A 123,688-nucleotide genomic window follows, 5' to 3' on the forward strand; every position below is an offset into this window, starting at 1 on the left:
TTCGTTTCATTTTCATGAATAATGAACTCTACAAGATGGCCGACAAAAGAAAGTGAATCCAAATTTGGAATTTCAGTTGCAGTTTTGATTTGTTTCGATGCTTTCTTATATAACGTAACACCCTGTATAAAAAATGCTTTAAATTAATATGAACTAAGGCAAAGCCTCAAAGCGAGCTCAAAGAAATCGGATTTAGCTAAAAATAGTGTCATTTATTTGTCACCAAGAAACTATTCACTAGTCACAAGAATTCAGGAGAACCTATTCACTTGAAAAGTCTACATTTAGTGTCACCATGCCTATAACAGTGAATACCATACGTTGCAAAATTTATGGGAGCCGGTGTCACTGTGACGTCATTACCGCGTTCCCGTTTCTTTCTGCTTATTAATGACATTATTTCCATTTTCTGGTCTATGCTTGATCTGTTAAATGCAAATAATATTTTTTTCAAACAACTTGAAATCATTCTTTCATTATTGTTGAGTGATGAATAATTTTTAGCAATTGAATGAAGTTCTGTATTCACTCCGGAAAGAAGTACTTCCTGTGAGCACCAGTCCGCTAGGGTGCGCTTTTTTAAAACTTCCGACGAAACTTTTCAAATCCATCACCAAGTGTGAAAGTATACTTGCGTTACCGTAAAGCTCGATTCTCGAGCAGGCCCTTTGGGTCTGCTCTTCGAGCTCGCTATTAGAAAAATTTAGGCAACGTCTTTGATATCAAGATAAGGAGAAAGACAGCGACCATAATTTAGAGCTGTAAGCAGAGGTCAAACATCATTTGACATCTAATAGACTAATATAAGAAAATTTAAAACTGTCCAAGTATATTTTTTTTTAAACAGAAAAAATGTGAATTTTGCTGACAAACTGTTGTATTTTTAGCTCGTTTTTGAAGAATAAGTAGAGCTATCCTACTCGCCATGGCGTCAATATCGCACCTTGGTTAAATAGGAAGTGTCTAACCGTCCAGTAAATGGATGTCTACCCTGCGTTCTAGCCATCCGCTACTGCTAGAAATTCATCGGGATTTCCTAGCTGTCCGGTAATTGATTTCTTAATAAGTAATGATTTTATATAGTTTTAACCATTATTTACTTAAGGTAATTTAGGTATCGTGCAGGGTTCTATCACCAGTGGAAGGGTAATACCAGTGTATTCCGAATTTTACTGAAATCTTGTTCGCGTGAATGACGTCATAAAAAAATTTGCATATCTATGTAAAAACAGACTTCATGCCGGTCTGTCTAAATGCTTTGAAGCCTTAAAATGAGTTATCTGCAGGAAAAAATTATATATTTTACCAAAATATCATTAAAAACATGAAAATATTGCCCCAGAACCATGGTTGAATCTGGTTGAATCGTAAGAATAACACGCTGTGAAAATTCTAATTATAGTATGTCAAACACGTTAATTAAATAGTTTTTATTTTTCAGCTTTCAACTTTATTGAAGAAAACGAAAATGCAGTATGGCCCTAGCCTCATAGTATCTGGCTATCTGCATACCATCAGGTGTCTTAGGCAGTGCCTTAAAATGTCAAGGATGTGATCCTTCAATAGTTTTATAAACCAATGAAATGTTTAACCTGTTTATAAGTTCAGCTTTCTATGTTGGCAAGTTTAATTTTACAGAACTTTGAAGAAAGATTTTAGTACCTGACCAGTTAAAATAACGTTTATATTTGTTATTTGGTATGGAAGAATGTGCAAACTTGATAAAACTGACAAAGTGACCCCACTAATGAGACAGAAACTCAAAAATTTTAGTTGTGTTTTACCTATGACGTAATAAGAGACAAATGATCAGATGCACCAGTAATACCCACCGAAGTTGTTTTTAGAAATGTTAAAACTTTGTTCGCCGGATGTCCATGTTATTTTGTAATAAGTTTTGTTATCAAACGGCCAAAACTTATAAAAAAAGCAATTTAATTTGACTATTATTTCAAAATAAGATGGATTAATTGTGAACATTCAACAACAGTTTTTCTACAAGTTTTGAACATCACATTGCCCCTGTTGAAATTGATGCCATTTAAAAAAAGTGATTATTTTTAAAAAAAAAAAAATCTTTTAATACTAAAATATGAAAATTTTAAGTATTTCATAATTGTGTTAATCTTGAAAATAAAGTGAAAAAGTTGTTAAAATTTAAAAATTCCAATCCCATAAACATGATAAAAACATTGCTTTGCCCGCCACCAGATTAACAGATTTTAATGAGTGTCGTTACGGCGATCTTGCCATTATTGATTTTGGCAAACATTTGTTTTATCGCCTGAATAATGCAGTGATTTATTCGAGACGATTAAAGGTAAATCTTTAGTGTGTGTTCACAAAAAAATTGTTTGCAGATAAGTATTAATTAATATCTTTAGTAAATAACAAGATTTATTCATTAGGAAATTTATTACAAGACAGCTAGAACGCAGGCTAGGTGTCCGGTTACTGGATGTCTAGACATTTCCTAAGTTTTTCATACCAGTCCTATTTTGACAAAACTCTCTGAGATAAAGCTTGAAACTCTTAGTACTTGTGTACCATCACCATGTCTGTTGTAGGCAAGAGTACATAACTCCCATCAAGCACTTTGGCTGAATTATGGCTAGGGTTGGACACCAGTATCGGTACAGTACCGAATAATCACTTCAAAAAGTACCGGTATATACCGTTTTGTAAAGAACCGTTTCCAATTCCGATACTTCCATAAAAGTAAAAACAAAATTCTAATCAAATATGCAGCAAGATAAAGTAGAAAATAAACAAATATTGTAATAACACGGTCAACATTGTTTACTGTGACACCACTCGGAGTAACTTCCTTTGAATTAACATGCCCCTGACATTGCGAATAGTTTCGTATGTTGAATATTATTTGGGAAACTTCTTTTCTGTCGTTTTGAACTATGTAAACCAATAATTAATTGCAAAATATACGACACTTTTTTGCTCTCTGTCATATTCTTTCAAAGCAAATAAAAATGATTGAAATAAAGTTACGAAACTAACTTACTAAGCTGTAGCCTGTAACCTACGTAATCAAGTCATGAGTTTTCGCGAACCATTAGAAATAAGTTATTATTGGTTGTTTCAAGTGTTTTGAATGTTATTGTTCAATTTAAAATGTGTTGAAATAAGTGTTGCACTTTAAAAACATTACTAGCCAACCTAGTCGAAGATTTATCATGATTGACAATGAGTCTGACTGGTTTAAGCCTTAAATAAAGGGGTTGTTTTGAAAGCTAATAGCAGGGCTCTTGCAAGTGGGCGATTTGAGCGAAATAGGCACTTCAGAACTTCAAACTTTGCTCAAAACTAACCTCAAAGCGAAATGCAAGTCGCCCGATTTTCTTTGATATCTGCATTCGCTAATTACCGCTACCGAGACTGTTGACAATTTGCACGGTGTCAAAATGAGTGTTGAATACACAGAGACACACGCCGATAGCATGATTTATGCTCCGCCTACTTCAGGTACTTGCGAGATTTTCCCGAGAAGTGTGAAAGCGAATCAAATTATCCGATACACCAGAGTGGATAGTGTTCAACCAATTAGTGCCACGGTTACTTCTTTGACACTTTTTGTCAACAATGTTCGAGTAAAAAAAAACAATGTTCTATAAAGAAATTGCTGATTAACCTTGCGATTAATTGGAATATTGTACACAATTATTTGTTATCTATGGTAAAAGAATGACATGTAATGTATTAACTACGTTAAATTGACTTCCATTGATGAATTGATTTGAATATGTATTTCTAGTTTACACAGTTTACTTTCAGTTTTATACGAGCGAGATATTGTTCACCGAGGTAGTGACTTGGCGTTAATAATAAATACTTCGTACAGATAACATCAAAAATCGAAAAGAAAATGAATGGTCACTTCAATGTTTTTTTATATAGAAACAAGAAAATAACAGCCACCTTTCGTATCACTCAACAGCATTGCAGTTGAGGAACAGTCTTCCCACTTCTCCCTAAAGTCTCCCCACTTCTCCCTAAATCAGCTGGAGGGAGAAGTGACTTCTCCAGAAAAATTGGACCTAGCTAGACCCCTGAATTTAACAGTTTTAGTCAGTGCTGATCTTTAAAAACATTACTTCAATCAGTCTAGACCTACATCAAAATTGTATTGTGAGCGACGTATCTACTCTAGCTTTTTATTTTGGAAAACTCTAGTTTGTAAGATATGTTTATTTTTTTACTCTTTCATAGTTCTATTACAACATTTCATTCACAGACTTAAAATGTTTATATATCACAGCAAATTTTCCTGTATAAACTAATGAAATAGGTGTATTTAATACTAACCAAATCATTGCTTATGTGATGTACTACAAAGCATGGTATCGGTATCGTTAAAAATACTGTATCGTCCACGTTTTGTCAAAACTATTTGACATGTGGCTTTTAAACTTTGAACACTTGTTTATCATCATGATTTCCATCTAATTCTTTAGGCAAGAGTACTTAATTCTGTCAAGTATTTTGACTGAATTATGACCCTTTTTGGACTTGGAAATTGGTACAGTTTTCGTACAAGCCCATGTTTTATCAAAACTATTTGACATGTCATCGGCGTAGCGCCCTGTAGGCACTACAGGCCTGGGCCTACACTTTCCCAGCAAAAATGAAAAATGCAATAAAAGGGGTGTGAGCTAAAGGACTTAATTGATAGGCTTTATCACCTAAATGATAAAAACCAACATCTGAATAAAGCTGTAAAAGATATTTGAAAATTAAGCAATTCTTAACAACACGCCATGTACCCGGATAATCTTAACTCTGTTCAGCGACCCTAACTCAGTGCCAACATGGCGGATGTAAAGCCGATACAACTTTGTTTTATGTGTAATTACGATGTATAAAGGAATGTTTCTGTTGTTAAATCTATATACATTGATCAAGTGTATATTTATTTCAAAATGTATCATGTTAAATATATCAACCCTTGTGATTTCAGGTGGAAAAACGACGAACAAGGCAACTTTTTCAATGAAAACCTTTACAAAAAATCTTTAAAAATACTTCTATTCTTTTGATGCCTCGACTATTTTGTTGTTTGAAAGCAAAGATATACTGCTTTATAGGCCCGTTTACACTATGTTGTTAACCCACTGCATGCTGACACAATACATGTTCAAATGTACTGACAGCGAGAAAAGGGATAAAAAACTAACTTTGATTTGATAAAAACCGAACTCAGTTTACATGAGGAATGGATAAAAACCTAACTTACACGAAAATGTGTGACGGATAAACACCTAACTGACTAATATTCTATAGAAATGAATGAGTTGACATGTACATGGTCTGATTATTGTAAACATTATACATGGTCTGATTATTGTAAACATTATAAGCGGTATTGTCTTCAAACTTTGTCATTAATTTTACAAGATGTTATATGTATGCCCACTACAGTCAAATATATTTTCATAATTTTAATATTATGCAAATAGCAATGTTTGGAATAGTCTGGATAAACCCTAAAAAATAACTCAGTATAAAAGTCAAAATTATTATATTTACATAAGAAATTATTTAATGCCACCGATGTTCGAAGTTCTGTAGTACCCCCCCCCCCCCCCACACACACACACACACTGTTTCAGAAGAATTGTGTTTGTTTCAAATCTTGTATATCGTATAGTGTAAGAGATTTTTATAGAGGTGCTAATGGAATATTTTTGATATTGTTTAAATTGGATTAGATTTATGATTAATTATTAAATATGATATTTTTCAGACGGTAAATAGGGAAGAAAAGTGTGTATGTGTTGTGTGGAAGGGGTGATGCATGGATTGACGGGACAGGGGTGTGGGTAACCTTACATTTTTCACTTGTCCACGGACACTTAAAAATCTACTTGTCCATTGTCAAATTTCATTTGCTCTGATTTGTAATATTAAACCTTCATGAAAGCGCAAATAGACTAGAGATCGAGTTCTTTATTTAGGACAATGAAAAGAAAAGCATATCACAGTAACTGTGGTAAAAAATAAGCTGTTGAAATATTTGCCTTTTAACGTTTATAAAAGTCTGAAATCGCGTAAGCAGTGTTCGGGATCTTTTGAGGTCATGCCCGAAACACAGCCCACGCAACTCTGCAAAGCCAGATGAATTCAGAGAAAGACTCTTAAAACGTTCCGACTTGTTTTAGTCATACTTGCGATCTCTGTGTGCTTTTGATTTTAATTTGGCTGACTACTGGGTCAAATATTTCCTTTGACAGTGACTTATTGTCTCAGCAGTTAGAATTCTACTTACAAACTTGTCATAATGCTTTTTTTAAAGTCGTTTACGTTTCTGATGTCTTTAAATGTCCTTTTAGTTCTCTGTGTGTAACCCTTGTTTTCCTTTTTTAGTTTTAGTTACAGAATGCTATATGCTGATGATGCAAATATTGTTCTTCGGCTACTTTAAGTAGTTCTTATGTTCCCTTTAGCATGTATATGAATGAATGTTGTACAATGTGACTCTTGTTATTTTTGTGTAGTGTCAGATAATTTTTATGTTGCTTTAAATGTGCTAAATCTGTATGTGGTAAATTACCTTTTCCTTTTATTTGCTAGTATATATGTGCTATTTTGTTTTAATGCGCTGTAACATGTATGATTTGTGATTTGTTACTTATCTACTTAGAGCCAGATGCTTTATTTGCTTTAATGTGCTTTAACATATTTGCATTTTATCACAGCTGTTTTACTTATGTTGAGCTTATTCACATGTGTTTGTCGGAAAATAGCTTTAAGCTAGGGTTATATGTTTATACTTTTCCGACGTTAAATAAATCTTCTTGTATCTAAATCTTCTCTGATATTTTATCATAGTTACCGAGTTACAGTGTGCGCGAGACCAAGTCAAAGAACCCATTATCTTTATCACCTCCATACACTTGAAGCAACACACACTCTAAACGATATTTTATGTTTTCTTATTTTATACCTGAAAAAGTATGCTTGTCCACGGACACACAGAATGAAAAATGCACTTGTCCGCCGGCAAAAAAACAAGAGTCGGATAAGTTGAACATAGGAATACCACATCCCTGCAGGGGTGGGTAGATCAAAGGACTTCGATCATCAGCAGTCCATAAAAAAGCACAGACGAACAGCCGTTTTCGTTTGGTTAGGTGTTTATCCATTTTAAGTTCATATTTATCCAGCACTGTTTCCTATACCAGTTAGGAATTATCCTCAAATTTAAACCCACCTCATAATCAATACATTTTTTAAGCTATAAAAATCAATTTCAAACTTTGATACTGTTAAACATTGTCAAAGAGATATTTATGGAACTAATACATTTAATAAGTAAGGTCTTACTGCAATTTCTGGTACTTTAAAACAGTTAGAAACATAAAACATGTTCATTTTGAAGACTTTTTTGAGTACATTTTAATGAATTCCGGCCACATAATGTGACACTTCGATTGGAATATTTAGTACACGAGACATTTTATCAATACAGGATATTATGACTATCAAAAGTTTTACGCTAACATTGCATACTCACATAAAAACATGAAAAAAGACAAGGAAATTAACTACATACATCGTCTTTCTGTCAGCCATGTTGGCACTGAGTTAAGGTCGCTGAACAGAGTTAGGATTATCCGGGTACATGGCGTGAACAAACAACTGTGCAATTTTAAGTATTTTAGGCCGTAATCTAAGCATCGCATGATTATGCATAAGTATTGCACACGTCCTAAGATGTTGATAATATTTGCATCGCGGGAACATCTCGAAAATGGCCCTTGCATCAAGCCCGGGCAGGAAAATATTCTCCAAGTCAGCTCGCATATAATGTCTAAATACAGTGTATTTTTCAATCAGATTTGCAATATAAATCACAAATAGTTTTGCTCAGTTTAATGCCTTAAATAGCCTAAAATGCACCATTCAGCTTCAATCTAAGATTTCAAAAACAATCAGAGCCCTCCCGTACCTTCCACACCCTGGCTTCTCAAACACTCAATTTGCTTCTGGACTCAGGCTTGCTGCAAAAACATGTTATTCAGGTTCAGAAGCTGTAGAATAATGATAATAAAATTTTCCTATTGATATTATAGAAACAGTTATCAGTTCATTTTGCAGATAAACACTAAAAGTATACATCGTTGTCGATGTTTGTCACGTTAGCGTCATGCAAACGAATAGTCCATTTAGAAATAAAGAGGCTGAGCGGCAAACTTACAATACAAACAGTCATTCACTAGTTAACATCGAGTTGAAACCTGTTTGTCATATGGCTTTGACACTTTGACCACTTGATTACCATCATAGTCTACATATGAAGGCAAGACTACATAACTAGGACAAGGACTTTAGCTCAGTTCTTTAGCTCTGTTATGGCCCTTTTTTGACATAGAAATTAGTTACGTTTCACATACCATTCCATATTTTGTCTAAACTGTTTCATAGATGGCTTTGAAACTTTGAACACTTGCTAACCATTATGGTCACACATTGCCATATAGTGCAAGACTTATCCAAATCCACAAATGCTGGTACATTGTCCTATCTATTCTTTTTCTTTTGTCTGAAAATCTCTGGTAATATTTTGACCCCATACTTCCATCAGTTCTTCGCTGTCAACTTAGACTTAGAAATCTTGGTTACGTTTTTCGTACCAGTTCATATTTTGACAAAGTCTTTTGAGATAAAGCTTTGAAACTTTCAACACCTGTTTACCATCAACATGTCCAGTTATAGGCAAGAGTACATAACTCCATGAAGGATTTTGGCTGAATTATGGCCCCTTTTGATTAAGAAATCTGGGTTAAGTTTTTTGTACCAGTTAATATTTTGTGTAAAGTGTTTGACATATGGCTTTGAAACTTTTATCACTTGTTCAGTATAATAGTCTCTATCTGTAGGAAAGAGTACATAATTCTGTCATCTATTTTGGCAGAATAATGGCCCTTTTTGGACTTGGAAATTTGTTCTGTTTTCATACAAGTCCACGTTTTGTCAAAACTATTTGACATATTGCTTTTAAACTTTGAACACTTGTTAATCATCATGATTTCAATCTGTAGGCAAGAGTACATAACTCTTGACAACTATTTTGGCTGAATTATGGCCCTTTTTGGACTTTGAAATTGGTTCACACATTGCCATTTAGTGCAAGACTTATCGAAATCCACAAATACAGGAACATTGTCTAATCTTTTTTTTTTCTTTTGTCTGAATATCTGTGGTAATATTTTAACCCCATTCTTCAATGAATTCTTCGAATAGTCGAGCGCGCTGTCATCCGACAGCTCTTGTTTGATGTAATTCTGTTATTTACTTATTATAGAAGGGATTTGATTCAAACTTAAAATGATTGTTCCACATCATTAACCTTGTCAAATGCCTGAAGGGCTATAACTCCCGCACCAGTAGGTTTTGAATTATTCCCACATTTTGCGTATAATTTCAGGTTAAAATTTTTACGCACTTTCACTCTTTCTCTATTATTACTAAATGTATTTGATTCAAACTTAATATAGCTGTTCCACATCATCACCCACATTATATAACACAAGGATCATCACTCTTGCACAAATATTTCATGAATTTTAACAACAAACAAACAGTTTTAACTGCTTTATTTCATATTTCAGTGGTCTGGTATTGCTTGATGAAGGATCTCTTAGTCTGAGTTTGTAACGATCTCAAACTGGACCACAGTGCTGACATCGTCTACTCCAGCGATGATGTGGCACTATTAAAAAGTGATGAAAAAGCCACCCAATGTGCACTAAGTGGGTGTGAGGGGGGAGAACTGACTAAAGATATATCTACTGTTACAGGTAAGTTGTGCCCCTTTCCTTTCAAATGAGGAACTGTCACATTTCAGAATTGTTTCAGTCTTCATTAACCCTTAGCCTGCTGGCGGTAAGTGATTCTGCCTTTGCGACCAGTGCAGACCAAGATCAGCCTGCACATCTGTGCAGTCTGATCATGGTCTGCACTGTTCGCTATTCAGTCAGTAAATTTTCAGTGAAAACCCCTTTGAATAATAAGTGGTACTGTCCAAATTGAAAGATGGACCAGTCCATTATAGAAATATAGCAGGGTAAGGGTTAACTTGAAATTTGTTTGTGGCAGGAATTGAAGACCGTTAAGGCTGATACATATGACACAAAAATGTAACTGAAGTCTCACTAGATCTTGTGATACTATAACTAGATGAGATCTGATTTATCTGAGAAGCTTCTGTATTCACACTTAAGCATCTAGATTCTGGTTTAATAAATTGATTATAGTGATACATGGCTTCATGTTGAAGACGAACATTTTTGATTCTATTATTTGTTATTTCTTTGCAGAAGAGTAAAATTAGACATTTACCAGAAGTTTTACTTACATAAATGAATAGATATACCTTTGAATGGTTGCTGTGAAGTAATGATCATGCTGTAAATGAAAATTTGATAAATTAATTATGGCAGGGCATTACTTAAATTTTAATAGGAACCAGATAACACCAACACAATTCAGGACATATGGCGAATTTCCCGGTATTTTGTGAATAAGACCCTAGGTACCAATTCGGGCATTATTGTATGCACTGTTGGGCACCTCTGTAGAACCAACAGCATTCTGGAAGCCCTTATTTGAAACAATTTACATACTAAGGAAGGTTTAATGAGGGGCTTTACCACTTGTGAAGAGAAAACAGTTCACAATTTTTAATTATTCTTAGCACTATATAAAAGGATGACAGTTCCTATGTTTGAACAGTTTCATGTTCAGTTTCATCCAGAGCAGACCACTCATTGTCTATTCTTGACTTATAGACTCCTTAATATTGTACAAGTTCATATAATATGATCAAACTTGTTTTAAAGACCATTTGGTAGCAAACAGTGCTAGTTAGCTCACCTGTCACGAAGTGACAAGGTGAGCTTTTGTGATCGCGCAGTGTCCATCGTCTGTGCGTCCGTGCGTCCGTCTGTGCATAAACTTTTCCTTGTGACATCTCTAGAGGTCACATTTTTCATGGGATCTTTATGAAAATGGGTCAGAGTGTTCATTTTGGTAAATTCTAGGTCAAGCTCGAAACTGGGTCATGTGCCGTCAAAAACTAGGTCAGTAGGTTTAAAAATAGAAAAACCTTGTGACCTCTCTAGAGGCCATAATTTTCAATGGATCTTCATGAAAATTGGTCAGAATGTTCACCTTGATGATATCTAGGTCATGTTCGAAACTGGGTCACGTGCCTTCAAAAACTAGGTCAGTAGGTCTAAAAATAGAAAAACCTTGTGACCTCTCTAGAGGCCAAATATTTCACAAGATCTTCATGAATATTGGTCAGAATGTTCACCTTGATGATATTGGGTCACGTGCGATCAAAAACTAGGTCAGTAGGTCTAAAAATAGAAAAACCTTGTGACCTCTCTAGAGGCCATATTTTTCATGGGATCTGTATGAAAGTTGGTCTGAATGTTCATCTTGATGATATCTAGGTCAAGTTCAAAACTGGGTGACGTGCGATCAAAAACTAGGTCAGTAGGTCTAAAAATAGAAAAACCTTGTGACCTCTCTAGAGGCCATATTTTTCATGGGATCTGTATGAAAGTTGGTCTGAATGTTCATCTTGATGATATCTAGGTCAAGTTTGAAAGTGGATCACGTGCGGTCAAAAACTAGGTCAGTGGGACAAATAATAGAAAAACCTTGTGACCTCTCTAAAGGCCTTATTTTTCAATGGATCTTCATGAAAGTTGGTCTGAATGTTCATCTTGATGATATCTAGGTCAAGTTCGAAACAGGGTCATGTGCGGTCAAAAACTAGGTCAGTAGGTCTAAAAATAGAAAAACCTTGTGACCTCTCTAGGGGCCATACTTGTGAATGGATCTCCATAAAAATTGGTCAGAATGTCATTTTAATGATATCTAGGTCAAGTTCGAAAGTGGGTCACATGCCATCAAAAAGTAGGTCAGTAGGTCAAATAATGAAAAAACGTTGTGACCTCTCTAGAGGCCATATTTTTCATGGGATTTGTATGAAAGTTGGTCTGAATGTTTATCTTGATGATATCTAGATCAGGTTTGAAACTGGGTCAACTGCGATCAAAAACTAGGCCAGTAGGTCTTGAAATAGAAAAACCATGTGACCTCTCTAGAGGCCATACCCTTGAATGGATCTTCATGAAAATTGGTCAGAATGTTCATCTTAATGATATCTAGGTCAAGTTTGAAACTGGGTCACGTTCCTTTGAAAACTAGGTCAATAGGTCAAATAATAGAAAAACCTTGTGACCTCTCTAGAGACCATATTTTTCAATGGATCTTCATGAAAATTGGTCAGAATTTTTATCTTGATAATATCTAGGTCAAGTTCAAAACTGGGTCACATGAGCTGAAAAACTAGGTCACCATGTCAAATAATAGAAAAAACAACGTCATACTCAAAACTGGATCATGTGGGAAGAGGTGAGCGATTCAGGACCATCATGGTCCTCTTGTTTTATTGTTGGTTCAGACATTTGCAGTGTGACTGAAGGCCATTTAAACAAGTTTGACTGTAGTCTGATATATATATATATATATATATATATATATATATATATATATATATATATATATAAATAAAAAAGAAAAACATCCAATGGGTTTCCTCTATCTGTATTTCTGTCTACCTACCGGTTTCATGTCATAATCATCAGGGCAGACATATAAAAAATTTTTTATATGTCTGCCCTGATGATTATGACATGAAACCGGTAGGTAGACAGAAATACAGATAGAGGAAACCCATTGGATGTTTTTCTTTTTTATTTATTATATACTTGTCCAGGAGTAACTTTTAATATTTTCTATTATATATATATATATATATATATATATATATATATATATATATATATATATATATATATATATATATCATAAAACTGATAAACTATCTGCTCCAAAAATGACGGCATTAACAAGAGATAATTTTAATTTGTGCATTGAATCCACAACATAATTTTTGTTCATAGTTAACCTTTAGCCTGCTGGCGGCAAGTGATTCTACCTTTGCAACCAGTGCAGACATAGATCAGCCTGCACGTCTGTGCATGGTCTGCACTGTTCACTATTCAGTCAGTAACTTTTCAATGAACACCCCTTCAAATAATAAATGGTATTGCTTAAAGTTAATGATGGACCAGTCCATTTTAGAAATTTAGTGGTGTTTGCTATAGAAATGCTATTTTGATATTTTCCAGACCTTTGCAATGATGCAGATTTACCCGAGGTTGAGATACTAAGTCTTATTGAAGAGCAGATCCCTCGGTATCGCCTGCGGGCGGATACTATAACAGACTTTACAGGCTACGGGAACCAGGACTGGATTCAGACCCCAGTGTTACCCCAGATTGATGATGCTGATCTAACTCCAGAACTTGTAGAGGAAACTTTAAAGTACTTCAGTAAGTTTAGTATTCTGTAATAGAGCAACTGACGGTTTCATAACAGTGAGCTGGGCACTGGATGTGTACAGCTTCAATTTTCAGGGTTTTCTTGGACATGGGGGGAAGAACCAAGGCCTTTTGAAAGGGGAAAAGCTAGTATGTATTTTATGAAATTTTGGGAAAACTTTTTTGATTATGAGAACATAAAAAAGGAAGTTGAACCACCCTATATATTTCCTGAAAAATTTAAAGAATCTTCTCCACAGACACCTTTTCAGTTGGTTAGTACTAGTAAACAAATCACTTAAGGTGGCATGTCTCTTTGCTTTCTGTTCATAAAGAAGTCGACAAAATTGTCCCGCTCAAAATCATCGTCAGGCATTATTTTGGCTATAGTAATGTTAATACCATGTGTAGTTGGCAAAGGAATTCTTAATTCCTGGGGTTGGACGTTGATTTTATATTTCCAACCTGCCTTTTTAGCTCACCTGAGCAATGCTCAGGTGAGTTTTTCTGATCGCTCGATGTCCGGCGTCCGTCGTCTGGCGTCTGTCGTCTGTCGTCTGTCGTCCGTCGTCTGTCAACATTTAGCTTGTGTATGCGATAGAGGCTGTATTTTTCAATTAATCTTCATGAATATTGGTCAGAATGATAACCTTGATGAAATCTAGGCTGAGTTCGAAAATGGGTCATCTGGGGTCAAAAACTAGGTCACTAGGTCAAATCAAAGAAAAACCTTGTGAATGCGATAGAGACTGTATTTTTCATTTCTTCTTCATGAATATTGGTCAGAATGATAACTTTGATGAAATCTAGGCCGAGTTCGAAAATGGGTCATCTCGGGTCAAAAACTAGGTCACTAGGTCAAATCAAAGAAAAACCTTGTGTATGCGATAGAGGTGGTATTTTTCAATTAATCTTCATGAATATTGGTCAGAATGATAACCTTGATAAAATCTAAGCCGAGTTCGAAAATGGGTCATCTCGGGTCAAAAACTAGGTCACTAGGTCAAATCAAAGAAAAACCTTGTGTATGCAATAGAGGCTGTATTTTTCAATTCTTCTTCATGAATATTGGTCAGAATGATAACTTTGATGAAATCTAGGCCGAGTTTGAAAATGGGTCATCTCGGGTCAAAAACTAGGTCACTAGGTCAAATCAAAGAAAAACCTTGTGTATGCGATAGAGGCTGTATTTTTCAATTGATCTTCATGAATTTTGGTCAGAATGATTGCCTTGATGAAATCTAGGCCGAGTTCGAAAATGGGTCATCTCGGGTCAAAAACTAGGTCACTAGGGCAAATCAAAGAAAAACCTTGTGTATGCGATAGAGGCTGTATTTTTCAATTGATCTTCATGAATTTTGGTCAGAATGATAACCTTGATGAAATCTAGGCCGAGTTCGAAAATGGGTCATCTGGGGTCAAAAACTAGGTCACTAGGTCAAATCACGTAAAAACCTTGTGTATGCGATAGAGGCTGTATTTTTCAATTGATCTTCATGAATTTTGGTCAGAGTGATTGCCTTGATGAAATTTAGACCAAGTTCGAAAATGGGTCATCTGGGGTCAAAAACTAGATCACTAGGTCAAATCAAAGAAAAACCTGTGTATGCAATAGAGGCTGTATTTTTCAACTGATCTTCATGAAATTTAGCCAGAATGATTACCTTGATAAAATCTAGGCTGATTTCGAAAATGGGTCATCTGGGGTCAAAAACTAGGTCACTAGGTCAAATCGAAGAAAAACATTGTGTATGCAATAGAGGATGTATTTTTCAATTGATCTTCATGAAATTTGGTCAGAGTGATTGCCTTGATGAAAACTAGGTCGGTTTTGAATATGGGTTATCTGAGGTCAAAAACTAGGTCACTAGGTCAAATTAAAGAAAAATCTTGTGTATACGATAGAGACTGTTTTTTTTCAGTTGATATTTATGAAATTTGGTCAGGTTGATTGCCTTAATGAAATCTAGGTCGAATTTGAATATGGATCATCTGAGGTCAAAAACTAGGTCACTTGGTCAAATCAAAGAAAAAACTTCTGTATGTGATAGAGGCTGTATTTTTCATTGATCTTCATGAATTTTGGTCAGAATGATTGCCTTGATAAAATCTAGGTTGAGTTTGAACATGGGTCATCTAGGGTCAAAAACTAGGTCATATCTAAGAAAATGCTTGTTTTATCGCAAGAGACCAATTTTTTGGTCCAATCTTAATGAAAATTGGTCAGAATATTTGTTTCCATGAAATCACTAGGTCAAACATGTTTTACACTGTTATGGAGTGTTTCTTAGGTGAGCGACCTAGGGCCATCTTGGCCCTCTTGTTTTTGTTGAAGCTTAAGTAGTAATGTTACGTCTTTCCTTATTTGGTTGTTTTAACTGATAAGCTGCATTCATACATGTGTGTCATAAAATTCATAACATTTTGTCATTAAAAACCTGTTAAAAACTGTAGAGCAGGGCCATTTCAGGATTATATATACATGTACATGCATTGTTCACAAATAATGGCTGGTATTTGGCAGTCTGGGACAAATCAAACATAAATTGTACAGTGGTAAAAAAATTGAATATTTTTAACAAAAAATTAATTGATTCATGAGGTGTAGTCCAGTTTGGGAGATTATATGGCTCAGTTTCTAAAGAGAGCAAAAAAGTTGTTTGTTGAGGTTGGACATACTTCAAATATCCTCGGTAATAAAACTTGATAAACACATAGTTGTAATGATAAACACATAGTTGTAATCTGTATAAGTGAAATACTGATTGAAAGATAACTTTTGATTATTTATTTATATTGATAAAGGAACCTGTAGTTCATTCTTTTATGCTGGATATATACAGATCTATGTATGTAATAGTAGCTAACTCATGTATTTCTTTCTAACAATGAACCATGCCTAATCTCCCTTGGTAGTGCCTTGGCTTTTAATATATAAACATGCCCACAAAATGTTGGTGTGAAGCAAGGTATTGAGTAGGGTTACACTGTTTATTACAATGCACCCTCATGGTATAATTCCTAAATGTATCTGAACTCCCAAACAATGATTTCTTTCAAAAAACAAATCACTAATTGAGATAAATTATTTCTCAAATAAATACCATTTTTAAAAGATGAAAAAAATGTTTTCTCTAGGGTAATTAAATTATCAAGGCAGTACTATTTTTTCCTTCCATATAATGGACCTCTTTTTCTCCCATGCCTAAAACTTAACAGTGTCCCTTAGAGTAAGTTGTTTCTTGTCAATTTTTGTTCAGGCTAGTTTTAATAAAAAAAACTAAAAGTAGACAAAAATTGTCTTGATTCTTTCTAATTTTGTGAAGTCTGTATTTCTACGGGAACTCATTTTCGTTGATTTTGAGGTTGAGTCGATCCACGAAATCAAATTCCAACATCCAAGTAAAATTCTCATTGATTTTCTGTTCAAAAGTTGAAACCTGTGAATTCATATCCCCTTGAAATAACTGTTTTAGCCAAAACCATGAAATTTCATGGCGGTGAAACTAATTTGTTTAACAATTTAAGTCCTTGACTGAGGAAGGGAAAAATGCACTTAAATGAGGTGACAGTGACTTGAAATCAGTTTTAACAAGAACGCAAAAAAGCAGACAGATATAATTAAGTCAAGGTTCCAGGTAGATTTAGGCATTTTGTTATCAATAAAACAGTTTAAAATAGCTTAAAATGTTCTTATCACCAGGCAGGAAAAAACAGGATGCATTTGTTTTGCATTTTTGCATCATTGCAATATTTTGAAGTACTGAGTTGTGCAGTGCTGTGTATTGACCTGACATAAAATAAGTAGGACCTTTTAAGTCCTGTCAAAAAGTTTCCTTATATGCAGTTTTCACAAGAAAAGTAGAACATCGAGAATTTCCTCCTTATCGGTACTCGCCCACTGGTTGTTAGAAATATTTGAACATGTTTGTTTGTACAAAGTTTGGTATAGAATGCATATGTGATACTGAAAAATGATAAAGTGAGGGAAAATCGTCGTAGAATACCCAGGGTTTTCCCGGACGCAGGTTTTCTGCGTCTCTGACGCGCTTTGACTGCTTTGGACTCGCATTTTGTAGTGCCTCTGCGTCCACTGGACCCGCGAAATCGGTCACGAAACTCCTTTGCACTGAAGCTTCCTTTGCGCAGATACCCATGTAAAATGCGCAGTTTTTTACCACCGGGACCATCCTCGAATCGTGGGTGCTCATTATACACAGGTATAGACGATTTTCCAACTTCAAAATAAGTTTTGTTACCGATGTTCGCCATTTTGGTAAAGGGAAACTACTCTCCGCGCTAACTGACACCGCTAAAATCTAAGATTGCCGTTACGTTCCGTAAAAGATCGAATGGTTTATTTTTCTATTAAACAAAATTAATTTCATATAAATTTAAAGTATTTTGATGAAAAAATATTACTTAATCACAAAAATTATGATACTAATTAAGGATCGAGTATTATCTTTAACTAAGATCAAACTGTGAACAACATAATTGACACGAGTTGACACTTAATTGCCGGTAATTACTGGCTATTTGATCATAACAAAAAGACTGTCACACCTTTTGTTATCAGTCTGAATTGAGAAGCTCATGCCATTTTGAAAGATACCATTCCGAAATACTGAATCAGCTGCTATCTAAATTAAAAAGATACAAGTTCATTCGGTTTTAGGATAAATTTTTTTTAGTAATAATGTCCATTTTCAAGATCAATAATTTGTGGACCCCCAAAAATTATTAGGGACCCTTAAATTAGCAGCCATGGGAGTCCATGGACTCCCAAATAAAAAACCCGAGGGAAAACCCTGAATACCCACGATTAATCCATTCCATCACTCTCCATTCATTTACCGATGGGTAGGGAAATAGGTAAAAAAGCTAGAAGAATGTTGAATTTTTCTCCATTTAAAAGGGTTGCAGAAGTTTTACTCCCTTCTGCACAATATTTTTGGTTTATCTGGCGATCTTGCGAAATTATTTATGTCAATATGTTTGTTCCGTTGTTCACTTTAAAAATACACTAATTTTACCGTTTTCTTGAGAGAAAAATATTTGCACAGAGTCGTTTCAATTTCAGTAGCTCTTTAACCTTTAGCCTGTTGGTGATTCTCCTTTTGCAACCAGTACAGACCAAGGTGTGCCGGCTGATCATGGTCAGCACTGTTTGCTATTCAGTCTCTAACTTTCCATTGAACACCCCTTTGAATAACAAGTGGTACTGCCAAAATTTAACAGGCTAAAGGTTAAGAATATAAATGAGCTGCACCATAAAAAACCAACATAGTGGGTTTGCGACCAGCATGGATCCAGACCAGCCTGCGCATCTGGTTTCTCTAATTACAATAGGCTTTGAAAGCGAACAGCATGGATCCTGACCAGACTGCGCGGATGCGCAGGCTGGTCTGGATCCATGCTGGTCGCAAACCCACTATGTTGATTTTCTCATGGCGCGGCTCAAAATGTTCTGTTGTAAGGTTTGGATTGTATGTATACATTCATTTTTTATACACCAAAGTATAATAGAGTGGTGGAACCTATGCTCGCGGTATTCCTATGCTCGCGGTATTTCGATGAATACGCTCTCTGCAGAAGCACAGATAAAAATATTTCATCATGCCATGTTCAACACCGACCAGTGGTGAAATGCCTTTACAACAAACGTAGCGATAGCCGCGCGTGCCGCTCAAGTGACGTATACAGCAGCCGATACATTTTACGCAATCTGTATCCATCGCACAAATCTCAGACAGATATGTCAAAATAACCCAACTAAAGTTAGTTTTTTAGAAATCATGCACTACAGTCAGATGTAAGATACATTTAAGAGCAAGATGTGATGAATGTGACGCCTGGCTACACTACGAGTGACTGTCGAACCATGAAAAGATCGATGTTGATCTTAGTATTTTGACAAAGTCCAAAAGGCTTTTTCTGAGATGTAGGGAGGAGTAATTTTCCTACACACAAAACAAGTGTCGGAAACATTAGTGTGTTATTCACGGTCGTTGTTTGAATCATTAATACTTGAACATTCTGTTTTTATATAAATTTTTTTACGTTTTTAGCTCATCTGATTTATTGAAAAAAAATGATGAGTTATTGTCATCACTTGAGCGGTTGTCGGCGCCGGCGTCTGCGTCGGCGTTGCCTGGTTAAGTTTTATGTTTAGGTCAGCTTTTCTCCTAAACTATCAAAGCTATTGCTTTGAAACTTGGAATACTTGTTCACCATCATTAGCTGACCCTGTATAGCAAGAAACATAACTCCATCTTGCTTTTTGCAAGATTTATGGCCCCTTTTGTACTTAGAACATATCAGATTTCTTGGTTAAGTTTTATGTTTAGGTCAACTTTTCTCCCAAACTATCAAAGCTATTGCTTTAAAACTTGGAATACTTGTTCACCATCATAAGCAGACCCTGTACAGCAAAAAACATAACTCCATCCTGCTTTTTGCTAGGTTTATGGCCCCTTTTGGACTTAGAAAATATCAGATTTCTTGGTTAAGTTTTATGTTTAGGTCAACTTTTTCTCTTAAACTATCAAAGCTATTGCTTTGAAACTTGCAACACTTGTTCACCATCATAAGCTGACCCTGTACAGCAAGCAGCGTAACTCCATCCTGCTTTTTGCAATAATTATTGCCCCTTTTGGACTTAGAAAATCATTTTCTTGGTTGAGTATTATGTTTAAGTCAACTTTTCTCATAAACTATCAAAGCTATTGCTTTAAAACTTGCAACAGTTTTTCACCATCATAAGTGGACACTGTACATCAAGAAACATAACTCTATCCTGCTTTTTGCAAGAATGATGGCCCTTTTTAGACTTAGAAAATCATGGGTAGGACAATATTTCTATTACACAAAAAAAATGAGATGAGCGTCAGCACCCACAAGGCGGTGCTCTTGTTAAGCTTTGTTCTAATAGTGACTCCATTTCTGTAAGGGAAATATACACATTGAGGCACATACTAAACTTTATCCTCATTTCTTTCGTTTTTCACATAATAAATGAGTAATGTTCTAAATATTATATTCGCATATGCTTGTTTGTTCATTTTTAGCCAGCTGAATTTTTTTTCGCCCTTAGTTTAATAGATATAACATACCGCCAGCATAGGTTCCCTTCAGGGCGAATTTTCACCTTTTCACGTATGCTGTGTCGATAGCTTACGAGACGACTAAGTCACGTGATGACGCACATCAACAATATGTTTCAATAATAGGAGGATAACTTTATATTTTTGTATAGGCAAATCGAAATAATATTTTTTTCTTGTTTCTTAAAAAGATAATATATGTACAAAATACCGCGAGCATAGGTTCCACCACTCTAGTGATTGCAATGTCTGACTGCATGTGAGGTAGTTTGGGTGTCTCAAGCGGTCATTTCTAAGTTCTAACTTATAAACAGCTCAGTGGGGTTCCAATGAAATGTTACTCATATGTTAAGCTTTAGCCTGCTGGCAGCAAGTAATTTTGCCTTTGCGAAAATGCAGGCTGATCATGGTCTGCGCTGCTTGCTACCCAGTCAGCAAATTTTCATTGAACACCCCTTTGAATAATAATGGTACTGCCCAGATTGAATGATAGACCAGTCTATTTTAGAAATTAAGCAGGGTATAGGTTAAGGAAGATGAGAAGTTCAGTGTCTTAACATACCTCCAGACTCAAGTTCAAAGACAATAATTGGAATGAAATTGTAATATTTTAAAAATTGGAATTAAACAAAATTAAAATAAAACCTGTCATAATGAACTACATGTATGCCATTTAGGGCTTCTTTCTTCCAAACTGATCTCTGATAACCAACACATTTGTGATTAATTCTTCGTTGTGAAATTTGTTTGATTACTATGTCTGTGAAAGAATGTAATCTACATAATTATACCCCCACAAAACGAAGTTTGAGGGGGGTATATAGGAGTGGGCTTGGCGGTCGGTGGGTCGGTTGGTCGGTCCGTTGGTTTTCATGGTTTCCGGATGATAACTCTGGAAAGGCTTCACCGATTTAAATAATTTTTGGTACACAGGTGCAGCATCAGAAAATACAGGTCAAGTTTGAATTTTGGGTCAGTAGGTCAAAGGTCAAGGTCACAGTGATCCTGAACTAAAACGGTTTCCGGATGATAACTCTTGAAAGGCTTGACCGATTTAAATAATTTTTAGTACACAGGTGTAACATCATAAAATACAGGTCAAGTTCGACTTTGAGGTCTGTAGGTCAAAGGTCAAGGTCACAGTGATCCTGAACTAAAACGGTTTCCGGATGATAACTCATGAAAGGCTTGACCGATTTAAATAATTTTTAGTACACAGGTGTAACATCATAAAATACAGGTCAAGTTCGACTTTGAGGTCTGTAGGTCAAAGGTCAAGGTCACAGTGACTCTGAACAGTTAAACGGTTTCCAGATGATAACTTGAGAACGCTTGAGTCTAGGATCATAAATTTTTGTACACAGGTGTAACATGATTGAATACAGGTCACATTCCACTTTGAGGCTAGTAGGTCAAAGGTAAAGGTCACAGTGACCAGGAACATTTAAACTGTTTTCGGGCAATAACTTCAGAACGCTTGGGACTAGGATCACGAAACTTAATAGGGAGGTTGGTCATGACCAGCAGATGACATGTAATGATTTTGAGTTCCAAAGGTCAAAGGTCAGAGTGACCCAGAACATTTAAATCTTTTTCGGACAATAACTTGAGAACGCTTGGGCCGAGGATCTTGAAACTTTATGGGGAGGTTGATCATGACCAGCAGATGACCTCTATTGATTTTAAGGTCAGTAGGTCAAAGGTCAAGTAAGTTCAGCTTTGACATTGGCTTAGTTCTGTGACAAGGCCATATTGTGGGAGTTTAATTCGTCACTCCTGTGACAACTCTAGTTGTCTTTTGTTTTAATCTGAGTTAACCGATATGCAGAAATGATCAAATTTTAGAGACCCACTGATGACAGACATTAGTTAATCAAATCTATGCCCATAAACCGCTTATCTGCTGTAAATTTTCACACCTGACAAAGCAGCAAGGTGTATTTTTCATCCTAATTGTTGAAAATAAAAGTGCTTGTGGTAAACAAATTAAGTGCGCCATAGGTGTCATTTTAGCGCTGTGACAACAGCACCACGCTTATTTTGATTTTGAAATCCTGGGTAATTTCAGTGACAGTTGCATTGCTATAAGCCTGTGTACCATAATGTTTGTGTGTAAAATAATTGTATCTTAGAAACATTTGTATGATCTGAAAGACTGGCAGGTCATAGTTTATGAACTATAAGACACTGTACATAATATATTATATAGACAAATTCAAACTATAAATGTAAATATAGTAAAAGGACAAAGTAACATACATGTAATGCATGCATACTTTATGTACTTTAACTAAGAAAAGGTGTTTTACTGAACTCAGCTGTATAACCAGCATTGTGCAATATGTCTGGAATGAAAACATGACATAAAGTTACAGTTTGTAGTGCAATTGTGTAATATTCTAAGGTCTGCGAAAAGAATATTCATGCAATGTTTGAAACTTTTGATCAAGCAAGTAAGTTTATAGCATGCAATAATGTTTGATCATGCAAGTAAGTTTATAGTCATGCAATGATGTTTGATCATGCAAGTAAATTTACTCGTGCAAGTAAGTTTAGTCATGCAATGTTTGATCATGCAAGTAAGTTTATAGTCATGCAATGAAGTTTGATCATGCAAGTAAATTTACTCGTGCAAGTAAGTTTAGTCATGCAATGTTTGATCATGCAAGTAAGTTTATAGTCATGCAATGAAGTTTGATCATGCAAGTAAATTTACTCGTGCAAGTAAGTTTAGTCATGCAATGTTTGATCATGCAAGTAAGTTTATAGTCATGCAATAAAGTTTGATCATGCAAGTAAATTTACTCGTGTAAGTAAGTTTAGTCATGCAATGTTTGATCATGCAAGTAAGTAATCTAGTCAAGCAATGATGTTTTATAATGAAAATGTGTTTGTTATGTGCAGATGTTTGAACAGGTACAGAAATATTTTGACATGGACAGATTTGTGATCATGCAAATATGTCTGTTCATGCAAAAATCTGTATACTTGCAAAGATGTCTTAGTATGCAAAGATAACTATTTATGTCTGTCTTGTCATAGTTAATATTATCATGCAAAGATGTATTTATGTCTATTTGTGCATAGTTAATTTTTCCATGCAAAAATGCCTATTTATGTCTATCTGTGCATAGCTAATCTTTTCATACAAACATGTTTGATCTGATCATGCACAGGTGTCAGATTATGTTAGTATGTTATATCTATTAAATTTTTAGTGTTATGTTTTTAACTGTTATTAACTGATCATTGAAATACAGTGTGATATGAACTTTACGGCTAATCATTGATATATTCTGCCTATTTTTTGTACAGAAAAAAAAGGCCTTAAGTGTTTTAAAAGTAAACTTCTATGTAAATAAACAATATATCCTTTAGAAAAGTAATCTGATATTGCTTTAAGTACTCTTAATGCAGTTTACCTGCACAAGGTGTGGCATTTATTGGTGCATATTGATTGTAATAGATTAAAATCTTCTTTGAAGTATTAATACCCCAACAACTGGGTCAAGCACCTTGTAAGGCAACATTTGATGTATGATTTTATGGCCTGGAATACAAAGAGATCATAACCATAGTGGTCAATATTAATAATATCCATTTATGACAGTGTTTGTCTTTCATTTAAGTTTTCTAGTTAAGCCACCAAATACAGAGTGTGGAATATAATGATGATGACAAGGCAAAAAATAAATTAGCCCTAACCTTGCTAAATTTCTATATTATGAACTTGTCCATCTTTCAATTTGGACAGAACCATTAACAATTAAAAGGGATGCATACCAAAAAGATACTGACTGAATAGCGAACAGGCAGATCATGATCAGACTGCACAGATGTGCTGGCTGATCATGATCTACACAGGTCGCAAAGGCAAATTTAATAGTGTCCAGCATGGTAAGGGTTAGTATTTCCAGGCTTTTATGTCTAAAATCTTGTTGAATAGGGAAATTGTAACAGTATCTTGATCTGCAATATTGTATTTGTCTTGTGAAGATTTTGCCGGGTGTGTCTGGATGCCATGAGGGGCTTGTGCCAAATCCTTGAGAGCTGAGTGCAGCATTGCTGAGCAGGGTTCCAGTTTATTGTCCATTTCATTATATACATTGTACATTCCAGTGTTGTATCAGTCGAAATTGACTATAACTTTAGATAGACAAGACTGAAAGATTGTTTGAAATTGAGAACTTTTTAATGCATTGAACATTGTGACACAGTCATTGAGTAATTTATGCTGATTGAAAACTTTCCTGTAATGAATGGAAGTTCAATACAAGGTTTTGTATTTGTAAGTAAAATACATGCTGTACTTTGGACAGGAAATTTGTACGTATATAATAAAGACTATCTGCTGATAATATTTTCCCATTTATAATAATCAAATTTTATAACTTGGCTATAAAGACTGCTGGCATATTGTCAATGCCTTTAAAGACCAGCCTAGGTGTTAAATTTTAATCTGATATAAAGGTTGGTTTAAGAAGATCAGTTGACGTCTTTTTGTGTCATTAAATATACCAGAAAGATTTAGGTAGGTAATTAGGTCATTTATTTGTTTTGATCATCAAAGCATAGGTTAAAAGTTTTGTGAAGTATTTGATTTCTTAATTTGATACACTAAATCAGTTTAAATTTCTGTGCTAAATTCTGTAAATATAAACAAGTAGACTTCATTGCATACGTGTGAATGGCATTGTGCTTTTTGAATACCGTTAATAAAAATTTAGTCTTAATATTTTGAAAACCAATTTTTCTGTTTAAATAATTTGTTTGGATTAATATTATTTTAATGTTTATAAGTCGTGTAAATATGAAATAAATTTATTTTTAGTGAAAATCATTATGACTCATTTTACTTCAGGATGCGTTTGCATTTTAAAGGATTGACAAAAAACTTGTTTACCTCAACTTTAATTGATAACGTTCCTGTTCATAAAGATCTAAATAAGACTATATTTTATCTGCATAAATTATGAGGTATATATTAGATACATCACTTTATTAAAAAGTTCAATGTTTCGTGAAGACATGCATGTGTGCATGTGAACGTGATGGTAATTGTAGGAAAGAATGATTGCTAAGCTGTTAATGATTTCATTGAACATTTATCAGATCTTGAAATGCATTGAATTTTACCAGTTTCGTTTATTTGATAAAATTAAGACGTGCATTTGCACAAGTTTCTAGAATTTGTGTAGAACAGTCGGAAGCCTATCTGCCAGTTAAATGTTATCCAAAAAAATAGAAGTAACCAAAAATAGGACCGGTTATGTCGTGGAAAGTTGATCTGAAGTTTTTCTTGTCAAAAATATGAGCAAAAAATGAGAAGAACGTGAGCAAATGAGGAAAAAGTGAAAAAATGAAGAAAAAATGAGAAAAATTACAATAATTATTAGCTTTACTTGATACACAGGACAAGGAATTTACTGTAATATGTGTGGCAGAAAAGTATAAAAATGTTAAAGGTCTTACATGACGTGTTTTTTTTCTTGTTCAGGTTTAACTAATGTTTAATATACTTAATTGTATAATAGATTCTGATTAAGGGTTTTCATTAACATGATATACCAGACAGAAGCTTATTTACATTAAAGATTAATTATCAGTATTTAAATAACCACAGAAAAAAAAGAAAAAAAAGGGAGGATATTTTCACACAGATAAGATTGATTACTAATATAGATGTGCAGTTAGGTGTACAGCTCATTTTAAAACATGCATCCTGAAGTAAATGATTCGTAGAATTAAGTTAACTTTCTCTTTCTGACTATATATTTTGCGAAGGTAACATCTTTTTGTTGCTTTTTTTTAATCATTTAATGAAATCACTATGAAATACTGTTGTTTATTAAAGGGCAAATTGCCTCTTATTTTCTTTTTTTTTTCAAAGTTTCCAAAATTAATATGTTTTTTTGACAATATTGAAAGCAAAGTACTTTTAAACAAAGTAACAAACAATAATATAATTTTCTTGAGTTGAGACTTTTTTGTCATTGTGGTGAAAAAGTATTTTTATGATAGTTTGAAACATTGTGACAGAATGGTAGTGTAAATTATGGATTTATCTTTAATAGACAGAGGTAAGTTGAACATACCGTTAGAATATTAAGGTAGCGGACCTGTGATGACATTTAGCAGTGTACGTGATATGATGTAGTCTTGTATGCTGTTTTGGCATTTACTCAGGCTATATAAGAAAATTTGTTTTCTGTTCGTTACATGCACATAATCAACTTAAAAATGACAACATCACATTTAGAGAAATTGTAACTGAACAGAAATTGCCAACGGAACAGAAATTGCCATCCGATACTTGAAATATCATGTTTACTATAAACAATACAAACTATTGCCGATTTGCAAATTGATATCCTTGAGTTAGGGTTGTCCCAGTATAACTGATGAATTCTGGTATGGACATATTGCTGATAATATAAAATTTCAAGGCGTTGATACAAGATGGACAAAAATGGTGCTAATTATATATAAATATGATGTAATTGATTTAATTTTACTAATTCGGAATAATTATCATAGTTTCATGACAACAACAGTAACTGTTTTGTTGACATTTTATGCGTAAGGGTTTGATTTTTTTCTCCATTTTAGTTCCATTGGTTAACTTGCAAACAACAGAATGGTCAAAAAATGAGCCTCTCCAGCTAATCGGCAAGAAATATTATTTGCCAAGTAAGATTATTTCAGGCGCCAAAAAGATCTTTCAACAATATATACTGGTAATGAAATACTTATAAAAAACAACAGGCATAATCATATTAAGTCAGGTCAACAAGATTAAATGATTTAAAGTATTAAGTTAAAATATTACTTTCTGAATAAGGGCATTGTCCCCATTTTGATACCAGGGTGTGGCAAATAGTGGTCAGCACGCATGTTCAGTGTAACTGACAGTTCAAATGCTGCACAGTCACTGTAAAGTATAATTGGTTTAATAGAAAATGCCAGTCTAATTTTCAAGTTTTGCCAAATCTGCATTTATAAAGTTTTTAGTGACTGTAGCTCAGCAAAATTAATATTGAACTATAGACTGGTCAGTAGGACAAACTATGGACTGGCAATTTAGTACAAAATGTCCTGTAATAATTTTGGCAAGCCATTCAGTAAGACAGTGTATATTAATGAATTGATCCTTACATGATTGCCAGTCCATAGTTTGTGCTATATAAGTGGTCTAAATTCAACTCATGTTTGCTTGTTGAAAGAAAAAGTTCTGGAAATTGATTTCTGATGTCATGTAAAACATTTAATCCTTATCATGTTGGACATAACTGCACCCTGCCTTTGCAACCAGTGCAGGTCATGATTAGCCTGCACATTCATGCAGTCTGATCATGACCTGCACTGTTTGTCATTCCGTCAGTTTCTTTTTGGTATGCACGCGTTTTGACAGTACTGTCCAAATTGAAAGATTTGTTATAGAAATTTAGCAGGGTAAAGGTTATAAACTGAATGATTTTCCAGTATGTTGTACCTTGCTGAAGCCCGCCCGCTTAGCTCAGTAGGTAAGAGCGTTGGTGTACAGATCTCGGGGTCGCGAGTTCGATCCTCGGGCGGGGCGTATGTTCTCCGTGACTATTTGATAAACGACATTGTGTCTGAAATCATTAGTCCTCCACCTCTGATAATTCATGTGGGGAAGTTGGCAGTTACTTGCTTAGAACAGGTTTGTACTGGTACAGAATCCAGGAATACTGGTTAGGTTAACTGCCCGTCGTTACATGACTGAAATACTGTTGAAAAACGGCGTTAAAACCAAAACGAAAAAAAAAAGTACCTGGCTGAGGTAACAGATTTGATTGTTATTTATCATTATGAAAAGCTGTAATCCCACACTCTTAGAGGCTGTCTACCATTGTGCTATTGAGGCGATTAGGAACTGACAGCAAGAGTAAAAATTGAAATTTGCCGCGCCTTAAGAAAACCAACATAGTGCATTTGCGACCAGTATGGATCCAGACCAGCGAATTAGGATCCATGCTGTTCACTAATGGTTTCTCTAATTGCAATATGCTTTGAAAAGGAACAGCATGGATCCTGACCAGACTGTGCAGATGCGCAAGCTGGTCTGGATCCATGCTGGTCGCAAACGCACTATGTTGGTTTTCTCATGGTGCGGTTCAAATTACGCAAGAGTGGCATTAGTAAGTCAGTTCAAATCTTTATTGTCTTTAAAAGGAGAAAATATTGCAATATCATGATACCATTATTAGAGTATGTTTTGAAATTTGAACTGATTCCAGGTAAATACCATAGTGCTTTGCACTGGGGTCATGTGACTGATAATTGCTTGTCATTTAATGGAAACAGGATCCTAGATTGCGACTTCCATACGAGGAGATATTTCTGCGTGCCTTATTGATTTTCATTAGTGCTACCTTACCTTAACGTTGTCTCTCCGATTTATTGGAACTGAATTGTACTACCTGTCCAGCCAATATTTTTGATATTTTTCCGATACCTGTATTTGAAATTAGGACATATCAGCAGGATAGCATCACATTTACTTAGTTAGATAGTTTGTGTGTACGATATAATGAACTCAAATGGAAAATGGTGTTTTGAAGTCAATTTCAGTTACTAGTAGTTACCAAAATTATTTAAAGTGTGGTGTTAATACTTTTTCAAATTAAATTATGATTATATATTGAATGATAAGTATGTGTGTTTCTTTTGTTGGAATAAAGTTTTCTTATTCAAACCAAAAACAGCCAAATTTCTGGATTTTAAATTCTTATGATAAAATAATATTATATGGAAATTTTATTTGTTCTTTCTTATTTATATAATTTCATAGATTGATGAAGTAGTGAAGTTTATGAAAATAAGTATTACTGGTATTCTCTGTATGCGATGTCAGCATCCGTAGGCCAAAACAGGAAATTCTTTTCTATAACAGCCAGAGAATGTCGAAATTTCTTTCAGAGAGTACGTATTAGAACGGAAAAAGGCGATTGATATTCACTACCTTAACTTTTACCCTGCAAAATTTCTAAAATGGACTGGTTCATCATTCAGTTTGGACAATACTACTTATTTTTCGAAGGGGTGTCCACTGAAAATTTAGTGGTTGAATAGCGAACAGTGCAGACCATGATCAGCCTGCACAGACGTGCAGACTGATCTTTTTCTGTGCTGGTTGCAAAGACAAAATCATTTGCGTCCTAAGCTGCAAGCGAAAGGAACAACATGCTCAGGTGGTTGCTTAAGACCAAAGTTTAAATTAGAATAAATTGTCCATTTGGGAAGTTAACTGACTGGCAAGTGGTTGTTTAATACAGGTGGCTGCTAAGACAGGTTCAGCTGTATACATAAGTAATATTTCTTGGACATTTTAATGGGGTATTAATATTTGTCATCCTGTGACTTTGTGTGAGATTTCCCCACAAATGATGAAGGTTGTCAACCAGTTCTAATGGAACTGTTTGTTGTTGCATTAGCAATCCATGATTTCCATTGATTAAATGGTTTTTAAATTACAATGTTCAATATGTATATGTTATGAATATAACATGACCTTAGGAACACAGGTATAAACGTATGTATTTGGATATATAGGTTATATATTGAATTTAGATATTATCTTTTAAGTTGACCATTTCAAGTGAACAAGTTAGATGAATATAATTTTTTATGATTATGAAACACACATTTTGAACTAGTTATTAAATTTTACATGGAATTGTGGACAAGGTGTTGTTTTTATAAAAAAAGAATTACATTTTAAGGTAATAACAAAGGCATTGCCTTTAAAGGTAACCATAACTGTCTGCTGTCTAATTCTTTGCTGGTGAATGTAATTACTGTACCATTGAGGAAATTAAGCAGATTATATTGTACGCCATTCCCACAGTATTACATTAGTGTAATTGAAAGGAAGAAAAATACTGAATACTCGATATTGTAGTATTGGTGTATTAAATATGTACCTGCAAAATGTAAACTTCAAAGGTATTTCACAGTTGGGCCTTGTATAGGAAGTAATCTATGATTAATAAGGCAGTTGAATGTACAGGTATTTATAATGTGCTGCAGGATATCTGTGCAGTTTTTATTTTTTCTGAATATGTAAATTTATGACAAAATAATTTGCATAAAGAAGTAAACATTATCAGCAGTAATTTAAACTGAAGTGTGAATGGTTATTTCTTTAATGTGGTATTCAAATTTAAGGTAATTTGTACCAGTCATTTAAAGCAATGAACAAACTGAAAGTAAATATAGCAGTATAACAGTGTACGAGGAGAGATTAACGTAGAAAAAAATACAAATGTGCTTGAAACATGTAAAATATACGTAATATTTCGATATTTGGAAAGATCAGTGAACTGAATGACACCATGCAAGATTGTTCATATTTTAGATTAATAAATGGATATGCAAATATGCAATATAGTAAGGAGTTTTAACGAATTCAAACAAGTTATTTCAGTGAAAAGTGCAAATAAGGACTATGCAAATGGATTAGCAAATTATCATTTTCATTCAGATGTTAACAAAATGTAATTTCACTATGAAATAATTAAATGGATATGCAAATTAGCAAGATTGAGGAGGAGTTAACAAATATAACATACAATGGTAAGTTTTTAACACGATCATAAATATTATTATTATGTTGTTTGGCTTTGATAATATTTACAAAGATTTTAAAAAGTAAATTATTGGTACTTTTGCAGAACTTGATTCCATGTTTTCCTGTGTTGTCCAGCAGCCAAATGTTACACCAGTGAACTAAATCAGTTCTATGCGTTGCCTATTCTCTATTTCTCTGGGAGCCTGTGCATATATAGATCTTTTTCTTTTTATATTTCCTGAAATATTGCTGGATATTTCTGTGCATATTAACATGCATACAAACACTTCTTTTAGAACTGTACTTAAGGGATATGATGGTTAATCTGCTGAAACCAAGCCACTTGGTAAAATTTAAAAATAAACATACTTTTTAAATTTGTTCAGTGACAAATTAATATCAGTAAGGAAATTTTACCTGCAATTGTTTTTGATATTTTTGTAAAAAACAGAAATAGCTAAATTAGTTAATCAAAATTCCTTCTCCCAGTCCAAATAAAATCCACGCCCCCATTCCAAAAGAAATCACACAAACAAAAAAAACAAAAATAGCAGCAGGAGCAACAACTTCTACAACAACAACAGCAACAGCAGTTGCAACAACAATTTCTACAACAGCAGCAGCAGCAGCAGCAGCAACAACAACAACAACAGCAACAGCAGTTGCAACAACGATTTCTACAACAGCAGCAGCAACAACAACAGCAGCAGCAGCAGCAGCAGCAGCAGCAGCAATTTCTACTACAACAGAAGCAGCAGCAACAACAATTTCTACAACAGCAGCAGCAACAACAATTTCTACAACAGCAGCAACAACAACAACAACAACTATAGCAAAATCAACAGCTTTAACTGCAAAAACAAAATAGCTACAACAGAAGCATGGTGTTTTACCAAAAAGTCCAAATGCAAAGAGTCGCAGATATGATTTCATGTCTGAAATCTTGTCTTTATTTTCTGAGAATTTTCTGGCTTACAAAATACAGGATGATGCAGAATTCTGTAGATATTGCGTAAGAGAAGGATATGTTTATATAGTTTATGGTATATATCATGCAATGTGATTTGTGTTTAATGTAATTCCATATATCTGGGATAGATATTTCTTTGTGCAGATATAGTTGGAATATAATTATATCATGAAAAAAGGTATATTGTGTTAAACAAATTGATTATTTCCTTTAATCTTTAGCCTGATAAATTTCTAAAACGGACTGATCCATCATTCAATTTGGGCAGTACCACTTGTTTATCAAAGGGGTGTTCATTGAAAATTTACTGACTGAATAGCGAACTATGCAGACCATAATCAGTCTGCATGGACGTGCAGGCTGATCTTGGTCTTCACTGGTCGCAAAGACAAAGTCACTAGCCGCCAGCAGGCTAAAGGTTAAATTGGTGAATCTTTAGTAAAGTTTGGATGTCATGTTAATGTTGTTTCTCCCTGTGTATTTTCAGTATTATGTTCGGACCGTGTGACCCAGATGACTAAAACATACAATGACATAGAAGCCGTAACTAGACTTTTAGAAGAGGTGAGTAAATTAAAGATCGAATAGTGGTATCTAAGGAAATATGTTTTGTTAAAGTCGTAAACAAGTAACTGTTGTCAACAGTTTCTGAGCAGTTCCATGTTCTCTGTGTGCGATTTTGTATATTTTCTACGTATGAGATTTCGCACATATTCAGTATTTGTGATTTTTGCACCGAGCAGCTAATATCATATGAAAAGTCACATACTCGTACGAGCTATGCCAAAGGCTGAAGAATACAGAGGGGCCTCTGTGGCCGAGAAATTTAGGTTGCCGGGGATGTAGAATTCTTTGAGTGAGGAAGCCATCGAGCTGGCTGACAGAACTGGCCAGTGGTTCTATCAGGAAACCCGTCTATGTCTGAAACAATGGCTGGAGGGACATCTGTTGTCTTTTTCCATCACCAATAGCTGGGGAAAAAAATGGGGGAATAGCATACAAGAATACAAAATTGCAAGGAAATAGCTGATTATAAACGCGTGTCCATTTCTGTAAACTATTGAGAGCAGAGTTAAAAACAGTCCTAACCCATTGAACTTGAAAGAATTCAATTAAGCCTAAAATAGGTAATCTGTTAGTGAATGAAAGACTTTTACACACTGCCAAACAAAAATGCAAAAAAAATATGTAACAAAGCTTCATATAGAGGTAAGTTAATTAAAATGGTATTAAAACAAGTAATGCTATTAGAAAGGATAGATTGAGTTGATAGCTAAAAGTTACAGATACATCACAGTGGAGTGAAAAGACATTAGCAGCGCATGTGTAGGTGCACCACTGAATGTCTGCAAAAGACAATTGATTTGTTGGCTTGAAAAGCTGATGTAAAACAGAAGTTGCATGACTCTTAAAGATGTACTGGTTTTTAGTTCACTTGGGCACTCAGTGCTCAGGGTGAGCTGTTGTGATCGCCATCAGGGGTCAAAAACTGGTTCACTATGTCAGTTAATAGGAAAACCTTGTTAACACCCTAGATGACACGTTTTCTACCTCATTTGCATACAGCTTTGTCAAGGTGTTTGTCTCTGTGAAATCTAGGTTAGATTTGAAGTCCAAAACTTTATTACCTGAGGTCAAAAACTAGGTTATTAGGTCATATCATAGAACCCCTTTTAACACACTAAAAGACACATTTTCTACTTGTTCGTTATTAAAACTTTGTCAGTATGTTTGTCTTTAAAAAATCTAGGTCAGGTATAAAACTAGGTTGCATATGATTAAAAACTGTGTCACTAGATCAAATCGTAGAAAACATAGTTAACACTGGAGGAATCACATGTTCATCATGATCTACATCTAAAGAACTTTGTCAGAATTTTGTTTGAAGATCTTAAATAAATTTGTTCTTACTTGGGTAAAAAACTAGGTCACTAGGACAAGTAACTGAAAAACTTGGTAATGTTCTACCTGATTTACATAAAACATGGTCAGAAAGTTTGTTTTAAGGACGTATGCTAGAATTTAGGGTGAAATTATTCCCAGTAACAGAATTTCTTCAAACTTCGGATATTGAAGGACAATAATTGAAGAAACAAAAATATGCAATAAAAATCATAATTCACCGGTATTGAAAAAGAGTTTTCTGCCCTTAAAAACGTCATTTTTTGGGGGGAACTAGGTCAGGTGAGCGATACTGGGCCTTCAAAGCCTTCATGTTTTATGGTAATGTTTACATAGCCTGGGCCGATTCTAAATGGTGTGTCATGTAGTGCTGGCGTGAAAACTGAAACCAGACATTAAAGACTATCACCCATCTAACAGTCTTGCAGTTGATAGTAAAAATGATGATACTTTGATATCATTAATATTCACATGGGACTTACATTAATTTAATTGTTTGCATGCCTTAGCTTGCGAAATTGAATGGCATTGAACATATTTTATTCGAGTTGATTTGATTTTCAAACTTTGATACCCACGATCAATGTCCTCTTGAAGAAGCTGTTTTGGCTGAAACCACAGAATTTAAATAAAAAGAAATTTATTGATATGACTGCTAGCCTGTTACGACTGAATAAATAACCTGCATTTTATTTTAGGTTAATACATGTTATAGCACTAATTGAATAATCAGATCCCAGGTTGGTATAATTAAATTAGGTAAGCTTAATGTGTACATACAGAAGTCAATATTTACCTTTCAGATTAAAGTATACATGCACCGATTTAACGCAGACATGTCTGAAGAGGGGGAGATTAAAGCAGGTTTAGTTATCTCTGGTATTATATAACCGTATCAGACCTTTTTTGACATCATGTCCATTACATTCCTTTCGAGAAAAAAAAATGTTATTACGTCAGCATAATGAATTATTTGCTGAATAGTTTGTTTTGTTGATATAAAAATTTCTTGGATATGATTTGTCCTTTTCAGTGCTTTCCTTATATAGAAGGCAATATATGCCTTGCTGTTGAGAATGCATTTGGGCTGTTCTAATATTTGCAGAAAATATTTTATAAAAAATATATAATATGATATATTTGAATATAATATAAAAATTAATATAATAGAATTTAATATAAATTATAAAAAATATTATAAATTCTTATATCGTTTTCACAAAATATTTGACCCCAATCTACCATTATATTGTTAAATGACAATAATGTATCTTCATTAAAACAGGCGGAGCATTAAAATAATATACTGTGAAATAGTCAGCATTCTTTGGGTACTAATTTTCATGGTTGAGACAATGCACAAAATTTTATCCCAAGAACTAAGTATTAAAAATTCCTATTTATTTTATGTCCAAGAATTCATATCTCCATGAAATAGCATTTTGACCAAAATCACAGAATTTCCTGCTCACGAAATTAAATGATTTCACAGTATATTACAGTTTACATATTTCAGAATTTTACCAGGTACTTGCAAGCATGCACAGTGCAAAATACAGTCTATTACTATGGTGCTTTTTAGGCCTAATTTCATGTACAATGGCCTGCATTTGGAATATAATCTTGGCTACAATTTATGATTTTCAGATGAAACATTTTGGAAGCTTTGCTCATGTGATTTAAATACCTTTAGGAAGCTGCTTCAGTACAGAAGAGTGGCATAGATACAGTCCAGTTTTATCAGTGAAATTCAGTTCATTCATATGGTCACATGAATTATCTGTCAGTTGATTGTATTGGGGCTATAATAGTTTAACTGTGGTTCAAAGTGATGACAAGATAAGCTGTTCTTGCAACACAGAATTAGAAAATGGTCATTTAAATATATGTAAGCTTTGTTTATTTATTTATAAAGTTCACCAATGTCAAACACAGGCCTTCTGCCATTAATTTTCCATCTTAGTGTGTAACTTATTGCAGACCGTAATTTAATGGTTAGAGGATATTAATGTTAAAATAATTTTTTTAATTTATTAATTACAAAATGCCAGATTTTGAGAGTGACCATTTGGAAAAATGTCTCAAAGAATGTACATTGGGTTGCATAGTAAGTACATATTCTGTCTTTAAAAGTACATACATACAAAAGTACATACAGTTTAGCCCATAAATTAATAATCCCCACCCCACCAGGGAGGCATTTATCAAGGGCTCAGTTAAAAACAAATCAAAGTGAAAATTATAATTTAAAAATCTAATGATTAAAATTTTAACAAATTGTTACTAGAATGTAGCTAAAACCCATAACAATTATTAGCAGCAGTTCTCTATTTTAGTTTTCTGTTTCATTTGAATTTGTTTTAATACAGGAATATTTTTTATGCCCCAGGCATCTACTGATGTGGGAGGCATATAGTGATTGTCTTGTCCATCCGTTCGTCCGTCCGTCCGCACGAGGTTAACCAAATGGGACCGTTTCGTTTAGCATCAATACCCCTAACTAGAATGACTTGATACTAATGCAGATGTAACCTGTGACCATTCCTCATCTTCAGACATTACCTGACCTCAGTTTGACCTAGACCTTGATCTTGACCTCATTTTGGACTTAGCTTGCTTTGTATCGACAAGGATGCCACCGGGAGCATCAAGCATTTATTGAACGCAGCTAATTGTTTTTTTCATTAATAACTTACAGGTTCAGGCCATCAATAGGATTGTATGTTAAGCCTCTTATAACATTTTATGCTTGCTGTGTAATTCTTGGAGTTTTATATTTGATTATCTACTTTTTTGTCCTATTGAAAGTGCAATAAAGTAATTCTCCTCTGATCCTAAGTTTTATTGAAGCAGTGTTTCTGAGATGATTGACTTCTTCAGAGATGACAAATTCTTTGAAAGCAGGTTGTCTTGCAGGATAAGCTGCCTAGAATTTTTACTCATCCTGCAGAGGAGAAACAAGAAAAAACAATTATCAACAGTTTCTGTTTTAAAGTACATTGGAAATGGTATAGACCAGACTATTGTCATGGACTTTGGAGCATTAAGCTGAAGTGATCATTGTGCGGTACTGTAACAGACAGGACAGATTTTTGAGTCGCGAACAATAAATCTTTGATTATTCAGTTGTTTCGACTTCTCCGCGGCTTTGATTTTGTTATATTTTTGTTCAAAAATGGTACTCCTCATACAGGATGAACTGTTCATCAGGTTCCACTCTGAGCCAATTTCTCATCAAGACAATACGAAGAGCCCTTTACCCAGATCACTAGGTCGAAGGTTAAGGTCACACTTAAAGGTCAAATGTCAAATAGCTTAACTTTGTGTCAACTCCCGATTTGTCTAAATTGCTTGGAAGATGTTTGTGTTTAACTAGCATTAATTGTTTACCTCATCAAGATGATGTGCAGAGTGCACAACCCAGATCACTAGGTCCAAGGTCAAGGTCACACTTGGAGGTCAAAGATCAAATAGCTTAATTTCATGTCATCTCTCTACCTTCTAAATTGTGGTGAGATTGTCATAAACTTCTAAGTACAACCAATGTTTACAGCTCAGTTGAAGGAAACAGTTTTGGATTGGAAATATTTTGTCTTGAAAAAGCACAGTTTGTTGACCTGAATATACAAATTATTAATCAGCCCACTCCCTTTATTGTTTTGAAACTTCTTATTATGCTAAAAAAAGAGTATTTTTACCCCTCTTAATCAAGAAAACTAAGGTCTTAGGGAGGATTGCTAAATGAAATAAGTATTAATACTAATAGCCCACATATCAGCTAATCAGCTTACCCCATACTGGTCTCGGAATTAATGCTCTTGGAGTTATTTCTAAGAGTATTATGGTATATGTCATTTGTTAAAACAAAAGAACATTTTTGCTTAGAACTCTTAAATTGATGTTAATGACCCAGAGGTCATGTCTGTGTTTGACATCAATGTAAGAAATCAGCTGTAGAATGTTACATAATAGAACATTACATGCTGTTAGCACCAAAAAGGGGTTAACTGCTACCTTATGTAAATGCAGTTAATCTGTTTTTGCTCTCAGTTCAGAATTAGTTAAACAGTTCTACAAACTGGAAAATTTATGTCATGCGGAGATGTTTTTTTGTAGTACTTCGTCTTATTCAACAGTTCAAACAGGACCTTCTTTTTTTGGTTTTGTTTAAACAAAATGTAAATTCAGGATGAAGATAGCGTGCACCGAATTATGAATTTACAAGGACTTTATTTTTATTTCTGCACACTGATAAAAGTGGAGTGTTGCGTTCCCTTTTACTAGCTGGTAAACAAAATGGACTTAATGTAATTTGTGCAGAAAAATGGCTTTGAGAAAAAATGAATTAAAAACTGGGCAAAAAGTAAGATTTTTGTTTAAATTTTATTCTTTTAAACTCAGAGATATTGCTAGTAAGGAAATCTGCTTTAAAAGAATTAATTTTCTTATTGCATATAAAATTTGGTAAAATATCTTGTAAATATGTTTGATTCTATGGTAAAAAAAAGGAAATAATAAAGTTTAAAAATGAATGGCAGGTAACTTAAATTTCCTCCAGGAAAGCATTTTTTGTTATAATTTAGCAAATGAAGAGAACACGAATAAAGAGAACACAAAACCAGCTGACACCGGAACAGTGGATACTGTGAAATCACTAATATTTGAAGCTTATAATCACGGGAGAATATTTTTTATATTTTTTTGCTATGCCAGTTCTCAAAAACCTAAAAAAAAACAACAATCTTACAAAAAAAATTTCTTTAAGAAATTTGCAAATTCTTGTCTCTGCTAAACAGCTCAATCCAGGGTTTGTGGGTTCGAGCCCCACTGGGGTCACAACCATGACTTCTCATATGACACCAGTACTGGTTTTTCCAGGAAGCGGGCTCGAGAGTGGTTACAATAAGCTTGAAGCAAGCTAAAACAAATTAGTATAAACTAAGCTCCCTTTGCTGAAACTGCAGATCTGTAGGCGTACGAATTTAAATGCTTTCACAGTTATTGTATTACATTTTTTTCAAATATTCATGAACACTATAGTCATTGTTAATTTAATAGATTGATAATCAATATGTTATGTTACAGAAATCCTTTCAATATGCCGACAGTGTGTGGCCATTGTTTCACACTTAACAACCAGTTCCCTTGACACCGTAGGCCATTCTTTTCACCTGAAGTGTCTATTAATGCATGTTTTCTGACTCCCTGACTACCTCCGCAGTATTTTTTTATGGTAAAACTGGCATTAAAAATGGACTAATCTGATTAAAAGCTTGCGACACAATTATTTCAATGGGAGAATAAAATCAGTTTCTTACAATAACTGATTAGATACAGGAACTCTGGCAAAGCAATCGATAAAAGAAGTTCAGAAAATTTTTATATAGCATTTCTATAGAGAATCAATTAATTTAGTCTGCAAAAAATGCTGATAGGGTTGAACTGTGCTCTCAGATCAGAGGTTTCTGCTTACGGGAGATTAAAGTCTGTCAGGATCAAGTAAGTTTTACTTAATTATGGTAATATAGCATATAGAGTCTCAGCCGGCTCATTATCGGCACCTATTTGGTCCGAATCAGCGTCATGACTGACACTTGGTGCACTCTCGTCAGTTAAATCTATGGTCTCTTGTTGAGATGTTGTTGACCTAACAAAAAGTCGCTAATTTTTCTGTTTGGCTTTTTGACTTTTCAGCGGCATAAAACTTTTCTTTTGTTTACACATGTTACACTAACACACAGACGAATACCGGTAATGGTCATCACTATTGACTAAAATGCTGATGAATATCGGTGTCGATACTAGTCCAGTACGTGTTATAGACACATCCTTGGATAAAAATGACGAAGATTTGTTTATATTGCGGTTGGAATGAATTCAGCATAACACACAAACAGCCTATATATGCACGTGATTGGTCGCGCATTCGGCAAGAACTTAGCGTGATTGGCCAAAATAATGCGAGAATCGCGCAATCTCATGTCCTAGATGCAACACTGCAGAATCCTGAAGGATTAGTTGGTGCTGGAGCCCTGAGGCAGATGTTAAAACACAAAATGAACATGCATTAAAGCTAGCTATTCTATCATAAATTGTCAATCAGCATCATTAAGTATCCATGAAATATGCTGGAATGTTGGCGTTGTTTGATTAAGTTGATGTCATTTCCCTTTAAATCTGCCATAATTAGGCTGTAATATGTTAACTTTAAACTTTGTCATGTTACAGGCATAAGTAAAAAAGGTGCGCTATCAGCATGTGAGCTTGAGAATCTCTCTGTTAACACACATATACTCGCCTGTTAAAACACCCTCAAAGAACGATTAAAACAACAGTTTTATGCAAGAATGAAGAAAAAATTTGGCCTCATTGCCGAGAGCTTTTGATCTATATTTGAAACCCAGTGCATGAACCAATACCAAAGAGCAGTCAAAGAGAAAAATGTTAACAATCTATACATTGTGGTATGTTAATTACTGCCTAACAAAAATATATCTCATTAGAACTGTGTTAGAAATAGCCAGGCAAACATGTTTTTGTATGCAAGTGGAAGTACTTCCTTTTTGGTAAGTTACAGAAACTTAAGCTGTGAAAGACAGCTTGATTTTGGAATTCTGGCAAACATGTTGCTGCAGTTCTGGGTTAATAATCTGAAAAAGGCTGTTATAACATTTGCTACAGATGGTCATTAAGAAAAACTGTGAAAGAAAACCTGCAGTAGTTACTATTAACATGTCATAAAATCTATTAGTTTAGTTACTAATATCTATACTTTTTTCTGTTTGCAGAAAGAAAGAGATTTGGAATTAGCAGCAAAGATTGGACAGACCCTTCTTGAGAAAAATAAATATTTTGAAGAAAAGAATGAAGAATTAGAACTATTAATCTCACAGGCTAATGAGCGAATAAATCAACTGAAGCATGACTTATCCATGAAAGATGAGCTCCTTAAAATATACACACAGACGTATGAGGGCGGGGACGCAAGCTCGCCGGATACCCCTGATAGTAAAACGGCACCAGGACTGCAGAAAAAGATAAGAAGTCTGGAAGATGAAAATCTTCAGCTCCACTTAGAGGTTTGTTTCAATTTTTTACCACAACTAGTTGATAAAAAAAGGTAGTAGGTTAGAAACTTTTGGTTTGATAACTTCAGTTAGGAACTAAGATGTATCTTGCACAGAGACCAAGGCTGTTGTATTTTGGTTTGCATGGGTCAAGGTCATTAATACACAGGTACTTGAAATATAAAATGTATTTTACTCAGTAACCTGTTATAATTTAGATACTTCCTCTGAAAACATGTAAGCATTTTCATCTAAGTAACTTTAGTAAGGAATAAGAAGTTGATGCCAAACTGACATTTTAAAAAATAAATCAACAATGGTGAAACTTGTCCCAGGAGATACCAGTTACAATTTGCTTGTCTTGAAACTGCAATGATATGAATATCTCCGAGGTCTGCTGGCTTGGAAGAGATTCGAGTAAAGTTCTGCAGGTTGCTAACAAAACTGTTTACATGTTTTGTTTAAACTGCAAGGAATATCATTTTACATGTTGAAATATGAGTATGTGAGCAATTGCTGCAATGTATCAAATTCCTTTTCTTAGATTGTATCAACTGCATGTATTGTTTGCCTCTTCCTATTATGAAACTATGTTTAGACTTATTTGTTTGGGTAACCTTATATTGTCCGCAATACAATGACAAGTTGAAATGATGATATTTAATATCTTCTGAACAAAGGTTTGTGTATTGTGAAATGAACTGGTACAAAATCTCATAGGTTAGAAGACATTGAAGACTTTGAATTTGTTAAAATATCTCTTGCAGATGTGTACTTTCTGAATCCAATATTTATATTTATTTATATCTCCAGTACTTGTGGTTGCAAAGTTACTTTTTTCTGTAATTAGCATTATGTCCTATAAACTAATCACAACAAAATGACAGTAATTTGATTAAAGGGAGATAACTCCTTGTACAAATTTCAAAAATTTTCCTTTCCTGTTTTTCCTAGAAAGGAATTTTTAATACAATCTTAATGCCAGAGAGATATTTGTCATAAATTTGTTTGAAGTAAATGCCTACTTGGAAATAGATATTCTTTAACCCTTACCATGCTGGACACATGCCTTTGCGACCAGTGTAGATCATGATCAGCCTGCACATCTGTGCAGTCTGATAATGATCTGCACTGTTCACTATTCAGTCAGTATCATTTTGGTAAACACCCCTTTTAACAGTCCAAATTGAACAGTCCAAATTGAAAGATGGACAAGTTCATTATAGAAATTTAGAAGGGTAAGGGTTAAACTGACTGCTTTAGACACTGCTTTCCCTTCTGTTTCATTGTATGTAATTATGCAAATTATATGTTATCTATTGTAGACATCAAAGCTTAAAGGTTTGACTGAAGGGTTGGAAGAAAAGGAACAACAGTTGGTCAATGATTGTGTACAGCAACTTGGTACGTTTCAAAAAATCCAGATACTGTATACCCTCTAATAAACACCCCTGGGGATGTCAAATTTTGCAGAAAGGGAGTATTTATTCTGGCCTACATTATGATGGTATTTATTATGGTATTGAGTAAGGCTATCATTAAAAAAGCATTTGTTTGCAGTTAAATGACCTACCCATGGAAATTTTTCTGGCAAGTCAAATGAAAAATTATTTTTCTACCTATATGATTATATGCAAAGAAATTCCATACTTACCTACATACACAAAAAACTTTGGTCCGTGTACCACAAACAAATTTTTTTTAACTATGGCCTATTATTAAAAGATTTTTTAGCTCGACTATTCGAAGAATAGTCTAGCTATTCTACTCACCCTGGCATCGGCGTCACACCTTGGTTAAGTTTTTGCATGCAAGTACATACAGCTATCATTTAAAGGCATATAGCTTTGAAACTTATTTATTCTTTTTCTAGGTCAATTACCAACCTAACTGGGTCAAGTTCCATAACTCTAACATGTATTTTGAGCAAATTATGCCCCCTTTTGGACTTAGAAAATTCTGGTTAAAGTTTTACATGCAAGTTACTATCTCCAGAACTAATGCAGATATTGAATTGAAACTTCACATGTTTCTTCGGGGTTATAAAACTAGTTGATAGCACCAAGTCCCATAACTCTGACCTTCATTTTGGCCAAATTATGCCCCCTTTTGTACTTAGAAAATTTTGGTTAAAGTTTTGCGTGCATGTACATACAGCTATTACTAAAAGGCATATAGATTTGAAACTTATTTTTTCTTTTTCTAGATCAGTTACCTACCTCACTTGGTCAAGTGCCATAACTCTGACATGTATTTTGGCCAAATTATGCCCCCTTTTGGACTTAGAAAATTTTGGTTAAAGTTTTGTGTGCAAGTACATACAGCTATTACTAAAAGGCATATTGATTTGAAACTTATTTTTTCTTTTTCTAGATCAATAACCTACCTCATTGGGTCAAGTCCCATAACTCTGACATGTATTTTGAACAAATTATGCCCCCTTTTGGACTTAGAAAATCCTGGTTAAAGTTTTGCGTGCAAGTACATACAGCTATTACTAAAAGGCATATTGATTTGAAACTTATTTTTTCTTTTTCTAGATCAATTACCTACCTCACTGGATCAAGTTCCATAACTTTGACATGTATTTTGAGCAAATTATGCCCCCTTTTGAACTTAGAAAATCCTGGTTAAAGTTTTACATGCAAGTTACTATCTCCAAAACTAATGCAGATATTAAATTGAAACTTCACATGTGTCTTCGGGGTTATAAAACTAGTTGATAGAATCAAGTCCCATAACTGACATGTATTTTGGGCAAATTATGCCCCCTTTTGGACTTAGAAAATCCTGGTTAAAGTTCTGGGTGCAAGTACATACAGCTATTACCAAAAGGCATATAGCTTTGAAACTTATTTATTCTTTTTCTAGGTCAGTTATCAACCTCACTGGGTCAAGTTCCATAACTCTTAACATGTATTTTGAGCAAATTATGCCCCCTTTTGGACTTAGAAAATTCTGGTTAAAGTTTTACATGCAAGTTACTATCTCCAAAACTAATGCAGATATGGATCTGAAACTTAATATGTTTCTTCGGGGTTATTAAACTAGTTGATAGCATCAAGTCCCATAACTCTGATATGCATTTTGGTCAAATTATGTCCCGTTTCGAACTTAAAACTCTTTCGATATTCAACATTTTTGGTAATAATTTCCTGCTTCTGTGACAATATTTCAAATAGTCGAGCTTGGCTGTCTTACGGACAGCTCTTGTTTTGTATATAATGTGTGTGTTAAGGGATGAAAGGTGTGATTTTATTTTAAAGGGGGCTTATAGTAATACAAAACTGTTCATGTGAACGGGTTCTGTTGTGCTCATTCATTGTTCATCACTTTGTTCAATGTATATTCATTGTCCTAAGCATTAGGCCATTTGAGGAAGCTTTTTGAGTTAGTGGCAGAGAAGAAATGCCACTTTCAAGTCAGAATGCAGGAACCCATAAACCTTAATAAGGAAAGTGTAAGACATAGAAAAAAACCAAAAAACTTTTGGACATGGGCTATATAGTGGTCTATTTTCCTGCCACTTTTCACCGATTCTTATCATGCTGAACACGACTGATTCTGTCTTTGCAACCAGTGTAGATCATGATCAGCCTGCACATTTGTGCAGTCTGATCATGATCTGCACTGTTTGCTATTCAGTAAGTATATTTTCGGTTAGCAGCCCTATTAAGAGTTAATAGTACTGTCTAAATTGAAAGATGGACAAGTTCATAGTAAAAATGTAGCAATGTAAAGGTTGAAAATAGGTCATTTATGAAGACAGCTTCTCTAGTCAGAATGCAGGAACCCATAGTCGTAACGCAAAGAAATTGTAAGACATTGGATAAACAAATGTTTTGACTTAGGTTTTGAAGTGGTCCTTATTTCAGCTATTTCTCATCAAAAGCAGATCAGTTTTGAAGACAGCTGAGTCTGCAGAGCTGTCTGAGCCTTTGTCGAGAAATGTTCCATCTGAAATCAATGCGTAAAGACAGCTTTAAAAGTATTAAGTCAGCTCATTTCCAGATATACGTCATATAGATTATTTTTAAACTTTAGCCTGCTGCCGGCAGATGATTCTGCCTTTGCGACCAGTGCAGACCAAGATCAGCCTGCACATCCGTGCGGTCTGATCATGGTCTGCACTGTTTGCTATTCAGTCAGTAAATTTTCAGTGAACACCCCTATAAATAATAAATGGTATTGCCCAAATTGAATGATGGGCCAGTCTATTTTAGAAATTTAGCAGGGTAAAGGTTAAACAAAAGTGATTCTGAGAGTTTAGGCAGTATTGTTAAAATAAGATATGTTGATAAGCTGCCTACTGTGTGAGTCACTCAGTAAAATATGATGTAGTAGGTGCTGTCTAATTTGTCTGTCTGTAGAATGGTCTATGACAGGGTTTTTTTCGGCCGTTTTTATAGCCGTTATTCGGCTATATTCCCAATGCCAAAAAGTATGTATTTTTCCCAAAATGAGTGCAAAAATTCCCAATCTACATTCTGAATAAAATTCCATCAAAATTGCACAAACATTGACCAAATTATGGACAATTTTGTAAAGGAAGTATGTTAAAGAGGTTGTATAATGTGAAACAAGTGTATGGGAAAGTGCTTAAACACATCCTTGCTACATCCTATGGGACTAAATATTTCCCAATTTGGAACATTTACGCGTCAAAATTCCCAATTTTGGGGGTATAGGTTATGTTCCCAAATTAGTTAGAAAAAACCCTGTATGACCATGTTTTACGAAATTTTAAGTTCTAGCCAGATCTAGTGGTGTTCAGCCGAGAAACAAACAAATATTCTTACTGTAATAATAAATCATAGCGATAGGAATCCATAGACATTTCTGCCCTGATTTATTTGTACAAAAATTTCTGATCAATGATTAATCATGACAAAAAGTTAGATGTATCAGTTTTGACCAAAATAAGATGAAAAAGCGAAACATTTTGATATATAGCTGTATTTTGGGTAATCTTAAGACACGATACCCAAGAATTGTCAGTTTCCACAATCCTGCGTAATTAGAGAGACATTTGTGGCAATTTTTCTAGATTTTAAACTTATTTAAGGGCGGTGTTAGGACGTCAGAACTTGTCAATGTTTAAAAATTTAGTCATGATTATCAGTACATCAGTAGTAAAACTTGACACATGCCGTTTTTTCAATTACATCAAGTTGTTGTTTTAGAAATATTTCAAGGATATGACAAAGACTGGCGTAACTTGAAATGAACAACTTGCGTCATTTACACGGCAAGCCCGGGATATCCTGTTGGCCCATGACAAAAATGTTTAGTAGTTCAGTAATTAATTTAATCTGCTTTGATAAAAGAAATTGTTGGGATACACACCTGGCAGTGATAGTTCAATTTTATTGATACATATCTCTCCTTTGGTGACACATAGATATGACACATATAGATATGACGCCTATTTATCTCTTAAATAATTTGAATTTAAAACTTGATAGATTAAATGAATATTTATAAAGATTTAAATGTTTATAAATGTTAAATATGAAACATCAATGTAAAAATTTGTACATATTTTTTATTGCTCCTTTGAAAAAAAAAGAAATGCATAATTTTTCCAGGTTGTTTTGAAGTCATTTTAGAGTCTATAAAAGGTGCTTGCTTTCAGAAAGCTGTACTTCGTAATATCAGTACCTTTAGTAGATAAAGAGGTCTAAAATGGATCTTAACTTTTAGCCTGCTTCTTTTCTAAAATGGACTGGTCTATCATACAATTTGGGCAGTACCATTCATTATTCGAAAGGGTATTCACTGAAAAATTACGGACTGAATAGCAAACAGTGCAGATCATGATCAGCCTGCACGGATGTGCATGCCGATCTTGGTCTGCGCTGGTGGCAAAGGCAGAATCACTTGCCGACAGCAAGCTAAAGGTTAAATCACATATTAATATATGTGTGACACAGTAAGACGACGTGTCGCGCGCAAGACCCAGCTCCGTAGGTCAAAGGTCCTAAACTCGAACATCGGCCATAACTATCATTTAAAGTGCCATCGGGGGCATGTGTCATCCTATGGAGACAGCTCTTGTTATAAGTATTTAATTTCAAGATTAACACAGCCGTGAAATCAACAAAAAAAATAGTAATTCAACCATGAAAAATGATTGTGATGTAATCAAGAAATCACTGAAAGATAGTGATGTAACCATGGTATTCATGAAAAATATTTAGACACCCATGAAATTCACAAGGAATTCTCTGCTACGAATATTTGTGATTTTATAGTATAATACATGTTTCTAAATTTTGCTTTAAACAGAAGATGTACACAATCAACTTGCTCAGCTCTCCAATGAGTTGTTGGAGAAGTCAGAGGAATGTTCATCTCAAAAAGAGGAAATCACCAATCTCCTACTTCAAATTGTTACACTTCAGAAAAAAGTGCGAACGGTAAGTACGTCATATTGTTACACTTCAGAAAAAAGTGTGATTGGTAAATACATCAAATTGTTACACTTCAGAAAAAAAGTGTGAACGGGAAGTACATCAAATTGTTACACTTCAGAAAGAAGTGTGAACAGTAAATATTTCAAATTGTTACACTTCAGAAAAATATGTGAATGGTAAGTACACAAAAGTGCTACCCTTCAGAAAAGAGTTTGATTGGTAAGTACACCAAAAAGTGCAAATGGTATGTACACCAAAATGTTACAATTCAGAAAAATGTGTGAATGGCAAGTATACAGGAAATTGTTGCATGTAAAAAATGTGCAAAGCTTAAGTTCATGAAATTATTACACTTGAGAACAAAGTGTGACACTTAAGTTCATGACATTGTGACACTTCAGAGAAAAGTGCATAGTTCACCAAATTGTTACATTTGAGAAAAAGGGCAAAGCTTAAGTCCATGAAATTGTTACACCTCAGAAAAAGTATAGATGTTAAGTACACTAATTCACAAAAAAAAGTGCAAACTATAAGTACAGAAATTTCACTGATTAGACGGTAAGCTTCATTAGATATTACATGCAGTAAGCAGACATCATGAGCTGTTAACCTTTTTTCTGAAACGAGGTATCCAATCACATGTCATTACTCGAGCGTACATAATTTCTGGTACAACAATTTGAATATTGAGTGCCAAGCAAGGGAGCCATTAGAACCATTTTTAGCTCTAGTATTCGGAGAATAGGGGGGCTATTCTACTTTCCCCGGCGTCGGCGTGACCTTTCTTGGTTAAAAATTTTTCGGCAACCTTTGTTTTCTTTGTTACTATTGCTTATATCTTACTGTAACTTCACATAAATATTGTCTGGCATACAAACAAAGTAAGTGCAGGGGCTGGACCCATTATATCCAAGGTCAAGGTCACCAAGGTGTTATACTTGGGTTATTTTTAAGGTTAAAGTTTTTTGGCAACCTTTGTTTTTCTGTCATATCTTTGTTACTATTGCTTTTATCTTACTGTAACTTAACATAAGCATTGTCCAGCAAACATGCAAAGTATATGCAGGGGCTGGGCCCAATATACCCAAGGTCAAGCTCACCAAGGTGCTATACTTGGGTTATTTTTAAGGTTAAAGTTTCTCAGCAACCTTTGTTTTTCTGTCATATCTTAGTTACTATTGCTTGTATCTTACTGTACCTTCATGTAAACATTGTCCAGCATACATACAAACAAACTATGCACAGGGGCTGGACCCATTATACCCAAGGTCAAGGTCATCAGTGTGTTATACTCAGGTTATTTTAAGGTTAAAGTTTCTCGGCAACCTTTGTTTTTCTGTCATATCTTTGTTACTATTGCTTATATCTTACTGTAACTTCATATAAACATTTTCCAGCATACAAAGTAAGTGCAGGGGCTGGGCTCATTATATCCAAGGTCAAGGTCACCAAGGTGTTATACTTAGGTTATTATTAAGGTTAAAGTTTTTCGGTAACCTTTGTTTTTCTGTCGTTTCTTTGTTACTGTTGCTTATAGCTTACTGTAACTTCATAGAAACATTGTCCAGCATACAAACAAAATATGTGCAGGGGCTGGGCCCATTATACCCAAAGTCAAGGTCACTAAGGTGTTATACTTGGAATTATTTTCATGTTAATTTTTCGAAAGCTTCGTTTATAGACATATCTTTTGTACTTTATAAGATAATGACTTTAAATTAAAAATATTTCTTTATAATCATCATCTGCATGTGTGGTTACAATCCCCATAACTCTTATTGTCTGTTTGACAGAATTATGCCCCTTTCCTCTAAAGTGTTTTGGCAATCTTTGCTTTCTGGATATAACTTAAGTACAATATAAGATAATGACTTGAAACTTAAAATGTATCTTTATCATCATCATTTGCATGTGTGGTAACAATCCCCATAACTCTAATTTGTATTTTTGACCAAATTATGCCCCTTTCATACTTATTTTTTTTTGACAAACTTAGTTTTCTGGACATAACATTGGTATTATGTAAGATAATGACTTGAAACTCAAAATGTATCTTTGCTATTATCATCATTACCCCTTCCATACTCAACCTTTAACCCCTCTGTGTAGTTGGGTCTTTTTATATTTTGGTGTATCTTCCTTTTAAAGTAGAGGTGTGTTATTGTTTGTTTGTTTGTTTTGGGTTTAATGCCGTTTTTCAACAGTATTTCAGTCATGTAACGGCGGGCAGTTAACCTAACCAGTGTTCCTGGATTCTGTACCAGTACAAACCTGTTCTCCGCAAGTAACTGCCACATTCCCCACATGAATCAGAGGTGGAGGACTAATGATTTCAGACACAATGTTGTTTATCAAATAGTCACGGAGAACATACGCCCCGCCCGAGGATCGAACTCGCAACCCCGCGATCTGTAGACCAATGCTCTACCTACTGAATTAAGCGGGCAGGTTTGGTCTCTTATTGAGATATAAATTCATTTTACTGTCAAATCACTGAATAGTGGAGCGCGCTGTCTTATGGACAGCTCTTGTTCAGGTCTTTAGTGTGACATAGCTAGGATGAAATCCACGTCCTCCCATACAGACCTGCTTGCATTGAATTGTTGATGGGATTCCAGGGTTTTGTTTTCAATGTTTAAAAATAACTGAATAACCTAAATTTGGAAAGTGTACTTTTGAATTTTTAAGTGGTACTTGATTCGTTTATAAAAGAAAAAAAGCAAATGAAAGTCAAGACTAGCTGATAAGAGAAAATTTGTTGTTGTATTTTGAAGTTCAAAATATTATCATTTTATTGGGTGTGTTTTACATTTTGTGGTTACTAGAAAAATGGCTAATGAGTAGTGTTTGACGATCAGACTTGTTGATTTCAGTTTTTTCAGTCTTAGTATTTATTTTTTATAATTTATTTAATTTCATAGATCGATGCAGCCATATAATTCACAAAAATCAATGCCCCATGACTAGTAATAATTTTACAGTATTTTGTTATACCACAACTTGTATGTGAATATTTTTGTTACAGCTTACTGCTGATAATATGGACCTACAGAAAACATTGGAGGCTGCATACGACTCACAGAACTATCTTACCAGAGAGGTAACACTGTTTTCTTCTGTGCCCTCTGAAGGGAGGCATATAGTAATCACAATGTCTTTTAGTCAGTGTGTCCATAGTTCAGTCTGTCTGAAGCACTTTTTTTGCAAAATAAAAGTTATAAATGAGCCGCGCCATGAGAAAACCAACATAGTGCATTTGTGACCAGCATGGATCTAGACCAGCCTTCGCATCCGTGCAGTCTTGTCAGGATCCATGCTGTTCGCTTTCAAAGCCTATTGCAGTTAAAGAAACCTTTAGCGGACAGCTGGTCACAAATGCACTTATGTTGGTTTTCTCATGGTGTGGCTCATTTAATAAAGTTGAAATGGACATTTTACTTACCACAGAAATGTGCACAAGTAATTTTAAATTTCTTTGAATGAAAGAAGTTTTCAAAAAGAAATGTACTCTGTGTTTGCCTTATTTGTAAAGATCGGATGTACTTTTCATTATTTATCGTAATTGCCTTAATTGGCAAAGATATAGGACAAAGCTTTCCAGGAATATACCGGTATTGATTTCCGTTTTCTTGTGTTTACAAAGATGGATGTTATTTGTTTGCTCACACCACTTGAAACATTAATTTGTGGAGATATCCTCTTGGTGATAAAATTGTTTACAATTTGGTTAAGAATGTTTCCAGAGACCATGTTACCAATAGGGCTGTTTTGTCACATAAAGTAGTCGCTATATTGAATTCCTAGGGACAAAAAAAATATCATTATCAGGGTAGTTGAAAGTTTATCATCAAAGATCCGGGATATGATTTTGTTTTATAAACTTATCAGGGCTATACCTGACAGATTTGGATATATAACCGGTTGTGAAACCAGAATTCTTATCAGCTTATATATGGTTGTTGTCAGTCAAATTGCAAAATAAAACAGATGATGAAAGGACTAAAAATGATTCGGTCTATGAAATTAAATCCCACTAAAAAAATAAAAATCCAATTCATTTTGTCTCCAGAAGTTGAATCTGCCCTTCCATGAATAAGACTTTAGTCAATTTTTGCCGACTCATGAAAAGTAAATGAATCTCTTGCCTCTTACTGATACGGGTTTGAACCCCGGCTTGGGGTGTAGAATCCATGTGATGAAGCCATCCAGCTGGCTTAGGAAGGTCTGAGGCTCTACCCTGGTGCCTGCCCATGCCTGAAATAATGCTCAAAGAGGCACCCGGCATCTTCGTCCACCAAAAACTGGAAAAGTCACCATACAACCTGTAATGTTTTGGTGTGAGTCTAGACCCACAAAAAAAGAAAAAGAAAAAATAAGAAATTCATAGTACACCTTTCACAAGTAGATCAAATGGCATGATGCGTTGTAAGTCATTATCAAAAGTTGAATACTCTTTCATTTGTTCAAGTGTAGCGTAATTTTCTTATTCATAACAAATTTCAGATTGGTGATTTGAAAGAGAAAAATGAAGAAATTTTGGCCCTCCTTGAAGAAACACAAGAAGAGCTTCGAAGATTTCGCAGCAAGGAGCGGCCCAGTGTGATGAGACATAGTTACATGTCCCCCATGTTTAACACGACTGGGGAGTCACTGGCTTCAGAACTAGAGAACTCCATGCGTAGTGAGGTGGACTATCCCAAGGGGTATTCTTCAATGGAAAGAAAGTAAGAAAAGTACTTTGTTAGGCAATGCAGAGCAATTTGCCATGTTTAATAGGGTCCGTAAGACGAACCCTTTCCCATTCGAAAAAAATGACCATATTTCTCAATTTCAGATAAAAATATCCCCAAAAAGACCTACAAAAAACTTCAAAACAGTTGCGATCCCGACTTCCAAATTGGCAAATATTCAATTGAAATTCAGAACATATTCTCTAATGCCAGCAAAGCGTGAATTTAATCAGTCGCACCTAAAAGTCTTAACCGGTTTTCAAGACAATACAAATGAAGATGTTAATTTGTTTGTTACACAACAATCCCAATTCAGTCGGACAGGGATACTTTTCCTAACTGGCAAAAAAAAAAAAAAAAAAAATGCTGGCAATGGCCTGTTATAATTTTAAACTAGATCTACTTTTTCTCTGAAGGAAGAAGAACCCTTCATTGATTAGTTAGCCAAATAATAATGTTTAACATGCATTTAAATTCTAACAGTTACATATTTTTCTGCAGGAAGCATACATGGAAGGTATTTGAAACAGCCAAAGCTGCCAAAGCACATGCTCGCAATGCTTCTGGTTCCTCTTGTGCTACGAGCATGCTGGGAGCCAGCCTTGCTGATAATGAGGACTCGAGATCTGTGTCACAGAGAAGCTCTATGTACTTCAGTGATACAGAGTCAGCCGTCAGTGAAAACTGTGCTGGCGATATAGAATCTCTATATGGGTAAGTTCCTCATCACCACCAGCAACATCACAGTCATCATTATCATCAACTTCATTATTTAATTGTTCATCATCATCATCATCATTATATTTTCCATGATGATATTACTTTATGAAACATCAACTTTATTAGTGATTCTGTGATCCTATGATTTGTCAGCTCATCACTCCGTTACCATTATCATCTTCATCATCTGTGTCATGGTACCATCATCATTATGATATCTTCATGACAGATTTTACAGTTATCATATTTTAAATTAGCTCTTCTGATTTTTGAAAAAAAGTCTATGAGGTATTGTCGTCACTTGATCATTAGTGATCGGCATTTGGTTAAAATTTTTGTTTAGGTCCGCCTTTTCTCAAAAACTGTAAGAGTTACAGCTTCGAAACTTCGCGCACTTGTTTATCATCATGAGTTGACTATGTAGGCCAAGAACCATAACTCTGATATGCATTTAATCAGAATTATGGCCCTTTTTGTACTTAAAAAATCTGAACTCTTTTCTTACATATTGTCCAGCACTTGCAGAAGAGCAATGGCACGTGCAGGCGGTGCTTTTGTTGTCTTTAGTTTCTATGTCATGATCAGCTACAAATTATGTCTCCCACCACACAGTGGTGTGGGAGACATATTGATTTACTCCAGTCTGTGTGTCTGTCTGTCTGTCACAAAGTTTGTCCGCACTCTAAATCGAACATTTCTCATCCGATCTTCACCAGACTTCAACAAAATGTGTCTGCCAATAAGCACTCGGCCAAGTTCGATAACTAGCCAAATCGGCCTAGGCACTTTTGAATTATGGCCCTTGATTTACCAAAACACTCAGATTTCTTGTGCAGTTTTACCCCTAAACCGGCGCCTATACAACTAGTAGTATAGGCGTCCTTTTGGTGTCAAGAAAGCGTGGATTAAGTAAACAGTATATAAAGACTGACTTACTATTTAGATGATTAGGCAGTTGTGGGAGGCATGCGCTTTTCTCAAAAGCATCTCTAGTTCTTATCATTAATTTGTTCAGCTCGGCCAAGTATTATGTTTATATAATTACTGCTAATGTGTTTTCAGTGCTACATCTACTCGACTAGGAAGACCGGGTATTCCAGGCTCCAATGATTTACAATCTGCCCTTCGTCGCCTTTCTATGAGAAGGGCAAATGAACTCAATGAGATGGACTATGCTAGGGAGGAGAGGGAGAGACAGGAACGGGAACAAAAATTCAGGGAAAGGTAACAACATTAATGTTGTAAATGAGTTTTTACTTTGTATGTGAAGAGAGTCAAGGTTGACAGGTATGACTTTGATCCCTGGACTTTTAAAGTGTTTTCTGACTCCTGTTGAAGTCACCATCAACAAGTTAGTTCTGAGAAGGCGGGTATGTTAGCTGACAGCTGTATATAAATAAACTGGTATTGATAAAGAGAATTACCTCATTGAAAGCAACACTCAGTCATGAATTCAAAATAATAAATTCTAATGTCATTTTATTTTCTATACAGAAGAACCATACTAAAGGACCTAAAGGACCAAAGGAAAAGTTCAATTTTAATTGGTTAACATTTAAGAACTGAAGGGTTATTTACAATGGAAAGAACTAATTCCTACCCAGACAAGTGTTTAATTTGGATGGGTTTACACATAAAGAGGCTCTGGTTTAAAAGGTGTTCTCCTGAAACTTCCCCCACTGTGAGGTTGACATGTGTTTTATTTTGGTTTTATGTTACCAGAACTGTGAGTGAAGTATCTGAGAAGAGTGACACAGAGTCTGCTACCCCAGGTCGGTGCCGGACACCGGACAGCATGTTCTCTGCTAATAGTGGTTATATGTCTATGACGGGCAGTAGTGGTAACCCATACTACAAGATGCCAGAAAAACTCAGGATTGTTAAACCGCTAGAAGGTAGGTAGACAGAAACAAGTAAAACTTTTATTTGTACCAAATAAATTATCCCCTCACTAAATTCTCTTATCACATATTGTGCAACCTGGTGTTATATACATATATTATATGTGAGTGAAGTCTTTAATTTCTGATTGATTGTGGGGAGGGTCCCTCTTTGATGTCATGGCTTAGTGATTAAGGTTGCTGATTTCAAATCATTGATGTGGGTTCAGAACCTTGCTTAGGGTGCAGAAATCTTTCAATTAAGGAAATTATTCAACTGGTTTACAAAACATTTGTTGATTTTCACAGGTACCCACCTGTGTCTGAAATTATGCACGGAGGGGGACCAGGCATCTTCTTTCACCATTAAAATCTTGAAAGTCACTGCATAACATAAAATAGTGTCTGTGTGACTTCAACAAAAATCAACTACTAACTGGAGTAGTGAAAAGGAAGATACGCTATACAGGCAATAAGAGCATCAGATATAATGGTTCATTAACATTTAGGTAGTGTACCGGCAATGACAATATTTACAGGTACATTGTCTCTCTATGTGACTTCATCATTCTCTGGTTTTGCTTGTATGAGCTGCATTAACAGCCAAAGAAATAAAAACAGTCAAAAATACAGAATTGCACGGAAATTGCCGATTGTCATTACGAATCATTTACCTTAAATAAATGTAATTTAAACTGTGACTATTTATAGGTTCGGTTACCTTACGTCAGTGGCAGCGACTAGCGACCCCACACCTCGGCGGCATATTTGAAAGTCGGCCAGGTGTGAGAATGAAGGGCGAGAATGTTGTAAATGTGAATACAGAACCAGAGGTTTACACGCTCAGTGACTATGAAGAAGATGGTGAGTACAGACACCGTAGATTGTATAGTTTTTGTGTAGGTTTTATTTAGTGATTCATGGTAAGTAGACTTATCCCCAGTGTTAACACTTACCCTGCTGAATTTCTATAATGAACTTATCCATCTTCCAATTTTTTACAGTATCATTAGCTGTTATGATCTACACTGGTCGTAAAGGCAAAATCAGTCTTGTCCAGCAGTCTTATTCAAGATGTTATGAATTCACGAAACGAGAGTGTTTGTGTTTTAGGACATGATGCAGATTAATGTTTACAAATATTTTGAATTTGTGAAAAGCCATATTTGCAAATATTACCAAAAGTAAAACCATCCTGATTATATCCAATTTACTTTTATTTAAAGCTTAATAACAACTTAACAGTATGTAAAAGACAATATTTTGTTTTCATAAATGCTGCATGGTGACTGTTCAGTTTTTCAGTAATGAAATTTTGTCCCCTTAGAAAGAAGTAAGGAATTGAAAAACTATTAATTCTTGTCTATTACAGATGAGATGGTGGAATACTCTAACAGGTTTCAAGAGAGTTCAGGTGTATATACACTTACTGATTCCTGTGTAAGACATCCCTCCGAGGCTGGCAGGTTAGTTTGTAATTTATACAATATCCGCATCCCTGGAAAACATGTTGAAATATAGAATGAATGTCTTGTGTTAAGTGTTGTAAAGTACTGTGTTTACTGATCAAAAGATGTGTTTCCCTGTCTCTATTTACACAATATTACTTGTTGTATTGTCCGTAAATTTCATTCAAAAAGAGAAATGCCTTCTAAACTGTTTAAAAATGTGGTTTTGGTTTGGTATTTTAATATATAATAGTTAGTTGAAAATAAGATAGTTATTTGTTATTTTGTAACTAAATAATTTCTCTTCTTTTTTGGGGGCAAGTATTGATTCAGAAATAGATGTGGTATATCTCTGCTTGTCATGAATAGGCAAAGGAACATTACTATTTTAAGCAGAAATTGTTTCTTTTTTAAACATAGAGAATAAAAACTTTTAACACTTAGACGAATTATAATATTCTGCCTGAAGTATTACGTTATTTCCTGAAAAAAAAGTTCAGATATAAAAACTCCTTTGTTTCTGTGATTGTCTTATTTTTAAAGCATATTTCTGTTACCTTTATTTTGCTTCCTGAGGCTGCTGTAGCATATTGTTTGCTTTTTCTTATATAAAAACTAATGTAACAAATGACGTGTCTAAAGGTCTAAATACAGTAGTGTTTAAAACTAGAAAATTTTCTTTACTAAGTGAGTTACAATTTCAGAAGTTTGATCTTTTAAACAGGTTTAATAATTAACATTGCATTCGAAAACTATCAATATGTTTAGTTAGTTTTTAATAGAAAAATAAGAAAATGAAACAAAGACTAAGATAGTTACATTTTAATATTAGTTAAATTCTTATACTTCTACGTCAAACTCATTCAAACTGTGAAAACTTTTAATTTCCTGGATGCGAAATTTTGTAGTTTTCGGCAAAACTGCTATTTTGTAGGGACATGTATTTGTGTATTTTAACTTTTAAGAAGGTCAAATGTATAAGAATTTGATTTTCTTGTTGGAGATCTAATGTCGTTTACTGCCGCAAACACAAAATCTACGAAAATTACTCTAACACGATTCTTAATGATTTCGATGTGAATTGGTGAAGGAGCCATCCAGCTGGCTTACGGAAGGTCATTGGTTCTACCTAGATGCCCGCTCATGATGAAATAATGCACGGAGGGGCACCTGGGGTCTTCCTTCACCATCGAAGCTGGAAAATCGCCATATGACCAGTCTATAATTGTGTTGTTGTGACATTTTACCAAATAAAATAAAATAAATAAATTCACTGTAAATTGATTTGTTTTTTGGTTAATTGATTTTTTTTCCTTTCTTTTTTTTTCACCCAATACTAATGCTATATGAAGTATCTTTTTATTTTGTGTAATGATATTAATTTTTATTTTTTAAACACTATGTATATCACTTTAAACAATATTAGCATGAGACAATATTTTAATAAATTATTCACAGTGATGTGGACACAGATTCTGTGACTACAGTTGTGGAAGAAGAGTAAGCATGGTGTTGCTAGATCCACCCTGTTTTATATAGTTAGACTTGTCCGTTCAGTCACCTCATAGATGGGATGGGAGAGGCTCACTTTGATGTAGAGGGGTGTCTAATATTATTTAGAGGAAGATGGGAGAAGACTGTGAGGGATATGTGTCTGATGGCTTTGTTAGTGATGGGAAAGGAACACTTGAAGGGGTGTCAGGGTTGTGTTCTGAAGGAAGTAAGAGGACCTTTTTTTTTGAAAAAACTGGTTCTATAAATGTTTTGAGGGATTGGAAAAAGGGGTTTACTATTTGGGATTGGTTGACCAGGCTGCTCATCAGGAAGTACATAGCAAATAAGAAGATATCATTTATGATATTTACTTCCCATTTTTCTGATAAAAAACCCCCAAAAAAAAAAAACAGAACTTTATGTATATTTGTGTCTATTGTTGTGTTTTGTTTTGTCTTGAAATGTGTTCTATTTCGAAACAAATAGATATGCAGTTTTGACATACATGTACATCAGACTTTCAATGTTTTTCTGACTCAGTCATAAACTTACAGAAGCTTCTTCATGAAAGAAATTTTTGGAAGAATTTTCAAACAATACAAGGAGCAAATTTTATTTAAAGATCTCACTTCATTTGAATTTAATAAGGGATTTCTATTTAATTAAATAACAAGTTTTATATGGTTATGTTTTGCAGTGAAAACGTTTCTTCATAAATATTTCAGAGCATTTTGACCTCAATTAAGCAACTACCTGTTCAATGGTTCTCGTGTGGAGGTGACTGTTACAGACAGGTTTAACTGCTGTTTGAACATTGCTTGTTTTCTTTTCATCTGCAGTTAATGCATTCTCATTTAAAATATATTCATTTTACAAACATCTCAGCATTCCATGATTGCATTTGATAAAGAAAGACATTTATTAACACGAATGATTTCCGTTAGCTCACCTGAGCATGAAGTGCCCACTGTGAGCTATTAGGATCATTGGATGTCCATCTGTCCATCCATAGTCCACAATTACTTATAACCCTTAAACTGCTATATTTCTAAAATGGACCGGTTCATCATTCAGTTTGGGCAATACCATTTATCATTTGAAGGGGTGTTCACTGAAAATTTATTGACAGAATAGCGAACAGTGCAGACCATGATCAGCCTGCAAGGATGTGCAGGCTGATCTGGTCTGTACTGATCGCAAAGGAAGAATCATATGCAGGCTAAGGGTTAGAGAACATCTCCTGAACAACCTAGTCTGTATTAACCAATTTTCACAGGAATGTTCCTTTGGTGGTCATCTCTCATACTCATTCAAATCTGAGTCATCCTGGGAAATTGTCAGAAAACACTGGCTCTATTTCAAAAATAATTTCCCATGTATTTTCCTTGCTTGACACATTACCAAACCTGTTCAAGCAGGCTGTGAAACTCAGGTTAGCGATCTAGGGCTATCACAGCCCTTTTGTTAATTTTATGACAATTCCAATTATTAACATCATGACCCCCTGTCTGTTGAATTTCTTACACTGCCTTGTTTAAACTTGATAAAAGTAACGTCTACATAAATGACTTAATTTTAATGGTAAATACCCCCTCTTAACTTAATTTTCACCTCAAGATTAACTTTTATGTGAGTATATTAATTAACTGTTTAATCATTTTAAGGAATACCCGGTAATCTTTGAGTAAAGTTAGTAAATGTTTATATTATATATTACATTGTTGAAAATGGTACTTTTATCTCCCATGTACTGTGTGGACGATTCATTGAAGAACACCACTTCATGTTCCAGTTATCTGCATAATTTATTTATTTTGGTTAGTTCAGAATATATTTGAGTCGCACCATGAGAAAACCAACATAGTGCATTTGCAACCAGCATGGATCCAGACCAGTCTGCGCATCCGCAGTCTGGTCAGGATTCATGCTGATCGCTAACCATTTCTCTAATTACAATAGGCTTTGAAAGAGAACAGCATGGATCCTAACCAGACTGCGCAAATGCGCAGGCTGGTCTGGATCCATGCTGGTTGCAGATGCACTATGTTGGTTTTCTCATGGCATGGCTCATTTCTCTTAAACTTTTATTCATCAGCTATGGTAGAACTTCGTTCTCTCTAACTCGACAGTACTGGCAAAGTTTGTTTGAGTTATCAGTAGTTCGAGTCATTGAAAATTATACACTACATAGGGATTTTGCCGGGACCTGATGATAAGTTCGAGCAAAGGATGGTGTTCGAATTATCCAAGTTTGAGTGAATGAAGTCAGATGTATTTACTATGTTTTGATAAGGTTTTAAGGGGTTTTCAGTATTCCAAAGTATTCGTCAATTTCACAGGGGCATTTTGTGTTTCCATGAATGGATGAGACAAAATGTGTTCAGCTTCTTGTCGGGAATTTTCAACCTGTTTAGAATATTCCTTTGTCCATGTATGTATAATATAGATACTGGAACCTGTGCTTGGCTTTAGTGTATGTGCTTCCTGTGAAATTTATTTCAAAAGAAATAATACCTTTAAAAGGTAAAGGGAAATTTTATTTACTGTTGTTTTGTAAAATAATGAACAATGAACATAAGCTCAGGCGACCCTATTTAAAACAAGAGGACTATGATGGTCCTGAATCTCTCACCTGTCCCCACATGACCCAGTTTTGAACTGAGTATGACGTCGTTTTTTTCTATTATTTGACATAGTGACCTAGTATTTGAGCTCATGTGACCCAGTTTTGAACTTGACCTAGATATCGAGATAAAAATTCTGACCAAGTTTCATGAAGATCCATTGAAAAATATGGCCTCTAGAGAGGTCACAAGGTTTTTCTATTATCTGACCTAATGACCTAGTTTTTGAAGGCACTTGACCCAGTTTCGAACTTGACCTAGATTCCATCAAGGTGAACATTCTCACCAATTTTCATGAAGATCTCATGAAAAGTACGGCCTCTAGAGAGGTCACAAGGTTTTTCTATTAATTGACCTAAGGACCTAGTTTTTAAAGGCACATGACCCAGTTTCGAACTTGACCTAGATATCATCAAGGTGAACATTCTGACCCATTTTCATGAAGATCTCTTGAAAAGTATGGCCTCTAGAGAGGTCACAAGGTTTTTCTATTTTTAGACCTAATGACCTAGTTTTTGACCACACGTCATCCACTTTCAAACTTGACCAAGATATCATCAAGGTGAACATTCTGACTAATTTTCATGAAGATCCATTGAAAAATAAGGCCTCTAGAGAGGTCACAAGGTTTTTCTATTTTTAGACATAATGACCTAGTTTTTGACCGCATGTGACCCACTTTCGAACTTGACCTAGATATCATCAAAGTGAACGTTCAGACCAGCTTTCATGAAGATCCATATAAAAATATGGCCTCAAGAGAGGTCACAAGGTTTTTCTATTTTTAGACCTAATGACCTAGTTTTTGACAGCGCGTGACCCAGTTTCAAACTTGACCTAGATATCATCAAGGTGAACATTCTGACCAATTTTCATGAAGATCCATTGAAACTATGGCCTCTAGAGAGGTCACAAAGTTTTTCTATTTTTAGACCTACTGACCTAGTTTTTGAAAGCATGTGACCCAGTTGAACTTGACCTAGATATCATCAAAATGAACATTCTGACCAGTTTTCATGAATATCCATTTAAAAATATGGCCTCTAGGGAGGTCACAAGGGTTTTCTATTTTTAGACCTACTGACCTAGTTTTTGACCGCACATGACCCACTTTCGAACATGGCCTAGATATCATCAGGATGAACATTCTGACCATTTTCATGAAGATCCATTGGAATATATTGCCTCTAGGGAGGTCGCAAGGTTTTTCTATTTTTAGACCTACTGACCTAGTTTTTGACCGCACGTGACCCACTTTCGAACATGGCCTAGATATCATCAAGATGAACATTCTGACAAATTTTCATGAAGATCCATTGAAAAATATGGCCTCTAGGGAGGTCACAAGGTTTTTCTATTTTTAGACCTAATGACCTAGTTTTGGACCGCACGTGACCCAGTTTCGAACTTGGCCTAGATATCATCAAGATGAACATTCTGACCAATTTTCATAAAGATCCATTGAAAAATATGGCCTCTAGAGAGGTCACAAAGTTTTTCCATTTTTAGACCTACTGACCTAGTTTTGGATAGCACGTGACCCAGTTTCGAACTTGACCTAGATATCATCAAGGTGAACATTCTGACCAACTTTCATACAGATCCCATGAAAAATATGGCCACTAGAGAGGTCACAAGGTTTTTCTATTATTTGACCTACTGACCTAGTTTTTGAAGGCACTTGACCCAGTTTAGAACTTGACCTAGATATCATCAAGGTGAACATTCTGACCAACTTAGAAGATCCATTGAAAAATATGGCCTCTAGAGAGGTCACAAGGTTTTTCTATTTTTAGACCTACTGACCTAGTTTTTGACGGCACGTGACCCAGTTTCAAACTTGACCTAGATATCATCAAGATGAACATTCTGACTAACTTTCATAAAGATCCCTTGAAAAATGTGACCTCTAGAGTGGTCACAAGCAAAAGTTTACGCACGGACGCACACACGGACGACAGACGCTGCGCGATCACAAAAGCTCACACTGTCACTTCGTGACATGTGAGCTAAAAAGTTAAAACCAGTTATACCTTAACAGAAATTTTGCTAGAACCCATTTATAGCTGGACTAATTGAGGCAGTCAGTTTAAAGTGCCTTGCCCCATACTGCAATGTAAGTGGCCAAGATTCAACCCAGGGGCCTTTAACTCCATAGAACAGCTTTTGCAGTTTTAAAGGAATATACCCTAGAACAAGACAGAAAATAACATTTTGGAATGAAATATTAACTATCAAGGAGGTTTATTTAAAAATATAAAAACTTTGGAATAATGGAATATAAAGTTACAGTTATACATTATAATGTAACTGTGGAATTACGGAATATAACACAACAGTTATATTGTTAATGTGCTCTGCAACTAGAAAGTAACTTGGTTTGAGAAATACAAATAGTAAAAAGGGAAAAACAGACTTAATGTGAACAAGTAATATATGAACTGCACATAGTTTTTTTTCAAAGACATAAATTTCTTGCTTTTACTACTGTTACATTGCTTTTGCAAGTCTCTCCATATTTGAAGATGGCCTAGAGCTTCACTTAGAACCTGAATAATAAAACCGCTGAAGATGAAAAGTCACAGCTCATGAAGGATACACCTTTTAAAAATATTGTTACTGTGAAATAGTTAATATTCGTTGTTTTTGTGGTTGAGGTAATCCATGAAATTCAATCCCAAAAATTAAGTGAAATTGCCATTTGTTTTATGTTTAGAAGTTGAAGTCCATGTATTCATATTCCTACGAAATAGCTGTTTTGGCCCAAATCATGAAATTGCATGTCAACGAATTAACTATTTTGGCACAAGTCACGAAATTGCCACGAATTTAAATGATTTCACAGTAATAATTTCATCATTAGTGAACTTTAGCAAGTTTCATTTCATTTTTCACTGTCATAGTGCTAGGCTTACATATTATACTCATTGAGTGGATTTTGAAGCTTGTATTGAAAAGTTGCTGCACATGGAGGGGCTGGGGAGTAGATGGGGCTAGGGAGTAGATGGGGCTGGGGAGGGTTTAGCAAAACTGTAGTGTGAAATTAGTATTCCAGATAGGTGTATTATGAAAATTATAATTATTATACTAGGGGTTACAAGTTTTGAGTTTGGATTGGAGGTTGGATTTGCAGATAGGGGACATGCCACTGTTTAAGTTTTTGTATAGAGAAAAGATGAAAAAAAGAAATAAATATGAAGGTCAAAGTTCAAGTCTTTGCTATTTAACTGTTGAGAGAGGAATGCTTGAAGTTTATCGCACTAACAAAATGTTATAGCATTTTTTGTTTTGACATTTTTAGCTCGACTATTCGAAGAATAGTGGAGCTATCCTACTCGCCCCGGCTTCGGCGTGAGCGTCACACAAATGTTAAAGTTTTGCTTACCACCCCAAATATTTTCAAAGTCCATTGAGATATTGGTTTGATATTTTGCATATTTGCTTACCATCATGACCCCAGTCTGTAAAAAGGAGGAGGCAACTCTTATCAAGCATTTGACAGAATTATGGCCCCTTTTCGACTTAGAATATGCTTATTGTAATGCTAAAGTTTTACTCATAGCTTTTATTATACTATCAAGCACTGAGAATAGTCGAGCATGCTGTCCACTGACAGCTCTTGTTGTTGCTGCAGTTATTTTTTTTAATTTTGTTTAAAGCATGTTTTGTGTATATTGACTCTTTCGTACATTTGCTTTAGCAGAATGCAATTATAAATGAATAAATAATATCATTTATTTTCAGAACTACATCATCTTATACATCATCAACACCAAAGATGGCTATTGGTCATGTAGCTGAGAACCACGGCACCAGCACTTTCAGTATGTCTCTGGGTCTCGCGTCCATTCTCAACGAACGTGATATAGAACACGGCAGCCAGCAGGGAGTGCGATCTCAACACAGTGTTGCTAGTTCAAATCCGGCTAGATTTCCGAGTCTTATAAGTGATACACATTTTAACATAGGACAACAGTCATCGCCGTCGACAACATTAACACTTCCAACTAATTCTTACAGACTTATACCTTCCCCCTCAACCCTTCCGCAGAGGTTGGATAGAAATGTTAATTCTATGGGAACAGGGGGGTGGCATGGAATATCAGGTACATTAGGGTCACAAGGTACAGAAGGGTCAAATAGTGTTAATAGTTTGCAGGGTCAGCAGGGGTCAACAGCCACCGTTACAGATGCCAAAAATGCTGATTCAGCGAATTCAGACTCAAATAGGCTTGGTATGATTAACAAACTAAAAAATACCGGGTTTTCCCTCTATGGATATATAACTGGAAGTGTGCCAGCTAATGGGACTGGTTTGGATACTTCAAGACCGAATTCACTGCCTTTAACATCTACAGCTCCATCAGTGACAGTTGCCATGGCAACCGGGTCAAATTCAGTCACCACGGTAACAGACAGTACAACTGTGACAACTAATAGTGTAGATATAGACAATATGGTTACGATAGGAACGTCAACAGCTGAGTCACCGAGAAAATCGCATTTAGCTTCAGTTTTGACACGTAAAACTGCTGGAGGGGTTATAGGGGCCTTAGCAAAGTGGCATAGAGACGGGTCTTTATGATAAAACCACCTGTTAATAATGTGAAATTTGTATTAGTAAATTTAAATGCGGCAGTATTGTGATAAAACTTTACGTGATATAGTGCTCCTAAATAGAATCTACCTAGACATTCATTAAGAGTGCAAAAGTGAATAAGGATTTTTATTTATATTTAATATACATATAAGATATATCTTTTGCACAGAACTTACTTTTGAATATTTTTACTGCAGTTTCTAACTTAAAGCACAAACACATGAGCTCTCATTTCAAAGTGTACCTTTTATTTTTTCTGGCCTCTTGATTGTGAATTATTCTCATTATTTTAGTACTAATGCTGCTCTGTATTGGTTGGTAAAACTGAGGCCGTGTTCCCTTAAAAATACGCAATGATTTTCTTGAAACGTTTGTAAACATACTTCTAGGGGAACAACAAATAAGCAAATCTAAAAAATTTCAAATTAGGTTATATAATAGATTATAGAGTACATATTGATTGGGCATAGTGTTTTGAATTAATACTGATTTAGGGGGTAGAGTTATATTTTATTCATAAGAAATTCATTTTATTACATTATGTAAAATCTAGACAGATACGTGTATGTCATATATTCTCGCCTATAAGACTGGGAAATTTCCTTAATATTTCAATACTATAGTTAAGCCACCGTCTTATATGCGTGTCAGGAACTTGTATAAACATTGTTTGCCAGATAACTCAATTCATTAATAGGTGTTTCTTTTTAATACCTCCTCATTTTGGTGCTAGAACTTCATGTAAAATTGGCATTTATTAAACAAGAGCTTTTAAATAACATTTATGTTTGTGTGTCCCAATTACAGAGACCAAGATTCCACTTAGTTTGACCAATTTCTGTTTTACATTTTTGAGTGTTCTGTTTGTTAACTTTTTGGTGCAAGTCTTTCCATATTTGTTGCATTATTTTAACATGTTGTCTAATTTACTTTATATTTTTATAGTACTTATGCTTTTCTTTGGAAGTTAATCCGTATGAAAACCAACTTAAAATCAATTCTAAACCCACCCTTTTAGTTCAGTTGGGGTGGGGAGGCCCACCCTTTTAGTTCAATTGGAGTGGGGAGGTCCACCCTTTTAGTTCAATTGGGGTGGGGAGGCCCACCCTTTTAGTTCAATTGGGGATGGGAGGCCCACCCTTGTAGTTCAATTGGGGTGGGGAGGGGATTAACCAGAAGAGGAGGGTACAGTCCTTAGTTGATGGGAATGTTTTCAATGACAAACTGGTTATAATCTAAAGTGATCCATCCAGTGCAATTAATGTGGAGAGAAGTTGTCACTTACTTGTACAGATGACATCGGTGCTGGTACCAAATCAAAAACAACTGCATAACTGGTATACAAATAAAGTTTTGTGGAAAAGTAAATATGTTGGTTATTTTGTATAAACATGAAATTATTTTCTGTAAACATGAAATGTTTTTCCCAAATTAGATACTATATCAATCGAGAGTATTCCATTACAAAGGGCGAATTTGTTCTACTACTATAATAGAAGTGATGTTCTTTGGTTATGGTAACAATTGATGTTATTCCTACTGTACAAATGTAACGAGTATTGTTACTCAATTACTATAACAAATGATTTTATGCTGTTACTATATCCAGTAATGTTATTCTGTTACTGTAACGAGTAACATCACTCTGTTACTATAATGAGGAATGTCGTTCAGTTACTGTAACATTTAGTAACTTTATTCCGTTACTATACCCAGGAATGTCTTTCTGTTACTGTAACGAGTAAATTTATTCCATTTCTATAAGGAGTGATGTTATGTAATGCATTTACCCTGTATTCTGCTGAAGGCATGTTGCAAATACACAACTTTTAAATTTTTTCTTTTACTTAGAAATAGAAAAAGTATAAAAAAAAAAAGTGTTCAATGATTGTACATGTACATTTCTCCAGATTTTACTAAACTCTTACCAGGGCTTTCATTCTATGTATATTTTTGTTTTATCTATGTAAATTAGGTTTTTTATTTTCATTTTAAAACTTTCCCTTATTAAACTGTATGAAGTGGAAATTTTTTTTTTGAAAATGTAGAAATTGGTATTCTAAAATAAAATTATGAAGAAATGTAATAATAGATGAAATCTGTTCTTACGCCATTTTTTGGTTGTCACTTCCTCTTTTTTTTTTGTACAAAAAATATTTCTGTTTGATGTGCTTTGTTGCTTTTTTGTTAAAGTTCATCTGTACAAATCTTGTGTAAATATGCATGTATGAAAATATTTAACTGATATTTATATATGTATACCACTGAAAAATAGAAATTTTAACAATGTGCTCTTTCATAGAATTGTGAAATTTAAGTAGAAATTTACAAAGTTTGCAGTGTGTTATGAAATTTGTGACATTAGGTAGAGCATTTCAAATCGACAAATTTCAAGTTTCCAGGCAATGACTTTTACTGATTTTATTTTATACTTTTTTGCGATGCTTAGTAAATTGAATAATTTTTATTATTTCTACAGAGCTGAATACTTCATTTTCGCATGTAAAAAAAAATTTGAATGACCTTGTGCCAAATCATTAATGTACATACTGAAATCAATTTAAAAGAGGATAAATGTACTGTACAGGTATTACTTGGTAAGATAAAGAATGCAGGAAGTTATGGTTTAATGCCTTATCGTTGTTGTATTGGATATTGGTCACCTTTATCAGGTTTAAATTAATAAATTGCCAAGGATATTGTTACTTGTAAATTAATGTTTCATTTCTGAAGTGTTGAAAAAAAAAACCAAGACAGATAAGGAGGTAGCGTTTGCAATATTTGCTTAAAACTTGAATTTTATATGTGGAATTGACATAGGCCCAAGGTTACTGTCTGGGATATAGGACGTTTTTATGCCGATTCGCGGTAAAATCCAACTCGCTTACTCTCACCCCATGGTTACTGTAACTCGGAACATACAGCATTAGACCTACAAGTAGGTTGTCATAGAAAAGAATTGTAGGTGAAGCGTTCCATTGTCTTCCACGATTGCCTAAAGGCTATACATTTCAGGCTATTTCTTCTCCACGTCTGATGGATGTGAGAAAGTTACCGTTTACTTGCAGAGAACTGGTTAATTTTGGTTAGGTTTCCAGCAACACTGTTTAACCGCTTACTATTTATACTGGAAAAAAAACAAAAACAAAATGGAATGTATTAATTTCAATTTTCATTAAATTTGCTTAAAATTTTTGCAGTTGGATATAGTCTGACTTGGAAAGTAAATATTTCTTATTAACCTGCTTAATTTCTAATTTAAAAATGGACTTGTCCATCATTCAATTTGGGCAATACGTTTATTGTTAGGGGTGTTCACTGAAAATTTACTGACTGAACAGCAAACATTAGAAGGGGTGTTCACTGAAAATTTACTGACTGAACAGTGCAGACCATGATCAGCCTGTATGTCCATGCAGGCTGATCTTGGTCTGCACTGGTCATAAAAGCAGAATCATTTGCCGCCAGCTGGCTAAACATAAAGTACAGATTTACTGTTTATGTGTTGCCGTTTTGTTGCCAAAATACCAAATTGTCTCGTTCACCTATATTTGGAATCATCTAAAAACTAAGTCGAGGGATATGTAATCAGGATCTCACTGAAGGAGGAAGGATTGTTTAGTTGTTATGTCTCCCACCACACAGTGGTGTGGGAGACATATTGATTTACTCCAGTCTGTCTGTCTGTGTGTGTGTCTGTCACAAAGCTTGTCCGCACTCTAAGTCGAACATTTCTCATCCGATCTTCACCAAAATGTGTCTGCCAATAAGTGCTCGGCCAAGTTCGATAACTAGCCAATCGACCTAGGCAATTCGGAATTATGGCCCTTGAATTACCAAAAACACTCAGATTTCTTGCGCAGTTTTGCCCCAAAACCGGCGCCTATACTACTAGTAGTATAGGTGTCCTTTTGGTGTCAAGAAAGCGCATGCACATGTGGATTAAGTAAACAGTATATAAAGACTGACTTACTATTTAGATGATTAGGCAGTTGCGGGAGACATGCGCTTTTCTCAAAAGTATCTCTAGTTTTTATGTTGAATTTCTTAGTTTTTTCCTAAGGATGTCAGCAATTAACTGGTTAACTGGTTGAACATCCAATTATCAGTTTGTAAACTCGATAACCAGTTAATCGCATATTTTTTAGAATATAAAAAAAATTGAAAATGTAAGTCAGAATAATAATAAGGTACATTTTTGTATATGGTATTATAAACACAACATAATTTTCTCTGTCTCACTTTAATTTAGAAGGGAGGTGATGTAGGGAGACTTACACATGCTCTAAAAATATTCTTTTTTTCTCAATATTTATTTTGCACAAGACAGTACAAAATACCTTTTCGTAGGGTATTTTTATTGTCAGAAGCCTTTTCTTTTTCAATTTTATAAAAAGCCACATTACTAAAGTAAAGTAAAGTTTTATATAGACATGCTAATTTGGCTTATAGTTTTGGCTCAAGACTCGCGTAAAATTCAACATTTCTATGTTAGAAATATTTTATGCAAATTTTAGCTACATACGTATAATGTCTCAGAAAAGTTTACAGTTCTGCTCATTATTGCATAATTATACTTTATGCTCAAGATACGGTCACTTCATTATGAAATGGTTGTCACTATAAATAAACGAAGCACTGCAACAGTTTCGTCTAAGGTTTCGCATTCATTTCATAACCAGTTGCAGGGCTAATTGCCAAACATTTTGATTGTTTGGTACGGTTTTTTTTTTGGAAATAAGAATAAGTACTAATGTATGAAACAGTATTATTTCTTAACACAATATAATAAGTCTAGTGTAAAAGAAATATTTTTATGTATGAGATGTTTCTTATTTTGTGCAAACATGTTGAATTTCCATCTTGTTGGACTCGAAACATTATTCTGTTTATTACAAGGTTCCTTTGGCCTGGATATAGACTAGTGCAAACATTTTATTGTAATAGTAGCTTCATGTCATTTACATTTTCAGAAATGTTTTGTTAGTTTTAATCGAGACCAGTTGTGTGGTTTTGGTAGAAGACAGTTTGTTGGTAGCATTTGTGTTTCAAACATCTTGTTATGCAAAATAGACCTTGTAATCTGCTTTTTAGGTATATTTTGTACTTTATATCTTCGTATAACCAGGAACTATGGTTGTCAAGTAAACAGAATATTTGATATTCTAAAATACTGTCTTTTTATTATTCTTATTCCAAAATTCCTATGAAAGAGTGTTAACAGTGTCCCAATACTTCAACCTGTTACATAGTAAAGTTAAAAATATGTCTTTTGAGTTGATAAAAGGCAAATCTACTTTTTGCTGTCCTTTGGATGAGAAATTAAAGAAATATATATCTGAGATTTAGAATTAACAAGAAACATAAACCATTAACAAATATATGGGGCCTTGGAGGACAGGTGGTAAAGGTCGCTGACTTAGTACCACTTGCCCAACATTGCCTTCTTGGGTTTGAAATCTCATTAGGGGTGTACATTCTTTTATGTGAGGAAGCCATCCAGCTGGCTTTTTGAAAGTCTATGGTTTCATTCAGGTGTCCTGCAAACCCGTGTCTGGAATAATTCATAACTGGGCGCCTAAGATCTTCCGCCACCAATAAAAGCTGGAAAGTCGTCATATGGCCTGTGATTGTGTTGGTGTGATGTTAAGACAAACAAAAATTGGACAAAACCTGTTAAATCAGGTGGACAGTCAAGAGCCTTGTCACTAATGTAAGTTAAATATACATAACTACAGTCAAAAAAGGACCTGTGCATTACTTGTCAGATGGTTACTGCGAACAAGTGTGGTAAGTTTCAATGTACATCCTCTAGTGGTCACTGAAATGCAGGCTTACATAAACCTTGAAATGTGCAGGATTATTAACTATAAATTTCATTTTCACAACCTTCTGACCCTTAGCAACTTCTGGTTAATTTTATGAAAGCTCGAGTCAAAAAGCTGCATAATTTTCTAAAAATGGAATACAGAGTTGTAGAACATGTGCATTCTACTTCAGATAATAACAGTGAACAAGATTAGTGTGTCATGAGTCAATCCATTTCCCAAAGAGGTTATTGAAATAAAGGCTTACATACCAAAAAAAACTAAACTTGAGGACACAGAAAAATTTATGTGCAACAGGTCTTAGACCACCACATCTTCAGTCTAGACTAGAAATGCTTTTGGACTATATGTTAAGGATATACATGGGGTTTCCACCCGAGAGTTGTTTCCAGACTTGAAAAGCCTATTTCATTTGCGAACAATACTTAAGTGGAAGTTTCATCTCTGCATGTCGAAGGATAGCAGCTATCTGCTGGAATGGTCAATATGAACTTGACTATGAGCTTTGTTTTGTGACCACTTCTCCATGAGAACAGGAGGAGATGAACTTTCATTGATTTGATGAAACGATTGCTGGTAAGTGATGTATTCACAAAATGAAGTAGATGGAAGGGCAGTTTGATTTCATTGAAACCACCAGTGAAGCAGAATCCTCCTGTGTTGTAGTTACCATACCCACGACCACAAATTTTATAAAAGAAAAAAAAATCAAAACAGCAAACACATGCATCAAATTTATTCCAACAATAAAATATCAAATAAATCTTTAAATGCTGAATGAAAATAAATCACAGAAAATTTACTTTATATCATTTACTGGAATTGTAAAATTATTATGAAGTCTTAAAGATAAGACCTGTTAATGACAGCCATGCTAGACTGTTCAACATCCTAGTCTAGCCAGTAAATGAAGGATTATACCAAAAATGGAAAAAGGAGCATAACTTTGTAAAAAAGCATATGGAACCTATGGACTGCATATCAGTTCATCACAGTCATCAAGACTTAGTGCGGTTACTGAGATACCAGCTTACAATACAAAGACTTAGTCTAACTGGGATGTGGATGAATAGGTGAGTGCAATAGCTTTTGCACTCTGCTTATTCTTCCAGTAGTCAAGCTATAAAACAAACTCTGCTTTACTACAAATTTAATCTTAATTAACAACTAAGCAGCTTCTTCATGATATGCAAACTGTAAAACCTATGTCTGTGTCACATATTTAAAACTAATTTCATTATGATAAATTTGTAACAGACGTATGTTTGATAATCTTTGGTATCTTGTACGAGAATTTAATTTAAGATTTTTTTCATGCAGGTTGTGGACTAGCAAAATTATGTCCATATGTATATACTACAATGAAAAATACTACAGCAAAATCTGTTATTCTTGAATTCTTCATTAACAGTTATTGACACCAACAAAGAAAGACTTCTTCAATAAGTACCAGTACTGAAAAGTAACGACAAATAACTGTTGACAAATACAGAAGTATTTTCATTTGCAAAATAAACAGCACAAGTTCTGACCTCCACCAATGTCTGGCAGAATGGAACTTGGTACAAAGCATGGTCTGGTGTATCTGTAAATGTTGCTATAATAAAATATACACTGAATTTTCAAACAGATGGCACCCACAAAACTTCTGTCTACCATTACATTAATTTTGTAAATTTGTATAATGCATCAGAGCATACAGCAACAACCAGACAGCTGCACTTCTGCCAATTTTATAACTTAAACAGCTGATGGCATTTTCCGACAGTGCCATAAAATCAATGAAACAAGCACCTTCCTTAATGCCACCAGAATGTTAAAATCTTACACTTAATAAATACTCATATTAGTTCATCTTGCAGCATCTGGATTCTGATACTGGGCAAGTTTTACCAACTGTTGTTCATGCGGCTGAAGAACCTCTGAGGCGTGTTCTTCCTGCCAGGAATTTATCATATCCATACCGAACTCGGCATGTAGTGCGTCAAGTTTCTTGTTGGATTTGCTTACTTCTGCATTCATTCTGTAACAGAAATTAGGTAAACTGAAATCTAACACGGTAATGAAAAGAAATCAAACCTGGTTCGTTGTTAAAAAATATGAATATAAATTGATAAAACTTTACTTTTTATGCCCCTGAAGGGAGGCATATGAGTTTTCAACTGTCCGTCCGTTCGTTAGTTCATTCGTCACAACGTTAACTTTTTGCATGAAGGCACTTTACTCGCGAACCACTGCACCCAGGACCTTCAAACTTCACATGCTGATAGTACTTATTGAGTACACGACCCCTACTGACTTTGGGGTCACCAGATCAAAGGTCAAGGTCACCAAGTCAAAGGTCAAGGCGCTGCAGGGGCATTTGTCACCATTAGTGACAGCTCTTGTTTACTGACATAATAAATTAATAAGTCAGAAACTTATTGTACAAAGGAGATAACAGAATAATAGTTTTATTCTGAAAAATATCATCAAATAAAATGCTAAGATGACTACCGCACTGCATTAGCAGTTGTACTGTATGTTGACACTAGACACCGAGCACAGAATTAATTTACAATTCTATATTTCTTAAAAAAAGAAAAATATCGTCAAATAAAATGCTAAGATGACTACTGCACTGCATTAGCAGTTGTACTATATGTTGACACTAGACACCGAGCACAGAATTAATTTACAATTCTATATTTCTTAGAAAAAATTTACCCATTTTCATAAAATCAAAGTTTATCAGTATTTTCAAACCTTCTACTCTCTGTTAAAGCTCTAGCAAAGAAATCTTGTGTTCTCTCTTCACTCAGTTCCTCCGAGGAATCCATTCTGCCTTCTTCCTAAATAAAATACCATACAGTTGTTACAGGGTGAGAGAAATCATGCAGCCAGATCTGGACTTGAATACTGTGCCGATGCTCTAGCAGCTCTATATACCGACTCAGCTAACCGCCACCTACACATTTTCTCCCCGTTCCGATAATCAAGCCCAGTACCGTGACATATTAAATTTATAAATGGGACAGAGAACAAGGTGAACATGATCTCGGAGTATATTCAGTCAAGGGCTATCGTTGGGCATCATTTGTGATAGAGGCTTCTTGTAAAGCAAATAAATTTAGGGTTGTCACAAAATATTATAAGATAAAGGCTGGGTTTGTATTCTTTATATAAGTTATAACTGTAGGAATGCAGGGTGTCCTGAGCTGTGAAGAGCTGTAATAATGTCTGAAAGAAGAAATTAAAGTTGTGGTTTGAAAACTACATGTTCTTCTTATGATTCATTTGTTTTGGGGTTAACGCCATTTTTCAACAGTATTTTGGTGATGTAAAAGCGGGCAGTTAACTTAACCAGTGTTCCTGGATTCTTTACCAGTACAAACCTCTTCTCTGCAAGTAACTATCAACTTCCCAATGTTCATGAATCAGAGGTGGAGGATGAATGATTACAGACAAAAAGTCTTTCATAAAATCATCATAGTGAACAGACACCCCACCCAGGGATTGAACTAATGACCTTGCAATCCATAGATCTGTGCACTCCCTATTGAGCTAAGCGGGCGGGCTTGTTCTTCTTATGAAGAACATCTGTCAAGTGACATATATTTTAAATTACCGCCAAAAACGTAATTTTGTGAGATTTATTGTGCAGCCATTGGCTGCCAAGCAAAACTCTGCTGTATCAATTATTTAAGGTACGACAATACCAAATTATTTCACTCACTATGACACAATTATTATGTTTTGGATTTTCAAAATTCACACAAACAACACTAGTTATCAAAACATTGACCAAAACTCTTTAAAGAAAGAAATTGTGCGATTAACTGATTGACTGAAATGGAAGATGTGTGGCATTCTATTGAACAATTTACGCAAAGAGAGGAAATAATGCAAAATTGCATTTGAATAATTGTCAGAAGTCTGAATACATGTAAATTGTGATCATCAAACCAGCAACAAATGCTTCAAGAAATAGATATAACTTTATAAGAGCTGTCTAAAACATTATTTTTTAAGTCGGCAAATGCACAGAATCAAAGAAGTATAAAATACACAGAATGGCAACTGGCTGTAATCTCGCGTGAGCTCGTGTCAGAGCGTGATTCGGCGTTATCTTACTAAAAACAAACATCGACGAGCATGCAGTTACAATTTGTACCTTTAAAACTACATTTAAAATACATGTTGGCTTCTAAAACAAAATTAGTTTAATGAGAAATGGTCTTAAGACACGAAGTACAGGGGTTTTTTTGCCATCGAAAGAAGCGTGGTCATACGGTGATAATTATTTTACCGATGAATAATTGCTTTCGCATACAAAATGGCGCGTGGAGAAAGTGCCACTTCTGGTAACGAGATCTCGTTTTTTTGTCACGGGAGGTTGGCGAGATTTGCTCTATATGCCTTTCAAGTTGCCAATCTATTTATTTTATAGCTCTTTGACAGAATCTAAATCATTTCAAATATTGTGAATGGATCAATTAGCAACTGAAACAGACAAAAAGGTTTCATATTGATGGTATTCTATGAAAGCATTTAACTTAATTGTTGTTAAGTTATTTTGACAACTGTACAATATAATCTGGTACGAAATATTTTGAGGGCGAATACACTAATTTTTTTTGTTTCTCAGCCTTTCGTACGTCGTTAAAATGACACATTATTCATGATTTGCATCGTTTAACCTTTTGTCTCTGGTAGTGACCAGTCACGAAATCTTCTAAACTGTTTCGTGTCTCATTATTGGAATTTTCTCCCGTCTTGTCGCCGTCCTCAGCAACATTACTCCTGTTTTCCGCCATTTGTAAACAAATTTCAAAACGAGGTTTGCTGAACCGTGCAAATATTCGAATGATTATATTTTCAGTTTAACTCTGTCAAAATAACTCAAGATTACTAAATGTAATTAGGAATATTTTAAACAAATTAGTTCATGAAAGGATAGTAAATAAAATGATACAGAAAATCTAAAGGAGATGTTGTTACGTTAGCAACACGCACCTGTCAAAACGGCATCGCCACCTAGCGGTAGTTTAACTTGGAAACGAAATCACTGTAATTGCCAATTAACTCAACAAAAATCCTGTAAACGATGCCACGCGGAAGAGGGGGCGAAAATGGTTCTGAGAACCAAGAAGGGGTAGTGTCTTTCGAAACATTGCGCGATGAGGGAAACCATTTCGTGCACGTTCAACAATACCACAAGGCGGTAGAAAGTTTCACAAAGGTAAAAATGTGGGAGGGGTACATGTAAACATATCAGACACAAAGATAAGGTTATTGAATATCTATACATGGCTTTTTTACTAAGAGAGAAAGAGACCTGCGTCTGAGTTTTAAGTTTAAAAATGTAATTAGTACATGGGTAAAGTTGTATAAAATTCTTGATGTCAAGTGAATTTAAGAGGAAAACTGCACATTTTGAGAAAAAAATTCTTCGGTCCAATATTGTCATCATCTTCAGTGCAAAAGAAAAAAAAACAACAGAAGACAAAAAGGCCGACTTCTTAACTCCATAAGTAAATCTGTTATTATAATGTAGTCTTGTAGAGATTAACTTTCTAATTACTAATATATATGCTATGTAATCTGGCCATTACAAATCTTAATTTAACTCTAGCCAACAGCACTAATCCTTTAATCTGTTAAGTTTTATTGCTGTAGTCAGTATTAAATTATAGACTGGAATTTGATAATTGCATTCAGTTGAGTAATATGGCTGTTCAGTAGACAAGCTTACTGTCGCTGAGTGGCTGCTTTTTAATTTCTGACTTCTGCAGCCACCGCAGTTTGACCATCACAATATAAAACAAACTGTATACGTCGGATTAGTTTGACTAGGCTGATCAGTAAACCATTTTATGAAAAATTAGAAAACAACAACAATTTCTGCAAACAATATAGTGATAGCATGTTATGTTTTTACCACTTAATTAGTATTTAACTGTTTAAAAGCTTTCTATAGTAGAGATCTGGAAACATAGTTTAAAGGTGTTGCTGTCATTAAGCCCACTGCATTCAAACTTTTGAACAACGCTGTATACATAATTTGACATAATGTGGATGGAGCACAAAACAGTTATCTTGATCTTTATTTAAATTAAATAATAGTAGTTTTGCACTAAACCCTTGTTAGGCCAACATGCAGAAGATACCAAACAGACTCTGGTTTGGCTAAACATTGAAGTACAGTATGTTTAAGGATTTAAGAATTTTTAGATTTTCTTTGACTGCTGTAGAAAGAATTCCTATGGACATTTCCTTATCTTGACTGAGATATAGGACACTCTTGTCTGAATTTTTGTTCACAAACTTATATTTAGTTGCTGTTTTCAGGCCCTAGAATTAAAGCCAGATGACTGCCAGTGTCTGGTCATTAGATCCAAGTGTCATCTCCAGCTTGGCAATGCTGAGGCCTCTCTTGCAGATGCAGAATTAGCTTTAGAGCAGGAGAGTGAGCAGCCTCTTGTTAAGGTAACTATGGTATTAAATGTGGGTGCACAGTATTTGAGCAAAATTTACCTCGTTTACATAAATATGGTATTGGTGTGCACAGTATTTAGCAGCATTGTGTTAAGTTAGTCAGTTAAAAAGCACTTGCCACTTATGTTGTATTGTTTCTCTGTCTTGCCGACTTAAAATAAAATTATGTCTCCCCAGGAGACATATTGTTTTTGCCCTGTCCGTCCGTCCAACCCTACATCACACTTCATTTCTGAGTAATAACTGGGGAACCATTTGACCTAGAACCTTCAAACTTCATAGGGTTGTAGGGCTGCTGGAGTAGACGACCCCTATTGTTTTTGGGGTCACTCTGTCAAAGGTCAAGGTCACAGGGGCCCGAACTTTGGGAAAACATTTCCGATCAAAAACTAAGAACAACCTTGACCCAGAATGTTGAAACTTCATAGGATGATTGGTCATAAAGAGTGATACCCCTATTGATTTTGGGGTCATCCATCAAAGGTCAAGGTCACGGGGCCGAACATGGAAAACCATTCCGATCAATAACTAGAGAACCACTTGACCCAGAATGTTGAAACTTAATAGGATGATTGTACATGCAAAGTAGATGACCCCTATTGATTTTGGGTCACTCCATTAAAGGTTAAGGCCACAGGGGCCTGAACATTGAAAACCATTTCCGGTCAGTAACTTGAGAACCACTTGACCTAGAATGTTAAAACTTCATAGGATGATTGGTCATAAAGAGTAGATGACCCCTTTTGATTTTGGGGTCACTCCATCAAAGGTCAAGGTCACAGGGCCTGAACATGGAAAACCTTTTCCCGATAAATAAGAGAACCACTTGACCCAGAATGTTGAAACTTCATAGGATGATTGTACATGCAAAGTTGATGACCCCTATCGATTTTGGGGTCACTCCATTAAAGGTCAAGGTCACAGGTGCCTGAACATTGAAAACTATTTCCGGTCAGTAACTTGAGAACCACTTGACCCAGAATGTTGAAACTTAATAGGATGATTGGTCATGCAGAGTAGATGACCCCTAACGATTTTGGGATCACTCTGTGAAAGGTCAAGGTCACAGGTGCCTGAACATTGAAAACTATTTCCGGTCAGTAACTTGAGAACCACTTGACCTAGAATGATGAAACTTCATAGGATGATTGGTCATAAAGAGTAGATGACCCCTATTGATTTTGGGGTTGCTCCATCAAAGGTCAAGGCCACAGGGGCCTGAACATGGAAAACCATTTCCAATCAATATCTTGATAACGTCTCAACCAAGAATGTTTGAAACTTCATAGGATGATTTTTTCATGCAGAGTAAATGACCCCTATGTTTTTGGGGTCACTCTTTTAAAAGGGTCAAGGTCACAGGGGCCTGAAATTGATAACCAGTTCCGTTTCAATAACTTGAGAACCATTGACCAAGAATGTTGAACTTCATAGGATGATTGAACATGCAGAGTAGATGACCCCTATTGATTTTGAGGTCAGTCTATTAAAGGTCAAGGTCACAGTGGCCTGTTCATGTAAAATCATTTTTTGGAAATAACTTGAGAACCACATGACCTACAATGTTGAAACTTAATAGGATGATTGGACATGCAGAGTAGATGACCCCTATTTATTTTGAGGTCACTTGATCAAAGGTCAAGGTCACAGAAGCCTGACCAGTGACTTGAGAACCACTAGGCCAAGAGTGTTGAAATTTGGACATGCCAAGTAGATGATCCCTATTGCAGCCAACCATCAGTGTCTCCTTGACTTTTGCTCCTGACCTCTATAGACTTCTTGCCTATGGGACTTTGCATTGGGGGAGACATGCGCTTTTTTACAAAAGCATTTCCTAGTTTATCTTATCTATCTTACTAAATTAACTATGGTATTAAATACTCTAGGTTGGCAGTATTCGTGCGACATCTTGTTAATAACAAGATGCTGCTTGAATACTACCAACCTCTATTTAATATATCTATAACAGGTTGTTATGGTAACTATGTCTATGTTATACTGCTTATCAATCGTTATCGATAATGACTAGCAGGTGCGTTGTCAGGGACAGCTGTTAAAAATAATAAGAATACAGAGATTATGTGCATCTCAAAGATAAAGTAAAAGAACTATTTTACAGGTCTGGTTAAAAAGTAAAAGCAGGAAGTTTAATTAGAACTGATAGAAAGGTGGTAGCTGCCCAGCAAATACTTCTAAGCTGGGACTAGTCATTATAGACATGTCTTGCTGCAGATCTTTGAACTTGCTCTATTTTATGGGTTAGGTATTTTTGCCATGGATGCCATATGGTGGAACAGTACTCTAACTGGGGTCTCCATAGGTTTTATATGAAAACCTCTTTGACTCTTTTATTTGGGGTTTTGACATTTCATTTGGGGAAATTTAGGGAAATTTTGCTTTGGATGTTACGTTGTTGATATGATTGGTCCATGATAAGTCTTAACTAATGGTTACAACTAAATATTTGACAGAATCAGCCGATTTTAACTTGAAGTGATGCAGCTTATAAGGGAAGATGACAGGTTTCTTTTTGCGACTGATTCTTAGGACTTTGCACTTATCTGGATTGAATTCATGATGGACTAATCAGACTCCCAGGTTTGGAGTCTTAAAAGGTCTTGCTGTAGAGCTTGGGCATCACTGTTTGATTTGACCGTAACATAGACTATTGTATCATCTGCGAACAGCCTCACCTTGCCCTTAACACTTTCACCTAACACCTTAACTATGATATAAAATAGGGGTGATGCAATATTTAAGCAGCATCTTGCTTAGGTATCTTTGATATTAGAATTTAATAGAGGTGTACAGTACTTAAGCAACCTCTTGTTAAGATAACTTAGTCTATATGATATCAAATACAGATGAGTGACCATGCACAATATTTACTAGAGTACTCACCAGGTTTTAATTGTGGTGGTCAAATGAGATACGGTAGATATACTGTTTTGAAGTGTTACATGAACAAAAATTGAAATTGTTTGCCACCAGCAGGCTAAAGGTTAAAAACATCTTCTGCAGACTAGGATTGAAAAATATCATGGTATGGTTGTCATTTGCGATACCCAGGCATAGATTTGAAGTTTGTAAATTTAGATATTCGTTTTTAGATTTTCCTAAGTAAATATTGATCTAAAAATATATAATTCAAGATCTATTACCATGCCATTTGGAAACTCGTCATTATTGACAATTTATTGCAAGTTAACTTTTAAATGCCTAAGATATATATTTATAAAATAATCTTGTTTTTCCTAGAGAAAATGACTTAAAGTTTATAGCTTGACTATTTCAAATTCACATAATTATATTTGTACAATATACAACTGGTTTAAGTCTTGAAACCCCAAGTTCACTTGCACTCACAAATTTATGTTCATATGTGTATTTTTTTGTTTTTAATACACATACAGTCATGTATATTTACAATTACAACATTTTTCTAGATGAAATCTTACAGAATATGTTTTTAATTTGTTTTGCAAAACAGGGATTGTACCAAAAAGCAGAAGCCTTATATCAGAAAGGTGATTTTGAGACAGCCCTTATATTCTACCACAGAGGAAACAAACTGAGACCGGAGTTACAAGAGTTCAGACTGGGAATACAGAAATCACAGGAGGCCATTAATAACAGTATTGGAAGTATGTTTTATAATTTGTTAGAGAAGTTGTATTCTTGCTATATGTGCACTGTTTTACTTGTATACGGTATATTCCCTGATTAACAACCTTCCCTTTATGAGCACCTTCCCTACATTTTTCACAGTTTTCCCAAAAATTGTTTTTTTAAGATAATAAAGGTTATAAGTGGATACTAGCACTGTGCTATTATTCTTAAAATTTGTTAGTCCCCTACTGGTTGAAAACCAGTTTCGGGGACTATAGGAATGCACTTTTCTGTCCGTTTGTCCGCAATTTCATGTCCGGTCCATAACTGTGTCAAGCTATTGCTTTAAAACTTGCTAAGCTGACTCTGTAAAGCAAGAAACATAACTCAATCCTGCTTTTTATAAGAATTATGGCCTCTTTTGCACTTAGAAAATATCAGATTTTGTGGTTAAGTTTTATGTTTAGGTCAACTTTTCTCCTTAACGGTCAAAGCTATAATAATTGCTTTAAAACTTGAAGCAGTTATTCACCATTAAAAGCTGACTCTGTACAACAAGTACCATAACTCTACATTGCTTTTTGCAAGAATTATGGCCCTTTTTGGATTTAGAAAATCATGGTAGGACAATATTATATAGAGACAAAAAAAATCAGATGAGCGTCCGCACCCACAAGTCGGTGCTCTTGTTAAACATTATTTTCACCTCTTTAATTATTTTGGCAGGTCCAGACTCAGTGAAATTAGAGGCCAACAGAGGAGACATGTCATATTTCTACAAACAAGAGGAGGTAACTCTATTACCTTTACAGTCTCTTTTTCTTTGCCCAAAGTTGGAAAGCATACAAGTTTGTCTTTGTATTAACAGTATTTTAATTTATTTTATGGTACTAGCTCTTTTTGATGAATTTGTTGTTTTCTTAACCTTTACCCAGCTAAAATGGACTGGTCCATCATTCATCATAAGCACCACTTATTATTCAAAGGGGTGTTTACTGAAAATTTACTGCCTGAATAGCAAACAGTGCAGATCATTGTGCAGTCTGATCAAGATCTGCACTGTTTGCCACTCAGTCAATATCTTTTTGGTAAGCACCCCTTTTAGCAGTTAATGGTACTGTCCAAATTGAAAGATGGACAAGTTCATTATAAAAATTTGGCAAGGTAAGGGTTAATAAAGGGGTAATCAGTCATTTATGGCTTATAAGGAAATTTCAATCAGGGCAAGGGTGGACTGAACTAAAAATGCAGATAAACTTTATTTAGGACTAGCAAACAAAGATGTTTTCCAAAGTGGCTGTCCTTTTCTTTTTTGCTTTGTGTAATAGTGTAAATGTAATATGTATATATATTGTGTGGCCAGTTCTCTCGAGAGTTCTAGAATTTTAATTTTATATGATGTAGAAGAAGACATTGTATTGTTGCTGTTTGGATGTTACAGATTACGAGAGTTTCATGCTTGACTTTCGTGTTGTAACATGTGAGTGGTATGGCTAGTGTCTAGAAGTTTATAAAGATGTGCTTAAATGTTTTATATTTTGAATTATATTATTATAATTATATTTACATGTATGCAAGCAACATTTTTTCTTTGTTATAAGCATATCTGATAATTGTAATGTACTATTGAAATATTTTGAGATAATTTGTACAATATAGTGGCGTCCGATTCCAACACCAGAATTTAATATGCGGGTAAAAATTTTACTTTGTTGTATTGGAGCTTAATACAGTCAATCGGCAGATAGATTATAACAGTCAAACTTAAATAATCTATACCATGTATACCCTCTTTATGCCAAAACTTCCCCACATAAGTGAGGGGATCACATATAGAGTATTAATATCTTTAGACATTACAGAATACATTCAGTACACATGGGGAAACTGTTTATTTGCAAAACTCATATGCCAGAAATTGAATCTTGCATGGGGAAACTGTTTCCTAGCAATACTTGTACCCTAGAAATTGAATCTTCAGTTGGGAAACTGTTCCCTAGCAACACTCATACCTCAGAAGTTGGATCTTGTGTAGGGAAACTCTTTCTTAGCAACACTTGTACCCCAGAAATTTGATCTTGCATGGGGAAATTTGATCTTGCATGGGGAAACTGTTTCCTAGCAACACTCATATGTAAGAAAAACTGAATCTTGCATGGAGAAACTGTTTCCTAGAAACACTCATACCCCAGAAATTGGACCTTGCATGGGAAACTGTTTCCTAGCAAAACTCATATATATAGGCTGCTAAGACTGGATTTTTTGAAAGAGGACTGCCAAATAAATTTAAATCATTGAATTTATTTGCATGATACTTTTTTGTCTAAGTGAATATATGGTTACTATTTGATGAATTTGAATTTCTAAACATATACTAAGGGACTGTAGATTTGGCAATTTTCCTGTAGCGTTTATTTTAGCAATTTCATGTTTGCCTGCCATAATCGCAGTGTCAGGAAGTCACAAGTGTTTATGTTTTAGGGCATTATTCAGCCGAATATATTCATGAATATTATGAACTCATGAGCAGCACTAGTAGAGAATATTCAGAGAAAATAAAATCCAAATAGTCGAGCGCGTTGTCCCCTGTGTTGAGTTGCCGTAAAATCCAATTCACACACTCACATGCTGATTGAATGGCATAAAGAGGGTGGTGGCATGTTAGGCTTTATACAGGTCACTTACCTTAATAAAATCTTAAAACAGGTGAGCATGAACCTTAATACTAGGGCAGTCAGTGATAATATTTGAAAAATAAAATGAACAGCATGTGTTGAATTTGAAATAATAGTTTTAGCATGTTTTTAGACTAAACTCTTATATTTAGTACATTTTACGATACTTGGTTTGTTTATATGCATAGTCACTATGCCCTCTGCCATACCTAGGCTAGTGAAGTAACTTTAATATCAAGAAAAAAAATCAATTTGATTAGGAATATGAGCTGTAAAACAGCAAGGGTTTTTTGTGCATGTGCACAAAATTGCTTACGTTTTTCAGAAAATTACAAGAGACCCTGAAATGTTTATTACACTCAGTTTTTATTAAATACTGTATTTTCTTTTGTAGTTTCAGATTTGAAAATCTCTCACTAAAATCATTCTCTCTTTTAATAATTCAGTTTCCATTATTTTAGTCACTTATTGAGAAATTCCATCAGTATTAAACTGAAATAATTTTTCTTAGGATAAATTAAGGCAGATTTAAGCATTCTTTTTTCAGTTGTTTCTTCCTTTTTGCAGCTTTATCTGCACAACATGCAAACTATGCAGGTTTGATAATTAAAAATAATGGCAAAGTCAGGTCTTTAACATATATTAAGTTACATAATGTTTTTGGTGTTCAGGATGGAATTGGATCATAGTTTGATGAAAGCACTTATTGTATACATGTATAAATCTTTAAATGCACACAGTTTAGCGATATGGGTATTCTGTGCAGTAGTTACTGTTATATTTTTTCTTTATGTAAATATATATTTTATTTTTATTTGACTTTGATAATTCTAGGAGCAGAAAGCAAAGGTACTGTTCAAATTGCACCATCTCACTGTTTCAGTTTCTATGGTTACCTGTCACTATCAGATCATTTTATCTTCACTTTTCTTCACTCTGTGTCACTATTAGATCATTTTACCATAACTCCATGTCAAAATCATATTATTTATCTTCACTCTACCAATACATATCATTTTACTGTCATTTTATGTCAGTATCATGAGTTCATTTCATATTATCTTCACTCTTCCAGTACATATCATTTTACTATCATGTTATATCAGACTCAGTATCATATGTTCATTTCATATTATCTTCACTCTTCCAATACATATCATTTTACTATCATGTTATGTCAGACTCAGTATCTTATGTTCATTTCATATTATCTTCACTCTGCCAATACATATCATTTTACTGTCATGTTATGCCAGTATCATGTGCTCATTTCATATTATCTTCACTCTACCAATACATATCATTTTACTGTCATGTTATGTCAGTATCATATGCTCATTTCATATTATCTTCACTCTACCAATACATATCATTTTACTGTCATGTTATGTCAGTCTCATATGCTCATTTCATATTATCTTTACTCTACCAATACATATCATTTTACTGTCATGTTATGTCAGTATCATATGCTCATTTCATATTATCTTCACTCTGCCAGTACATATCATTTTACTATCATATGTTCATTTTGTTTTACTTCCAATCTGCCAATGTTATAACATTTTACAATCACTCTGTATAAATATCATATGTCATTAGCTTCACCCTGCCAATATCGTATCATTTTACCATCACTCAATGTCGGTGTCATATCATTTTATCTTCACCCAGTGGCATTATCATGTTATTTTATCTTCACTCTATGACAGCATCATAATTATTTATTCACTTTATGTCAGATTCAAATAATTTTATCTTTATTCTATTTCACTATCATATTATATTGCTGATATGATTTCTTTTTACCACTGCTGTTTCACTCTGACATTGTTTCACATTCATATCCACTCTGTCATTACAGTTTTACCACACTAATGTTCAGTCTGTACAAGAGAACACATAGTATTCTAACATTCTGTTTTCATCACCGTCATTTCGGTACCATCATATCATGACATGAGCCGCGCCATGAGAAAACCAACATAGTGGGTTTGCGACCAGCATGGATCCAGACCAGCCTGCGCATCCGCGCAGTCTGGTCAGGATCCATGCTGTTCGCTTTTAAAGCCTATTGGAATTAGAGAAACTGTTAGTGAACAGCATGGATCCTGACCAGACTGCGCTGATGCGCAGGTTGGTCTGGATCCGTCCTGGTCGCAAACCCACTATGTTGGTTTTCTCAGGGCATGGCTCACATCTTACCTCTACCTCAACATTACAGTCATATCATTATATTCATCATTCTTGCATTACACAACTATGTCATATCTTGTCATATCATATCCCAACTTTATACTCTCATTACATCTGGAGACTGAACCTCTAAAACAATACAGAAGCAAGCTTAAAAATGGGAATCCTTGCAGAATATGTTGTTGATTAAAAAATGATTTTCCCAGAAAACTAAAGAATCAGATTTCTAGGACAGGCACTGCACTTTAAGTCCAGACAGGGATAATTCAGTTTCCAGATGTAATGTCTCATCTATAGTTTCAATTTCTACTGCAGGACATGAAAACATGGCAAGTATCATGTAACAGGGTCTTATTCTGTGGCTTGATCTTTCCACCCAAATAAAGATTATTATAAAAACCTAAACTGGAACACCAGTCTAAACAAAAACTCTAGCATTTGATTGGTAGTTTGTGAGCACAGTTTTGGAAACTTACCAATCATAGAGCTTCCATTCTGTGACACATCTCCAATTTCATTTATGGTTAATTTTTTATTTCCTAGTATAAATTTAGAATGAGACCATAAAGTGCATTCTGAGAGAGGTTTTAAAACTCGCAGGGTTTTATTTTTGGAACGGTTTTGGTTGCAAGACTGTCATCAGAATATTCTGCTGTTACATGATGCATGCTGATGTTAACAATGAATGTAAGATCTCTAGTTGATAACATTGATCTGTAGGTAAATATGGATACAACACTGGGCTCTATGGTTTAACTAAATGCCAGTATTTAGTCTAACATTCTCTAGTGGAGATAAGGTACTTAGTTTAAATATCACCTTTAATCAATATCATTATTTCTGTCATTGACTGGAAACTATCTGATACCCTAAAATTTCCTTGAGAGAGTATAGACACTAGAATAGTAAATGCTGGCTTTGGCAATGGTTTTTACTGGTTTCTGGAGAATTATGTTAATTGTTGACAATTTTTATAAATCTTTCAATTTCAGTGGCAGAGATAGAAATCTTACATTTTTTTCAGGTAAAATAGGTTGAAGGTATCATGACATGAAAAGATTCATGTTGTAGAACTTGATCAAAATATTTTCTTGCCTGAATTTAAGACACTTTAATTCCAGGTCATTTTAAGCTGAGGACAGCAGTTAAACAAATGTTTCCCCTCAGATAGGCCCTGACAGGAAAATGGTGAAACTCTAAAAATTTCCAGAAACATTAACTCTAAAGAGTTCATTTTCTGTGAAAACCTTTGTTTGAAATTTAATTCCCCATTTACAGTGTAACATGTTGGTGTTTCTTTTAATTTGATCACAATAACTTAAGGATGCAATTATGGTCTAATTTTAGGCATTGAAGCTACCAGTTTTACATGTATGTTAACATAAACTGTAAGCGCTGTAACAAAGATGAAGTTAATTGTTTGGATTTTGTGCTTCTTTAGGAAATTTTTTTATTTTTTTTATTTTTTTTTTTGACAGGACAATATTTACAGTAGCAAATTTTTGCACTTAACAGCACAAAATTAACATCAATTGAGAATAACCCTCATTACAGCTTATAATTTGAGGACACTCAGTTTCAAAAAAATTTTGCACTGTTGTTACACTTTATTGAAATGATCATTGAAACATCACTCAGTATGTGCATTCACTTTCTCTTTGATTTAACAGTTTCATCTTACAATGTTCATTTTCTTATTTTAAAAAGTCAAAGCAAGCCAAGAAAAGAAGTTATACACCAGTGGAGGTATTGATTAGTTCAGATGTTGTACAAGATGTTGACTTTCTTATTACACACAAAAAAGTGTCAAATTGTTCAAAATATTGTTTCACATTTTCCTTCTTGTAATGTACATAGTGGTAAGTTGATAAAGGATATAGTCATATCATTTTAAAACTACTGCCACTAGATACTAGAGTAGACTGGTACAGTTTGTTTGATCTGAAGAGACTGTAATAAAAAAATGTCTCATAAAATGTAGATTTAGTATGATAAACCCTTATAAATCATTAATTAATCAGGGCACCATTGTTTCTTTGACAATTCTAAAGTATCTGTTATTACCAAAACATTCTTAAAACAGATCTCGATTGACACCTCAGGCAAAAAGAGGATAACTACCTCTTTATGTTCTGAACTGAGGCATTTAAAATGTATGTCTTCTATATTTTGCTGCTTTATGACTTTTAAGGTGTTAAATAGTTGATCCTAAGTTGAAAAGTATATTTCCATTTTTCAGGATTTAGAAAAGTTACAAAGAAAACAAGCAGAAAAAGAGGTGCAAAAATGCACAAAACACATTCACAACCTGCACGTGCACATGTGTTAGCATTACCGCTTGGCATTGATTGCTTTTTTTTTATGGGTTGAAAAAGTTTGGACTAGTGCACTGCAGTAAAACCTATATTAAGCAGCCAGCTATGGTAGTAATTCAGTCTGGCTGCTTACGGCAAGTGGCACCTCAAAGTGATGGACCCGTAATCACATTCGGCAATTTACGTCGGATTACTTATTTGCCATAGTCCTGATTATATTCTGCCGTATATTTTCGCTTGAAAGATGCAATATTAGAAGTCATATTTCCAGTTCAAGGAGTGGGGAGCATCTTATAAGCATGCATTACAAGGAAATTAAACAAAGAAGAAATCCTAGATTGCATGTTCGAAGTTTGGGTGCGTCTTATAAGCGAGTGCGTTCAATAAACGAAAATATAAAGTATTATGCCATTCTCTGTCTGCAACAGTTACTGTAGTTCATACAAACAACCAGCCAGAGAATGCTGAAATCGCATACAATGAAAATTGTAATGGTATGGAAATTGCCGAATGTGATTACAGGACCATTACCATAAGACAAGTTGAAATTTGAACCAGAAGTCCATTATAGAGAAGTTAGTTGACTGGCTTCTCACGGCAAGTGGCTGCTTAATATAGGTGGCCTCAAGACAGAATCAACAGTATTTGTTTTGCAGACACAATCTTGTCCCATTGCATGCCATTTTACCCAGAAATATTTCTTGTTAAAAATGGTTCATCCAGCTTATGGAATCTGAATATCCCGGCCGTCCTTGCCTGATAGACTGTCCACCACACAAAAATCATGCTCTTCCTCCACCATAGAGTCAGCTAGGAAAATTATAGGACAGTTATTGCTTCAGTTTGATCTACATCCCTGATCCCTCCCATTTGTAAAAAATTGCCTTGATGTTTTCATTTATTGATAATAGTCTACTTATACCTTGAAAATGCCAATAGTTGCCTGGTTTTGTGCATGACTTTTTGTTTGAAATACACATCCTGACCAGTTGGTTATATTTTCACCAAAATGATATGAGTTGTGCCATGAGAAAACCAACATAGTGCATTTGAGAGCAGCATGGATCCAGACCCTGCTCATCCATGCAGTCAGGTCAGGATCCATGCTGTTCGCTTACGGTTTCTCTAATTGCAATAGGCTTTGAAAGCAAACGGTGGATGTGCAGGCTGGTCTTGATCCATGCTGGTCACAAATGCACTATGTGGTTTTCTCATGGTGCGGCTCATATGGGATTGTTTGCTTCAAGATGGTTTCTTGACCAAAACCTTCATATCATACAACTTTGAAAAGTTCTTCAAGTATGGTGGCCTCATATTGGTTACTGGTACAAATGAGGAGGTGTGGCTGACCATGGTGGCCACTAAGAGAAAACCTTAAATATTTGTAAAGATTAAAAAGTTCTTCTAGTAAGGTGGCATCCAACTGGTTACAGGTACAAATAAGGAGGTGTGGCTGACCAGGGTACCTTAAATATTTGCAAAGATTAAAAGTTCTTCTAGTATGGTGGCATCCAATTGGCTACTGGTACAAATAAGGAGGTGTGGCTGACCAGGGTACCTTAAATATTTGTAAAGATTAAAAAGTTCTTTTAGTATAGTGGTCTCCAGTAATTGGTTACTGGTACAAATGAAGAGGTGTGGCTGACCAGGCAGCTTTGGTCTAAGGTGCACTAGAGAAAATTCATATATAGTATAGATTGAAAAGTTCTTTTAGTATTGTGGCTTCCAGCTGGTTCTGGTACAAATGAGGAGGTGTGGCTGCACACATGCAAGTGTTCTCAATATGTCCGCTAGCATATTTAAGCAATTAGCATATTAATAAAAAAATATACTGCTCAGTTACTAAATTTAAGAAATATACCATAAATAGATGGACACCAGTTAATTTTGCTTATTGATACATACTTAAATATTGTATTGCGCTAATAATGACACATGAAGCATCAAATTATTAGCTTATTTTTTGGTTTAGACAGTTCGAAAGAAATGCTTGCTTATAATTTTATTGTAACCCACTTATTGTATTTTTATTTCAGGAATGACTAGTGTTATTTTATTTATTCTCAGAGTAAATAATAATACAAATTACACACAATTTTGCATGATAAAATGATGAAGTTTGTACAGTATGACTTGAAATTCTGAGTGTTGTTACTTAATTAACACACAAAAATACTTAGATAATATTAGGGATTTTATTAATTCTTAGCCTGCTGGTGGCAGTTGATTTTGCCTTTGCAAGCAGTTCAGACCAAGATCAGCCGGCACATCCGTGCAGGCTGATCTTGGTCTTCACTGTTTACTTTTCAGTCAGTAAATTTTCAGTGAACACCTCTTCGAATAATAAATAGTATTGCCCATATTGAATGATGGACAAGTCCATTTTAGAAATTTAGTAACAACTGTCTGAAGCCCATGCTACATTCCTGTATCAAACAAAGTTGTAAATTGGGAGGACCGCAGGCTAGATGCTGCTTTTAACTTTGCAACTTCCACTTAATTTCTAAATGGACTGGTCCATCATTCAATTTGGGCAATACCATTTATTATTCAAAGGGATGTTCACTGAAAATTTGCTGATTGAATAGCGAACAGTGCACAACATAGTTAGACTGCACGGATGTGCAGGCAGATCTTGGTCTGCACTGGTTGCAAAGGCAGAATCACTTGCCGCCAGCAGGCAGAAGGTTAATGAAACAATTCATTTAATTGGAGAAAATGTCATGAAGTTAGTTTTTAAAATCTTCAAGCGAAAACTTAGTAAGAATATGTCCAGGTTCTGGTATCGATTAATATGTCTTAGGAATTATGGTCTAATTTAAACTTTAATTTTGTAAGGAAGATATGTAGTTACTAATTAAGTAAGTAAAGCATTAATACTTAATGAGCAATCAAAGTTAACAATATAGAGATGCTTCTGTTAAACACCTAATATAATTTATATTATTAATTAAAATATCATAAATTGCAAATAATTTATTGATACGGCTAGTACAATTAATTTAATTGATTAATTTATCATAGAAGACGAAAAACTATAATCTCTTATTTATTTTACGCTATTAATGTAGTTTCTGAATAGTGTAAAGAACATTATAGCTCGACCAATATAAAACATTGCAGTGGTATATGTAAAACATTACAAACATATATAAAAATATGATGAAAACAAACTTTATAGAGGAAGCACAATATATCTATTGATTGTATTTGTAATTGATTGAATGATTGATTGTTTGATTGATTGATCGAGATCGAGATCGAGATCGATCGATCAGTCAATCATTTGATTATCAATTAATTTTTTATCAATAATAAATTAGTTAATTATCAATTAATTTTAATCAATAACAAATAAATAAATAATTTATTTTTTAATCAACCAATTGATTTTATCAAAGGCAAAAAAGCAACAGAAAGGATCTTACCAGAAGCCAACAGCAAAGAAAGAAGAAAGAAAGGAACGAGATGCTCCCAAAGGAAGTGGCGATGCTAAAACTGTGAAGCAATTACTGGGGGATTTGTTTTGTGATAAAGAATATCTGGAAAAACTGCTCAAAGATCAAAGTAAGTCATATACTGTAGTTAATGAAGGTACAAGGTTTTGGTGCCAAATATTCAAATGATATTCTCCTAAGTTTTTTTTTAATACGTGACAAGAGCTCCTGTCATTTTCACTGGTGCTGGTAAAACTTGTCACACATCTCAGGGTGCAGGATGACTTGTCTGCTTTAAATAATGTGATTACAAACTGTTTTGAATAGATGCATAAATTCATGCTCTTTTAGAAGAAAAGAGTGCTTAAAAGAAAAAGCTTGTTTTATTTCATTTCTTATTTTTCCAGTATGTATTGTATGTAAAAAAAAGAATCACTGGTTGTAAGTGCAGAAAAGAATATGGTAAATACAAGTTGTAGAACCTAAGTAGATGTTTAAAAATAAGCTTAAAATGAATCAATATTAACCATTACCCTGCTGGACACGATTGATTCTGCCTTTGCGACCAGTGTAGACCAAGAGCAGCCTGCACATCCATGCAGGCTGATCATGGTCTACACTGTTCGTTATTCAGTCAGTTAATTTTCAGTAAACACCCCTTCAAATGATAAATGGTAACACCCAAAATGGAAGATGGACTAGTCCATTATTGAAATTTAGCAAGGTAAGGGTTAACGCAATGAGGTTATGATGTTAATAAAGAATAATTTAATGTTTATCAAAGGTTTGACTGGGAATACCAAGAGAAATGACATGAGCAGAGATATTAAAGACAAAGTTTGTGATGGTCTGGAGTATTTGCATAATCGTGCCGAATTCTGGCGGCAACAGAAACCGATGTACGCACGTAAACGTGACAAGGACAGGCAACGTGAGGAATGGAACAAATCACGTCGTAGCGGACGGGGAAATATGGAAAAGGTACTTAGGAATCTCGAAGAAATTGATGAAGGTAAGAAATATTTGGTGTTGGCATGCCCCTAAATTTTTGTGGAAGTTTTTGGATGTAGAAAGTATTTTCATGTGTTAAGGATCATTGTAAAACAGATGATTCTATGAGTTAAATTACTTATTGTATTTATTTAAAAAGATATACATTTTGCGCTGTTACTGTTGATTTGATTATCTTGGCAGTGATATTACTTGAGCTAGTTAATACCATACTTCTTAGAACACTCATGAGAAATTACTGCATTATATACAGAAGTATAAGATCTACCTTATACAGTACTACGAAATGATATTGATATAAAGAAATCAATTACCTTTCCAACCCCTCCCCCCCTACCCCCACAATTTACATACTACTTATGAAAACTGCCATAGGCTTTTACGTTTCCAGAAATACCAGTACTAGTGCTCAAACCCATGACCTCTAGGTTGAGCGGCCTACATCTTAACCACAGTCTAGACCACCACTCCCCTTTCTTTGGTGACCCCAATTGTCCTCTGAAGGGCTTCTGGTTGTGAAAATTGAATCTTGAGACAGTGATCTGATTGGCTGATTATTTTGAGATCAGTCTTGAAATTGACCAATAACAATGCAGTATTTTTAGGCTGGTCTCCAAACTAAGCTCTGATTGGTCGATTTTGATATCAGTCTTGAAACTGACCAATAATAAGGCTGTATTTTTAGGCTGGTCTCCAAACTCAGCTCTGATTGGTCGATTTTGAGATGAGTTTTGAAATTGACCAATAACAAGGCTGTATTTTTAGACTTGATCTCCAAACTATTAACCAATAACAAGGCTGGTCTCCAAACTCAGTGATATAACCTTGCTGGTCAAATCTTAGCTGCAGCCTGAAAATGTTCATACATTTTGTTTTCATTACTGTTTCAGCCCAGACTCAGGGTAAACACCAGGAGAGTTTAGAAAAAGCCAAAAACACACTAACAATTGTACAGAATGCTTCTGATGATGAGATCCAGAATAAACCAGAACTAATGGCTAGTCTCTACAGCAGTATAGGAAATTGTTATCTCGAATTAAACAAACTCAACCAGGCCATGGATTATCATAACAGAGATTTAGATATTGCTAGGGAATAGTGAGTCCATATTTTGATTTTTACTCCTTGTCTTTACTAAGACAACTGAGAAGAAAATTATAGATTGTCGTAACAGAGAATTAGATTAAGGCAAAACTAGAAAAACTTGCAGCAGTTTAACATCATAGGATGACTGTTTATTGCTACAGCCATCAGACTTCATAGCATGATTGTCTATGTTCAGTTTATTGGACTAGTAGGTCAAAGGTCAAATTTGCAGTAACTTGAGATCAAAAAAAAATTCTGATCAATAGCTAAAGACATTTTTGGAATTAAAACTTCTTAGCAACTTTGTCAGTAGTCAGTAGATAATCCTAATTGTTCTTTTGGTCTTTAGGTCAAAGGTCAAGGTCACAGTATACACAAGACTTAGAATTACACACACGACTTAGAATTACACACAACAGACTTAGAATTACACACAAGACTTAGAATTACATACAAGATTTAGAATTACAACGGATTTAGAATTACACACAAGACTTAGAATTACACACCCAGTTACCTCAGACTGACCACTGTTTGGAGCATAATGTTTTATAAACAGCTGTTGTCCTATATATAGAAAAAGTACAATTTCATTGAGTTTACAAAAAAGTATAAAAGTTACTCGTGTCATGAATGGTAACAATATAAGCAATGAATGAACTTGTTTTCTTTCAGTAATTTAGAAGATGCCAAATCTAGAGCCTTGGACAATTTAGGAAGAGTTCATGCCAGAAAAGGAGAATATGAAAAAGCCATAGAAGTGTGAGTAGTCTTATTTACATATCAAAGTTCTTTGTGAAGTTACCTTTGTTTAAAGCTTTTTGTTTTGTTTTTGTTTGTTTAATGTCACACCAACACAATTATAGGTAATGTGGTGACTTTCCAGCTTTTGATGGTAAAGGAAGACCATACGTGCCTCTTTGAGCATTATTATTTCATCAGTGGTGGGCACCTGGGTAGAACCACAGACTTTCCGTAAACAAGCTGGATTGTTTCCTTACATGAAGAATTTTGCACCCCATAACGGGGTTTCAAACATACATTGGTGAGGGGCAAGTGATCTGAAGTCAGCAGCCTTAACCACTAGGCCACAGAGACCTCATGTTGGTTAAAGATGAAACACACTATTAAAGACATAATTTTAACACACTATTAAAGACATAATTTAAACACATATTAAAGACATAATTTAAACAAGACACAATTTAAACACACTATTAAAGAAATAATTTAAACACACTATTAAAGACATAATTTTCCCCTATTTTTATCAAAAATTTATATAACTTTTCAGATGGCAAGAAAAGATACCCTCAAGTAAATCTCCATTAGAAAGTACTTGGTTATATCATGAAATTGGTCGGTGCTATTTAGAAATAGGAAAATACTCTGAAGCACGAGATTATGGAGAGAAGTCATTAATGGCCGCACGTGAAGCAGATGATGGTGGCTGGCAGCTCCATGCAAGTGTTCTGTGTGCTCAGTCTGAAGGTACTGTCTATTTTTAGGTTGCCAAATTTCCGTGTTTCTTGTTCTTTATTTACTGTAAAAGATGGTGTATATTGATTTTTAGCTCGACTATTCATAGAATAGTAGAGCTATTGGACTCACTCATGCGTCGGCGTCGGCGTCCGCGTCGGAGTCGGCGTCCCGATTTGGTTAAGGTTTTGTATGTAAGCTGGTATCTCAGTAACCACTTGTGGGAATGGTTTGAAACTTCACACACTTATTCACTGTGATAAACTGACCTACATTGCACAGGCTCCATAATTCTGTTTTGCCTTTACAAAGTTATGCCCCTTTTTCGACTTAAAATTCTTGGTTAAGGTTTTGTATGTAAGCTGGTATCTCAGTAACCACTTGTGGGAATGGATTGAAACTTCACACACTTATTCACTGTGATAAACTGACCTACATTGCACAGGTTCCATAACTCTGTTTTGCTTTTTTACAAAGTTATGCCCCTTTTTCGACTTAGAAATTCTTGGTTAAGGTTTTGTATGTAAGCTGGTATCTCAGTAACCTCTTGTAGGAACGGATTGAAACTTCACACACTTATTCACTGTGATAAACTGACCTACATTGCATAGGTTTCATAACTCTATTTTGCTTTTTTACAAAATTATGCCCCCTTTTCGACTTAGAAATTCTTGGTTAAGGTTTTGTATGTAATCTGGTATCTCAGTACACACTAATGGGAATGGATTGAAACTTCACACACTTGTTCACTGTCATGATCTGACATGCACTGTATAGGTCCCATAACTTTGCAAATTTTTCAAAATTATGCCCCTTTTTCGACTTAGCAGTTTTTGGTTAAGTTTTTGTATGTAAGCTGGTATTTCATTATCCACTTATGGGAAAGGATTGAAACTTCACGCACTTGTTCACTTTATGAGCTGATAAGCACTGTGAAGGTTCCATAACCCTTTTTCCCATTTTTACAAAATTATGCCCCTTTTTCGACTTTTGTATTCATTCAATTGACAAGGCTGTTGAATAGTCGAGCGTTGCTGTCCTCCGACAGCTCTTGTTCATTCAGTGCACATGTTGATCACATGATGTCGATGGTCAGGTCCCAACTACACTTTGAATGAAACATCTGTTATGCTCTTGTCAATAGATATAAGAAAGAGTTTCAGTTTACACATTAAGACAAATGAACAATGTAGCAGAGTCAACTTTTAGTTGTTTTAACTGATTTTGATCTTGAACTTGTGGATTATTTGGCTTATTTTAAACAGTAAAATGAATAAATGAGCCATGCCATGAGAAAACCAACATAGTGCATTTGCAAACAGCATGGATCGAGACCAGACTGCGCGGATGCAAAGCCACTATGTTGGTTTTCTCATGGTGCGGCTCAAATGTAGAAAGGATTGAATTACATGTTTATGTACTGTTTTATGCTCTATTGCAACTAAAGGAGGAAAATGAGCCATAGTTTACAAACAATACCACTTTTTCTTTGTCTCTGGTCATGAATTGAAATAAATCCAGAATTAGTTTCTGAAATGACACAAAATTTCTTTCCGCAATTAGCATGTTTTTCCAATATGGCGGCTGTATCAACACTTGATTGACATATGGATTTTACTCCCCAGCTATGAGGTTTTTGATGTCACTGCTGAAACATACCAGAGTAAGTTGGCCTGTTAGGATATTCACAAACATCAAAACATCAAAACTATGCATTAAGGGCCTTAATGTTGCAGGTATCTCAAAATGTACTTGACCTGGAGTCATGAAACTTCATAGGAGTACTGTTCAGTATAAGAATTTGTGTACCTGGGGATTCATTTGGGGTTTACCACCCCATCCCCCTCCCATGACTCACACTCCCTAGTCCAAGTGATATAAAAAGTTAGTCTTGAATCATAATTTATTTTCAGTGAAACTTTGTGACTACCAGTCTGCAGCAGATTCTTTTGAAAAAGCGCTGGAGTTGGCACGGCAACAAAAAGATGAGGCTGCTGAACAAGCTATAAACAAAGCTCTAGATGAAGTCAATGAGAAAATTGTAAGAGGAGTGAAGGAAGGAGATGGTGATGAAGATGGTAAGAGTTTAGAGTCATTTGATATTTGTATTATTTACATATACATTTTGCTGTATTGTTTTTAATGTATTAGGCTATCTTTGAAAAGTTGTTTGCACTGCTTCTGCCCTGAATGGTAGTTTTGGATAGTTTTGATATTTTTCTAACTACGGCAAAGCTGAATGATCACATTAGCCCTTAATTCTGACATATAACATGACCATAATAGCTTAACATACTTTTTGATAAGTTATGACTTAAGTTAACTCAGATGATAGTTACAGATTATTATGTGATTTGAAACAGATTTTGGAAAACTTGAGAGTGTAAGAAAAAGTGTATACATAAAAAAAAAGTGTTTGATAAGTTCAAATTATAAAAAGAAAAACAGAACAAACAAATGATTTGTGGAGTATTCTATCATACTTATATTCAGAAGTCTAATATTTTGTATGGTGTAAATTAAAGGCTGTAAAAAGGCTACATTATGGACTGTTTATTTTTATGGCACTATTTTTTGGTACTATTTAGTGATTGTATATTATATGTAATGTATGAATATTAATTAACAGAAAAATATGATGATGATTTTGAGACGGATAAAGGTAAAATAATGTATCTTTTCCTACTATGTTCAACTGTACTGTCCCTGAATGTATGTTTGATTCTGTAAATTGGTATTCTGGGTTCATCATTCTTTGTTTACAGTCGGCACTTGCTAAAACATGACCAAGGTGACTTAAGTTTTCTTTGCGGATGTTGTAAAATCTAAATTTCAAGAGATTAGTTTCCACTTGTTAAGTGACTTTTGATTATATTTCGGGAAAATTTATTTATAACAAAACTCAGATTTTAATAGTAGTTTAAATAAAATAGATTACACAAACACTAAACCTATAGCATAATAAGACGGATTCCTTTATGTTAATAAATTTTGCGCAACACCTTTACGTTAATAAATTTTGCGAAACTTGGTCTTGAAAAAAACATCTGATTTTACAGTAAATTTTAAGACAACAGATATTTGTGTTTTTTCCAATATTTTCTGACATAAAATCTTACTCAAAGATTGTAAAACACAGTTTGGAGACCAATCTCAAAATGCAGTCTTGCCATTGGTCAATTTCAGTATTGTAGTTTGAAACAGCCAATCAGATGCTGGTATTCCTACACTGGTCTCCTAACTTGGTTTTTTAACAGTTGGGCTGAAGTCTTAACAGTGATTTTGAGAAGTTACTGTTTCATGTTTTAGCACTTGCAGATCTAATTTGCATGATATAAAATTGATCATTTTTCACCATTTTAAGACCTATCAAAGTTTTGGAATGTCACATATTCTGATTCTATATATCCAAGTAAATAGCTGTAGGTTAAATATTTTGATTTGATATACAGCTGTTGTTAGAATCAGAATCTTTACGTTTAATGACTCATAATTATTTAAAACATAACTGTTACAGTCAGTTTTTGTTCGCTTGAACTCGGATATATCAAACACCCTTCATTTGAACTCATTGTTAGGTCCTGGCAACATCCCTGTATAATGTCAATTGTTTAATGTCTCAAACTTCTGATATTTCGTAAAAATTCCGCCAGTCCTGTTTAGTTCAAGTGAAAGAAGTTTGACTGTATATAATTCTAAAAGTAAATGGGACAGAAAATATGGATTCTGAAATATAACTTACTTGTGTAACATATTGTTATATGAAACTTAACTTTCAGTTCTTGTACCCTGAAATAAAAAATTCAATCGGGCTGTCATAATGTGGAAATAAAACATTCTTTTTCAGTTTGAAATTTCATAATTGAGCCATGCCATGAGAAAACCAACATAGTGGCTTTGCGACCAGCATGGATCCAGACCAGCCTGCGCATCCGCGCAGTCTGGTCAGGATCCATACTGTTCGCTTTCAAAGCCTATTGCAATTAGAGTTAGCAAACAGCAAGGATCCTGACCAGACTGCGCGGATGCGCAGGCTGGTCTGGATCCATGCTGATCGCAAAGCCACTATGTTGGTTTTCTCATGGCGTAGCTCATATAAAATCATCAGTTCTTTACATTCAGGAGGTTGTGATTTCATATTTGTGTGTATACATGTAATAAAGTCTTATACTAAATATATGTATACAATAAGCGTCCACTAAAATTGTCTAATAACTCTACTTGTATTGCCGGCCAGAGGTAAATTTTCATATTTAACCTTTAGCCTGCTGGGGGCATGTGATTCTGCCTTTGGAACCAGTACAGACAAAGATCAGCCAGCAGGTCAGTGCTGGCTCGTCTTGGTCTGCACTGTTCGCTATTCAGTCAGTAAATTTTCTGTGAACACCCCTTTGACTGCCCAAATTGAATGATAGACCAGTCCATTTTAGAAATTTAGCAGAGTACACGTTTATTTCTAAGGTTGCTTTTACAGGTGCATTTGAACTTCTAATACTATTTCATGAATAGATTGCGATATTCTGAACTTTGACACATCAGACCCTTATTGAAATAGAGAAGAAAATCTTACATGTACAATATATACAAGAATGAAATCACAACATCTCTATTGACCATCATTCAGCATCTCCACCACTTCATTGTTTGTGTTTTCAGTTTCCATTGTCTATTAATCATCATCTTGGTACAAAAAGTTGTTAACTACATTGCCATAAAAGAAGCAGTTAACTGGTAAACTCTTTTGAAATAAAAGAAGCAATTAACTGGTGAACTCTTGACATAAAAGAAGCAGTTAACTAGTAAACTCCCTTGATATAAAAGAAGCAGTTAACTGGTTAGCTCTTTGACATAAAGAAGCAATTAACTGGTTAACTCTTGACATAAAAGAAGCAGTTAACTAGTAAACTCCCTTGATATAAAAGAAGCAGTTAACTGGTTAGCTCTTTGACATAAAAGAAGCAGTTAACTGGTTAACTCCATTGACATAAAGAAGCAGTTCAAAGATTAACTAAATTTTCATAAAAATGCAATTAATTGGTTAACAGTATTGACATAAAAAAACAATTAACAACTTTTTGCAATGAGATGACAAAAATTTTATTTTCTTGTTTTGTTTCCATAGTTGAATTTGATGCATGGAATATTTCCTATCACTAACATTTGTCTAGTTAATTATGTAAGATTGTATCCAATTAATATTTACTAACATCTTTTTTTTGAGAAATTTCCCTTTTGTCTTATGATCTGCGATGTGCAAACATTCAGTTTGCTGAATGATTCATCATTTTTTCACCACTGGCACAATTTAGTAGAACACACTTACTGAATGACTTGTGGGTCAGTAGTCGAAACTATTGTCCAGAAGTCTGAAGGACTATTAGCGCCAGCAGAAGCATTCAGTAAGTGTATTACTACATGACATCAAAAATAAAGGAAGTTTTTTTTTAATATTTGACTTTATACCAGCAAAATTTAGTCAGTTCTATCAACCAGTCAATAGCATAAAATATTGAATGGTGATTTGTATATTGAGGAGTCATGTAATAAACATCCTTGATGTTTCTTAGAGGTAAAGCAAAGAAGACTATACTTATGTGCATTATTAGGAAATTTAAATTTTAGTAAGTTGAAACTAAAAAGTAGATAATTAGATTGTCATAATAGTACTGTCTATTTTTTCACATTGTTTGGTCTCTTTTCAGTCAGAGACTTAGTGAAGGAATTGTTTTATTGATACTTTCTCTTACCATGTTTTCTTACTAACAGTCCTGAACAATTGTTTGTTCTATCTACTAATTTTGAAAATATATATCAGTTGGTTGTTTACATTTTCTTTTAATTTAAGTCTTTTATACAGCATGATATCAGTATTTCCAGGTTAAAGTTTTTAAAATGAGTATTACATGTATAGCATTTCTAACTAATATTTTATTTGATTTTTATTACACAGCTTATTGTGTTTTTTTTCTTTCTAAAATGTCAACAGGAATTATGCAAATTTTAAAAGATATTGCAATAAAATTTCTATTTTTAAATTCTAAATTGAAATTTGAAGTTTTTGTTGAAGAATGAATTTCAGTTAATCTTCAAGTGTTTAGTGTTTAGATCAATTTTATTTTGTATATATACATGTACAGTTAAAACCCGGTATCTCAAATTCAAAAGTAATGGTATCGAGCGTTTTATTTTTATATAACCGAAATTCGGCTAAAAGTGATAGAGTGATTAAGTTGTTTACTGGTATTATATATCATTATATATCAAATTTAAATAGTGTCACTAATGCATTTTGAAATTTTCTATACATTTTATGGATAAAAAAGCTCATAAAATGCATGGCATTACTTTAGAATTTCTTCCCATTGCAGTTACTAGCTAAAAAGTGCTTTTTTAATTTTGAAAAGTTTGGGACTGCATGAAAATGTTAATTTACATAGATATAATATTGCAATTATACTTGTGTAGTTGAAGTATGGTAACAGTTTGATGAACTAATCTCTTGGCTTGCTTAACCCTTACCATGCTGTACACAGTTGATTCTGCCTTTGTGACCACAGTGTAGATCATGATCACCTGCACATCCATGCAGTCTGATCAAGATCTGCACCGTTCGCCACTCAGTCAGTATCTTTTTGGTAAGCGCCCCTTTTAACAGTAAATGGTACTGTTTCTATATTGTAAGACGACATTCAAGTTCATTATAGAAATTTAACTCAGGGTAAGGGTTAATCATCAGATGCCACTATTGAATGAGGATGAATCATTATCGTATATATTTTTAGCTAAAGCCAGTTATCTTTGTATTAATTGTAAGTAGTGTACAGTACATGCAATATAATGGTCACTAAGTTTCAATAGAGAGATAGATATAAGAGTTTATATCAAGAAGTTTTCCCGCAGAACAAGCAGGAAAAAGAAAAGAACCATCGCCGCCGCCTAAACAACCGACACCGCCACCTAAAGAACCAACGCCGGAGCCTCCTCGGACAAAATCTGTCTCTATAAAAGAAGAAGTTGAAGGTTTCGACTTTCTCCATACTTGATTTTTGTTCGTGTGGAGTTATATAACAATTCAAGTGTTGTTATGAAACTGATCTAGAATAACATAAAAGATGATGTGGTGTTGCATAACAAGTTATGTTGAGTTTTGTAATATATGGAGCTTTATAGCATATGATGTTTGTTTCTATTATAGAAAATTGTGCAGATAAACAAACAAAGTACATTAATCGAATCTTCTAACAGGCTCTCAATATTTTTTTTCTTGATACAAAACGTACATGTATGAAATTTCTAAAACTTGTAGATAAATATTTTGGTAAGATAATACTAAAATGTAAACAAATTGATTAGTGCAAACATTTCATTGCTTTTACAACTTCTACCTAATTTCCAAAGGTCACCAAAGTACAAGTGAATGTGTTTTATTCAACAGTACTAAATTTCTGAAGATACAGAGATGTTGACATTGAAACATATATTTCAGATTACTTCCAGCACATGTTTTTTGTTCATGATTTTTTTCGCAATAATGAAATTTGCTTGTCTGTAAATTCTGGACATTTATGTGTATTTTTCTGACTAAGATATATAAAGTTGATTGTATGGAAACTACAATGGTATGAATGACTAAAGAGTGAGAATTTTAATAAAAATACTTACAATGTTTTGGACAATTTTATCAAAAATATTGAGGAGGCATTAGAAATTTTGGTTAGTGTATAAAAATTATGGAAGTTTTAAGAAAATAAAGTGGGGTTTAATAGCAAATCTTGGGGTTTTATTACAAATTATGTTTTATAACAGATTATGTGGAGTTTTGTAGCAAGTCATGCTTGTTGTGTTTTATAACAAATTTGTAGATTTTTGTACCATGTTGAGTTTTATGACCAATAATAGTTTTTCAATGGATAATATGGTTGTTGTAATAAACCATGTTGAATTTTATAACAAAACATGTGGAGCTCAGCTTTTAACAGATCATGTGGATTTTGTAACAAATCATGTGGATTTTATAACAAAACATGTGGGGCTCAGCTTTTAACAGATCATGTGGATTTTGTAACAAATCATGCTGAGTTTTTATTTTTATAAAAAAACAACAATTCAGTGGATCAAATTATGTTGATGTTTAATAACAAATCTTTGGATTTTTGTATCTGGTTACGTGGATTTTTCTAATAATGCATCCTCAGTTTTATAACAAACCAAGAGGAAAAAATAATAACCTTGGTAATGTATAAACAAATGTTTAATTATGAAAATAACAAATTTCTTTGATGAAACATTTGGAGAAAAGCTTTTTGTTAGATAAATGCATGTTTGTTCTAGTGATAAATTTCTGTACTTCAGCATAGGATATAAAGATATAATTAAGTGTTGTTGTCTGGTATGATGTATTAATGTGCTTCTGTTGTTTATACCTTTATACCCCAGTCACACTTACGGTGCGGATAGCTACGTCGAGCCACGGATAGAAATGTAGTAATCCTTATCGATCTGTATCGATCCGTACCTGAGCCGTACCTTAAAGTAGTAATCCGTTTCAATCCGTACCAGTCTGTACGGCTCAGGTACGGATTATACGGATACGTTTCTATCCATAGCTGGACGTAGCTATCCGCGCCATATGTGTGACTGGGGTATTAAAGAGAATGCTGTATTGATATATGGTAGATACTGTTGGTATATTTTTACGAAACTTCATACCAGAGGGTGTTGTGATAGTAATTACTTTTATTTGATTGGATGATACTCTGGCCAATACTCTGTTCCTCAAAAATATTTATATTTTCTTCAATGTTCAGAAGCACAGCAGGAGGATCAGGTGGAGGAAGAACCACAACAACAACAACAACAACAGCAAGGTAGACAACTGTGTATGCAGTAACCTCCCTTGTGTGGTTTTGACTAAGAATGTTTCATATAATCAGTAATCCACATCCTTTGCTTGAATTGAAAATATCATAACACACATACAGTTCTTGATAAAAAAGCTTCTAGTTCCCAAGAGTGTGGAAGATGATTTTTTTTCTAATTGATGAAGACCTTTATATGTAAAATCCACAAAAGTTATTCCTTCATAAATTTCAATAATTTTACAATATTTTGCAAAATGCCTTTGCTAATACTTTAAGACCAAAATATACAGTTATCCCCCTTGTGTTGCTTTAAATAAAGGAAGTATTACAAATAACCAGTTATCCCCCTTGTGTTGCTATTTATAAAAGAATGTTACAACAGATATACAGTTATTCCCCTTGTGCTGCTTTTTATAAAGGAGTGTTACAACAGATATACAGTTATCCCCCTTGTGTTGCTTTAAATCTAAATATACAGTTATCCCCCTTGTGTTGCTTTACTTAATAAAAGTATTATAACAGATATACAGTAACCCCTTGTGTGGCTTTAAGTAATGAAAATATTATTAATATTAAAAATACAGTTACTGCTTGTGTGGCTTTAAGCAACAAAATGATATAACATATACAGTTATCTCCCTTTTTGTGGCTTTAAAAACAGTAATGCAGTTGTTATTATATATGCTTATACAACCTGGTTTCTAGATTGTGCAGTTGTTTGTCTATCATATACAAATTTGTTCCTTGTACACTGAAGAAATCTAAAAAGTGCCTCGTCCTTGTATAGCAGATATTTCATTTTTTCAACTTGTTCATTTATGATTGTTCATTTAAATATGTTTCTTTTGTGCTACTTAATCTTGACCATTTTCACCTGCATGTTAAACTCATGCTGTATTATGGCATGTATGTACACAAATCAACAGATATAACGCGTTGAAGTCAATACCAATGTACCAACAGTCATTCGCTGGCTTTGAATCACTTGCCCCTGACCGAAGCCAAATCTCTCTTCCAGTTTCAACTGCAATCACTTTTCCTGCCCGTTTAGATCAATAGGGAGAATGCCGATCTATGGGTCATAGGGTAATGAGTTTGATCCCCGGGTGAGGCATATTATGTTCTCCATGACCATTTGATAAAAAACATTGTCCCAGAAATCATTCGTCCTCCACCTCTGATTCATGTTGGGAAGTTGGCATTTACTTGCGGAGAACATGTTTGTACTGGTACAGAATCCAGGAAACACTGGTTACGTTAACTGCCCGCCGTTACATAACTGAAATATGGCGTTGAACCCATAACAAGCAAACAATCACTTTGATACCATTTTTATGCATAATTATGTAATAAATACACTGTCTGTTACACATAAGGAAAATTTTTCAGGAATAAATTATTTCAACCTTATAGACAAGGTGCTCTTAAATTTCTTCAGTACAATGTATACATGTATTTCTTCACTGTATATAACCAGAATCTGATATTTTTGATAATGTGTGTGTGTATGTGTGTGTGTTAGATATATATTATATATCCCATTATAAAGTGCCCTTAAGAGTATATGTTAATGTTTAGTAATTTATTAGCTCATAAGAAAGGTGTCAATTTAATAGCCATGATTTCATAGTCTATACTTAGGATATGTCAGTCTGTTAGAAGTGATCTTAAATTGGGAGATAAAAGAAAGGTTAGGGAGGAGAGTGCTTAATTTCACTGTTTGCCATTTTGTGTATATGTAAATGGGAGTCATACAAATCATGTACTGTTGTTATAAATTATGGTCTGGTAAATTTAAAACTTGTGATAATTATGCAAGTAATAATGATGTCATATTGTGTGCTAATTGCTATGACGTTGTACGCTTATTCAGCTCCTTTAATAGTTTAATTTCTGAACAAATGTTTACAGTGATTAAGACAATTTTAGTAACTTGACAAAGTATATTTTTTTCATCAGTGAAGCACATATGCTAGTGTTATCATTTTGAATGTGTAAAGTGTTTGGCTGAGTTAACCAAGGTACGCTTATTGCTGTAACACTTTAGAATAAAATTAAAATATGTTAATTAGATGTTTATATTTAATTAGATTTATGTGTACTGATCATGTTATTGCATCAAACCTTTTAGATACAGTTCCAGCTAGTTCACCTGAACCTCAAATTGAGGTAGAACAACAGGTTGAACAACAGGAAACCAGTCAACAACAACAACAACAACAACAACAGGAAGTTCCTGAACAAGGTTGATCCAAATATAATCTGGAATTTTGACATTTGTATTGTTCTTTGACCTTGACCTTGTTTTTCTTGAATTGTATGATATTTATGAATGTATCCATAACATATTTCTCTTGATACACCCGTGTTTCATGTTGAATAATTTTATATTTGACTTAATGCATGCAGAGAGAAATAATCATTGTTGTTGGCAAGTATACCAAATATATTTTATTATAAAAGAAAAAGATGAACAGTCGACGTGATCGCTTTGTAAGTTTTCAAAAATCATCAGTGTCTGAATTACTTCCAGTGTAAACGAAAGTAGAATTAATGCACGTTGCTGAATAGGGTATAAAAAAGTTGATTTGTTGATGAATGATGATCAAATATTCGAATATTCGTTCAGAAGGTTGACAGAATATTCGAATACGAAAAATGCTATTCGATGCCATCCCTAATTTTTTATAAAACTAGAAAGCTAAGGTTCAAATTTGCTAGACTTGGTAGAACTTTGAAAAAAACAATTTCAAGATGTTTAAACTTTTACATACTGCATTCTTATTGAATCATCATTAAAACTTGCTGATCACAGACATTGATTATTTCTCAAATTTTGATTCCTTTTTATTGCAGCAAGTGTATCATTTATCAGTTTCAAAATTATTTCTTCTTTAGCTATGAATCTATGTATTTGCCAAACTTGCAGAGAAAATATATAAGTTGCTTTTTAATTACATCTGTTATGATAGAAATCAGTTACTGTTACAGTAGTGATTAAATACTAAAGAAAATGTGATCACTCTTAAGAAAGTACTGTATAACCTTTTATGAATTAAGAAAGAACTCACAATAATTTTTTATGAATTAAGAATAATACAGTTAGTGCTGTTTTGCAATAACTTTTTTAAATTTATTTTTCTTATATATCTATACTATTCTATATTTTTTGCATGTTAATTCTTTTACCAAAATATGATACAATATCGGACTTATTTTTGCTTGTGTTTTAAACTGTTTTGAATATTTCTTTCACTATGCATGTTTTGAGTATTTGTAATGCTTTACTCATACCCATTTTTTAAATATTATGTACCTTCTTTCTGTATTCTGTAGATATTAAATTGTGTAGATCTAAAATACATATATTGCTATATTTGTATATTTTTGTTATTCAATTTTGTGTACTTCTTTAAAAAATATATTCTGAATAAATAAGGTATCACAGTTGAAGTTTATTTGTAGATTATAAATCATCAAATAATTTATAGGTTATGAATTATTGAACAGTTTTTAAGTTATAAATGATTGAACTATTTATAGGTTATGAATCATTGAACTAATTATAGGTTGTGAATCATTGAACTGTTTATAGGTTATGAATCATTAGACTATTTATAGATTATCAGTCATTGAACTATTAATAGGTTTTCAGTCATTGAACTATTTATAGATTATGAATCATTTTTTACTATTTATAGCAAATATTAAGAATAATTGAAATCTCCTGCTATGACACCAGACAACTATAGGCATCACTCAGTCTTAAATTTGTTGATGATCTAAGTATTATATTGTTTTGCAGTTCAGTAACAATGACAGTTCAAATTTTCGTTTGCTTAACATAAAGTATTTGAATAGTTCTTCCGAATATTCTGTAACAGGTGTTTGCACAATGAAATAATAAATTTTCTGCAAAATCATTCAATTTCATGCAACTTTCTTTAAAAGGTACAGACCAAAAGTAGGTCCACAAGAAACAGTGTTACTGGTAACAAGTCAACTTCCAAAAGTAGTGCAACTTGTTGTGACAATCATGTTGTTAAGCAGTGGTTTATTGAATGGCAAACAACATTTGAATTCTTATTATCATTTGAAATATATCATCATCAGTAAAAAAAAATGAATATTTTATGAACCATTACCGCAAAAATGGCAATCTGCCTTCAGATGTTATGTTGTTATTATAATTTAACAGATGTTTTATTTGTTCTGATTACAGAACCAACAACTATAGATGAAGGTGAAAGTGCCAGAAACAAAACATCTCCTGAACCAACAAACACTGACAAAGAACAGACAGACAAAGAACAAACAGATAAAGAACAAACAGATGATGATGGTAAGCACTGGTTCTGAAAATAATAAGAAAAAAGCCACAAACACAGCAAGTTTTATTGATTAAGCTGATATCAGACGAATATAGTTTTCAATGTCGATCCTCCGGTATATTTTCGATTATTAGAACCACTCGCTTATAAGACGCACCCCAACATCAGGCATGCAATCTGGGGTTTCTTATTTGTTTAATTTCTTTGTAGTATATGCTTATAAGATGCTCCCCACTCTTTGAACTGGAAATATGACTCCTGATATTGCGTCTTATAAGCGAACATATACGGTACATCAGTTTTGAAAGGTTGAGGTAATGTCTGCTTGATTTATCTTATTAGAAAGATATTATGTAGAGGATTCACGGTCATGCTTTCACTATTTTTCAATCCATGATAACTAATCCAACTGAAGAAATAAAATTCTCAATTGTTTTAATCTTAAATGTAAATTATGTGCTCATGAAAATTCCATTTTTGACAGCAATGGCGAGCTTTTGTGACAAAAAGTAATTGATTTCACAGTAACAGGTTTCTTTTACACTTTATTAGGATAGTATTTCTTATTATTAAAGTTCCATAAAGCTTTGAATTTTATCTTAGAAACATAGGATACGGCTGTCCAAATAGATCTTATGCATAATTGAATGGTTTAAGAAGCCCAACTTTTTTACTGTTTATAACCTTTTACTGTTAGAGCCATAAAGGGAGGTAAAAAAATCAATAGTTTTCAACACAATTTTTATTTGCTCACAAATTCAAATTTTGACAAAAAAAGAAAAAAGCTTTAAATTGGGAAATAATCTTTGAATGTTATGTTAGAAACTGCTTTAATTTCATAAAAAAGTGTTTTTACCCTTGAATAAATCATTTTAGTTAGGTTGTATAAAATTATCTTTTGATGCCCCCTTTTTTGGGAAAAATTTCCTGGTATCAAAAAATTTCCCGTTTGGGTGTTTTGGTTTCGAATACGATTTACTGTTTTGTTGCATAAACCACTGAAGACGGAATTAATTTTTTTTTCTTCAATTTCACCCAAAAAAAGCATATAAACATGATCTGAAATGGCAACACGAAAATAAGAACAAAGATTGTTTGGCATTTAGACCCCAAAAAGGGACTTTGACAAGTTAAAAAATGGAATTTAAAGTAAAAACGAAAAAAAGTGAAAAATTTAAAAGATGACAACATTCTGTTTAAAAAATTTTTTGCGAGGAGAGAGGGAGATATCTAAATTTTACAGACGTTTTTATAAGTTTTTTTTTGATTTTTTAAGTTACATTATGAGTTTTCAAGTAACGGGAAAAATATTTTACGCCTTATTGAGCCATTGCCGTATGATTTAACTTTAGACAAATTTAAGTTTAACGTACAAAGATTGCTACTTTTGTTGTAAAAGTTCAAAATGAATTTTTAAACTTCAAGCAAAATTGATTTATACGCACATTTTTTTCTCACTGTTACCTTTTTTCAGCTATTTTTTTTACTACCCAAAATTTTTTTTAAAATGTTTTAATTTTATGAAGTTTTTTTGAAGTTTTTGGAAGACGTTTCAAATTATTAATATATTTTTTAGTGCATAGACTTTAATCATTTTGTGATAATTTTAGCAATGTTTTTTAAAAAAAAAAATTTTGATGAAAATTTTTTTAAAAATGTTTTAAATTATAAAATTCAAAACAGATATTAATTTTTATATCCATTTTTAAAGGCACCCTGCCCACATGTTCAAGATTTTTGATCGGGGTTGGAGTCGATCTCCAGGGAGATTGTTCTCCAACACAGTTTGATAAAAAGACTTTATATCAAAACAGTTGTCCTCCAGTTGACCCGACCACGCTACAAAGACTTAAAAAATGTTACTAGTAGCCCCCCTTTTGGCGCTGCATTAAGAGGGGAGTGCTGGGGATGGTCACCCCGGGGGTTTTAGTATGGGGTCCAAAGTCACGTGTCAGGGGCGTGAATTCCCATAGGCAGCAAAAAAAAATTTTGGGCATTTGACATGCACAATAGACCCCGTGTTTAATAATGAAAAAATTGAAAAAGACTTAAACCCGAACACACACACACCTCGATGTTGGCAGATACTTTCGGAGAAAATTTAGTATTGGTGCAGAATCAGGGAAACTGCCTGAAATATAATGCTGAAACCCAAATGAAACAAACTAGTCGTAAGGGGGCCCGTGAAATACACTTTTTTGAAAAATCATTGTTTGTTGACCCAACAAGCAAGAAATAAGAATCAAATCGCACTTTATGAAAAATGTGTTTTGGGGGCAGCAGAATTTTGTTCTTTATTAACCCCCAGGTAAAAATAAGGGGGGCGTTTTGGAGTGACATCGTCCTTTTTTTGCTCTGTATCTGCGGGAAGTTTTTCGTTTATGACCAAATTTGTCCCCGCTTAAAAAGTTTTTCTAAAATTTGCATATTTTTTCACCTCACAAAGAGGACGTACAGGGCAAAAAACCCCTTAACTAGGTCAAAGGTCACGTCAACAGGACTATTCTTTTTCCACCCCATATTGCCTAAAGCTTGGTTTTTGTTTTAAAATGGCATCTGTTTTTTATTCCACCGAGACGGTGCAGGCAAAAGGTCAAGTCCAGGTATCCCCTTGAAAAGTCAAAAGATCAAAAGCTTTATTCGTCCCCCCCCATATTTTTTAAAAGTTAGGTTCAAAAAGCAAGCATAAAAGTTGAAACCTGGTCAAAATGACGTGCGGATTTCACAAACTAGGTTTTGGGGTTAAAGGGTCAATGACAACTGGAGGAGCCCTGATCTAATTTGGCTAGTTCGTTCGCCCTTTCAAGTTGTTTTATTCTTTTAAAAATTTAAAATTTTTTTCACAAAACACTTTAAATTGTTAACCTCTTTTGGACGACCTGCAAAACGCAAAGCGGCCGCAATAGACCCAAAGGTCAAGGGAACTTGGCAATCACTGGTCAAACAGCTAAAAGTCACCTCCCTTTGTTTAACCGTTGGGAAATTTTCATAAAACAAGTTCATTAACTACCCCCAAAAAAACGACATCTGAGGTACAAATAGGTCACTAACCCAACACTTTAGGTCAAGCAGTTTAAACTTCGTGTCTACTCCATATCTTCAAAACCCCGGTAAGATCTCGATAAAGATTGATTTTGGGGGCAATTCGTTGTTTTTAATTGTGTTACACCATACTTCTAAAAAAGCTGAGAAATTTCAAAAAGCAGCACCAATTCTTGCAGCGGCCCCAAAAAGGGGGTAAATAGGTCCAAAGATGAAGGGGCATTTAGAGGTCAAGTACAATATTTCATGTCTCCTCCTTTTTGTTAAATTCGCTTGGAATTTTTCGTAAAAAAACAATTGTTACTTCACCCAGACCCCATACAGGTGCAAAACACAGTCTTTGGTCCGAGGTCAAGGTTCTTTGGGGACAAAGATCAAATATTTAAAGGGGAGTTGCTGCATTTTTGGAAAAAAAAATACCAATAAAAGTTGTCCAGACTTTGTATATGAACCCAGACATTTAGAAAAAGAATTATGAAAATATCGAAGGTAACCATTTTTGTTAGGAGTTTTGCCCTTGAATATAAAAAAATTGAAGAAAAAAATCCAATTTTAAGGCAATAACACATAAACAGCACGGTGCATACGATTTTTTTTTGGGGGATTTTTTTCTGTTTCAATATGAACATTGTTCAATTCGGGGGTTTGAAATATTTTTATTGGGTTTTTTGCCCCTCTTCGTACAAGAAATGCAGCGTGTTAAGAATGATTAACCAGGGAAAGATTTTCATAAAGAAACGCACGGTTTTTAAAACCCATAAAGACATGAGGGCACAACCCAGGCACTAGGTTCTTTTTAAAAAAAAAACCCCTTCCCTTTACAGAACGGCGTCTGGGGAATTCTCTCTTGAAAATAATTCTTTTTGACGAGTTTGCCCGGATGTAATTTTTTTGGTTTTATCATTGGGGGAAGAAATCTTCCCGACTTTTTGTAATCTTCCTCCTTTTTAAATGAAAAACCAAATTTAATTACACAAATTTTCAGAATTGTTTAATTTGAGCGTCTTTTCAAAAAGCTCGGATTAGCAAAATAGGCTTTAAAATTTACTCACGCAAAAACGAGTTTATAAAGCAGAAATTATAGCTTTTCAAGGTCCAAATTTTTCATATTTGCTGCCTTTTTTTTCAGTATTTTAACACTTAAGGCCCAATGCAGGTGGCCTCGTATATAAATGAAAAAATTCCCTTTTAAAAAAACCCCACTTTCCCCAAAAAACATCCTGCAAAACCAAACCATACTTTTCCCAATAATTATGTATAGTTTCGGGAAAAACCCAAAAATACCCCTTTGATATTTTGGGCAATATGAAATTTTAAAAATATTTCCTGGCATTAATTTATGCTTTTCAACTTTTTAAAAGTTGCAAAAAAATCAACAAAAACCAACAACAACATTTTTTCAGCATTAAACCCTGAAAGGTTATATGAAAATAATTTAAAAAAACCATTAAAATTTGGAACTTGAAAGAGCTTTAAACCCATAAAATAAAAAAAAATTTGTCACAAAAGTATAAATCAATATCCACCTTTAAACTTAAATTATTTGCGAATATATAAATTTTGCAAAATTTTTTACAGTACTTTTATTTGTTCGGACGAAAGGGTTTTTCAAATTTAAACATATTTGGCCAATGACAATGTATTTTTTAAAAAATTTTCGTCCTTAAATTTCTAAAAGGGGACAAACAAAAAAAAATAAAATTCATTTTCAATACGTTCTGAAATTTTACATAATTGTTTATTCCTTTTGTTTTTATTCTTCGTTTCGTGGAAAAGACGTCCCCAAAGAAGTTCTGCCTACCCTAAATTTCTGAAAGGTTGTCTGATATAAAATTAAGTAGTTTTCCAAAAAAAAAATGGGTTTTTTAAAACACGCAAAGCCGTCTAAATTGTTGTACTTGCTACCACCTCTGCATTAGTTTGTAAAGAAAACTTGTTTAAATAACCGAAAATGCATTTTTGTTTGGCTAACCATAATTTTGACATTCCTTTTCATCAGAAATTGTTTTATGGAATCCCAATTTGAACCGTTTATAATTTTTTTGAGTACCCATCAGAACTTAACAGTTTGTACACATTAAAAACGTATTTTTTGGTAGTTTAAAATTTTAACCCAAAATTTTTAATATTATTTTGCCTTGTCATACTCGGGTATTCCCGCTCCCCATAAAAAACCCCGGGGTTACGATAATTTTACCCCGAGAATTTTCCTAAAAATTTTGGTTAAATAATTCAAATCTTTACCTTCTGAAACCCCCAAAACCCTCGGCACTTAGTTAAATAGAACTGAATGACTAAAAAAAATTTAATTTTTTTGGGATGCGGGTATTCCCCTTTGATTACTACGTAAAAAAATTGTAATGAAAAGTGGTGTTGTCCCAAGGTTTTGTGTACGTTCCATTTTTTTTTTAAAGAAAATACCCCAGGACTTAAATGATTAACAATTTCGAGTTTAACGTTTTTAAGTAAAAATCTACGTTGCCCCCCTTTTTCCCCGATTAAAATACAGACTTTTTTTTTTTTTTTATTTGATTTTTTTTTCAAGGACCATCGATTACAAAAAGTTTCAAAGTCATTTAACATAAGTTGTAGGTTCTGAAATCGAGCAAAAAATACAATGTGTTTTATAAGAGAAAATTTTTTGTCTGTTTTTTCCCTAAAATTTGCTTTCATTCTAAAGGTAACCTATTTCAAAATGATTCGCTTTGTTTTGGGGGAAAATTTTGGGAAAAAAAATGTAAAAAATGAAAATTTCTTACGGGGGCCCCCCCCACCCCCAAAATACAAAATTTCCCCTGTGCAAGAAAATTTTTTAAATTTTAATTTTTACCTTTCGTGAATTTTACATTTCCACCCTTTTAATCGTTACGATGTTTGTCATTTTCTTTCAAAAACATGCTAATTTCAAATTTTTTAGACAACGAAGTGCTAAACTGCGGGGGGAAAAAGACATTACTAGGTCCTAAAACGCCCAAAAATAGTGCCACCCCTGGTCGAAAAAATTCGATCAAAATTTCCCAAAACCCACAAAAAATTTTTAAGGTTTCACCCATTTGTTACCGTTTTAAATCATAAAAATGATTAATGGCTTTCCATTCATTTTCGAGGGTTTTCAGAAAATAACATTATTGCCCCTTATAGGCTGAACCCCATAAATCCAGCGTTTTTTATTTCATATAAAATGCACTCACTTAAAAAAGGGGTTTTTTTAAACATTTTCGCATATCAGATTTTCGGACTTAATTCCCCATAAAGAACTAGATCGCTACTTTAGAAAAACAAAAAAAAAGGGGGGGTTAAATTTTATATAAAAAAACTACAGTTCGTTAAATACAACCCGCTAATTTACTCTTTCGTTTTTCAATTTCTCTTTGTGACATTAAATTTTTACCCCGCCATTTTATCTGAGCGATAGGAACATGCCGTTTTCATTACATGCAAAGTGATACATACTGAAACGGGGGTAGGGTAAAAAGTAAACGTTGCTGCCAAAAAAAAACCCACTGGGAAAAGGAAAAAAAAAGATTTAGAAAAACTTTTTATATTTGGATACTTGTGACTAAAACCGCGGAGGTTACATTCTTTTGGGTAGGGGGATCACCTATAAGTATAACATTATAAAATTTTTTTAAACGCCTCCATCTAATTTTAAATAATGAACAAACACGGCTTTTTACAGACGAGAGAATTTCGTTGTAAGGAAAATCGTACAAAAATATAATGATGAAGAACAAGTTTTTTTCAGCTTGAAGCGAATTAATCAAGTAATTAAAGAGATCAAGTGAAAGTGCATTAAAACTTTAACCAAGGTGTGGATGCTAAAATATACTTTTGAATAATAGGTCAATAAATGTAAAGGTTTACCGCAAATACCGATAATGATTACAAATCTATGTTTACAAACTAATACATAAAACAGTCGTATACGTCAGAAACAGCCACTTGTTTAGCTTCAAAAAGTTTCCTCTTTAAACAGCCGTATGAAGAAAGACTGCTTTTTGAGCACGAACACGAACAACAAATAAAGCTCAGCTTCACCCGGGCATGTTTTCAACTTTATAAGCGTACCTGAACAAAGGTTTAGGGTGAATTTTTTAATGTGGGGTGGTGGCCGGTTGTCTCCGGGGTTCATGCCCCGTGTCCACATTTCACTTAAACATTTTTTTTCTTGAAACTATGGTCAAATAACCCCAAAATTTGGTCTGTAGCATCCTGGGAGATCTTCTATAAAGTTTGCAAATGGGGGCATTTGGGCCCCCTTTTAAGGGCCCGCAAAGGTAAAAAAAAAATCCCCTTTTTTAAACAATTTCTTCTCAGAAGCTTGGTGGATACATCAAACTTGGTCGTAGATCATTTAGGGCCTCTTCTAAAGGTTTAAACGAGAGTACTTACCCCTTTTTAGGAGTGTTGGGCTAAAAAAGAAATACCTTTTAACGACTTTTCATAAAACCCGCTTGAGTCTTCATAAAACTTGGTCTTTTGCATCATATTTTGCCCTTTTTCCCAATTTTTTCAAGGGGGGGCCTTGGTCCCTTTTAGGGACCACTAGAGAAAATAGAAAAACCTTTAAACGATTTTTATCTAAACCCCTTTGACGAAATTTAAAAAACTTGTCTGTTGCATCGCTTAATGACCTCTCCAAAATTTTATTCAAAGGGGACACTTGGTCCTTTTGGGGGGGCACTAGAGTTTAAAATGAAATACCATCAAAAGTTTTTTCTATAAACTGCCAGTGGATTTGCATTAATTTTAGTTTTGTAGCATAATTGCCCCAAAATTTTTTTAAAACAGGTCACTTCCCCCCTTTTTTTGGGGGCCGCTAGGCTTAAAAATAGGAAAAACCCCTTCTGAAAAATTTTTATTTTGCTTATTGTTCTTTTTTAAATTGGTACTTTTTTTTTATTTTTTTTTTTTTTTTTTTTAAATTTATTTATTTCTTTTTTTAAATTTGTTTTTTTTTTTTAAATTTTTTTTTTGACACATGTTTATTTTTTTTCAAATTTTTCATTTTTTATTATTTCTTTATATTTTAGATATTTATTTTAAGATTTTTTTCATTCTGTTTTAAATTTAATACTTTGTCACAAGCAAGATCTAAGTGGATCAAGGTCTGTCTCAGGTGAGCGACTTCTGCCCATTTTGACCTCTTGTAACAGAACAAAACGTTTTGATAAAATCTTCGATATCCCAAAATTTTTCAACTTTAAAACAGAAAGCAACCTTGATATTAAAGCTTAAAATAAAATAAATTTTTTAAAAAATTTAACTTTTTACAAAAAACAACAATAAACAATAAAAGGGAAACACGAAGGAACCAAATAAAGAGGGCCTTTTAAAAAAAAATTGTGTGAAGTGTGGCGGTTGATCAGTAGAGACAATGAACGTTATAATGAATACTTGTTAGAAGTCAAAGCCTTAATATTATGTGTGTATATTAAGCTTTTAACGAAAATGTAATTTTTTTAGATAAGACAAAATCACTTGCACCAGACCAGAAAGAAAATGCCTCTGTACGTGTTATACCCTACCCGGGTTTCTTATAGAATACCTGGGGGTGGGGGGAAACGTGTACAGACGCTTTTTCTTTCTGGTTGGTCCCATGGACAAAATCAAAATTTCGTTCATGAAAAAGCAAAACGTGTGTGGTCGACATCGCCCGTCGTCGTCATTGAAATTTGGTCTTTTTAGGAATACGATTTTTTTCAAATGTACTGTAAAACTTTAAATTTTGGGTGGGGGACTAATTTTCGGGGTTTTTTGGGGTTTAGTAAATCCATGAAATTTAACCCCAACAAACAAAAAATTTTCCATTCTTTTATGTTAAATCGAAATCATGAATTTGCCGTTTGCCCAAAACCACGAAATTTCATGCCCACGAAATTTAATGATTTCACAGTAATCAAGAAATACGTATACTAATACGAAAATAATTTAAACAATCTTTAAAATTTTAATAACTTCATGAAGTAAAAACGCCAGAAAAACCCTTTTAAAGTACATTATCTCTGATGAACAATTTAATGAAAGATTTTCTGTTTTTTACTTGACTGCCGTTTACCTTTCTGCAATCTTTGTAGATCTTTTTTTACCCACAACTATTCGAGAGGCTTTTAAGTAAATGTACCCTTTAAAACACGTATAAAGTTCCCTGTATTTGGTTAGGTATTATTGCAGAGGAGGAGGGGTTAAAAAGTGATTATGAAGGTCCCATATTCCCCCGTAGTTTCTTAAACAGATATAATAACGCAGCATTTCCTTTTCCGTTTTACTTAAATTCAGACAGAGGCAGAGCTGAGGTGTTTTACGGAGGAAAAGACATCTATATTTATTATAAAAATTCTAGTTGCCAAAATATTGTTTCACAAAGTGCGCATTTACGTGAACAGTGCCCTGTACACTGACCATCCTCATATTTGGGTTTTATCTATTTTTTTAAACTTAAAGATAATATGATAAAAAAAGATAAGAATTATTTGATATCAAAGGAAGTGTGCTATAAAAAGTCAGTTAAAAAAAGTCTTAAATCCCCTTGGTAATAAGTTTTAAATAAGCTTAACAAGGTTTGCATTAATGCAAATGCGAAAAATAACTTGACACATAAAACCCAATAAAAAAACAAAATTGGGTTTTTAAAAATTTGTTTGCCAAGGAGCCCCTTTTTTTATTTCTTTTTTCGTTCTTTTTTAACTTGATCGCTATAACCCCCAGAACGAGCCTTTAGCTTTCCGCCCATCAGCATTGTATTTGGCATTCTTTCAGCTACATTGTATACCTAACTTTGACTTACTTGTTATTTCTCTTTTTTTCAGCAATTTTTTTTTATTTGCTGCTTTAAAGGGTTTTAGGATACCGCAATTTTTTAAATCTTCTTTTTTACAAAAATATGCCCAAAAATTTAAAGGGAAATAATTAAAAAAATTGGCAATGATGTCCTTTTTAACCCAAAAAGAGATTCTACTTGTTGTGATTTTTTCACCCTTATTTCTGGCTGGCATTTGCCTTAAATTGATGTAAAATGTCAATGGTTTTAAAAGTCAGTAATTTCAAATACATTTTAAAAAGATTAGGTTTTTTCCCTGTCTTTGAGATACTATAGTAATGATAAGCTTAAACTTTGAAAAAAAGTTCTCAAAATAGCACTTTTGTATCTAAAAAGTATAAAAATTTGAAATAAAAAGAAATAAAATTTTCAAAAAACAGTTTTAAAGGATTTTAAAATAATCTCTTGATGCCGGAGCTCCAAAATTTTTTTCTTTTCCCTTTTTTCAACATTTTTGTTTGTCATTAAAAACGTGAAATGAAAAGTTTTTTAGTAAGCTCATATAAATTTTTATTATTTTATTTTGATTGTCTACTGAAAAAGAAATTATAAATTACATTACCATGACTATGTTATAGAATTTTTTTTTACTTTATAGTCTTCAATGATACTTCAACAAAAAATCAGTTGTTACAATGAAAGATAAAATCATTTTGCAGACTCTTGCATATTATTTATGGCCATTTTATTTACTGGTTCTTGTTTAGCAGACACAGCTCTTACAAATGATAAAAAAAGAATAGAAATAAAAGAAAAACATCGTCGGGTCACCAGGCAGCGAAGTGTTACCTGTTTGAGAATCGGATATCTTGGTGTTGCTTCAGGTTTATATGAAACAAATTCATTTGATTTAGACAAAGCATCAGCATTATTGCCGGTTCGAATTTTTTTTGTCGTCTTTGGGGGGGGTTTTTCCCCCCTCAAAGTTTAAAACGACAGTTTTAAAACAGACTTTTAAAAAATCAACATTTCTTTAAAGCAAAAAGCCAACAAAATTAACAAAATGTACTCATATAAAAAAAATGCGTTTTTAAATGGGGGATATTTTTTTAAAAGGCAAAAATACAGCCTTGGTGCAAAATAAATGTGGGTAAAATAACCTTATGGGGGTTGACACGAAACGTGTGCTTCTGCTTTTTCTTGTGACGGGAATTTTAATCCTATTATCCCTTGAAACTATAGGTATTTATTGTGTTTTCCCTGCATGGTAATGAAATTTTGGTTTTGCCGGGGAATTTTTACCCTGACGGTTTAAAAACCCGACCGAAGCGGTAATAACACGCTCTTGTGTTCATTAAAAAGAAAAATATATCTTATACCAATGCAATGCGCGAATTGCTTTCTAATACTGATCTAGCTGGGAATCCGTTTACAATTTTTAATTTTTTTCTACTTGCAAATTGACACGTTGATAATATCAAAAATCGAGAATGCCATTTTCACAATTAGCGCAAATTAAGTGACTCTTTTTAAAGCATAAAATATTAGATAGATTTCTTGACAAAGCACAAAATATTTTCAAAGGCTTTTCCGGGTAAATTATCACTCTTAAGTAAAAATTTTTAAGACGCACCTCGTTAACAGAATAAATAACAGCGGAAAAAATTAAGTTAAAAAAATATATTGGGAACAAAACGTAGAAATTTTTTACAGATTATTTAAAGGGAAACCAAGGCTTTTTTAACCCGTAACAAATAAAAAAGAAACTTTTTAAAAATCGTTGCGTGCCTTGACCATATTTTGCTAAGGAATTTATTAAAATCTACATCAAAAGGGAAAGGTTTTTAGAGTCTTGGTATTAAAAAAGCCAATTTCGTTTGAAAAGCCCGAAGAAAAACCTTTCGGTTAAAAAATTTGTATAAAAAACTTTTTATTTTTCTTTCAAGCAAAAATCGCACAGACAATCATAACTTCTTTTTAAACAATGATTCTCACACAATAATTGCTAATGAGGTGGTTGTTTATGTTTCCCGCTAACCTCAAATAATACTTTAACTTCTATTCAAGTCGTTTATTTTTGTTGGGAGTTTATTCTGGACGTCCCGCAGGGAAAAGGAAAAACAGCTTGCCCTTTTCATAGGATGTATCTGCGTTGTTTGCTTAGTTGTTTCATGTTTTTTAGACAAAGGGGGGGGTTTTTTTTCTTTAAATTTTTTTTCAAAAATTTGTGTTTCTACTCCTGTGGGTGCCTTTAGGGAAATTTAATTCCCAAAGGGAAATTTTCAATACAGTCTTTTTCTTAAATTTGGGCGTTTTTTTAATCATATCTCTTGATTTTCTCAAGTCCATGCTGAAATTTTGAAATCCACGTATCTTCTTTATTTTTTACGCCTATGGGTTCTCTTAGAAAATGGTTTTGGCTTTTACTTTTTTAACATCGTGCTGAACTTTGATTCGATACTGAAAATAACCCCCGTTTTTTTCCTTCAAGTTCCTAATGGAATTCGAGGTCCAGTTGTTGAGCTTGTTGTTTCTACTTTTGTCGAAAAATTTAATTCTGACTTTTCTAAAATTTTCACACCTTCAATTCTGTACTTACACGTAAATTTTTATCAGTGCTGGGAGAAATGTCCTTGGGCTTGTGACTTTTTTGCTTTTGGGGCGCCACATACATGGCACAACGTGTTTCTTTTCAGTCCAAAAAAATAACTTAACTGCTTCTGCCGTGTGAACGAAAAAAAAGTGTTTGCTTTATTTTTAAATGATCGGTGAAATTTAAATCTGACAATGTTTTTATTCTGTGATGTTTTTAATATCCATACTGACATGGTTTTTCTACATTTTTCGCAACAAGCATTTCCCCAATTTACAAGATTAAATTTCCTCACTATGGCACCTGTCACATCGATTCTAAGGGGAGGTATTCTTATATAATTTTTCTCTGGAAATTCGTACCCCCCCTTTTTGGATTTAATCCATTCTCGGCGAGGGGGACAGTTTTAAAAACCTTTCGAAAAAGCCGTTTAGATTTTTTCTAAAACCTTTTCCCAAAAAGGTTTTTTCAAAACGTATGGAAAAATTTAAAAAACTTTGGTTCTGTTTAAAAGGTTTGACATATTGAAAATACTATTTGTTAAATTATTTTGGCCATTTTAATAGCAAAGGATACAAAACTTTAAGTGTTAAAAATTGCATGTAATGATTATGTAAGTGTTTGTTTAAAAACGATATAATTTCTATTTGCTGAAACTAATTGTAATACCCCCCTACTTTTCCCTTTCGTAAAATTCCTGAAAAAAATTTGCTATAAACTTGTATAAAATTAGGGAAGATATATTCAAAACTCATCTTACCCCACCTAAACACGAAGGTTGAAAGTTAATGTAAATCAAAAGAAAAAAAAAACAGTATTGAATAAATTTTAAAATTTACGATATGTTTCATTCCCAAAAAGGGTTTGTTTACTTCCTTTTTTTTATTTTGCTCATTAAATGGGGTTTTTTTTTTTTTCCGCAAGTAAAAAACATATCATTTATAACCCTTAGAGCTGTTTAAAAGAACACTAGAAAACGTTTTAAGTTTTACCTTTACTTTTAAAACATCTTTTTAAAAATTTTATCATTTATAACAAAGTATGATAAAAACTTTTTTTTTAAAAAAATGAATTTGAATGTTTCGGGCTGAGTAAAATTTTAAACCGTTGTAGGAAGCGTATTAAAACAAGCATATGGGGTCTTCCTGGGGTTTATAAAGGGATTAGAAAAATTTTGTAGACTAACTGCTTTTCAGACTTTTAACTTTAATTCGTAGACTGTACCACGAAAAGATCCTCTAAAAGTATATAATTTTTCAATTTTATACGGCAAAAAAAACCCGAAAATTAAAAAATAAAGGACAGTCTATTTTTGAATATTTGATATTGTCTTTTTTTAAAAAATATTTTAAAGTTCATATTATAGAAGAAAAATTTTGCTATAAGATTTTTTGGTACAAAGGCGGGACGGAAAAAATAATTTAGGAATAAGCCATGTAAAAATTTGGAAACGACTGTTCAGTTCGGGTAAAAATTCTCCCCAAAGATAGCTTTTTGCCAAAGTGAATGCACATTGGTGTAAAAGGGTGAAGAGAAAGTTTACTAACTATAGGGATTAAAAAATTTTATTAATTGATTGTTTAAAAAAGCGTTTTAAACAGGGAATTATTTCTTTTAAAAAATATATTGATATTATATAAAAGCGTTTCAAAAACATAATGTTGTTTTGTCCAAAAAAAATCGAAAAAACAGCAAAAAAAGACGGGTCGGTGCTTTATTTTTTGCTAACAGAATTTTAAAATTTGGACCCACGCATTTTTTAATGGGGTTCTTGGGGGGAAAACACAAATTTCATAAATTTTTATCAATAGAATTTTTCGTCAATAAACATATGGCTTATAATTTGATGAAATTAAATGTATAGGTCCGTGTGCTTATTCTTTTCTTTAGATAAATATTTCAAGCTAATTTTATGACATTATTTGAATTTTTAAAGGTTTTTTAAAATCATATTTTAAGTTTGGGAAAGGGGTTTTAAAAGGACATTGTAATGAAAGTACTCACAGGTTTTCCCTTTAATTATAAAAGATTTTTTCCGCGCCCAAAATTTGGCTTTATTTTACATTTTCCGGGTAAAAGAGTTCGCCATCCCGGTTTTTTCAAACGTGCAGAGTTACCCTAATCCTCTCACGCCCCAAAGCACCGGCTTGAGCAGAACTCTGTTACACATCTATTGAATGGGCTCCAGATCCCAAAATAAACAATACTAAAACCAATCGGGGGCTTTTTTTCAGCCGCTACAGGCATTAAAGTTGCTGTTGTGATAGTTAATAAATTTTAAAGTTTGTGGAAGCATAGAATACAACCAAGCAGAATAATAGCACACTCGGTTTGACTGAGCCTGTTCATGTGAGGTAATGAAACAAACCTTCATTTCAAGATACTGGAATAAGTCAGGGAATATATATTTGTATATGACTAATAAATAAAGCTTGCTAGTACAAAAGAATTAAAAAACTTTTCAATGTTTTGACATGGAATTATTTTAAAAGACACGTACATGTACATGTATAAAGTATCTAATTTGCATTCATTTTTTTTATGTGTGATTAAAGTAGGGAAGTAGAATTAATTTTGGAAGTGAGACGGGTTTTGGGTAAAGATCAAAGTACAATGTTTTTTATGGCAATAAAGAATTGAGGCCCAAAGGGCACAGCTCTTGATTCTATCTTTAAAAATTTAAGAGAATTTTCCAATTAAAATAGCATTCCAGTAAAACTTGGGTTTTTTTAAATTTTTAGATGAATTTACTATAAATTGGTGCATACATGCTGTAGGATCAAAAATGTATCTGTATGAAAAAAAAAAAATTTTTATATTCACTTTGTCAGTCAGTAAATCCTGTTTTGTAACGTCCCAAAAAAAGTCTTCCCTTTTAGAAAAAAAAAAATATGAATATAGAACCTTAAAAGTGCATTGACTTTTAAATTTATATTTTATTTTGGGGGGCAAAATAAATATGCCCCCCTTTAAAATTGGTGGCGATGGGGGACATATTGGTTTTCCCATGTCCCTCCCCCGT

The 123,688-nt window shown here is 34.0% G+C and overlaps 3 protein-coding genes across 23 annotated transcripts; 2 read left to right on the plus strand and 1 right to left on the minus strand.

Moving 5' to 3' along the window:
• The first annotated feature begins 9,667 nt into the window (after positions 1–9,667).
• Positions 9,668–70,137, plus strand: LOC123538834 (trafficking kinesin-binding protein 1-like). 9 transcript variants are annotated; one of them, XM_045323236.2, is made up of 15 exons: positions 9,668–9,815; positions 13,224–13,427; positions 32,573–32,649; positions 40,776–41,066; positions 42,380–42,458; positions 47,343–47,473; positions 50,496–50,570; positions 51,974–52,194; positions 52,702–52,914; positions 53,983–54,144; positions 54,643–54,815; positions 55,512–55,664; positions 56,173–56,266; positions 57,707–57,748; positions 64,111–70,137. In XM_045323236.2, exons 3-15 carry the CDS (start codon positions 32,599–32,601, stop codon positions 64,949–64,951), a joined length of 2,526 nt encoding a protein of 841 aa, XP_045179171.2. In that variant the 5' UTR covers positions 9,668–9,815; positions 13,224–13,427; positions 32,573–32,598; the 3' UTR covers positions 64,952–70,137. The 9 variants fall into 9 exon arrangements, 8 of the variants coding, with proteins under 8 accessions (XP_045179171.2, XP_045179168.2, XP_053386090.1 ...); XM_053530117.1 differs by lacking the exons at positions 9,668–9,815; positions 13,224–13,427 and adding exons at positions 30,371–31,120; positions 60,082–60,173 and having other exon boundaries at positions 64,111–64,248; XR_008368362.1 differs by lacking the exons at positions 9,668–9,815; positions 13,224–13,427 and adding an exon at positions 30,382–31,120 and having other exon boundaries at positions 64,111–66,034; positions 66,131–70,137.
• Positions 70,138–71,513: 1,376 nt separating this feature from the next.
• On the minus strand, positions 71,514–75,734 carry LOC123537794 (uncharacterized). Its single transcript, XM_045321615.2, has 3 exons — positions 75,474–75,734; positions 73,540–73,625; positions 71,514–72,817 (listed from the first exon to the last, which is right to left on the minus strand). Exons 1-3 carry the CDS (start codon positions 75,588–75,590, stop codon positions 72,646–72,648), a joined length of 375 nt encoding a protein of 124 aa, XP_045177550.2. The 5' UTR covers positions 75,591–75,734; the 3' UTR covers positions 71,514–72,645.
• Positions 75,735–75,796: 62 nt separating this feature from the next.
• LOC123537791 (outer dynein arm-docking complex subunit 4-like) lies at positions 75,797–108,314 on the plus strand. Of its 13 annotated transcripts, XM_053530124.1 has the most exons (17): positions 75,797–76,015; positions 77,125–77,262; positions 80,762–80,915; positions 81,607–81,671; positions 84,390–84,404; positions 87,991–88,029; positions 91,468–91,633; positions 92,288–92,515; positions 93,405–93,612; positions 94,276–94,362; positions 94,895–95,091; positions 96,993–97,157; positions 97,709–97,741; positions 101,980–102,099; positions 103,887–103,946; positions 106,072–106,185; positions 108,163–108,314. In XM_053530124.1, exons 1-17 carry the CDS (start codon positions 75,881–75,883, stop codon positions 108,297–108,299), a joined length of 2,061 nt encoding a protein of 686 aa, XP_053386099.1. In that variant the 5' UTR covers positions 75,797–75,880; the 3' UTR covers positions 108,300–108,314. The 13 variants fall into 13 exon arrangements, with proteins under 13 accessions (XP_053386099.1, XP_053386101.1, XP_053386105.1 ...); XM_053530126.1 differs by lacking the exons at positions 84,390–84,404; positions 87,991–88,029 and adding an exon at positions 82,540–82,575; XM_053530130.1 differs by lacking the exon at positions 106,072–106,185.
• The last annotated feature ends 15,374 nt before the right edge of the window (positions 108,315–123,688 follow it).

Source organism: Mercenaria mercenaria, chromosome 18 (assembly GCF_021730395.1).
Source record: "Mercenaria mercenaria strain notata chromosome 18, MADL_Memer_1, whole genome shotgun sequence".
Taxonomy (NCBI): Eukaryota; Metazoa; Mollusca; class Bivalvia; order Venerida; family Veneridae; genus Mercenaria; species Mercenaria mercenaria.

What these genes read in the sequence shown, in the direction of transcription:
- LOC123537791 (XM_053530124.1), top strand. Translation starts at nt 75,881, where the DNA reads ATGCCACGCGGAAGAGGGGGCGAAAATGGTTCTGAGAACCAAGAAGGG. An exon ending in CGGTAGAAAGTTTCACAAAG is followed by an intron (nt 76,016 to 77,124) that starts GTAAAAATGTGG and finishes TGCTGTTTTCAG; the next exon opens with GCCCTAGAATTAAAGCCAGA. An exon ending in GAAAACAAGCAGAAAAAGAG is followed by an intron (nt 88,030 to 91,467) that starts GTGCAAAAATGC and finishes ATTTTATCAAAG; the next exon opens with GCAAAAAAGCAACAGAAAGG.
- LOC123537794 (XM_045321615.2), bottom strand. Translation starts at nt 75,590, where the DNA reads ATGGCGGAAAACAGGAGTAATGTTGCTGAGGACGGCGACAAGACGGGA. An exon ending in GTCACTACCAGAGACAAAAG is followed by an intron (nt 73,626 to 75,473) that starts GTTAAACGATGC and finishes TATTTTATTTAG; the next exon opens with GAAGAAGGCAGAATGGATTC. An exon ending in GCTTTAACAGAGAGTAGAAG is followed by an intron (nt 72,818 to 73,539) that starts GTTTGAAAATAC and finishes TTTCTGTTACAG; the next exon opens with AATGAATGCAGAAGTAAGCA.
- LOC123538834 (XM_045323229.2), top strand. Translation starts at nt 31,066, where the DNA reads ATGGATATGCAAATTAGCAAGATTGAGGAGGAGTTAACAAATATAACA. An exon ending in TAACTAGACTTTTAGAAGAG is followed by an intron (nt 32,650 to 40,775) that starts GTGAGTAAATTA and finishes TTCTGTTTGCAG; the next exon opens with AAAGAAAGAGATTTGGAATT. An exon ending in ACTACAGTTGTGGAAGAAGA is followed by an intron (nt 57,749 to 64,110) that starts GTAAGCATGGTG and finishes ATTTATTTTCAG; the next exon opens with AACTACATCATCTTATACAT.